Source organism: Micrasema longulum, unplaced genomic scaffold (genome assembly GCF_059751315.1).
Source record: "Micrasema longulum isolate JH-2025_06_02 unplaced genomic scaffold, ASM5975131v1 h1tg001507l, whole genome shotgun sequence".
Classification (NCBI taxonomy): domain Eukaryota; kingdom Metazoa; phylum Arthropoda; class Insecta; order Trichoptera; family Brachycentridae; genus Micrasema; species Micrasema longulum.
The window spans coordinates 88,113-216,439 of record NW_028278691.1 but is presented as its reverse complement, the minus strand read 5'-3'; the positions used below and the strand labels follow the sequence as shown (position 1 = coordinate 216,439).

The 128,327-nt window shown below is 32.8% G+C and overlaps 8 protein-coding genes and 1 non-coding gene across 15 annotated transcripts; 6 read left to right on the top strand and 3 right to left on the bottom strand.

Annotated features, from left to right (window-relative positions):
* Positions 1–6,853: 6,853 nt before the first annotated feature.
* Positions 6,854–8,235, bottom strand: LOC148275128 (c-Myc-binding protein). Of its 2 annotated transcripts, XM_088236107.1 has the most exons (3): positions 8,050–8,235; positions 7,687–7,974; positions 6,854–7,431 (listed from the first exon to the last, which is right to left on the bottom strand). In XM_088236107.1, exons 1-2 carry the CDS (start codon positions 8,062–8,064, stop codon positions 7,732–7,734), a joined length of 258 nt encoding a protein of 85 aa, XP_088092233.1. In that variant the 5' UTR covers positions 8,065–8,235; the 3' UTR covers positions 6,854–7,431; positions 7,687–7,731. The 2 variants fall into 2 exon arrangements, with proteins under 2 accessions (XP_088092233.1, XP_088092232.1); XM_088236106.1 differs by having other exon boundaries at positions 6,854–7,974.
* Positions 8,236–9,552: 1,317 nt separating this feature from the next.
* LOC148275127 (trophoblast glycoprotein) lies at positions 9,553–14,682 on the top strand. The gene is made up of 2 exons (XM_088236117.1): positions 9,553–9,863; positions 12,393–14,682. Exon 2 carries the CDS (start codon positions 12,394–12,396, stop codon positions 13,582–13,584), a length of 1,191 nt encoding a protein of 396 aa, XP_088092243.1. The 5' UTR covers positions 9,553–9,863; position 12,393; the 3' UTR covers positions 13,585–14,682.
* A 3,556-nt stretch (positions 14,683–18,238) lies between these two features.
* Positions 18,239–18,534, top strand: LOC148275126 (signal recognition particle RNA). Its single transcript, XR_015824112.1, has one exon.
* Positions 18,535–25,653: 7,119 nt separating this feature from the next.
* Positions 25,654–28,734, top strand: PSMG1 (Proteasome assembly chaperone 1). The gene is made up of 3 exons (XM_088236105.1): positions 25,654–26,064; positions 26,139–26,545; positions 28,519–28,734. The coding sequence occupies exons 1-3, from the start codon at positions 25,985–25,987 to the stop codon at positions 28,701–28,703; spliced, it is 672 nt and encodes a 223-aa protein (XP_088092231.1). The 5' UTR covers positions 25,654–25,984; the 3' UTR covers positions 28,704–28,734.
* Positions 28,735–34,031: 5,297 nt separating this feature from the next.
* Cul5 (cullin 5) lies at positions 34,032–38,793 on the bottom strand. Its single transcript, XM_088236114.1, has 4 exons — positions 38,635–38,793; positions 37,999–38,554; positions 34,870–36,494; positions 34,032–34,268 (listed from the first exon to the last, which is right to left on the bottom strand). Exons 1-4 carry the CDS (start codon positions 38,641–38,643, stop codon positions 34,131–34,133), a joined length of 2,328 nt encoding a protein of 775 aa, XP_088092240.1. The 5' UTR covers positions 38,644–38,793; the 3' UTR covers positions 34,032–34,130.
* LOC148275123 (uncharacterized) lies at positions 38,784–44,784 on the top strand. 3 transcript variants are annotated; one of them, XM_088236115.1, is made up of 6 exons: positions 38,784–39,255; positions 39,729–39,791; positions 40,000–40,089; positions 40,641–40,715; positions 41,836–42,002; positions 44,260–44,784. In XM_088236115.1, the coding sequence occupies exons 1-6, from the start codon at positions 39,012–39,014 to the stop codon at positions 44,272–44,274; spliced, it is 654 nt and encodes a 217-aa protein (XP_088092241.1). In that variant the 5' UTR covers positions 38,784–39,011; the 3' UTR covers positions 44,275–44,784. The 3 variants fall into 3 exon arrangements, 1 of the variants encoding a protein (XP_088092241.1); XR_015824111.1 differs by lacking the exon at positions 39,729–39,791; XR_015824110.1 differs by lacking the exons at positions 39,729–39,791; positions 44,260–44,784 and having other exon boundaries at positions 41,836–42,911.
* A 489-nt stretch (positions 44,785–45,273) lies between these two features.
* Positions 45,274–63,925, top strand: eIF2gamma (eukaryotic translation initiation factor 2 subunit gamma). The gene is made up of 5 exons (XM_088236108.1): positions 45,274–45,395; positions 45,858–46,032; positions 60,681–60,917; positions 62,443–63,316; positions 63,771–63,925. Exons 1-5 carry the CDS (start codon positions 45,324–45,326, stop codon positions 63,826–63,828), a joined length of 1,416 nt encoding a protein of 471 aa, XP_088092234.1. The 5' UTR covers positions 45,274–45,323; the 3' UTR covers positions 63,829–63,925.
* Su(var)3-9 (Suppressor of variegation 3-9) lies at positions 48,162–54,800 on the top strand. Its single transcript, XM_088236109.1, has one exon. It carries the CDS (start codon positions 52,166–52,168, stop codon positions 53,555–53,557), a length of 1,392 nt encoding a protein of 463 aa, XP_088092235.1. The 5' UTR covers positions 48,162–52,165; the 3' UTR covers positions 53,558–54,800.
* A 2,231-nt stretch (positions 63,926–66,156) lies between the features above and the next one.
* On the bottom strand, positions 66,157–89,969 carry LOC148275120 (aquaporin AQPcic-like). 4 transcript variants are annotated; one of them, XM_088236110.1, is made up of 6 exons: positions 89,783–89,969; positions 76,154–76,347; positions 71,961–72,185; positions 71,235–71,372; positions 68,604–68,684; positions 66,157–67,427 (listed from the first exon to the last, which is right to left on the bottom strand). In XM_088236110.1, exons 1-6 carry the CDS (start codon positions 89,856–89,858, stop codon positions 67,290–67,292), a joined length of 852 nt encoding a protein of 283 aa, XP_088092236.1. In that variant the 5' UTR covers positions 89,859–89,969; the 3' UTR covers positions 66,157–67,289. The 4 variants fall into 4 exon arrangements, with proteins under 4 accessions (XP_088092236.1, XP_088092239.1, XP_088092238.1 ...); XM_088236113.1 differs by lacking the exon at positions 89,783–89,969 and adding an exon at positions 87,828–87,845; XM_088236112.1 differs by lacking the exon at positions 89,783–89,969 and adding an exon at positions 79,930–80,022.
* Between the last annotated feature and the right edge of the window lie 38,358 nt (positions 89,970–128,327).

The following is a 128,327-nucleotide window of genomic DNA, read 5'->3' as shown; positions in this document are numbered from 1 at the left end:
TTGCCAAAATAAGAACCAAAGTAATAAAATCCAAATGGGGAACTAATTTATTACCGATGCCGGTGGGCATTGGGATCGGTTTGCGTTTATGATACTATGTAAGTGTCTAAGTACCTAAATGGTGTTTTGGCCGTTGGAATTGCGTGAAAAAAATCCAAGCTTTAAGAATTTAGTAAGCACAGGCTTAGCACCTCATTGCAATTTACAACTTCTTTTTTTAGTTTATAACTGACATCCTCGTTTCGGGAGTTTTTTTACAATGTTTTTTTAAAAATGTTATATGGTCAATGCATAATGAACATTATGAAAGGGTGATGTCAGATAAGTTAAAACCTAACTCTTGAATTATAAACACGACTACTAACAAGCAGAAGTGTTTCAATTTGTGAAAAAATGGAAATTATTTGTAAAATAGAATGTGGCGCGAAATATATTGAAGTGTGTAAAAAGTTTACTCTATCCTTATCACATTGTTAACATTGTGAAAAAATACAAACGATTATTTACCTGAATTGGAAATTGAGAAACTGGTATGTTTGCAAGCATTCATTATAATTATCAATAGTGACGATATGCAATGGCGATTGGATTTAAAAAACTTTTATCTGGTATAACGAGTAATGCTTATAACGAGCAAATTTAGTTGGTCCTCTCGAAGTCCTATGAAGTACATATTATGTACTCCTGGATTACTTTCTTTCAGCACAAAGATGCTAAGGCTACCAGATTTCAGAGAGCTCCTTTGGGCAGCTTTTCTCGTTTGACAATGAGCAAATTTTCCGTGTATGTGGGCACCGCCAAGGAGACCTATGTCCTCAGATGCGGTGTGCGGTATGTGGTGGGCAAGCTATTGTTTTTTGGGTGATCATGAGCAGGCTATAAATTGCCTGAACTCAACCACCCCATCCTGTTATAACATATGTTGCCACCGATTGGAAGAGTGCAAATGTTAATTTTCCCGAGCTAGATTACTGCACTCCTATTTCCTCCTACCCTACTATAATCTTATTATATGTACATGTATTCTTGTTTTTTTTTTTTAAACATGGTTTGAATTTTTTTTCTTCCGTCTGAACAATTTTTCGGTGTGTGCAATGGGTGTCTCACGCTTATAATACCAAAAAAATTGTGTTAATATAGAGGTCGTCTGAGAATTAAAGGCCTTTATTCATTTTTGGCAATGCTGACGTTGTTCTCAAAAAATGGTAGCACTAGTGTGTAGCGTGGACTTCCCCCTCTAGAAAGAGTAGTCAACTGGCTCTGTGGCTGCTTCAATGTCTGTCTGCGAGGTGCGTTTAGTCATATGCTTTTTCAAAGAAGAAAGAATCCGTCCCGTTGAAATCCATCATCGTCTTTCATCCATTTATGGTAATGTGATGAACCAGTGTAACATCAGGAAGTAGTGTGCTGAATAGAACGAGTATTGATGATGAGGGGAGAGAAAAGGTAGGAGGTCCTCAATCGATGGCGCTTTGTTGAAGAAAATCAATGATAATGTCCGTGAAGATCGCCGTCTGACAGTACGTGAGTTTGTAGCTTTGATCAAAGTTAAGTAAGATCAGTAAGTCTACCGTACAAAGGATTTTGATAAAAAAATTAGAGTTAATAAAAGTTGGGTGCCCAAAATGGTGTGGAAAGTGTTTGAGAGCAATTTCCATCTTTTTCTTCACCTAAAGCATCATATGGCCGGAAAAACCTTCGAGACCGACTAGGACGTAGCGAAAGAGGTAAAAACATTTTCTAGGACGGCGGCGCTGGAGTTATATGTCAAGGGAATTAAATACCTAGTAAAAAATAGTTGACATATGTACCTACATGTTATACACTTTTTATGTAAAAATTAAAATATATTTGTACATCGTCAACGGCAATCCATCACCGCGTAACTCAAATTTGGCCACTTTAAAGGAGAGGGATTAAAACATTTTTTTTATGTGTATTCAGTAAAATCTTACTTTACTATTATGTGCAATGTTTTTTTTGTTTTTACTTGCAATGTTTGAATTTATTTACTGCTGAATGGCATAACTAGATGACTTGTGATATTACATATGCGGTGATGGGTTGCTGTCGACAACTTGCTGTTTTTTTACCCTATAAAATCAATTATAATCCTAGATTTTCCTTGCGTCTTTACTTCATTAAACAATTTTTTTTTTTCAGAGATCAATTCACAACAACAGAAGTAAATATGGCCCGAGTGTATAATTGGGATGTGACTAAAAGGCAAGCTTCCAAAGCCAAAGTAGCCGCGTAATTAAACGGAAGAATATTTTTCAAAAATCTGAAACTCTAATTTTGCACAGCTGTTCTGTAGAATCAAATTATTTTGTATAACTTTCAATAATACTGTATATGCATCATGCCTCTGAAGAGTTTTGAACGGTGTATGTAAAAAAATATTGATATATAAAGTGTATAGAAAATCTTACATATATAATGTAGAACATACATAAATAATAATATATGTATATTATACACAATACTCCAGCTAAAAACTTAACAAAATTATAAGTGCTTATTTTTTAGTTAATTCCTTAAAACTATTTATACTCTTGCTTGTTATATTTTAAGTCTTTCCGAAAAAGTTCTTAAAAATATTACCGAAATAAATTTTATATAACGAAATAAAGTCACAATGATGTTTACAAAATTTTAATTTGTAAACCACATAATTAAATTTTATTAAGATCTTAGCTATTTGCCCATATTTATCTTCAAATGTTCTCGAATTGAGGCTTAGTACAGAATTAGCGACTGGCTGTATAAATCAGAACCGAATATTTAAAATGATTATTGGGTTTAGAAAAAAAATAACAGTAATAATGACTGTATAGTTTGTACAACAATGTTTGAGTATGTCCAAATGCTTGCAGACTGGCTGGATTTCTTCCCTAGGGAGTTGTTCATATTTAAATTTATTTCAACAGAGAGGGAAAACATCTTAAACCAGCCAATGACAGGTCATAAGCCCTGTAAATGCCTAGACTTCTATGTTCCCTCCTCAAAAATGTTTTCCCTCTCTGTTGAAATAAATTTAAGTATAGTTTGTATTTCAAACAATCAATTTTTTTTTGTGAAAAAGTGACCTCATTTCCAGAATTCTATATATTTTTTTGGGGGTGTTTTTATTGTTGTTTACTAACACTACAATAGTCTAATTTTCAGAATTGAAATAATTTAATAAATAAATACGTTGTTCAAACTGGCCAGTTTTTACACAAAATAATTGTATTTATAAAAAATTAAGAACCCAATATACATGTTTTGTGTTTGACCATTGTTGTAGATAAGTACTGGATTTAATCCACTGCGGCAGAATAGTAAATGCGTAACACCTTGTAAAGTGACTGGCAGGTCATAAGCCCTGTAAATAGCTAAACATAGATTCTCCATCTTCAAATATGTATCTATCAATCAAGTTTCGTGTTATTTCCAAATAATTTTACAAGATACACATTTACACTTTATATGTACAACATATTAATTTACTATTATTATTGCTTTTTTTTATTTATTCAAATTATAAAATAATCTAACATTACTTGTGATTTTTTTTAAACATTAAAACTGTATCCTTGTTTAAAACAGCAAATTATCCCAATTTGGTAAGGTGATTACCAACAGGGCTTATTTACTACGTACCCTTGAGATTTCCAGGAAAATCTTCCCCAATAATCTAAGCAGAAAATTTGAAGTATGTAATACAAATTCATGTTAATATTTCTCCATTCTAAAGTTAATGAAAAAGCTTTTTTCAAATATGCAAACCTTAAAATTAAATTATTTAAATCACTTATGTACATGCATATAATTTTTCTTTAATATATTTGGTGATCATTTCATTATCAAATTAATCCAAAAATAAAAGTATGTTTACCTAAGTAAACCTTTTGGTTGTGCCAATATCAACTAATTTTATTTAGAATATACATTATAAGGGTTACAGACATTTTAACACACTGAAACCTGCACCTTTTATCTTCCTCGTCCTCCCAGTAGATTAAGTAAAAATCTGATAGCCAAACAGTTAACTGCTTCCCGCTATCGACTTCGCGCAATGCACCACACGCGCTACCCGCCTATCTTAATTTTTGTGAGAAAGTAAAACATCCCAGAAACAAGCTCTCAGCCCTCTAGTCATCAACTGCACGGCCACTTGGCCCCAAAATTTAATAGCTATTTGGCCTTCTTGTTAAACTTGCAATTTAATGAGCAAGTTCAGCCCTACAGGAAATCAGATATAAAAATGCATTCTTACACTTAGTAAAAATAAGAGCATTAAATTTTACTGCGATTCTTGGAAGCGTATAAAAAAATATGAAGAAAAAAACAAATACTTTGAACGACATCACTAGTTCTTCCGAATTAACCAACGACAAGATATTTGTGATAGCTTTCCGGCTTACGGTAAGTCAACTGAACAATTAACAGAACTCACCAAGAAGAAGGGGAAGAGAACTTGGGACACTTGTGGAGTCATTAAAAAATACAAAACTTTAAAAAGAAATAGTAAATAAATAGCATTGATAATAAGATGCATAATTTATTTTTGGCTTAGTTTAATTAACGAATAAAGAAATAATAAGAAACCACAAAACTTCTTCATTGCAAATTAAAAGGTTGCAATTATATTGAATAGAGGGAGGATGGTTATTACATATTTAGTTCGTTGAATGCAGATTCTTGAAATAAATGTAATGCTTGATGCATTTTTTTTAAACCTGTGTTTTTTATGACATCTGTTAAATTCTTTATTTATTATATATTTGAAAAATATGTCGAAATTTAATTTACAAGCCAAGCAAATCACATAATGAATTTTTCACTCAACACCTTCCGTACAATGTTACATTTTCATGATTACTGAAGTTTTGTCAAAAGATTATATGTAAATATTTCATTCTGAAATGTTATAAAAAAAAATTCACTAAAATATTGTGTTCGGACCTGAGATACCAAACAAGTCTTCAAATGTTGCTACAATATCGGTGTTTTAACTGCAGTGTCTTATGTACCATAATTTATTTTCATTTATTATGGAAATCATAGTCTTTAACCGTTTTAAAAAGTAAGACCAATTACAGATTTCACATTATTTTATTATGAATACTGGAGAGGGGAAAAAATAAATAAATAATATAATGTTTTTTTTTGAAGACATGGTATAGTTCCAACTCTACCTTCCTCCTCTCTCTCTGCTTCCGTGAACATTTATATTTATTACAAAAAATCGCAGCCAACAATAATTTGTTAGATACAGGTGGTAGATGTATGTAAAAATTAAGCAGGAGACAAATTTAAAATGTCTTAACAGATCTGATAAAACTATAGTATTTACAGTGTAATATGCCGATGTCACTATAACTGTCATAGGTAGTCTGTATTATTCGAAGAGTGCTATTCTTCATATAATTAGTCCGTGGGCTCAGATTGTTGAAGAGTACAGAATGACTAGTTCTACGGACAGGGACTCAATATGAAATGCTTATAACAATTCCTGGGCTATCGATTAGGTTATTTACAATTTTATAGAGAAAGCTCATATCCAACATGATACCCCGAGTTGCGAGATTTTTAATTTTATGAAAATTAGCACTCATTCCTACTGAAAACTTTATTTTTAAAATCTAATTGTCTAAGAAAACAGTTTTGAATATGTTCAATGCGATTTTTATAAATATTATATCGAGGATTCCAAATCGGAGAACCAAACTCTAGGACAATACATACATATAAAAAAAAAGTTTTGTTGATCATAGGAATAAGATCAGCAAAACATAAGTGCTTTATTTGGAGGTCTCTGGGTTTATTTGAATTTTTTTGCCAAGTTCTGCTAAGCCATATTTTTAATGACAAAACTATCCATTTTATGCAAGATTATTTTAATACAGCAGCATACATTTAAAAAAAACATTTTCCTTCATGCACCTAGTAGAATGTAGGGAGCCAGTATGTGCTGGCAGTTTTCCTACTTTTACTGCACCGTGTCTTGATCATTGCTGTTTTTTTTTTCAATATTGTATGACATTTATTGAAACATTTTTTTCAATACTATAGTGTTCTGGTTTTCTGGGTTATGAGATGTGTTTTGTTTTTCTTTTTGATGTTTCGGATAGCATTGCGGGATGCACGGCTTTTTGATTTCATATTTATTTATACTTTCACATTGTTTGTATTCTTCTTCTTATACAGAATAATGTTCCCTCACTAGGGTGTCCCGTGCCGAGGGAAACATTTTACAAAATGTGAAACATGCCTTAAATTAGATATTTAACAAAGTTAACATAATAATAACAATAAAAAATTAAATTAATTCAAAAGTAAACAAAATCTAGATCGCGCCAAACTAAAAATAAATAAAAGTTTGTGAGCGCATTTCTAATTTTTTTTTAATTAAAAATTACCGTAAATAATAAAATAACAAAAAATAAAACGATTAACTAAATATCTGAAAAATTGCAATAAATTGTATTTCACAGTGACCAATTTCCTTTGAGATCCCACCAATATGAATGCAAAAGAATTATTTTTATTCTCAATTTTTTTACGGCTCTTTAGATTGCAGTTAGTTTTTCTAGGATTTGGGTTTTTTTGGGTTATTGTGTATCAGCCCTGACGATGGATGCTGAAATGCCATCAGAAACGTCGGAAGAGTGCGAACCACACACGGCACAGTAACTCAGAAAAACTAATTGTGTATTTATATTCTGTGAGACAGTTTTTGTTTAAGCGATAAATCCCATAAAAATATTATTCAAATAGGTAGTACTTTAGTTGGCTTGATTATAAACAACATTGCATCTCATTTTGATTAGGAAGAAATTATAATAAGAATAAAATAAGACAAGTCTTTTAGTTAGCTTTATTTATTGTGAATAACATTATATGTAATATTCACACAAGAATTTAAACAGCATAATAAAGTGGAAAGATAATAATTAACAGGTATAATATATAGAATTTAATTTAAGTATTACTAAAAGGTAGGTAAACTATGTACCTATGTAAAGGAATGGTTTTGATTGGAATGTATTCGAAACTAACCTTGGAATGAACATAATAATTTAAAAATTCGAAGTTTTTATATCAATATAAAATTAGTTTTATACAATACAATTTAAACATTGAATAATGTTTTTTTTCAACAATCGAAGGTATTTGTTTCTCAAAAAGTTAAATATTCAATAATTCCATTTGAAAACGTATTTCAGCCCGGAACTTAAATATCGCAAAAAGTATAATAAATATAAATAAACATTTTACTAAATGTTAATAAATAGTTGTACATAACCACCTACGGTTAGTGCAGTTATTAAGTACTTTTACTAAAGATAGATTAACAATTAAGCAGACTTATTCAGTGTATTTTTGTGAGGTTCACATTTATATTTGGCAGAGGAGTGCAGAAAAACTATAAGTAAAAGACCCCTGAAAATAAGAAAAATTAATCTAATGCTAAATAGTGATAATACCCCGTGTGAACTAAAGAATGTAAGATGCAACTATTTCCGGCAGTTCTGATCTAGGCCCAAAACTATTTTTGTGCATTTCGCTCCTCATAAATAACTATCAACAGTATCTCTTGGCAACAAATATATTTAAATTACTTCAGCTCAATTTTAACAGTTATAATTTGTACAATGTTTATATTAAATACTTTTTAAGGTTTTATTTGAAACATACCTAAATTTGACTAGTATTTAGGAACCAGTAGTAAAATTCGTTATATTATCCTTCTGGGGCCGGAGCTGCTCTGTAAGAAGCAAGTTCTGCCTCAAGTTCGGCTATTCTTGCTGTTGCTACTTCATATTCTTCCACGGAAACACCACCAAGGTGCTGGCGTACATATCCCAGGGCGTCGTCGGGTTTTTCTGGTTCTTCATACAAACCCACTAGCACTTTTGTCAAAGCATCCATTACTCCTGCTCGGTCCAAATATTTACGGAATTCTTCACGCTTTGTATCTAAGGGCTGTAACAATTGTTAGCTTAATTAAAACAAACAAATGACTAGAGCAATATTTGTTGGATCACATTGATAAAATACCTTGTACGCAGACATTTTTCATCAACGGCACTCACTTAAAACACGATATTTTAAGTATGGTAATGCGAATAATTGTTGTATACATAAAACCGTAACGATCACGCAATTTCGTAGAATTGAAATTAAATTTCGCTGCAACAATATTGAAATTGAAATATTCACTTTTGGAATGTCTTGTTATTCAGTGATGCCATGTGCGTAAAAAAATTCCAAAGAAACTTAGTTCTTACCTACGTGTACCGCAAAAAAAATGTTTTGTCATAAAAAAAATGGACAAACACGTAACGTACGAACTTTGCTTTGCAGCAAATAAAATATTTGCAAATTGTTTTTATTTTTTAAATATTACTCTATTACAATAATTATTGTACGTCATGATTCTTTCCATTTTTCATTACGTTTTCACATAATACTGTCGATTTGATTTCGAAACGTTTTTTAAAAGATTTAACTACTTAGACTTTTTTTAATATACGGCATGTTGAATTCACATTTGCTTTTCCACTTGTGTCCATGTAACATTGAGTGAAATAGAACCAGAATCTTGGACGAGCGTTTTCGACTCGATAGTTATTCTCAAGTAAACATACTGAAATGGGAAATCGAGTGGAGATACGTGCGCTTCGCAGTGTAGTAGTTGACGCATTTGCATACCATATTTGAGGTCCTGAGTTTGTTTTCTGGCAAGGCAGACATAAAATATTTGTTTAAATTATGAAAATATTTAAAATGCCCCCAAAGTTGAATTAGTAGGATAAGCCGTAAGAACTAAGAATATTTATTTAAAAATAACGTATTTATTTTTACACTGCAACATTTTACCGTCCCTGGACTAGCATTAATTATTTCACCTTCATTTAACAGCGTTTAGTTATGATGATAATGTTTTTTCAGTACTAAGAGTATTAAGTATATTTTATACCTAGTTGAACCGACATTATTTGAAGCGTATGGGTGAATATCGTTGAAAAGTGGTACATCAAAAAAATATTCTATTTGCTTTGTTTTAAATAGGTTTCTAGAAAAGTCTTACTATTGAGCTCGCTATTTTTACATGAGTGGCAGAAATATTTTTTATTAGTTATCCAGATACGTATACAAGATATGAAAAACAAGTAAAAAGTTTATGCAAATTTTATGTACTGTCTTTTAGATACTTACCTTTTTTTAAAAATAGTATTTTTGAAAAATTTACGTTGTTACACAATCATCTGTGAAGTTCTAACGAATACAAAATTACATGAAAAATGTCTGGAAAAATTAATTTTGGTTCCGAAATAGATTATACTTGGATTTCAAAAATATATAGCGGAGGTAACAAGATTAAAATAAAAGACTTCGATTATTATATAAAATAATTATAGGGATTCTAATACGCTAAATAATACAATTTATTAATGCAATAGAATTGCATTTTCATCACAATATAAAAAAGTTGTCGATTTAGTTATTATCCCACCGTTATGCGTTACTTACCTGTCTTTAAAAAACTTTCGAATGAAAATAGATAGTAGGTACTAATATAGAATGATATAGAAATGTAACATTGTTTCATATGTGGAATAATGCAGTCTCCTTATCGAAACGTATTTTTTTACAAGGTGCATTGATGCTGTTAGCACTCACATAACAGTTTGGGACAACAGCTACAAACTTCCACTCTTCTAGAACCTCGACACAGACAAACGAAAAAGCTTTAGCGTGGGCGGAGCTCTGAATTTCAGAATGAATATGGATTATATTATCTCAGTTTTGTGCCGTTGACTGTTAATTATAAATAATTTATAACGCCGAGTGTACTTTGTGAGTTTCCGGTAAGTTTATATAATTAGAAAATTGGTGCTAAATTGTTATACAACAAAATATTACATTTTACAGAAACAAAGAATTAATCTCCTACAGCGATTCGCGATGCTACTTACAAAATTTGTCAAAAGAGGCAACCTTGCATGTCAAAATCAAAATAATATTAATCTTATATCAACTTGTATTGAGAAGCTCGCTTTTATGCTTGTCACTTTCCGTTAATATTGTTTGGATTGCTAAATAGTACAAAGGTATATTAAAAGTAAGAAAGTAATAAACTTAACCTCAAAAGTGTTGTCACAGTGTTTACTCACCTGTAAAAAAATAAGGTCATGATATTTTTGGTGAGTCACAGGATGTAAATGTGTATGTAATATTTTGTACCTATGTGTACTACCAATAATAGCATCAAACTGGTTGCAATATTTAAAATAAATTTAAAATTGTGTGTCAGTTTTATGAAACTAAATTAATTTCAAACCGATTTGTGGATAAGTTATAGGTAAAAAAATATTGCATATATTATAAAGTACCTACTGAATTGGGACGATCAATTTTTCTAACACGTTTTTATAAAAATGTTAATAATCGATTTGAAAAGTTTACGAGCTTTTATTATTTTTATTTATTATTTATATTTTTTTTAAATTTTACAATAGGTATACATTAGTTAAAAATACAAAAGAACTACTACATTAACACAAAAAAAACCCACAAAGGTATGGCCTGTGTGTGGGGATACATTTTATTTTTAGTTGAAATAAATGAAGGTATTTAAATCCATTTTTTTTTATCCATAATTTCAACCAAAATTTTAATCGAAATATATTCAAATAATTAATATCTATCATACTGTCCATATGAAATGCATTGAATAGTTTTGGAGCTGTGTCTTTGCCCGAGTCTGGATTTACAATAAGGGATTTCAAGTAAACTATTAAATCTTTGACTAGATCTATTTAAAAAATTAGGGAATAAATTTTAGCGCATAAAAACATATTTTAGAAATTGCTGGCAATAGATTTCTCGTAGCTTCAAACGTTCAGCTTCCTGAAATAATTGGTAGGAGGGAAAAGTTGAATTGAAGTTGAGTTGTAATGTCGTTATAACTCATACTCGATATTTTCCACTTACTTACGGATGTTTTTGTATTATTTTTTAACTTTATATGATGAGTTTATTGTCATTAGTTTTTTTTTCTTCCGTTGCACCGGTATTTAATATGTCTGTGGTTGCATCCAATAATTTATTATATACCATCTAGAATATCAACGCAAAGACAGTCCTGAAACCTAATTCCTAATTGATTGAAAATGGGAATAAAAAACTTTGTTATTCTAAAATACCAATGACGAACAATCTTTCTAAAGATTGTACACTTATATACCTACCTACCAACTAAAATTTGATATTGTCGTTGACAATTTTAGTAACAAAGATTTTAAAAAGATCAATTCTTACAAATATTTTTTTGTTTTTATACATTTTGTGTATCAGATAGAGAAATTTAATATACGTACATAGATAATGTACGTATATTAAATTAAGTACACACAGAAATAATACACGATAAGTAATGAAAATAATACCGAAATTTTTGATAAAAATATACCTGTGATCTTTGCAAAAAAGCTGCTGTTTTGATTTATGATGTGTAACTACGGTAAATAGTACACGTGATTAAGAATTCATTTACAAACATCTTACATATATGGGTATACCTTTGTTGGTGGTACTTATGTTTAATTTTTCGTATATTTATGAATGTAGGTAAAATGCGGACTAATGGGTATAGAAAAAATAAGTGCATTCATAAGACTTTTGGTACTAGATTAGGGTTGCCATATTTTGCTAGGGTCTCGTCGGGACGTTCTGAAATGGGGATATGTAGCAACAAAAAAAGCAAATTTTTAATGGTTTTACAGAAATATATGTATGTTTTTCTTACTTTTTATGTGGTGCTTCAATTTATGTTTATATTTACATATTTTTTCTAACTTGATATTGACGTAATACTGCAATATTGATTCTACAGTTCTGGCAGCAGACATTTTTTATCGATGCTTTTTACTGGGCCAACATCAATTACATAACTTTTTTCAATGTGATTTTATGAGTAGGAATGGAAATTAAATACTCGCTAAATTTCAAAAATTGAAAAAAAAATCTTTTACAGAGCCCATTAACTTCCACTCTATCGAGGCAAGATGAGCTTCAATTAATTTCTTAAGATACATCAATTGCTGGAAGCATTTGCAACCATATTTACACCTTCGCAGTCAGTACGGCCGTAGAAAATTTATGTTGATTAACAGCGTTGTACTGTGTAAGTCTAAATCGGGACATTATAAGTTTCATCGGGACGTCGGGACAGAGGGCTCCATAACGGCGACAGTCCCGATATATCGGGACGTATGGCAACCCTATACTAGATAAATAAAAAGCTGTGCAAAGCTGTGCATGCACCAATATTTTTTATAATTTTTATTAGAAACAGTTTCGTAAATGCAATAAAAGTGTTATTTTTTATATTTCAGAATGGCTTCGCGAGGAGTTATTCTGTTCCTTGTGGCAGTTTCCTGGGGTATGGTGGTGCGAGGAGCGGGGCAGGGAGATTGCGGACCATCCTTCAAAGGAAAGTGTTCCTGCGGCATTCGAGATTATGATTTTCGTAGCCAGTATGTTGTCAATTGCACCAACCAAGGTTTCCGGGACACCGATATCCTGCAGTACCTACCACCGGAAACGCAAGTCTTAATTTTCACTGGAAACCAAATTCCCGAGATGCCATGGAATGTGTTCGGCACTCTCAATACGCTCGAAAAATTACGAGTAGTGGATATGAGCAATAACAAAATAAAAGAAATTAAAGGTAAATCGTATCACCATGTTCAAAATGTCGAAAGGCTTATCTTGAATCACAATGAGCTTGTGATATCTGACGAAGATGCCGACATCAATTACCACCATCCGAGGGTTTTGTCAAATTTTGTCAACCTATTGGAATTGCATTTGACAAACGCGTTTGAAGATAATACCGATGCGGCTCTCGCCGATGATCTTCACGACATATTTGTTAATAGCAATCTAACAAGATTGCAAAAACTTCACTTAGAACAAAACGAAATAATCACTTTCAGAGATCATAGAGTATTTTGCGATTTGCCCGAATTAAGGGATTTGCATCTTGGGGACAATTTATTAACGGGGATAAATTTTAATGTAAGTTGCTTGAAGCACTTGAGATTTCTCGATCTAGAAGAGAACCAACTGGAAACATTAACAAGTCACGAGTTGAGTGTATTCGATAAAATCAACTCGCATCCTCACAGAGAAGAAGGATTGGTTGTAGATTTGAGAGGTAATCCCTTTGCCTGCGATTGTTCAGTGTGGGACTTTTATAGTTGGCTTAAGAAGACAAACGTTACAGTTCGCCGGAAAGAGAATGTCCGTTGTTCCAAACCTAAGACTTTTTCCGGTACTACTATAATGAAGCTTAAAGTTACTCCATGTTCGTTATCATCTCCTAGAAATGTTACGACCAAAGGACAAAAGGCCACGATGGGTCTTTTAATTTTAGTCACTTTGGCTCTTTTTTCTTTAATAATTTTATTGATTTACACTAGCAGATTCCAGTTCAGAGCTAAGTTGTCTCCTATGGTCGAGGCTATCACCAAAAAAGTACAATACACCACTATAAAAAATCGAGAAAACATTGAAGATATTTAATATATTTTTGTAAATTAATTTATGGTGCCTACTATACATTTGTACTTATATTTTTATATTTATAATCACGTGCCTACTAAATCTATTTTATTATCATGTTTTGGAACTAGTTATAAGACCTTTGGATGAGTGGAATATTGGCGTCAAGGTGGGAGGTCAACAAATATCAAATCTGAGATATGCAGACCGATGCAAACCGAGCTAGCAGAAGCCTTCAGATGAATAGAGTTGGAGAGTGAGGCTCTGGGTCTGAAAATAAATAAAAAAAAGACAAAGCTAATGATTGTAGACAGAGCTGGCAGTCTCCTAAGGACAAGACAGATGCAAGACCTTGAGCTGATAGATGACTTTGTGTACCTCGGCTCGATTATCTCCAACAACGCCAGTTGCAGACCTGAGATTGGTCGCAGGATTCAAATGGCCAAGGAAGTAATGAACCGTTTAGAGAAGATTTGGCGAGATCGAGGTATATCAATAAACACAAAAAAGCGGTTGATTAAAGCCCTGGTATTCTCCGTTTTTCTATATGAGGCTGAAATGTGGACAATGCGTGCATACGAGAGGAAGAGGATCGATGCATTCGAGATGTGGTGTTGGAGAAGGCTGCTGCGTGTGCCTTGGACAGCCAGAAGGGCAAATGCATCGATACTGAAAGAGCTCCATATTACAACTCATTTATCAGTGGTGTGTTTGAGAAGGATACTGTCTTTATTTAGACATATTGCTAGACGTGAGCCAGACAATCTAGAAAAGGCAAAAATGTCTGGCCGAGTTAAAGGCAGGAGAAGCCGGGATAGAATCCCATATATGTAGATGGACTGACCAAATAAAGGTGGCTACGGGGCTAAAATTCGATGAGTCAGTTCGTCAGGCTGAATACAGACTAGAGTGGAACAGACTAATCAGAAGTGTTCATGCTGATCACGATCCTCAGCATTGAGGGACTGACTTGGAAGAAGATAAGACCTTTACTACTACTATAATGCCATTCCCCCAAACGAGATTTATGTTTACTAATCCAATTTACCTACATCCTGTTTCAAGGCCGGACCACTAAACTTTAAGGAGATAGATAGTTTATGGAAATTTAAGAACAAATACTGAAGATAAGAAATAATTTATTATCGTGTGAAAAAAAGCGTCTGCCATACAACTATTACATAAAAAAATTACCTGAATTTTTGTAGAATAAAAAATATATTATTTCAACAATGTTTGAGTATGTCCAAATGCTTACAGACTGGCTGGATTTCCGCCTTAGGGAGTTATTCATATTAAAATTTATTTCAATAGAAAGGGAAAACATTTTTGAGAAGGGAATATGGAAGTCTAGGCATTTACAGGGCATCATCATCATCAATACACAGTAAAGTGGCCACTTAAACCAGCCAATGACAGGTCATAAGCCCTGTAAATGCCTAGACTGCCATATCCCTTCTCAAAAATGTTTTCCCTCTCTGTTGAAATAAATTTAAATATAAATATATTATTTATCTAAATTTTTTTATCTGGCCTTGGCGCTTTATATATTGAAATTATTATAACTGCGTGCCATTACTGCATTCACAACAAACTCATATTTCAATTTTTGTGGAAATACGCCGCAACATTTGACTTCTTGATAAATTGCACAACTTATTTCTAAAAGTATTATTTACCTTAGTTTTATGTAATACTTCCATAGTATTTTAGAGCTCAAATAAATCGTTTGATTTAAACGTAATTATTTTATCGTGGCATACATTTTTTATATTTTATGGAGAAACGATTGAAAAATAATTTGTACTATTTGTGAAAATAAATTTATCTAGTCATAAAATTGAATAGATTTTTCTTAACCTTAAGCCTACATTTCCTTAATTTCTCATTAAACATGTTTTGTATCAGGAAACGTAAAAAATGTAAACATCAATCTTTCTAAAGCAGCAGTCCAACTTTAAAAGAGAGGGTAATACCGTATACCTAACTTTGGACGTCATGTTCTTGGAATATATTCGGTACAAGGCTTATAATAATATTATGTACCAATTATGTACTATTATGTACCAATTCACCCTCAAATTAGTAAGGGTTTTTCATGAACAAAGCTTATTTATATGCGACTTCCATAAAATGAAGTATTTGATAAAGCAGGCAGTACGGAATTACCCGACACTTGCGTGTAATTCCGTACATCGTTCGTATAATTTCGTAAATTCTTTTAAGGCTAAAAAAGAACGGTTAAATGTATTTTTACAAATGGAAAATGACTTCAATGAATCAAACAAACCTTTATTATAGTCTTAGTTTTTATATAGATACATTCATTTGCAATATTCACATAGATAATTATCGATGAATTGGATTGGAGTTAAATTTGGCTACCGATAGTTTCGTCAAATTGGATAGTATTATTAAATAGTTATGGGGGTAATACCGCACGGTGTACGGAATTAACTGAAAACGTATTTTGACCTTCAAAGGCCTGTAGTTACAAAAAAACACCCAATTAAGTGTCACATAACCTGTATCACTAAGCTAAATACGCTTATTTTATTTTATTTGGGAACCAACAGTTCTACTCTACATACATATTTATAGTAAACAAACATATATAGTGTATAAGCTCAGAACCAATAACAGTTTAGAAGTTTTTACACATAAAAATGATATTTTCATGTTTATACTTTTTAATAATCAAAGAAAATACATGTTTTTTAAAGAACAGTAAGTTATTGTAAATTAAGCGGGATTAGGACAAGGATGCATGAAGAGAGCTAGGATAAGGGAGATGTACTACATATTTATAATTATAATGTCTACTAAGTTACATAATGCATTTTTAGTGTCAATTTTAAATCTGACAGAGTGATGTTTGTGTAGTATATTATGTCCTTAAATTTTGTATTGTACACTGAAAAAGCCCTACTAAGAAAAGCATCAATGAAATTCAATACCTACCATAATTATCGAACTTCGTAAAAATATGTTCTAATGGCTTATTTTCTGGTGTTAAAATGTTGCAACAGCATCTGTGAAATCATATCACACCTGATGGCATTGCTAGCGCTCTGCTGACTGATGTAATAACGTGCGAGGATGCAAGACTACACTAAACAAATGAGTGTGACAACGACAAACATAATATGTGACTTGCTTTCTTCCGACTCAAAACTGCTGAACGGAATTGGCCGCTGTACGGTATTACCCTCCGCTCCCCTACAAAATTTAAACTCTGGCACTATAGAAATTAAAATGAACACCGGTCATATCTGTAGGTATTCAAAAATAAGTTTAATTTGTAACGCTATTTTCTGTCTGATGTTATCATATTTTTGTAAAAAGCCTTAAAAAGTGTTGATAATTTAAAAAAAAACAACTAATTTGAACGTCGCGCGTTGGCGTCACTTATAAAATAATGAAAATGAATTCATAATTTTAGACATAAATATAGGTCAAGGTAGTAATTATTTTTATATTGTTAAGAATAAAAAAATTCAATGAAATCAATTATTATTCAACTGCTACGCTTCATCCTAAATCCCAAAACTATGTTTTTTTATCGAAATAAAAAGATTTCAATGAATTTAGATTTTTTTTTCTTACATCAAAAAAAAATCTTCTGAAAATAAGAGGTAGGTATACTTGTTTAAATAAAGGATGTTGAAAATAAATATTAATTTAGATAGCATGCTATGATACCAACATACATATACCTACCTATTATACAATAATGAATAGATCTCGTGTGACACGCGAAGAAACATTCGATCAAATAAAATGGTGTTTGGTTTATAATATTTTAAAAAACTAACTTTTAAATTAAAACTTGAGCTGGAAATCGGCATTTGAGTCCCATGCGTATTTAATATTTACATATTTTACACAAACTGATCGATTCTACCAGTGAATTTAAAACGCAATGTTAATTTTAATCTGATTTTTCCATGAAGTTCTAAATTATGGCGTTATGAAAATATTTGTGAGACCGCAGCCGTCGCGCCGGCTGGTGGCGGAAGTTTTTTTTTTAAATTGGGGCGTTTCGACGAAATAGTCTTCAATAATTTATTAATATTTAGCTTAAAAATAATTTTGTTGCCTAATTGTAATATTTATTCATTAAATTTCATATTCGAAATTTTATTTTGTCATTTTCAGGGAGAAAAAAAAGAGGAATGGGGGACGCCAAACTTTTATTAGTTATTAGTTGTAGAAATAATTTGAATATAATGCATTGTACTATTAAATTTATCGAGTAATTAGATAAATGACTTAATAAATAATAAACTAAACACGATAGTTTTAATATATAAATGTTTTATAAAATTTTATTTGGTAGAACATTTTTATAATGCGCATGCGTTAAAATGCACAATGTTGTATTCGGATCCCTATCATTAAAAACTAAAAGTTAAGTTGTTGCTTACTCATAATTCCAACGAATGGAGTATGCTTCTAAGTTATATCGATAGATGGTGTTAATAAATATCATGTTTAGTCCAGCATAGCATTGTAAAAATAAATTATAAATATTGTAAAAAAAACAAATTGCTTTTAAAATACATATTTAAAAAAATATATACAAGCAAAATGAATTAAAAATAAAAGATGATTTTACAAGTGTGAGGATCGATCGCTGTACACAATATATACAATGTTTTTGACGCTCTCTCCGACTGGAAGCGTGGCGTCTTCTGTAATCCGGCTACTCGGAGGTCGGGTGGGGGAATGGTCTGAGGTCGGGGGTTCTGCGACTGAGTTGCCCGCGTTGACCGGACGTCCGCACTAAGCCCGCCATCAATATGGCCGCCCGGGGGGAGCCCCGGTCGGCCAGGTTGGCTAAGGAGGGGCGCACCGGGCCAGGGGGGAAACCCAGCAGCCAAAAGTCCCCGTGGGGGGCAGTAGTGGGATAGCGTCCGGGAGTGAAGCGCTCAGTTGTGGCCCGACCGACACGGCCAGACCCAAATCTTTTGTCATTTTTTTCTTACTTTTAGCGGGAGAAACACCGTAATTTAAGATATTTTCGGTAAGAAACAAATATGACGTAATAATTGTTATTTTTCGAAGATTTACTTATTTACATACATAAGTTTTTTGTACATTATTTGAGACAATAAGTCCCAACTCCATTGGACTAAAAGTCCTGTGTTGAGATGGGACGAGCAATTATATGACACAGACATATGAGTATATCACCACAAATATAAGATTAGAAACATAAAAAGAATAATTTTAAAAAACATTTTAAAAAAAAATATGAGTAGCTTAGTAACCGCTCATGCCACGATTTTGAAAAAAACGGTGCTTAAAATTTGTTTTTTATGTATTCTTACGTCCCTGTAGATTTTAAAGAAAAAATATGCACGAAAGTCTGAGAAAATAAAATTAACTTAAGATTCGTCATATTTTTTATTCTTCCGACCAATATTTTCCAAGATACACGCTTGAACATAAAATACATTTTATCGAAATAGCGGAAAAGAGCTATTTGCACGAACTTTTTACTAATTATTTGATAGTTGACTACAACAGTTAACACAAAATGTCATCAAAATGTAGAAATATAATTGTGAAAAAGCTAATAACTTTTAAGTAGAAAAAAAAACTTTAAAAAATAAAAATTGTTCCCAATTTATAAAAATAACACCATTTTAATGTCAGTAAACAGTTTTTGCACTTCAACTAACATTTGTTCGAATAAAGCTAAAACTGTGCGTCTAGGTAAGATAAACTAAGTAAAAAACAAATAAAAAGTCTCCATGTTCCACGGTAAAATTACCATTATATACGAAAATCATCGTAAAATTACGAGAATTTTACCGCGCCTTTTGATAAAATTACGTAATTTTAAATCCATTCTGATAAAAGTATTGAAATTTACAAATATACAGGTGGTGGGTATTACAAATACTTCAAACAGTGTACAACATTATAATTTAAAAATAATTTTATATTACATAATGCTACTTCAGGTTTGCCTGCTTTACAAGGCATCAGGTTTTCGACGTCCTGGACGTCCGCTGCTAATTTAGTTCGTAGTTCATGGCAGAACTACGAGATGCGAACCTGACTTGTGAGGATACACAGGAGCTGGCAGCCGACCGAGATGCCCGGAGACACTTCCCAGATAGCAATTTAAACTTGCCTCAAGCTTGTATCAAGTTTGAAGTATCAAGAGTTCAAGCTTGACCCAAGTTTGAGATTACAACTCTGTAAACTTGAGGCAAGTTTAAAGCAAACTTCCTAGTTACCATACAAATAACTTGCATGATGTTTGTTTTTACAAACATCATGTCAAATTTTCCTTTTCAACCTTCCATCAATCTTAAATCAAGTTTGTACCAAGTTTCACTGCTATCTGGGTTTTTGTGAACACCATATGCTCCAACTAGGTAGTGGACATGGAATGATGATGATGACTTTAGGTTGGTCAACTATCAAATAATTAGTAACAAACAACTGGTTTTCACTGTCATGTAATGTATCCTAAAACAAAGCTACTCGTATTTGTTATATCTTCGAAAAATAAAAATTAGTACGTCATATTCTTACCAAAAATTACCGTAAAATACCGAAAAATACCGTATTTTACATAAATCTGGTAAAATTCCCGCAAAATACCGCGGTAATTTTACCGGCTTGCATTTCTAGTCAGGATACAGCACTACCCGATGTAAGGAACACCGCTTTACCCACAGTTAGTCTTTCTTAATTATGACCTATCCCTTGATACTCCAATTAGTAGAACGATAAGTTTATGTTTTTACCAGCTGGGACAAATTAAATGCTACGCAAAAATTTGCCGGTTGATGCCGCCCGTCAAATAATTAATGCGTTTGTAGTGTCTAGAGTCGATTATTGTAATGGTATCTACGCAGGTCTACCAATGAATAAAATTACTCACCTACAGTCTATACTGAATGCCGCAGCGAGACTTCTTTTTGGAATCTCTAAGTTCAGTCATATATTACTTTACTACTTTGAGAATTACACTGGCTACGCTTTCCACAGAGGGTGGAATACAAACTCTCTTGGCTTATTGTGTATAAGTCACTGCACAACTCTGCTCCGGAATATCTAAGGAAACTTTGCATTCCAGTAAACTAGCTGACACGTCTTACGCTTAGATCAGCTACATCTACGTCGAGAGGAAACTTTATTATATAACCTCTATGCAAACACTTGGAGCAATTATTGCTCCAAGTTTTTGGAACTACTGTTTGAAACAAAATTGTATGTGTGCGACGTTTGAATTCATGTGTGTGTATGTGAATGTGGGTGTATGTGCGTGAGTGAATAAATGTGTGTGGGTGCTTAAGTATAAAAAAATATTTAATTTAAAACGTGTATGAATATTGAAAACGGTATAGGAGAGAGCTTGGTAAGAGGTTATATTGTTATTTATTATAAAAATCTTCTCGTAAAAGGTTGAAAGTGTATTTGTCTTACAGTTTTTCCATTTTTAATGGTATTTCTTTTTTTCTCTTATAACTTAATATCATATTGGGAATTTGATGGTTCTTGGCATATTGTAAGGTACCTACATAAAGTTCGATGCTTTTATGAAGATGGAGGTAGAAAAAGCCAACCAGCATGGTCAAGATTCATTTCCTTAAAGTCATCATGCCAATTAATGATTGTAAAATATTCATTGATGGAGATATAATTGGCTTTCTGGAGAATATATAGTTTGTTCTGTCTCTTCTAGTGGTAAGGTATTAAAGTTAATTATTTCCATTTCCAGTACTGGATGATGGTTTTATCTTAAGAACGTTGGAAATAAAGAACGTGTTATTTTTCATTCCACATTTGCCAGAGCAAGGTCCATACGCCTCAAGTTAGAATTGTGTATTGATGGATATTTTGCCCAAAGAGTCTAATCTATGCTCAACCTTTAAAAAAATATATTTCCATTTGATTTTGGTAAATTTGTAACATTAAGGAGGAAAGTAGATTTATGTGACTAACTCCACTTAGAAGCTTTTGTCACTAACTTTACTCAGTGGCTTGTCAGAACCTGTCAAAGTCCACGTGTAATTTGTTGCGGGCCAATTACGACTCTGTGTTTTTTAATATTTTTTTTATTTAAAAAAAAAAAGAAATATTTGCGTTCTTATGATTTACCCAAATATTTAATTTTGAGGGCCATTTTCAACGAGTTGTAAATAACTCACTATTAGAAAATGGAATCGAGTTGGGGTAGAGTGGGATTCGAACCACGGACCTTTGGTCCGTGAGTCCGAGACACTAGCCACAGGACCACAACCCGATTAAAATATACTGCTCGATGGCAAGGACAAAGGTAAGTTTTTCTTGTAGCATGATATAGGCAAATATTTTCAGATCATTTCCTGTTTATATTATGTGCTGTCAGTATTTTAAATCAAGAATTATGACGATGGGCAAATAAACCCGCATAAGTTGAGCCTCTGGGTTATCAATTTTGTCTAAACTAAAAAACGTGTTAGGATTGTCACTTCCTCGGTAATTAAGACTAGGATTATTGGAATGTGTACTTGTAAAACATTTCTTTAAATAAACAAGATTTATTACCTTTTCTTAAGTTATCAACTAGATTTTGAAAACCCAAAGGCTTATTAATTGCTTGTATGAAAACATATACAATTCGGTGGGTAACTTTGCTCAACTGTTTTAGACGAATATTTTATTAGTTAACCATTGAAAACATGTTCAAACGACAATTTTGCCATTAAATTCGTAATTAAATAAAGTAGTTCTTATACAAGAACGCCATATGAGCTACAGTTCAACAATAATGGTTGCGGGCAAACATGGAAGAACATGCAGATAATTTTGCCCGCCATCAAAATATTTAATTGCTTGGAATCGCATTTAAATATGACTAAATTTACAATTGTAACCCAATTCAATGATTACCAAGGTCATTCTTAGTAATTAAAAAGCGAAACATCACTTACATTTTTTTTTGAGAAAATCAATATGAATGTAAAAAAGCGTGCAAAATTGGACGTTTTCTCGGTACATGACTGTATTCATTTGCATTTATGTATGATAATGAGATCATATGCTACAGCAAAACAATGGATTGTAGGTACTTTGATCGAAAATGCAGTGCAGCGACGAAACCGTCTGTTGCGCGTCTGTTCTTAAACCAAACACCAAACAACAATTTATTTGCAACGCTTTTGTTCAATGCAATAGTGCAAAATGGCGTCTCTATAGCTGTTGAGCGTTATTACTCTGAGGATGACACTGATGAGGCAATACCTCTTCATTTAGTCAGTGTTGGATGTTGGATGTGGCGACGAAGGCAGTCATAATCAGCGTTGCCAATGTTAATTTTCCAAATTCCTCAAAAATCTAGATCAAATTACCCAAATGAGGAGAAAACAAAGTCCCGATTCCCCACATAATTCTCTCAAGAAAGAAAACCAGTTTTGATCAAATATTATAAAATAACATGAAATAAAAACTTCCCACAAATTGGCAACCCTGATCATAGTTTCTAGGTAAGAACTGAACGACATTACATTCAAGTCTATGCTCAGTCAACGTAAATATAAAAATACTTGTCATTGGATCTGTGAAATGGGCGCAAACCAAATCGAATATCTAGTAACAGAACGGACGGCAAAGAATCGATTACGGAAAAATTCTGAATTTATTAATTTATTTTTAAATCTTCAAGTACAAAGAATTGCGGCAGACATATTGCTAAAAGCAATATCTTCCATCTAATCAAAAATCAACTGGTCAAAAATTTGTCATAAAAAAAAACACATATACGAGTATGAAAAAAACCTAATTATTTAAAAATAAGGCTGGTTTTCGTGTCACGCCGATCATTGGCGCTGTCGGTCGGCACGTAACTAGTCAGCACCAACCACTGGGCTGACGCGCAGTGGCGCGGACGGCCGCCCAAGGCTCAGCGCTGACCGGTCAGCGTTATTCAGAACCGCTTCTAGTAATACATACGTATTGACCTATTCGCGCCGATGGTCAGCGTGAGATAAAAACTAGCCAAAGGGTATTTTTAAATGGGGAGATAAAGCTTGCACCATAGAATTAAGGATAGTCCAGAAACCGCATACGCGCATCAAACAGAAGGCGACTGAACTACTTTTAAACGAGGAGTTTTACGTTTCAACCCATTAGTTTCTTTGTCGACGTCGCTCAGTACGCAACTCCCGATTTGAATTCATACTATGCCGTATTGTGTCGTTTTAAAGTGTAGAAATGCTGCTGGGATCGGCAAGAAACAGGATGGGATCACATTTCACATGTAAGTAGCAAATGCATTACTAAAAAAAAATATTTAAAAATTCCACCGGTCAGATTGTCAATTAAAACAAAATGGACAATTTGTTAGTGTTGCCAGGGTAGTATTTTATTTTTACGCTACTTTTTATGTAAGAACATTGGTTTTAAATTATTAAGTGGAATTTTAGCTTCCTGCTGATGAAAGAAGGAAATCGGAGTGGATGAAAATAATACAAAGAGTACGACAATATGAGTTTTGGAAAACAACAAAGCGAAGCATAATTTGCTCAATGCATTTGAGGAGAAATGTTTTTATGACACAAAAGATCATTTATCTAAATGTAAATCTCTAATGATTAGCTCTGTTCTAAAAGGAAATATTACAAAAAGAGATTACTCAACAGAGGGAAAATAAAAACTATCGGATAGACTATATTGATATGTTCTTATTAAAAAGGTATTATTTATAGGAATGAGGAAATTAGTGAAAAATTTTACTTGAACTCTTGATTCGAAAACCATTGTTGATATCTTTCTCTCGAAAATAATTAAAATGGCTTTCTTTTGAACAGGGCAAAAACTTTCAATTTCTTTCTCATTTATACAACATTCTTCGAAACCCGGCACCTCGGTATCTATCTGAGAATTTAGTTTAAATTTCCAATCATGGAATAGCACTTTACTCAATTAATGAGAGAACTAACGAAAATTGGACCTCTCAGATTAAACAACGCCGTGGTGAACATTTGACCGACATTATCTTTAAAACATCAAATATAATTTAACATGACATAAAAATATCCGTTTTATGTCAGATAAAATTTGTTTTATTTTTAAGTTCAAAGTTCATTAATTCAATTACACTTAATTAACCCTTTAATTTTCTACCTGTAATGTCAATCAATATTTCCGCGTGTGCAATAAGGTTTTAGAAAAATTAACAATTTGTTTTTTTTGTAACCTTAATTACCTTACATTTGTTTTATGGTTATTTTTTGCGATCTGGCAACATAACGCGGTGATTTCAAGCATGCGCGTGGTGGAAGTGGGTCAAAGTGAGGGGATTTTTGGACACAGTCCGATGTGATTATATTATATATATGATTCTACGCTCCTTCTGGATTATTCTTAGTTCTATGGCTTGCACATTTAAACTTAGTAAAAGTATATTATGTAAAAAACATTAAACGATGAAGAATGTGAAATGAAGTAATGGGTTTTGAAAAAAGACAGGAAGAAAAGAAATATATTTTTTGTTTTTTTAATAAAAAAAGAAAGGAAGTTATAAGGTTTTAAGGATACCTTTGTAGTGATCGACCGAAACAAGATTTTTAGCTAAAATTGAATTTCGGTGTCTATTCTGGTTTCGGCTGAAACCGAAACATATTTTAATTATTTGAAAATAACTTTGAAACATATTAAAAATAATAAAAGTTAATAAAAATGCCCAAATCAGGCGTTTTTATTGTTAAACCTCGGAGTTCTTTAAAAATAATGTTAAATAAAATACACAATTAAACAAAAGGCACAAATTTAATTTTAGCGCTTTTGGTTCGTTGTTATGTTATACATATAACATATATCAGTTCTTAAATGTACGCTATGGGAACTTTGTATGAACTATAAAGGACTTACAACAATATAAATAAGAAATATTTTAGAACTCACGAGAACTTAGAGTCACGAGCCATAAGATGCGCCCTAGTACAGTCGATAATCCGACAAATCCCAACAGGAAATTTCGGGCCAAAATCGAAACCGCAGCCGATACTCTTTTTATTGGCATAAATAATAATAATATTATACTATTTCAGCGGCCTGAACAGCACCGTTAAAAATGTTCGATTCAATTTGGAACTGAATATTTCGACCATCACATATTATGACTAATTAGGAGAATAAAAGCTCATCGCAATATTTAATCCAATTTAATCTATGGTCTTGTTGACGTTTATGATCATGTTTTCATTTCGTCTTGTCATTATTTTTTAGCAGTTTTTGAACCATTAAACTTATTAAATATTTTTTAAGAAAATCAATAGTTTGTACGAATTGTATTTCTTGGTCTACATTAAAGCACATTTTATATTATCCTCACTCATCTTAGGAGGTCGGTAATATTTCTGCATGATAATAATTTTACATTATTTGCTTCCATAAATCAGCTTCTAAAATAAAAATGAGTTGCTTTGGAGAAATTATTGAACCTTCTAGCAGGGCGTTGTGGGAAGATATCGAAGATGAAGAATCTATTACAGAGTGAGTATTTTAGTGTTTGATATTAAGATATATTATGATGAACCTGCTAAAAACATTAATTTTGTTTTTTCCAGATTATCATGGGCTAATAAAACTTTACCCAAGGACATTGATCTTTTATTGATAATGGAAGGAGGTTTGGCTGTAGAATTTGCCAAATCCTGTTTGATTAAGTCTGAACCAATGGATGTAATCAAACCTGCTAAAGTATCAATTTATCAAACACCCTGTGCAAATAATGTAGTTTGCACATCTTTAAATGAAGATGACACTGCGTTTGGAGAAATAACATTATTACTACAACCGTGGCTTGAGAAATCAAAAAATGTTATTTGTATTCAAGCCTTATCGTCTTCAAGATATCACAATATATCTTCTAGTTCAGGAAGCATTATTCGGAGTTTAAAAACATCCAAAACACCCGAGAAACTAGAAAACCAACTTGAACAGCCGAACATTTTGAGCGGATTAACAGCAGGAGGTAGGATTATTATTATTGCAAATTTGTTTGGGTTTTTCAACATCTATAATTATTATTTATAGATAGAACCATAATAATAGAAACACAAAATCATCTTGCCGTAGGCAGAGCATAGAACGGTATATCACTGTCTTTGCATATGGACCTAGCTTCATCTACATTTATACATCTCACGCACACATGCCGATTATTCAGACTTTTGACATGTGCATCTTCAAATATTTGTTAGATTTGTTTCTTTATCGGTCTTCCTAATTTTCTGCATCCATTAACATTCAATATATATTAGGTGTACAAATAAGTTTCCGCCGTTTGATAAAAGTTGGCGCCACCAGTAAGTTATGGTAAAAGTTGTCAGATGTAAAACGCCAGTTTTGTAAGGTGGTCATCTGTCAACAACATAACCTTGAAATATGAGTGAATTTTTATCAGTATATTCTTTTGTATGCGAAAATGTCGAGTTTTGAGCTAAATAAAAGTCATTTGTGGGAACTTTGAACGTCAATTTTCCACATGTGAAATGCAGCTTGCCAAACATAAATGAAAGGCTTTTCTGCACCACATAGTCACTCTCTGGTGATGCAAAATGGATCCGCTATGCCAATCCAAAAAGTAAGAAAACATGGGAACCACCTGGCCATGATTTCTTCCTTTCTCTGGGGAAGTGGGGGGGAGTGGGGGCTGAAGAAGGTATCATCAGCTCATCATATAATTTTGTGAATGATTTTTACACCTTTGTTTCTATATATTATTATCTACTGTACATTTGTCAAAAAAAACTATTTTGTGAGTACCTATGAGAATTAGAATATCCTAATTATTAGGTACCTAGGTACATACAGGTATATTAATATCCTTTTGCATTTATCACAAATAAAATTTCCTAGTCATCTGCCGCCAATATTCATTCCTCCGCAATATACAAATGAAATTAAAAATATATGTATATTACTAAAAAAACACGATCTATTGTTCTACCAGGCAGTATAAAAGTTTTCGGAATACTAATTGTTTAAACATAAAATCTGTGATTTGTAAAAAAGTGTACTGAAAATAGGATGTCTTGCATAAAAAAATGTTCCGAGAAAAAGTCGGTATTTTCAAAAGACAGTTTTTTCACATAATTGGTAGGTCAATAAAACAAAAACACTTTTTTTTTATTTTTTTTTTTAAATACCTTTATTTGAGCATAAATAAACAATACATTCAGTAGAAAAATGAAACACTTAAGGTTGAACTTGCCAAAAAAGAGTCTAGCTCTTGTGTTTGGCAAGTTTACAAAATAACATAAAAATAAAACATAAGATGCAAAACAAAATAATAAAATAAATAAAAAATTAAACAATTTTAAAAATTGAGAAAATATAATATAATTTCTACTTAAAAGCAGTAGAAACTCCAACCTTTTATCCCTGGCAGAAATCTTTCAAAATAATCATAAAATTAGGTGGTACTTAGTTCAAAGTGAGGTCACATTATTTTATTATTATTTATAGTTTGTAAGAGTAAAATATTAATAAATAAATAAATACATTTAGCACAGAGACAATACTCCAGTATAGGACAAAAACAATATAATATTATTCCAGAATTGTGGAAATGTTGTAAGAGCCGCACAAGCTAAAGAAGTTATCGACTGATTTCCTTTTTGTTTTTTTTTGTTGAATGGATTTTTTGAGATCTTTATTATTTTTACTATGTAACCTGTTTCTAAAAATATTGTTTTTAATTTATTTTGTCATTGTTTTGATTTTTAAAATATTTTGAATCTTAGAATGGGTTTATTTATCCTAGTTAGAGAGTCAAAGCAACTATATTAATGTATAATTTTATGAATATGATATGATAAATAAATCTACGAACCATTTCACGCTAATTAAACATTACACTCTCTTAATTTTGCCAAGTTGGTTTCTAAATGGGAGAAACAGTTTACACATTGAAGGAGTTATATGCTGTCTTTTTTTTTCCAGTTCTTAGTATCCGCGACCATCTTGGTTTATCAGGAACAGTATACGCCATCTATGATGATACCCCTATCTATGGAATGGACTCTATCAATACTCGACCATTTGTAAATTTACTGAATCAGCTGAATATTCCAATTACTAGTGGATTTGGTAGCAAAATAAATGTGTCATCTAATTTGTACATGTAATAATATTTCTCACAATACATAATTTTTTCAATTTTTATCTTTTATTGTACTGTTGCGAATAGGCTGACAGAGTTCATTGTTTAATAATTACTACTACTACCATGACGGGGGCATAGGCAGGGATGATGGACCGCCACACACTTCTATCATGAAACATTCTTAACTTTTTCCACATTCATACATCTCGTCATACATGCCCTTCGGTTGTGTCTGATTTTGACGTGATTGAACTTAAGATTTTGGTTTATCTGATCATTCTTGCCATATATACGTTTATGATTCATATCATTAATTGTAGTGCTCTTTACATTTTTATAGATTACGCAGACAGGGTATAGTCTAAGCTTATAACTGAAATGCACAGTTTAAACCTGCGCTATGCCAGCGGGTGCCCTGCAAGACATCGGACCCTCATATATCTGTTTAACTATTCTTCTTCATCCATTTGTTCTACATGACCAAACCATCTCAGTGACTCTTTCATAATCTTATCAATCATACCTCATACCTGTCATAGATGTGCACTCTCGCCTGATTTCATCATTCGTAACCCTGTCATACATTGATTTCCTACGCATTAGTCTAAAAGATCACAGTATAACCGCATTCACTGCTTTGCTTTGCTTCTGCACTGATTTGCTTTCATCTTTGCTCTGCCAGTTTCATGTTTCACTGCCATACATAAGCGTTGGGACTAAAACTCCGTTGTTTAGTTCCAGCCTAGCTTTAATCGACATATTTTTATTAGCAATTAGTGTGCTTACGCATTTACTCTCCTTTCAACATCTTTTTCTACTCTTCTATCTCTTAAAAATATGCTTTCCAGATACACAAATTCTTCTGCTTGTTAAGACATTCGTTCCAACTTACTTTCGTTTATCACCAATTCACTCTCCAGGCATACATCATATATTCTAGAGATTATTTGTTGCAAATCATCTTTACTGCTTGCTAAAAGAACTGCATCGTCAGCGTGCAACAAACACCTTACTGCTAAATTATCCATTCTTGCTCAAATTATTATTATTATAGCGCCATTTTTGTAATATAATACCTCAAAGGCGTTTAACAAAGTGATTATTTAAATAAATAAATTTAATTTGAACATTTTGAATTTAATTTTAACTCTAGACACTACAAATGCATTTGTTAATGGACGGACAGCATCAACCGGCAAATTTTTGTGTATGCATTTAATTTGTCTCAGCTGGTAAAAGCATGAACTTATCGTTCTACTAATTTGAGCATCAAGAGAAAGATAATTGAAATGTATTGATTGATTTGGTGTTTATTTTGTAGAACTCCATATTTAAACTTACTCGTATAATTAGAAATCAAACACTGATTTGAGTCTACTGAACACTTTATTTTATTTTTACAAATAAAAACTTCGTGACAAATAATCTTCACATTCGTTTGAAAATGCCCCAATAATAGGCGAAACAATTGTCACGAAGTTTTTATTTTTATATGTTTATATTTGTAAAAATAAAATAAAGTGTTCAGTAGACTCAAATCAGTGTTTGATTTCTAATTATAAGTCATTGAAATGTATTGATAATATTTTCACTGACATTGTACCAATACATAAATCAATAATTAGTAAATTGGACTGTGATGATTGTGGTCAGCTAATACAAATTGGAAGTTGTGATAGAAAAGATGTCAAAAGAAAACTCTTACATATACCACCAACTGTAGATCGCGTGAAAAATATGATATTCAATTTAAAAACTAAACTTCCATTCATTGCATATAATGAAGATCGTTCTTTGATGAATTTAATTACATTTTTACTCAAAAGAAAATTTCAATAACTAACCGTCCAGTTTTTAGAGAGTGGGCAACAATTGTGGAAAACAAAAAAAATTAAAGATTTTGTCAAGCACAGCCTCTTTGGAAAGAACTATTTTTGAGTCGATATTTGCAAGACAAGACGTCTTGAAATTAGATTTGCGATTATTGATTTTAGTTTTTTTATTTAAATTTGTTTGATATGTTTAATTTACTAATTATTGAAATATATTTTATAGTTATATTTTTTTTATTGACGATTATAAGAGAGATTATATTCGAAGAATCCTATATAAAGAAAGAAAGGTCAGAATTAAGGAAGACTCCCAGTAGTTTAACGGTAGGTAAAACGGTACTCCTTACATCAGGTAGTGCCATATCCTAAATCAAATTCTGTCGACTGGCGGAAGCCATCTATAGCTGTTCCATTTTAGATGGGTTTAATGTTAGTCTACTTTGAGCCATCCTGTTTCCTATTTTCTCAATGCATCCATTAATTAAATTAACAAGCACACTTCTCTCCCCTGGTTTACAATAAAAATAAATCTGTGTATCATAGCAGTGAGTTCACAATCTACATTCTTTGATAATATTCTCTATATCTTACGTGTACAGGAGATAGAGGAGTGGTTCGAGTACTGAACCTTGAGGTACTCCAGTAGACACTTGAATGTTGGATGAGCTTTTACCCTGGAACACAACTGCATATTCTCTTTTATAATGATATGAACTGAACCACTTATGTGCGTGATCACGGATACCATAAGTTTTTTCCAGACGTTCAAGGAAAATATTATAGTCTACAGTATCAAATGCAGCACTCATGCCTAAAAGAGCCATCAACACCAGATTACCAGAGTCTACCGCTGTTATGCCAGACAGTACTCTTATCATTTGTGTCTTCGTGGAATGAAAATGCCTCACCGAAAATACTGGATTCTGCTCGATATGAATAATGAGCCTATGAGAAATGATTTTTCCTAGTATTTTTGATACGATGGGAAGATTTGAAATAGGGCAAAAAAGATCTTCCACATCTAATTGTGAATTTTTCAAAAGTGGAGCTACATATGCTTTCTTTATGGCACTCGGAACAATGCTGTGTTCCATGGATGTATTGAATAGTCTGTTAAAAATTGAGCTAATACGTTAATGTAAAAAAATAGTTCTAGACTTTTGGCTGGTTTATCAACATGTTTTTTTAAAATCAGTTTTATAATATTGTTCTTTAGATATTGCAAACCTGCAGAAAACAGATAAATTGTTTTATTTACTAAGATAACGTTAATATTATAAGCCATTTTTTATGGAACTAATTAGCACAATTATATTTCATGCAAAGTTTGTAATTTTTTATAATAATTAATGTTTTGTTTAATTTTTTAATTTAAAAATCCCTTTAGCGGGTTTTATATTTATAACGTGTGAAGTTATACAATACAAAAAATAAACTAATGCATTTATAAGATTCATTCCATTTAGAAAAAAATATATAAATACAATTTTAAAATCAATAATGGGTCTCTAGCTCTGAGCAAATAAGTTATTCCACAATCAGATTCATATTTTTCATTTTTAATATTGTTTCATTTGTTATTTGAATTGTTATTCTTTGATAGTAATATTTTAATCGCTATTTTTTTTAATTTACTTTAATTTTTTATGCCAACTAATATGGTTTAACACGGGCTCAGCACATAAAGTCGTAAAAGGTTAGTTAATATATATGTTAACGGCTGTAATTTTGAAATGAATGAATAAAAGTGTTTCTTTAAATATTAATATTGAACATTAAAAGATATAATATCTAATGAAATCACCACTTTTTCACATTTAAAGGGGATTAATGAAATATGAATTAGAGGTGGTAAAAAAAATGTAACTGCTGTTTTCAAACAGTTACCCTTCCGAAACACCTATAACACTTTCACAAAATAAAATTAAATAGGTTAAAAAAACAAAAATGAAATCACCAAGGCAGAAGTAAATAAAAAAACATTCCGCTTTGCACAAAAAATTCAACGCCCCGCCGCACTCTGTACCGCGCTTCGCCCTAACTTCAAATCTTAATCCATAATACCTACCTACTCGTATTACAATCTCCCAAGGACGAAGTACACACACATATACGCATGGAATCTCCCCGGCCCGTCTCCACTCTCCACTCCACCCCCCTTTGTCCATCCGTGTACATATACAGAGCGTATATGTAGGTACCTTCCTACTTACCCACCAACCACAGAGACAGTGGACGGACCCAATCTCGGTCAATGAATACACTAAATGAACTAGAGATCCAAATGACACAAAGACACATTTAGTTCAGTGCTCTTTTCGTTCGCGAACTAACTGACTGAGATGTGAAAAACGTATCTCTAGTTCAATGTTTCCGACCTTGTCAGTACGACCGGGTCGTTTGCGAACAACACACTTCTATGTCGACAGCATATTTATTTATTTATTAAAGTCCATTAAAAAAGTGGTAAACACAAATCTTTATCTATATTGTCGATGATATGTTATCAAGACATTGTGAAAACTGCTAAAACAATTTACAGTGCGAATGTAGGTGGGTGAAGAAGTTGTAGAGAAGAGAGATAGACATATTTTATCAAAGAATTTATAGTATCACTAGCAGTCAACAGTCGGCTAACACCGACCGTTACATGCTGAGAAATTTGGCCCTTCGGGCCTTGCTTTATCGGCCCTGCGGGCCTTAGTTGATCAGCTCTTCGGGCCTCATTTGAATTATTCGAATCTCGGGCACTGTGAAATTTTACCCATTTGAGCCTCAGAATTTATTTTTTACTGTTAGGAGCAATCTAAATATAATAATGAGGGGTTTGGTCATAAAAATATTAAAATTATACGGTACACAATAATTTATTGCTTTGGTGAAATTTTCGAGTTTGATTTTAATAAATATAAAAATCAGCAAGAATCATCAGAATTTGGAGATCCATGAATTATTTTTTAAAGAAATTACGACATAAATGCGTTCTCACGATTCACCCAAATATTTAAATTTGGGACTTTTATTTTAGTCATAAATAACTATATTGGAAAATGGTAAAAATGTTGTGGTAGAGCGGGGTTCGAGCCTAAGACCCCCTGATTTGGAGTCTGGGGCACTACCTATGGGTCCACTGTCCACAACCTGTTGAATTATTGATATCAAAATGGGTTTTTTCACTAGCTTCCAAAAAATATTTTTAACAGTAAACTGCCATACTATTGTATAAGATTGAACAAAATATTTAATACTCATGGAGCTTTACTCTTAGTGTACTGTTGAAAAATATGTTCACTATGTAAAAACGAAACATTATTTCATTGATTAAAACTTTAATAAATATAATGAACGTAAAAGTTTTTATTCTTTACGTTCATGCAATTGAAGTATTTATAAGGAGGTAATGAAAATACAGTTGCATTATGAATTAAAAGTTTTTCTCAATATATATATTTTTACAAAATGAATTTAATGCATATTATTAAAAAAATTAAATATGTATGTAATTAATATAACACAAGAAGAAATCACAGCAGTACTTTATTACTCCCTAGAGATTCTGTAAATAATGGAGAATCACAAGTTTCTCTATTAGATTTGTTCGGATGGGCTTGTGTGGGTTATGCCATGTAAATAAATGTGTTGATGTCATCATCATCTCGTTTCATATATTTGTGTTCTATTAACCACTCCAGTTGTTCTTTTATCATTTTTTTAGATGGAAGAAACATGTTCTTCAGAATGTCAATCAGCTCCGCCTAAAATAAAAATGTAATCGCATTTTAAATGTAATATATTATGTACTATTAATATTAATGTTTCTGTGAATAAATTTTTGTTACACTACCTGAACGTATTAGATATTAGGTATTTTTCACAATAGGGAAATATCATGTTTTTAAAAAAACATTTTTTAAGTAATAAAGGTATGAAATACTGTCCAGCAAACAATTTTTTTTAATTATTATTTTTTTAAATAAAAATTGCTTATTATTAGTAGCATAATTTTTTTTTTTTAAATTGTAATTTTTAATTTCCGCAGAAACGGTCATTCCATTAGCCACGCCCCTAATATGTCAGGTTTCATGTTTATTTGTTCCCGGCCATCGAAATTTGTTCGGAACATTATAACGAATCTTGATATCACGACAACCAAGGCCAAACACACCACATTTTTCTAGTAATGTATTTTTATTAAATTTATTTTTAAAATTTATGTATGAAAACATTTCTCCACAATATCCATATTGATTTTGAAAATACAATTAAGCATTCTAAATCTATTTCATACATTTTTATCGGTATTTGTAGTATGTGATATTTCCCTATTGTTTTATTATTTCTTAAACAGAAACCTACCTGTAATGAAGAATTGGTGATACGTTTTCTCATCTTGAGTATTTTAATAATCGCTTCTTGCGTTCGTAATATCCTCAACTGTACAATTGAATGGTTGTCTTCTATTTGTGATCGTTCCGTACTCAGCTGAAGTCGTCCAATTAAATTAATTTTACCGCGTCTCTGCGCTTTTCCATTTTTGACCAAAGCAAATTCTTGATTTACCCAGAACTGAGTATTTTCTGCAAAATCTTTAGGTCCTTGAACAGCAGGTTCATAGAGTAAAAGCTGTCTCTTCAGTTTGGGAAACGCAACCAGGGACCACAAAGTTCGCCGAAGTTCGGGGTCCGGTAGTTCTGTGGCCAATCTCAAATTCTCATAAGTCACTTTCTCTTTAGGACGCTGGTTCCACGCAAAAAGGACAGCCATCTGGAATGTTGTGACATCTAGATCGAACCGGCCCACGGCGTTGGCGAATGTGACAGTGCCATTGCTCATATGATGATACCACTGAAGCTTCCTACCCGAATGCTTCTTTTTGTAGAAATCTTCTACCTCAGGTATGTAGTCCTCCAACTCCAGGGGCAAGCTGACGGAAACGCGGTCTGACCCTCGAGCCCAGGCACCCGCATTTAATATCTTGATATTGATTGCATCATGGCGAGAGGTTTCAGCGCGGAAATGAGCATTCAAGTCTTCGCTCACTTTCACATCCTGAAACATGCGCGCTAATTTGTTAACATAATCCGCTGGCATTCCCACTTCACGAAGCCATTCTACCATGTCCTCTTCCTTATCAGAATCCGCGCTGCAGTCTAGGATGAGGCGGCGGGTGAGATGTGCTTTGTGATAGCGCATGAACACATCCTTATTTTCAATATACTTGAGTACGAGAAGTACATCTCGAAGGCGTGCCTCGATCTGTTCCCCGGTGAGGCGCTTACTGAGTGGGGTTCGGCGCAGGAGCATATCGCAATAGTTGGCAAGCAGTTCGGGACATTTACTCTCGGGTGCAGCGGCACGAGGAGGTCGACCGGGTCCGGCTAATTCTAGACGAAATACAGTAGTATCATTCACCACGCGTTTGTACGCCTTATCACGAGCTGTGAGGAAGCGCGGATCGTCTTGAAAGGCATCTCTTACCAGGGCGCTGAAGCGCCGGAAAAGGTCGAGTAGACGTTCTACATACTTCTCGGAATCCTGTGTGACAAGGTCAGCGGCCGCTACCATGTCCGCCAACCCGGCGGATAGGATGTGAGCCTCTAGGTCGCGCAACATGGGAGGAACACCTTCAGGAACACGGTCCAGGAGGCGAAACATGAGCTGCAACCGTTGTGTGTCTCCGGCCCGCACGAGTGGGGCGCATTCTGCAAGCAGAGTAGGTAGCGGAGCGGCTAGCAATACTCGCTCGCAGCGTCGTACTAAAGCTCCTACGGACCCGGCACCAGCCTCCAGGTAACGCGCTGCGCGTGCCTCTTCTTCCCTGAGCTTAAGCTCTGCATAGCGCATGTATGCTTGAACTCCATTTGCCTGCAATTGTTCACCACCTTTGAGTCGATAGAAGGCTTCCGTTGCTTGCATATATGCTGCTTCAAAATTTTCTCGGTAGATTTGGAGTTTGTCTTCTGGGTTTGAGCAGAGATTCACTGTTGAGATTATATTAAATTATTAAATAGTGGTACATATTAATTTGACAACAAACCTTTATTTGCAGGCCGAAACAGGATAGTTTAGAAATAATGTACAGGATTTTATATGAAATATTTATATAAAAGAAAAATAAAATCAATGTAGTATCAATGCCTCTTTACGTATCAATCAATAACAATATAAGCAATAAATTAATATTAAAGTTCATCGATAATTTATTATCATAAAGTAAAAAGAAATCAACTAAAAATATTTTTATTTAGATAGTTTGTTTAGTAGAACAATTTATTTATCCATTTTTATAATAAATATTATTAGACTATATATATATATGTATGTATACAGTAGGGCCAGACATTAAACGTTAAAAAAGTTGTGGTTTTGGAACACCCATAAAATAAAGGTTAATTGTGTGTAATAAATTTACAAAATGAAGTAGTTGCAGAATAAGGGCTCAGTTTTCATTAACTTCCTAAAAGGTAGAATTCAGAATTAATTTGTCTACAAACATTTTGACATTCTCAAAATATTGTTGATTTAACTTGCTGTTTATTCTGGAAACAAAACATGATTTATTTCTTAATTGCACTAAAATAAGATTTAAAAGGAAATTTTAAACATAAAAAAATATACATAATATAAAGAACAATCAATAGTTTAAAGTGAATATGCTCTGTTATATTAATGTATATGGTTAAGCCGATATTTTTTTATGTATTTTAGCCAGAATAATCGTATGTAAGTAGAAACTGGCTAATTTTGGTTTTGTGAGGTTGCTATGCCTGGTGGGACATTTTTGTTTTTGGCTGGACTGTTTGGCCCATGCGCGCCTCTCTTCCCTTTTTCGACTGAGTGTTACGCACACCCTTTTGAATTGACAAAAGTATTTCGCTATTTTCGCCGTGAAAATTATTATAACTTCGGCTATATTCCCACAACGTCGCAAACATTTCATCATCCATCGCCGTTCATCATCATCCGCCACCTCCAGACGAAATTTGTGTGCCTGATCACAAATTTTCCTGATTGTGTGAGTTTTTTGCCAACAAGAAGGAAGTCTCAACACCAGGTTAAGCTAGGGTTTCCTAGTACAGCGGTGCCTGTATCTTAATGGCCGTAGTGAACGGTGATGCGGTGGACAGCATCACCGTTCACTACGGCCGTTAAGATACGGGCACCGCTGTCCTAGGAAACCCTAGTCAGTGTCATTACATGTTTTCTCTGGTCCGAGTACATCTTTAATAAATTAATTTTCATTTGGTTTTTATTAGATAAAGTTTATGTTTCAATACCTATCGTATTCTTTCAGTAACCTTTGATGAACTTTAGGAAAAAGAAAACGTATATTCACCACAGGCCATGTATTTGTGGTATTTTTCGTTTATGGGATAGTGTATTTTGTAACTTTTATTGTAAAATGTAAAAACTAAGTATTTACAATTGAAAGATTAAAAACATTGTTTCACTTCAAACCCATAAGGAAATTCTCAAAATTCTTACCGTACGATTCTCTAACACCAATTACAAGTTGAGAATCAAATGCTTCTCCATTTCTTTCCGCGTGGACTAACTTCATGGCTGAATCTTGTAAACGCTGTTTGATATCGTGGAATATGCTCTGATTCCACGAATCTAGCATAAGTTTTCTTACGATACTCTCTTCAGTACTAGCTGTGCCTTTTTTATGTGTTCCAAAGCTAAGTCCACTGCCGGTTGTTTTGTTTAGTAGTGCTGTTTCTAGTTGCCTGAAGGGTGTGGGTAAATAATTACACTGTGTGAAGAATTTCCTCCATTCTGCAATATAAGCTTTAAGCAGAGCTTGTTCCTCGCACTGGGCCAGGACTCGCGCCTGAGCCTGTTTGATGAACGCGACGATGTCTTCCTGCAGAGCATCTCTAACTTTAACAGGTCCCTTCTCATCCCAAAGACAAACTAGGTGAACGGAATAAAACAGATCTTGCCATTCTGGTTGCGTAACAGGCTCTTGCTGCAAGAGTTTTAAAACAATCGGACGCATAGATGGCCATTTATCTTCAAAAAACAGTTGCCCCTTGTCCTATAAACACAGAGATCAATATAACTTAACCTATAAGACGATGCACCATTTGTGTAACTAAATACTTAACGATGGTTTACCTTCAACATTGCTATAATAACCGCATACGTGTAATTATTTTTTAATGCGAAGTCTTTTTATAAGTGAAAACAAAATGTTTGCTGTTAATTATAACGGACATTTCACTTTTCCTAAAAAAATCTAAATTTCGGCAGCGACGTCAACCTAGGTTTTATCCAGGCAGTTTTCAGCCAATACAAGACTTTCTAGTCATTCTTCCGATGCCGCACAAGCCACTTGCTAGTAAATCAATACAGTTTGTGGCGCAACTGTCGGCGGCGTGTGCCCAGCCACGCCGTGCCGGCCGGCGTCCTTCTAGACGAACCGCCAATTTATCCGTTTCCATTCGAAATCGCTGTCACACTGCTCTCTGTGTTTTTACACTTTTTTCTTCGAAATGCCGAGTTGTTGCGTACCGAATTGTAATTCTACGAAAAAACTACATCGTTTTCCGAAACGATATCCACATTTATTTAAAGAATGGATCAATCGTGTTCAAAGTCCCAAATTTATGAATTTATCAGATGACGAAATTAATCGACTTTGTTTTGTGTGCATTAAACACTTCAACGCATTCAACTTTAGCCAATACAATGACATCCAGCTTTTATTGTGCTCTGTGCCTACCATTGGATTGCCAGGTAAATTGCATGATATTTCATACATAATTATTTCAAGAATTTGTCTCATGTTGCACGTTTATTTGTCCTGTTTGTCTGCCCTGCAAATTTTTATTGACAATCTTTACAACTCATAGGGAAAGCATACTTTTATTAATCTGGACCCATTTTACAATGAAAGTTATTAGTATTTCTGCAAGAAAAATATATGTACGACTCAGGTTGGCTTTCCACTGTAATTGCACCTTGTTTATCTGTCTTGTGTCTATACAATTGCAAGTCTGCTTTTGGAATGTGGTGTTTGTGATTTGTCTTACAGTTGGTTAATCGGGTTATTATGTATCTACAAAGTTGGCGTAGTGCCTTTTCCTGCAACTTCCGACATTTTTATTTGGTCATTATTTACAAACAATTACCAGGGTGGCATGGTGTGTATACAATTTTAGGGATGTGCTTTTGCAATGTGGTGTTGGTAATTTGTATTATTTTTACAGGGTTTAACAAGTCACCATCCAAAGAAAATAGTTTTCATTATTTACTTGGTGAACAGAGTTCGGGTATGTATTTCTATAATTTTCACATTTCCTTACACCCCTTCTTTCAGACATGTACAATCTCATTTATTATATTGTCGTTATGGTCGTGGCATGGTGTGTTTTCAATTGTATTCGTTCAAGCCTTACTCGATCTTTCAAGGTTTTTCCTGAAGTTCTTGCATTATGTTATCTGGTATGATGTTCATTTTATTTTTATTGTGAATTACAGTAGGCATAGCTGTTACTGAAGAACACCCCTGTGCACTCCCGGAAGGCGTTGCCAGTTGCAGTGGTACGACTTTCATCCAACCTATTTCTGGTTTGTAGTAATATTTTTTTTATTTTTGTAATAAAAATTTACAAACATACATATTTATATATAAGAAAAAGAGAAACATCTTTGTTTCTTTGTTAAAAAGAAAAAAATAATAAACAATACATATAAATTCAGGAGAGTTCAGCGTGTGTAAGAGTTAATGGGAGATTTACATCTTGGTTTGCGATCTCAAAAGGCGTGAAACAGGGATGTGTAATGTCACTATGGTTGTTTAATCTTTACATTTTTCTATTAATTTTATACATTTTCTGCAAATTGAGAAATGCCGTTTTTGTGATCGACCAAGACTACATCGTCTGAGCGTGGGCCGTTCCTTTTTTAATTATTAAAAAGTTTATAGCACATATATATCGTATGACATGACCATGAAAGTGACCCTCTCAGTTGAAACAAATTTCTGACCCATAATTTTCTCCAGCAAATCGGCATATTAAAGCTGTTTGTGTTTTCAAAGAACTTAAAATGTATACATACAGTTACTTGTCCGACTCATTGACACATTGTCACATATTACTAATTAATAATGTTTTTAGATATCAACGCTGATGACATATCAGGCCCACTGCATATTTCTGGTCCGAGTGCACCTCAGCAGAGTACACCAAAAAGTTAGTATCAAATGACATGTATTCAATAATGCATTTTCTCTTGGTTCTTGGACAGAGAGATTTCGTTCTACATAATATCCACAGATACTTTGTTTCTATCATGTTCATGCAGTTTATGAATAATGCTAACGGATGTTTCCATGAAAATGCGACATAAATTTTTCGTCATTAAAACTTCATGAGGTGTTAAAAAACATTAAGTGGTTAAGACGCTTGAATTACGCACGGAAGGTTCCGGGTTCGATTCCCGGAGAGAACACAAAATTATAATATGATTTTTCTGTAATTGATCACTGTAATGGGCCCTCTTGTCCTGCTGTGGTGCAATTTTTATATTATTTATTATCGGGAATCAAAAAAATTACCTAATTGAATTATTGTTTTTATGAAATTTTTCCTTAATCGTTGTTCAATGTACAGTGATATACAGAATACAGATGCATTAGTGTGCAATTTGTACAATCTTTGGGAGTCGTCGTCTTCACAATATATATAATGTTATCCTGAGTTCCTATCTGACCTCTCCAAAATCAGCGTCCCATTCCCTATTACTATTTAAACTCTTTTGTTCCCACCCAATAATAATATATTAAAAAATTTATGTAAATATGTAGCTATAAATGGTATTAAGTTGTAAATAAGTTTTATATTATGTAAAATGTATGTAATATTAAATACTAACATGCTAACTTGTATGTATAGTACTAACACATGTGTAAATATTTAAATAAGTTAATCTCAAACTTGACACTGGCTAGAACACCTCAGTTAGGAGTGAAAAAAGCCAATAAAAAACTAAAGAAGATATACAGAATAAATATTTTTTTACATTATATAGATAAAACACATTGAAAAAGACTCAATTATGACGTTAGTATCCGTTGAATTACCCTAATACTACTCAAATTTATTAAAGATATAAAATACAATGAACTTCAACCAAGAACTTTCATTAACAAACTGCTAGTATTTCTGCTAGAACCAACTGCTAGTATTTCTTTTTGCTTATTTCCAAACAGCATCCCTTTACATTTTATCATTCTTTGCAATAATAGTTAGGCATTCATTATATTATGATGTTGGGACCCTTAATGCATCATTATGAAATATTATATTACAGGACGAAAATATGACCACATCTTGAAGGATGTAAATGAAACCCAATCTCAAAATTTAACACCCAGGAAAAGGAAGCTTTACAAGAAATGTTTGCAGTTTAAAAAGGCTAGAAGAAACATGGAGATGAAGATTAGAAAGATGGAACTCAAATTAAACAAAGAGCGCCATGTATCCTTTAAAAATAAATTAAATAAAATCACATACCGTTTTTTTAAGTCTCAATTGAGGCTTCAGAAACGGACAAAACAGGGCCGTAGATATACAACTAACGATAAGGTTTTTGCATTGTCATTAATGAAGCAGGGCTATAAAAGTTATAAATATATTTCAAGCATATTTTCCTTACCATCCAGAAAAACATTGATGACAATGCTAAATAAAATCCCATTTAATCCTGGTACCAATTTGCATATAAACATTTGGAAGAGGTCGCCCAAAATCTTTCTGCTAAAGCTCGAATATGCTCTTTGATGTTTGACGAGATGTCAATTAGTCAGAATTTAATGTACAAAAAACATAAAGATTTTATTGAGGGATTCCAAGACTTGGGTGAAGGAAAACGTACTCCAGCTTTTGCTGATCACGTTTGTGTTTTTATGCTACAGGGTTTATATAATAAATGGAAACAACCATTAGCATTTGTTTTTACAGGAGGACCCATTAAATCTTCAGATTTGGTTGTTATCTTAAAATCAATAATCTCAAATATCTTTCGTAGCAATTTGGAATTAGTTTCAATAATTTGTGACCAAGGTAGCTCAAATGTTGGTGCAATAAATATCCTGAAACAGGAAACCCGTGAATTGTACCTTCGGGGTGGTACTGAATGTAGAGTTCACGGGTTTGAAATTGAAGGCCATGAAATTGTACAAATGTTTGATGTGCCACATCTTTTGAAGGGATTTAGAAATAATATGCTAGTAAAAGATGTACATTTTGTTCAAAATTCTGTATCAAAAATAGCAAAGTGGTCCCATATTGTACAATCATACACATACGATCAAGCAAGAGGGGAAGACTTTTTCCAAATGCACAAATTAACCGATAGTCATATTTTCCCCGACAAACTAAGAAAAATGAAGGTCAAGGTTGCTGCTCAGGTATTCAGCAGGACAGTAGGAACTACCATGAAATCTTTGGCAGATACTGTGGATGATATTGACAATGGGGCATCACAGACTGCTGATCTTATCTTATTTATAAATAAACTTTTCGACAGTTTAAATGGCAGTTCTCTCAATGCTAATAGTATTATTTGTAAATACCGTTGTGGAGTCAGATTAACATCTCCCCACTGGAAATTTTGGCAGGAAGCTATTTCCATCTTAAAATCAGTAAAATTTGTAGATTCCAAAAACCAAAAAATATCAGTACCACCTACAGTGCGTAACTGGATTACAACTTTGGAAGCAATATCATATTTGAGTAATAAATTACTTACATGTTATAAATTTACTTTTGTGCTTCCACGTAACCTTAACCAAGACCCCATTGAAAACTTTTTTGGCATGGTAAGAAGTCAGGGTGCACGTAACATAAACCCCTCTAGTTCAAATTTTATAGATGCTTTTAAGTCGCTTCTCATATCAAACTTATCTCATACTCACTCCATTGGAGCAAATTGTGAAAATGATGACGGTGAAATTTTAGATTCATTAAAACTTTTTTTAACATCGGACATCGAAGTACAGGAACAATTTCATGTTGATGATCACTCCTTACCAACAAGTTCTTCAAGACAGAAAAGTAGTCAATATGTTGCGGTTTGTAAATATATAGCTGGTTATGTGGCAAAACGGGCTTTATCTAAATTTGGATCTTGTTGTGAATGTAGACTGGATCTTAAATCTGAAACACAGTTACCGGGGCATAGTTTAATAACTTCTAGGGCATGTGGTCCAAATACTTTAATCCACCCAACAATCAAAATCTATAAAGTTTTTAATACCATTGTCAATCACTGCAAAAATAATTTACCGACTATTTGCCATAAGTTTCATGTTATGTCGAGTTTGAAGGAAATAGTACTATCTAAATTAAATTCAGCATGTTTATCTTGTCCAGCACATAGAGGCCACCTTTTTGATTTTATTGTTAACTTAGTATTGCAATTATATATTTTTTCTTGGTTTAAACAAATTAACTTTCTATTAACTGGGCGAAAAAAATTAGAGTCTTGCATTGTTGATCCTCTCAAATTACAAGCTAGAAAGTGTTATAATAAAAGACTTAAGAATAAGAAGCGCAGACAATAGAGTAGATACATGCATACCCTTTTCTTCTTACCTACCATATTAGCACTTCATTTCATTACTTAATAAGCTTATAAGTGCTTCCTTCCTGCTTTATTCCTAAGCAGCAGCCTAGAAATGTCAATGTGAAATAAAATAAATTATCCACCATTAATAATGTTCTTTTGTTTCAGAATGGTGATTGTTGATGCCATGGATCTTAATGTGCAGGAAGAAAATATTTTTCATCCAGGAATAGAAGGGATCCAATACTGATCACAATGCTGCACAATTTTTAAATAATACTCAATTGTTATTTTTGATAATCCAATATTAGCATATTAGCACTTCATTTTATTCTTTAGTAACCTTATAAATGCTTCCTTCCTGTTTTATTCCTAAGCAGCAGCCTAGAAATGTCAATGTGAAATAAAATAAATTATCCACCATTAATAATATTCTTTTGTTTCAGAATGGTGATTGCTGATGCCATGTCTCTTAATCTTCACGAAGAAAATATTTTTCATCCAGGAATAGCAGGGATCCAATGCTGATCACAATGCTGCACAATTTTGTTATTTTTGATAATCCAATATACTAACCACACATGTATATAATATTATTTTACGAGTGTCAGTTTTCTTTCTCGATTCTTTCTGACGCATCTAATAGAATCGAGGGATTTATTTTAACAGTAAAATAAAACTATTAAAAATGTTTTTTTAAATTTTTATTTATGTATTCCTATTCCATAATAAATTTAATGTGCAATATCAATATAAAATTGTTTTTTTAAATACAGGACAGAAAAATTAAATTGCGTGCTAATACTTGTATTTAATTAAGCAATTTTGTATTGATATTGTACAATAAATATCAATATACGATGCAACGTAGTGATTTGAATTTACGCGCCATCGTCAAAGCTTCTTGTATGCCACACTAGAGAACGCTGCGATCGACGCCCAAAGTGCTTAGATATAGTACCATAGTTTCCTATCTAAAGATATCTGTAATCTGTCTGTGGTTTTATCCACAGACTACGTTTTATCTGTGATTTGATTTTTTTAATTTGCGTTTTTATTTTTATTTTTAGCGCACTTTGCCTTTATATTCAGCCAGGAAGACATAAACAATGTAGATAATTTTGATACGTGGTAACATTTGATTCTTACTGTCAGATGATCTCATAGAAAAAGTCATAAATTAGTCTATAATTTGCCGGATTCGTTTGTGGTTCTTTTTAAATAACCCAAAAATGGCGACCTCTGAGAGTCGCGGCGTTGGCGTCTCTCAACCAAATTTACATCAACAGGACTTATCAAAATTAGTGAGTTTATTGATCAAGCATTCGCAAATAATCGTTCCTTTACAATTCGAGTATTATTTAGTCGGTGTGTCTCAAGGAAAAGTGGTTTAACACGTGGCGTACCATAGGGTTATGTTCTTCCAACAAAACAGATTTAGTTGAATATCATTTATAAAACATTGCGCTGGCCAAAGTTTTTCTGAGAAGTTGTATAGTTTTAAGTAACCCGCCTGTTTAGTGAATGCGTATCTAAGTAATATTATTTATATAATTCTGACGCAACTCTGAATTTTGTGGTTATTGACCGGGAAATTAAGTATGTTTGTTGATAACTAGTAGTTGATGAGTGAATACTGTAGCTTACTAATTTCAAAATAAGTATTTATTTATAATATAAAAAACTTGAGCTTTAGTTTCGTCTTGAATGTAAAATGTTGGTTTCTTATTTTAACTCCAACGTATTTAATGAATATTCTTGTACAGGACGTAAGTAAGCTGACTGCCGTTTCTCCAGAGGTGATCTCCAGACAAGCGACTATCAACATCGGTACCATTGGACATGTAGCTCACGGCAAGTCTACTGTCGTGAAAGCCATTTCCGGAGTCCAGACTGTGCGTTTCAAGAATGAACTGGAACGTAACATTACTATTAAATTAGGTAATGTCCCCCCATTTTGTTATTCTTTATAAATCATCTTTCCATTGTTGATTTCACACTTTTTGAATCTTGAAAAATCCCGTCTAATCTTTTTGGACACAAACCATAAAAAATCACAATTTTTACCGGCTTGCTAATTAGCTCATTCTACTTCAAAAGATTAATTATTGTGACTAGGGATAGTATGTAGAAATTTGATATAACGGTGTATATATCGGAACCTCTTTTTACGCAGTTTTGAAATAACACGGTAAAAAAATTAAAATATTAAAAAACAAAACTTAATTTAACAATTTGTAATAGTAACATCACAATGGTGTTCTGATGCTGACCCTTATGTATGGGAACAAAGTATGGAATTGGAAAAACGATTATGAATGTAGGCTGGATGTTGTCAAAATGCGATCTCTTTGGCAAATGAGTGGTAAAATGATGTATGATAAGTGTACAGATGTCAAGATCCGTGTATTATGTAAGGCTGAGACTAGCATTACCGAGAAAGTAAAAAATGGAGTATTGCATTGATTTGGAGTGAAAGGACAGCAAAAGAATGGCTAAAATGATTCACCATGGAAACATTGATGGGTGCAGAAAACGAAGAAAACCGAGAAAGACATGGCATGACCAAATCCAACAAATTCTTAAAGGTGGACATGTCGGATCAGGGTGCGTGCATGAGAAGATGTATGCTTGTAGAGGAAGCGAGGTCTGTATGCAAAGACAGAGCGATGTGGTGTTCCATCTTCTCTGCCTACCCTTATTGCGAAACGGTGTGATGGTTTGTTTGTAATAGTAATATAAATTAATCTATTTGTTTTTGGAATACCCTATATCGCTCTTTTAATTACTAGGCGTATAAAAGTATGCGCAAAGGAAGGGTTACGATTTTTTAAAGTATTTTATTGTCATGTTATATTTTTAAATAAAATTAAGGCTCAATAAATAGTAAACAACTAAATCCCGAAAAGATTTTTTGCAAGGCAAATATTTTAACCTATCTACTATATTTTGTATACTTTTTTTACATGGTGCTGTGTGGGACGTATCCCCCTTGTAAAAAGAGGCTCCGGTGTATATATATTAGTATATTTGGTTCTTATAATTCTTTATTCAAATTATTATATTGACAGTTAAAAGGCTACGTGAATAATGCACCACCATAGTCGACATTGAGTTACATATACCACTTTTCTCGGAATTTTAAGCTGCGTCGTATGAGCATGCGCCCATGTATATTGAACTTAAATTTTGGCGTTTACATCAAAAACCCTCTTGTACAACGCTTGTGAAATCAACAGCAAATCACACAAAATGATTTATTTTTTTAATTGTCAGTTTGATTGACGTTAAAATCAGTTTGGGATATTTATCTTTTGCAGTTCTAATAGTTTTATGTAACATCTGTCTTACCTGGACTGTTTTAGAATTAATTCAAAATATTAAAAAAAATATGATCATTTTCATTTGAATTGACTTTCTTTCAAAATTCACTTTTAGAGCATATGTTTTTAAGTCTTTTTATCGTCGATATTATGACTTATTAACAGAACTGAGTTAATTGACAGATATTTCATCCGAGAAGGAGTACTTTTTTGAGAAGGGAATATGTAAGATTGGGGGCCTCTGTGGTGTAGCGGTGAAGACGCTTGACTCACATGGAAGGTTCAGGGTTAGATTCCCGGTGAGAACACAAAAGTTTAATGTGATTTTTTTCAAGCCTGGGTGTTCTGTGCTAAAATTCACCACTTTTGTTGAGCTTCCTGGCCTGTTGTGGTGCAAACATTTTATATTTACAGGGTTTTTATGACCTTTTATCGGCATTAGCGAAGTGATCTATGCACAGTGTAAAATTCACCGTTCTGCCGATATTTAAACAATTATATTTCTCCAATTAATCTATAATACACTATCTGTTGATTTTTTTGAAGTTGTATGAATTAAAGAATTGAAAAAATATGTGGATGGTTAAACAAAGGCAGAATGATGAGTGTTTTACAGTGTGTGAAGTGATGACTTAAACCAGTTAATGACAAGTCATAAGCTTTATAAATGCTAAGGCTTTCATATTCTTCCCAAAAAGGTTCACCGTTTCTGTTGAAATATCTTTACCCGTATTTATTACATGTGTTGACTTTCTTTGATGTACATTGTACTTTGAAGACATACTTTCGTCCCTTATATGACCAAAAATAATTTTTTGATTTTGAAATCGCATACCCCCTCCCCTATCTTTTTTATAACTACCATGGCCTATTCAGATACAAAATTTCATCCCTGCACGATGATTGGAACCCGTGCTGACGAGGCCTCAAAGTTTTTCAAAATAGAGGAATTCACCTCTTCTAGGTATTGATGGTAGTTCAAAATGTTTTTTTTATTCTGTTGTGACAAAATAAACCAAAACATCTATGAATAATGGGGAAATATATTTAAAGCAAAAAATATAGAATTTAATTAGGATATTTTCTCATTAGTGTCTCCTTTTTGCAGTCAGGATATAGTTGTTTGTGTTCCTGGACACAGCGTAAAAGGTACTGCTTCTATTCTTCCTTGGCCGTTATTTTGCCATGAAAATCTTGCATTAGTTTCACAGCTCTTTCTGCAGTATCGTTGACTGTTTTCAGACAGTTAACTTTTCTTTTTGCTTCCTTAAAAACAACATTTTCTTTCCATGACGAGACACTATCTTGAAGGAAAGGGCTTTCAATCTTCAATCTTAAAAATAAAATTCTTGCTTTGGATAGACACAAACTGATCCAAAGTTTTATCTGAAAAATTAGGAAAATACCATCACAGTCAATACATGAATGGAATAGTAGCTTAAAAAAAGAGATGACTTTATATGTACCGTATAAAGATCTGGATATTTCTTCTTTAGATGGATTATATCTCTTTTGTTATGGGCAAGAACTTTCTCTCTCTAAATTAGCCACAATTTGCTTCTCGGTTTCATCTTCCACCGAATCATCAAAGATTGATAATATTGCTATTTCCTCTGACAAATACCGTAAGTGTTGGCAAAACTTGTTCAACACTACTTGATAAATAACTGCATCAAGTTTCTCGTAACCCTTCAAAATTTTCAAAAAGCACAAATCTTGATGAGGTGCTTTAACTACCAAACTGCACTCAAGCAGGGTTTTACATAAACAGTTATTATTATTATTATTATTATGGATAACTTATATAGTGCCATTTTTGTAATATAATACTTTGTTTTACCACCAGGGCGATTGTTTTTCCTTTGCACTCATTTTGAATTGAGACCGCAACAAACATATTTTCAATAAGTAAATAGCTCTAGCCATCCACCGCGCTTTGTGCATAGCTCCTGGAGGTCGTATTTTCAGGTTAAAAAACATAATGGATAACTCGATCAGTTCATGGTAGATATCACTACAATAGACTTGTAGTTCATGCTTATAAAACACTACTAATTGATTGATTTCTCAGTCGCTCATATGTTGTTTTACAAATTCGGGGCAAGTTTGGATGTTAGTAGAATCAATGCAATTCCAATTATCTCTTAATTTTTCAAACAGCAGAATATCAGGACTTTTATTAGCTTGAGGTATTTTTGCTTCAAACACACTTTTTAAGACGAGTTCAATAAGCGATAGACAGGTGAACAATAATAGCTCTCTTTCCAGCTTTTGTTCTAACAGAGCGCATGCTCCATTAAAACGGTCAGTAGTAAAAGCTGTAGTATCACAGCACATTATTTGCACCTAGTCACCGAGGTTCCAATCACGAAGTGCGTTTAAAACAGCCCTGGCTTGATCTTTGCTAGAAGAACCATCCAGTTTTGGCACAGCAAGAAGTTGTTCTTTATCATCGAATGAAATCAACAACCGCTCTTCTTTAGAACTCCTGAAGTCTAATCCAGGTAAAAGTTTCCTGTCCCAATGAACAGTTACTATATCAGGCACATGATTTTGAAAATCCGTCTATAACTTCTGCCCTTTCCTTCCTTATTTGAGATCGAACCCTTTGAATGGACGATTTATTAATTGGATATTCATCTACGCTGAGACCTAGCGCTTCTACTGCGGCCTGAACGGAGTCTAATGCTTAGCTGGCATCTGTCTAAAGCCGCAATCAGTTTTGGTGAAATAAACTCCTTTCTCTCTTTTTCCTGACGTTTTAGTCGCTACAGCAGCGGTTGAAGTCTCCGGCAAAGGTTCTTCTCCAAAATTATTTTCAAACTCTTGTTGCGGTAGAAAATTATATGATGAAGTAGATATGGTTAGTTTTCTTTTTCTTCCTCCATTTTGCGTTGCCGTGACCTTTCTTCTTTCTCAGCTAATTTCTTGCCTACACTAACCGAGCAGCCCGGACGTCTTCATTCTTTCGAGGGCATCTACGTGTGCGATATCAAATAAGTTATCCAAATCCATTTGGAATTTTTCCACTTGCTGTTTGTGAATTTCTTGGGATTTTATACTATTTTTTTGAAGTTCTCGCCAAATACGATAAAGATCTACAAGTCTTTTTTCACAATTTGGAAGTGATTTTGTGGGTATTCTTGCCTTTTTCCAGAAAATAATGCACTTGCGAATAACTAGATTAGCACTTTCACTGACAGTCAATTTAACTTCACGAATATTAAAAAACAACACCCTAAGAACTTGTCGATTTGATGGTAATTTTGCACTTGTTATTTAGTGGTTTGCCTCCCTGACTAAGAATATACCTTTCCTATCACTTTGTAATTCAACTGACATTTTATTTAAATGAAATAAACCGTGTTGATATCGCGACTAATTGAATTTGAATGACAACAAAGTAAGTACGTGTCCCCCGTGCGCTTGTACTCTAGTGTAACTTGTATGAACATGTTCCGATACAAGTCGGCACGGGTAACTGTGTTCCAAATGAACTGAAATTTGCTGTGCGAGTGTTTTATAGCGAAACAAAAAAAATTAGACCCTATGCATTAAAAAATAATAAATTTGAAAAATAAGGGACACTGTTGTGTGGCTATTAAGTATGGCAATTAATTTGGATTCAAGTACATATATGTTATGATAATGTTAAATATGTTCTAAAAAGTGATTATGACACCTCATGTTATAAATAATGATCTCGGTGCATTGGAATGATAAGTAAACTAACTGTAGCACTTTATGGGACATTAATCAGCGCTATGACTTTTTAAAGTTTTGTATTTCTGAAATTACTCCGCTTGTGATGTCTCAAGTTCTTTTCCGCTTCTTCTCGGTCAGTTCTGCCGGTTGGTCCGTTGAATTATCATGTTGAGTTGATTGTTACACCTTATGTTATAAATAATGATCTCGGTGCATTGGAATGAATAAGTAAACCAACTGTAGCACTTTTTGGAACATTAATTAGCGCTATGACTTTTTAAAGTTTTGTATTTCTGAAATTAATCCGCTTGTGACGTCTTAAGTTCTCTTCCGCTTCTTCTCGGTCAGTTCTGCCGGTTGGTCCGTTGAATTATCATGTTGAGTTGGTTCATATGAACTAGTAATGTCCTACGTTTTTTTTAAAAAATATGTTATCAAGAAAATTTGCTGGAAAATTTAATGCTCTAATTTTTACCGCGCATAAGAAATCATTTTTTTTTGCATACAATTTCCCGTTGGGTTGAACTTCCGCATATTTTTTTAAAGTCAGAATGTTGTAAAATATTGAAGTTAGTGGAAATCAAATTTTTGCCCATCTGTAATTTTGGAAGTATTATTTGGAGCAGAATCGGGTTATTAATCATTATCCTTTATATAAAATAATTTTCCATGTTTGTGATATCGAAAAATACATCAGTATAACAAAAGCTATTTAATTTGTAATTCATTTAATGCACATACCACAGTCTGCATATAAATCTGAGGTCTTATGATTTTTATCGTACGAAATTAATAATTACTATTATTTCAAATTTGCTTTTACAAATCCATACTTGGAACATTATTTTGTATAAGTTTTTTTTGTAGATTCACATAATAAAAAAATTGAAGCACACTTTATGCTCATCAATAATGAATTATGATTTGCGCCTCTTATTTATACAAAGACGTGGTATGTTGCAGAGAAACTGCCGGAAGCAGTTATTAGCAAGTACTCCCGCGAGGATCGTGCACCGGCCAAAAAGAGAAAAGCAGGTGCTCGCGATATGCAACGTGGAAATACCAAAAAACGCAAAACAGAAAAAAAAGATGAGTATATTGTGGAATCCATCGAAGACATTCGCGTAATTGCAGGTCGTCTGCTTTTTGAAATCAAGTGGAAAGGATTCGCCCACTCTGAAAATACGATGGAGCCAATAGAAAATTTACAGAATTGTCCTATTCTATTGGAGACATTTTTGGAATCCCGAATACAACTCCAAAAGGAAGAGTTGAAAGAGTTACGGGCCGAACTATGTAAAGAGGGATTACTGGAGCGGCCGAAACTAGAGGCAGTGTGGGCCAACCGGGGAGCTATTACGCTTCCCCCCGTTCCCTCCGCTGCTCTCTTACTGTGCTTGTGCAATCTTCCTCCGGAAGAGGAGACCTATCGCCCCGAACTGCAGAGAGCCGCGCGAAGAACTTTTCAGGAGGAAGGATTAGTAACTGCACGGAACAACCAGTTACGGCTTCTTAAGGAGTGGGAGGCCCATCTTAATACAGTGGATCCAGATGGAAAAATATCTGTAATTAATGATGTTGATCTCGAAGGACCGCCGCCCGATTTCCAGTACATAAATCAAAATGTCGCAGCCGATGGTATAGTGATTCCCGAAGATCCACCTATAGGATGCGAGTGTACTTCGTGCAACGTCAGGTCTAATTGCTCTTGCGCATCGGAGGGTGGTTTATTCGCATACACTTTTAAGAAGAGACTGCGTGTCAGCGTCGGGACTCCTATATACGAATGTAACAAGGCATGTCGCTGTCCACCCGATTGTACCAACCGCCTGGTGCAGAGTGGCCGTAGTATCCGGCTACGGATCTTCCGCACACCCTCGGGCTGCGGGTGGGGAGTGCGCACGGCGCAGCGCATCCCGGATGGAAGCTTCGTGTGTCAGTACCTGGGGGAGATCATATCGTGTGAGGAAGCAGAGCAGCGGGCGCGATCTGCTGATCCTACAGCACCCACTTACCTATTCGACCTCGATTTCAATTCTGCTGACTCGTTGTATACAGTAGACGCAATGCGTATGGGTAATGTTTCTCACTTTATCAATCATTCCTGCGAACCCAATTTGGGGGTGTGGGCTGTATGGGGCAATTGCTTGGATCCCAACCTACCCATGCTGGCACTGTTTGCTACCAGAGAAATTGCCTCCGGAGAGGAGATTACCTTCGACTATGCACAAAAAGCGGCTGGTGGCGATGAAGCTCCCGCTGCGATTGCTACTGAAGTGCCCTCGGAACTAACGTCCACTCCAGAGAAACGACCTCCTGTGACGGAAATACTCAGATCTCCTTTGAAATTAAGAATGGACCTCACAAATGGCCTTCCTGATCGCATTCGCCCAGAATGCAAGTGTGGTGCCGAGACTTGTCGGAAATTTCTGTTTTGAAGTATTTATTTTTACTAATATCTGTACATAGTTGCTGTTTATAAAATAATAATGTTAAAATTATTGGTGCTGATTGCAATGTTAGTGCCTTATTGAGCCTGATAGATTTAAAGTCTGTAATATAAATATATTTGTCTACGGATGCAGAAAGTAACACATGGACTGGTTACGTCGACATATCATGTCAAACTATTTGCTATTCCTGTTCAAGTTAAATAGTAAAAGAATATTTAAATACATATGATCCGGGCTGCTGTCTAGTACTGTCGTGGACTCTGGAAATTTTAAGGCAATGGTCTGAAAATTGAAAGTATTTGTGTAAATAATAGGAGATCAAATATTTTTTTCCAATAAAAAAAAAATATATGTATATTTTACATTGTAATACACTCAGTGCCCTTTAAATTTCTCGATCAAAAATTGTTACGTATGTTTATTTTTGTAATATAAATTTATAATACCTGTATTACGGACTTATATAGTTTTAAGCAGGTATGAGTTTAGGCAAAATAATATAGTCAATATTTTGTTTTAGTATTAAATTTATATTTTAATAAAATGACAACTTTATTAAAATATATTGTCGCACTTTATTTTTAAAAAATAAAAATAATGACACAAAAGTACAATTGTTATCGGAGAAAATTCTTCAAATATAGTCTTGTATTTTGAAATATGTTAATTTTCTTATTTTTTATTGTGGTCTTTATTTACTTTATTACACCATTGAAATTTTATTTGTGTCTACTGGTTTAGGACGAATCTGACAAATTATGTACAAATAAAAATTTCTAAAAAATTGTGTTTTACAATTAATAATATGTGATTTTCAAACGTGACAAAAAAAATCTAAAATTACAATGGTGATATTTTGAAAATTTCTTTAGTAAGTACATCTAACAATATAAAGAAATAGAATTTTATGAAAAAAAAAAAATGCATATCAATAAAAATACCATCACCTAAAATGCCAACTTTAAGGCAGCGCACAGTGATCAATTTTTAACTTTTAACTGGAAATTAGATTTTTTTTAATTCGCGCTAGTAGAAAATTATCAGAAAATATTTATCAATTGTTATATTTGTGCCTGTAGTGTTTCTAATATATTTTTAAAATTTAAAACAACTTAAAAAAATAGTGAAATTAAATAAATTGATGAAAGTGTTTTAATACATAACAGAATATTATAAAATTAATATAAACAAGTACAAACATTGGTAAATAAAACAATTAAAAGAAAAATGTTTTTTTGCTGCATTCAATATTACGAAATAAATATAATTGGTGGATTTTTAAAAGCTGGCGCGTGCACATACACATACGCATTGCTTAGTATCCGTGAATAAGCCCATGGTATGACATTGCACGGCATACGCATTACGAAAAACCTTGTTTGTATCTTCTGTGGCCACCACTACCATTACAGCCCCATTTGTACATCATTTTTAATGAAATCGTATTTTCGTTCGGTTTGCATTCAAGGGTATTTAAAACATCTTTCTGTACTGCAGCCAAACACATTACCGTATGGTCTAACAAGTTTTGAAGTTTTATTTCTGCTAGTTTATCCATAACGCACATTGAATGCGGTTCTGGATAACATTTCTTCTTAGCTTAGATTGTTTTTATCTAATTTATGTTTTTTTATTTTTATTATTGCGCGATTAAAAAAAAACATTTGTTTTAAAATGGTAAAATCATATGATTTCCTTATTTTGCGTGCGTTTAACCAGATTACAGCCTTAAAGTAGTTAATTTTTATTAAAATCGCTTAAATTTTTTCATACACTTTAGAGAAACTTCGCTGTACATATAAATACTGTAATTTTTACCGCCTGTAAAAAAACATTTTTAACATACTACTTTCCCATAGCACTGAACTTCCTGATTGAAAAATAAGTTAATTGTTACCCTTTATAACTCAACTTATTTAAAATACAAAAATACTAAGTGCTTTTACTTTCTTTAAATAATAAAATAAGCATTTCTTAGATTTTCAACGTTAAAACATTAGAAAATGGGAGTATGACATTTATGTCACATTGTATTTACAATGCTTTGAAGTATTTTTAAGAGTCTAAGGAGTATAAAATCCAATCCCATATATTTAACAGTGTTTGTGAGACACAATTGCATCCTGGATGTTCACAACAAATTCTTTTTTCAGTCCATACTGGCCAATGTCTGATCAAAGGCCTTGTCTTACTGCCATTGAAAAAACATAATGAGCTGGACAATTATGTTTCATAGCCTGTATTTATGGTTCGACGCTTGCGATTCATAGTGGTCTTTGCACTACCCAGCTTATATAATTTTTGACAGTTCCTTATCTGTTGGTAATTTTGCAATCCGTTATTGTTCCGAGACTGAAAATACCTTGTTTGGCCAAAAATTATATGAGTGACAACGATGTGAAGTAGTTGTCAAAAAAGATCCTGTAGTTTTGGTTCCTTGGAATATCTCGTGATAGCCCAGCAATAATATTATGTATCTTTTTTGGGTGATACCGTGTATGTTGGATTTGATCCGACGTTTCGGCTACCATTGCAGGAGCCATCTTCAGGGAAAACTGTGTGACAGTTCACAACTCACACAGTTTTCCCTGAAGATGGCTCCTGCAATGGTAGCCGAAACGTCGGATCAAATCCAACATACACGGTATCACCCAAAAAAGATACATAATATTGATAACAGTGACCGTGAAAACCTTCGCACCTATTTGCCCAGCAATAAGATTGGATGCAGCACCTTAATCTGGCTTTGCAATATTTTCATTAAATTAAAGCAAACATTTAGTGAACATGGACCTTGTAACTCAATATATGACAAATGACACAAAAAATAATTGACATCCTATGCCATAACCACTAGCAAACATTTAGTGCATGTTAATCTAGCAACTCAATGGGACAAAAATGGCACAAACAGTAATTAATTTCCTATGTCAAAACTGCTAAATATTTTGCATAAATAAGAAAATATTGTTCAAAACAATGAACTTACCTATAGGTTTTCACAAAAAAATATGTACTAAATAGCACGTAGAAATATTTTTTCTGAATTTTCCAATGTTTCAAACACACATCCCGGTCAATTCAAGAGGAGTGAATGTCAAATGAACTTATTAGCAACCAATGTCGCTATTTATTAGATGTACAACTTTTCTTCAGCCATTTTCCTGTAAATGGCTTGAGCGGTAAGTAGTGGTTGAAATAAATAGATCATACCGTCATGCAATAAACTTGGGCATCTGTCAACATAACCCCATAGAAACATTAGTCGATTTGTTTATGAGCCAAATTCTCATAATTTGCAGGAGAAGAAATCTGTGGCTGAGGCTCATCGAATGCTCTCAAATACTTGTGGTGAGGCCGCGATTAGTGAAATAATGTGTCGTGAGTGGTTTCAACACTTCAGGAATGGTGATTTTCACGTCGAAGACAGCCATAGCGGCGGAAGAGAGAAGATTTTCAAAGACGCAGAATTGGAAGCGTTACTTGATGAAGAGTCGTGTCGAAATCAAGAAGAATTGGCACGATCATTGGAAGTGACTCAACAAGCAATCTCATAATCCCTCAAAACCATGGGAAAGATTCAGAATCAAGGAAATTGGGTGCCGTATGCGTTGGAACCGAGAGATGTTTAATAGCGTTTTGTTTGCTTGTGAACAGTTGCTTGAAAGGCAAAGACGAAAGGAATTTATGCATCACACTGTGATTGGAGATGACAAATAGGTCCCTTACAATAACCCCAAGTGCAGAAATTCATTGGGATTTCCCGACCATGCTTCCACATCGACGGCTTAACTGAATATTCACGTGGGACCGGCTCGGCATAGTGTATTATGAGTTGTTAAAACCGAGTGAAACAATCACGGGCGATAGTTATCGAATGCAATTAATGTCTTTGAGCTAAGCATTGAAAGACAAACGGCCACAATACTGGAGAGACACGATAAAGTGATTTTGCAGCATGACAATGCTCAACTCCACGTTGCGGAAGTGGTCAAGCCATACTTGGAAATGTTGAAATGGGAAGTCCTATCCCACCCGCTGTATTCTCCAGACCTGGCTCCCTCTGACTATCACTTGTTTCGATCAATGGCACATGGCCTAGCTGACCAGCACTTTCAGTCTTATAAAGAAGTAAAAAATTATTGATTCGTGGATCGCTTCAAAAGATGACCAGTTTTTTCAATGCGGGATTCGTATGCTGCCCGAAAGATGAGAGAAAGTAGTGGCCAGCGATGGACAAAACTTTGAATCATAAATGCATAACCACTTTTTTACAATAAGGCCCGAAATTCAGAAAAAAAACCGCGGAAGCAAAGTTGTACTAATATTTGTGAGAAAATGTACTTAAATTGCATAGAGCGGTGTGTATCTGTGCCATAACATTGATTTAAAATGATCTTTTGTGTTTATTTTGAATTTTATGAGCATTGATATGGTTTGTAACAGAACTTTCATATGATGCTATAAAGGGTTAGTGTAGGAGTTAATAAATCAGAATTACGTTTTATTTTATATTAAGAACTTTAAACAAAGTTAAGTTTTACCATTAATGGTAGGAAAAAAATATATAAAACTGTCAAGCATTATTTGTTTGTATTTTTGTTTTCTTTATTTTGTCATTATTTTACATGTATCATCTGTACAAGAACAATTTTAGTTTTAGGTTTTGCAATTTTGATTAATGTAAATTTATTAAAATTATTTGGTACCAGTAAATGAAATTTTCTTGGGATGGATGAAAGTTACGCCCTTTCTTTGCATGACAGCAGTGCAGGACGCAATCTGTGCTGTTAATATTAGTAATGTTATAGCAGGTAGGATCGATAGAAGATATTGTTTTATCACTTGATGAACAGTGATGAAAGTGATGAAAAAATATAATTATCGCATGTCAATAATTGTGCTGTTATTTATCAAAAGCAGTGTTAACATAAAATTCTATTTCACTACTAATTTTGTTGAACTTTTCAATTACATCTACATAATTATAAAAGAAAAAATAACCTAAAAGGGGTTTTTTATTATCAAAAATAAAATAAAATTACCTGAAATATGAACTCTTATTATTTGGACAATAATTACGAATTCGCGTTTGAATAAACTTCATTTTCAAAAGTAGATGCATAGAAATTTAATAACTAATGAGTGGATGACCTAGGATGGGGTGAAAAAGTGTTAGTAAAAAAATGGTTGAATGACGTAAAAAGCTTCATAGAAGTAAAAAGTTAGAGTTCTGCATACTCTTCTTAAGATTAGATTTAAGGTCTTGATTGATCTGGTCATGTCAAGTCTTTCTTAGTCCATATCTGCGCTGATATACAATTATATATGCGGGTATGAGTGCCCACAAGTATTGTATGTTGTGACTTAAAATTATCACATAAGTGTTGTCAGCTGATGACAAACTCATACAAAAAGTAAATTTGGAAAAAATACAACACATATTTTTTAAGGTCACATCTAATGATGCATGGATTACCAATTTTTAATATTTAAATGGTTTGGTACTCGAAGGCATAAAGTCTTCACATACCAGTCTAGATAAACAATTAAACGTTGATGTCAAAAAACATCTGAAATAAATTATTAATGTTGACCTCGCTAGGGAATAAACCCTGGACCTCATAAAACTAATTGAACCTCACAACTTGAGATGGAGAGATTGATTCTTATTTCCTATGTACTCGTATATAAATGTATGTCAAAATTAAAATGAATGCATTCATCTCAAACTGACATTTTACTACATACATAATACCTTATGATCAAAAATAAATGGGAATTTGGCAAAAAAATGCAAAATTGTAATTTTTAACAAATTTCTTTACTATCACCTTCAAAATACTCGCCATCTGCGACGATACATTGATGCTAACGCTTAATCCAGTTGTCCATGCACTTTTCATAGGCCTGCAAAGGTATGGCCTTTAGCTCTCGCAGCAAATTCTCTTTTATGGCATCAATCGTCTCAAAGCGCATTCCTCTTAATGACAATTTTAGACTTGGAAAATAAAAAATGTCAGACAGGGCCTGGTCTGGAGAATGCAGTGCTTGGAGGATGACATTAGTTAAATTTTTGGCCAAAAACTCAGAAACAATCGACGCTGTATGAGATGGCGTAAAATCCACGAATTGTCTTTCCACATATCAGGCTTTTTCTTACGAATTGCTTCACGCAGATGGCGCATAACGTCTAAATAGTATTCTTTATTAACCGTTTAACCGTATGGAAAGAATTCATAGTGCACTACACCACGAATATCGAAGAATGTAGTCAGCAAAACTTTCTTTTTCGAACGAGTTTGACGTGGTTTTTTCGGTTTTTTGCCCATGTTTTCGACATACACGATTCGCCAAAGGCTTCAAAAAAAAAAAAAAAATGAAATTCAAAAATGTTCAACATTTTCAATTATTCAGCACACAACACAAAATTTGAGGCACGCTCGTTGTTCTAATTTTTTATCCATTTTAAAAATCACCACACAAAAATTTTTCGGCCCACTCAAACAGACGCCAACAGAGTAACGAACATCCGTTTGCCGCCAAACTTTGACAGATTGTCAAAAATAGTACTGCCAACGTGACTGCAAAAAAAAACAATTCGTGCAGTTTAGGCAATTTAAATTAGAAATTCCCATTTATTTTAGATCATATGGTACATATTACATTAATAATAGACAGTAGTTTTTTTCCTTGATCTCTTTTTGGTTTCGCCTTCATGAAGTTTTTTTTCTTCTAATTTTTATTTTATGAAAATATACACCTTTATTAAAAAAAGAAATAGATAAATCTTCCTAGTTTTTAAAAAAATAATCAAATTAATTATCAATATGCTTATTTATATTTCAATCTTATAGCCCTCAAATCATTCTGAACCAACTATCCGCCCTCCTAGAAGGTTTCAACCAACTTATGCTTATTATAAGATCCTCAGATGCAGAGTGCAGTATATGTTGGGGGAACTGCAAGATTCTTATCTACTAATGTAATAAAGGCCTCTTCCAAACGTTTCCACTCCTTTCTATTCCCTGCGTTTGTCACCCATGTTCTACTATAAAGTGGGCAGTGGAATTGTAAACTTATGATTTACGGTGTGTCTCTAATTTAGGTTACGCCAACGCCAAGATCTACAAGTGCGACAACCCGTCATGCCCTCGCCCCGCTTCCTACACGTCGGGAGGCTCTGGGCGCGAGGATCGCTTGCCGTGTCTCCGGCCAGCGTGCAGCGGCCGCTTCTGCCTCGTGCGTCACGTGTCGTTCGTGGACTGCCCCGGTCACGACATTCTCATGGCTACTATGCTCAACGGGGCCGCTGTCATGGATGCTGCGCTGCTACTCATTGCTGGTAACTGTTATGCAAATGAATAATCATGGTTTACAAGTTCATTGGATGTTCATTTAGTTATTGTGTCGAATATGTTGGTTTTATTAACTGCCAAATTTTTGGATGGCATTGCAGCATTAATCTTCTAGGCTGATGTATTATGTCGCAGCCGGATTATTATTTTAGTCTAAATACGTATTGGCTAACCAAATTACAAAATGGCTCCGTATTGTAAAAGCGCTACTAATGTGTAGTTATATTGTGAACACTTAGCATTTTACAATTCGGTTAGCCACATTTAGCCGCTATGTAAATTGGCGAAGGTTTTAGGTTTTTTGGAGAGAGGGTTAGGTTAGGTTTTTTAAAAACATTTTTTATATAAAACATTTAAGTTTGTAAGTGAAAATTCTTGATGGAAATTCATTGTAATTTATTATAGAAATAAAATACGAGTGATACAAATTTGTGAATTAATCTATCACTCGTCTTTTATTTCTGTAATAATTTTTTTATAAATATGGGTGTTATTTTTTCCCTTGCTTATAGAGTACAAGGTTTATAATTTTTTATTTATACATTTAATCATATTACATACATTTTTTTTGTACACTTTGCCCAGCTAACAAGGGTATAAACCCTGTTCCAAGCTAGGCAATTACATTTTAATACGTAATAATAATAATTTACAAGTTAAAAGAAAAAACAGACAAATAAAATGTAAACTTATACAAATGATACATACACATATATATACATATACTTACACATATACATGCATATATATACATACATATATATATATATACATATATATATATACATATATATACACATATACATACATATATATACATATACATACATACATTCATTTTATGACTTATGACTACTTTATTTACTTCAAAGGAATAGTTATTTATTTAGATAATATTCCATAAATTTTTCATAAAATATATCTTCCACTTTTATAAAACAAGCTCACTGTTTAAGATTGGACATTCCACACAATATTTAGTATAATATTATTGCGGTACAGTTTTGCTGCATGATGCCATCTTTAGGATAGGAAGAAGAACTAAAAATTACAATCCGGTGTGATTTGTATCCTGAAAAAACATTATGGCGCATCGTTGAGTAAGCCAGAACGAATGAAGAAAAATATCATTCAATGTGGCATGTGCTTGTTCAGCCAAAATGAAATACGGCTTATTGTTGATTGGTTCTTTTACATTACGGGTTTTTAAAAAAATTTGACTAGTCAATATGTATTCTGGCTAAAATGACAATTCGGCTGCGATAGATATATATACATACTATGAAAGCAGAAAATAATGCCAAAACAAGGCATTCCGAAAATATCAATTAACATAAAATAGAATACAGGAGATAGAGAACTTGTTATATTATACCAATATGTGTATTTATAATACTTAATGAAGTTATGGTGACACCCTGTCCAGTGGAAGGTAGATTTTTGAGCTTTCTACATTGTATTTTACACACGTTTTCTACATTGTATTTTAAATTGTGATTTTATCTTATTTAGGTAACGAGTCATGTCCCCAGCCACAGACGAGTGAACACTTGGCAGCTATAGAAATCATGAAGCTAAAGCACATCATAATACTGCAGAACAAGATTGACCTGGTAAAGGAAGGTCAAGCCAAGGAGCAGCAGGAACAGATCTTGAAGTTCGTGCAGGGAACTGTGGCAGAGGGGGCTCCTATTATTCCGATCTCGGCTCAGCTTAAATACAATATCGAAGTACTCTGCGAGTATATTACTAAGAAGATTCCCGTGCCTCTGCGCGACTTCACGTCACCCCCGCGTATGATTGTGATCCGATCATTCGATGTGAACAAGCCGGGTTGCGAAGTTTCGGAACTCAAAGGTGGAGTAGCTGGAGGCTCCATTCTACAGGGCGTACTCCGCTTGGGTATGGAGATAGAAGTGCGCCCGGGGCTCGTGAGTAAGGACTCCGAGGGACGTCTCGCTTGTCGCCCGATTCGCTCTCGCATCGTTTCTCTCTACACGGAACAGAATGAGTTGCAGTTTGCCGCGCCTGGTGGATTGATCGGTGTGGGAACTCTCATTGAGCCGACTTTGTGTCGCGCCGATCGCCTCGTGGGGCAAGTCTTAGGAGCTGTGGGTGCTCTGCCCGCTATCTTCGTCGTTTTAGAAGTATCGTACCATCTTCTCAAACGCCTGCTCGGTGTGCGCACTGAGGGAGACAAAAAAGCAGCCAAGGTGCAGAAGTTGGCCAAGAATGAGGTGTTGCTGGTCAACATCGGCTCCCTTAGCACCGGGGGAAGGGTAGTGGCCACTAAGGCTGATCTCGCTAAGATCGCCCTCACTAGTCCCGTGTGCACGGAGGTGGGAGAGAAGATTGCGCTCAGCAGACGTGTTGAGAAACATTGGAGGTAAATATTTTATATAATTCTATTTATTTGATTTGCTGTTTTTAATTGAAATACATTTAAACAAAACAGCATTAGAATCTTTTTTTTTTACCTTGAAAATGGATAGTACGCATATTGCTTAATTCATGCTATAACAGCATAATTATATACTTAAATTACCAGTTGCAGCAATAATTAACATGTCAAAAATACACATTTTTGGCAAAGTAGCTGTTGTTTTTTAACTGTTTGATTTGAGCAGACAACCAATGGATCCAAAATTCACAAATCAAAATTAAACAACAATTTATTATTGTCGTTCCTATAAAATGCGTACTAGAAAATTTAAAAGTAAATAGAATATAAAAATTTAATTTATGTAATGTGTCATTATTCATTTTCCGTTGAGTTGCGTTTTTATCTTGTTTGAATTTTGATTAAAATGCTAATTTTCAAACTAATTGAATATTTTCAGGTTAATTGGTTGGGGACAAATTCGAGGTGGAGAGACAATTGAACCGACCAAGAACTAATCTGTGAATTCATTAAAGTCTTCAGTTAATGTAAAAACTTTTATATTGAAGTTATATATACAAGGTGTTATTTATAATAAACTTATTCATAAATGGCCACCTTCTTTATTACTCAACCACTAGGATAGTCAATAAAGCTAATTTTTTACCAGTAGGTTACATAATATTATATACCAAAAGAAAAATTCAGAAAAACGAACTTTTAAATAATAAATTTGTTTACTCAAGTATTATGCATCGGGCATTCAACGGACACTAATGAAAAATAATTCGTGTTTTATATACTTACATACATTTATAAACTGTCAAATACATTTTTTATCAGAATAATATTTAATTGTCGATTTTTTTTAGAATTTCATAACTTAAATAAAATTTGAATTAGCAATATCACTTTTATCAGTCTGAAGATGCTTGCTGTGTTGGTAAAAGTTTGGTTGATATTCGTCAAAAAACAAATGGAAGTGTGCAGTATTTTCTTTTTATTGAACATGTTATTTTTAACATCCCTATTTAAGTTTTTCTGGGTACTCCATGATAAAATGATGCCTTGAATAATGTACAGATAATGAATTAAGCTGTCAGCTTCCTAATTAAAGCTATAAAAGTAAATGTAATGTTTATATCACGCTTCTTGCAATAACAATAATGAATTATTTACATATCTCTTTGATCAGTGTTCGTCATAATTATTTATGTTTAAAGTTTTATGAACAACAAACAGGATTTTTGTGCTGATAAAAAGTAAAGTTAAATGATTTTATTTATCTTTTTCCATAATATGTTATGTAATGTCCAGGAGTACATAAAGTAAGTAGTTCTTGTTAAAATAAAATGACTTTTTATACCCCGGCATTTTTATTGAAGAAAGAAACAACTTTGTTTATGTATTTAAATTATGAATAGGTAATTTTGTTTTATATGCTCTAATGTTTTTTTAGAAATGGCTAAGTCTCTTTAGGCGATTTCTGAATGTAAAGTATGTACAATGCTATATATATTTTTGAAATTTCAAGTTTTATTGTTATCAAAAACAGCCTCAATGGGTTCAAACGACAAGTGAAAATATATAATGTCGGTATATTGGTAAAACCCTGTAAAGGCATTCTTACCTATTTTGAGAAAAATCAATTTCAATGTTTAACTAAAGTCTTTTTCGTTTTTCCTTATTCAAATTTTGGACATACGTAGAACTCCGTTTATCCGAACTCCAGTCAAATATTCGATCAGGAAATTAAAAATAAAGGAGATGTACTAACAACAAATTAAAGAGCGTAATAATTGTCTTCGTCAAAGCAATTAACTTTGCTATGTTTAAGTTAGTTTTAATGTGGTTCCAATTCACTGTATTATTTCAAAAGCAATCTTAGAGTAACTCTTATATTTTCTTTCAAAACGTTGCCTTAATTTAATGGTAAATCCAATTATCTGGATTTCTGCATATCTGGATAACGTCTGGCACTCATTAATCCGGATAGGAATTTTACTATTATTTATATCACTACAGAGATGGGTAGAATTTTTGTTTCAAGATTATGGATATTCGAGCGTTTACAGGGCTTATGACCTGTCATAGGTTGGGTTCAAATAGGAAGGAATTTCATAGGAATTTTACTGTACTGTATTCATATTTAAAGTTTTATTATAAATATATATTTTTTTTACTTCAAGCCTATTATTAAAAAAACAATTATATGGAAGGGTGATCGATATCTTTAGGGGTTTTTAGCAGAACACAATTTAGAATTGTGCTTGGAATTTTATGATAATAAAAGCTTCAAATGTCCATTAACTGTATTGAAATGAGTGCAGGTTGATTTTTATGCGGTAAAATTAATTTATTATGTAGATGTTATAATGTGGAAGGTTTGTGTTATGAGAAATTTTAACATTTAAAACTTCCAGTAAAGATGTATGTATTAAACTAATTAAAATCACTAATGTCATTTGGATGGTTTTAAATGTTTCATTATTATTAATCAGAATAACTGATACATACGCATCCCTTTAAATTGTTTCAATAGTTGAGATTTCAAAATTATTTAGTAAATGGAATTCATGGTTTTTACCCTAATACATAAAAAAAAAAAACAGTACTTTATGTGGGTTTTTATGCATTTTCACTTTGAAACAAAACATCGGAGAACTTATATGATTTTATCAGTCAATAAATCTAAAAAAATGATGCATTTTAACTTGTTTTATGCCGGCGATAATCAAATAAGATGAAAGTGCAAATTTGTATACACACTGTTATATTCATAAAATTAAAATGTTCTAATTTTATTGTATATAAAATTATAAATAAACAAGAAAAACCACTGTATATTGGTAGTCATTGGAGCGTATAATTTATTGCCTACAATACATATAAAAATTATAAAATAAATACATTATCCAGCATCCCTCCTTAACACACACTACACTATATTTTGCTCAGTTAAGAATCACAACTTCACTTTTTTGTAGGAACCTTTGCAATTTATTATTTTATGTGAACAGCATCTAAAGTAATAAATATTACTACAGTAGGACTGCGATATAACGAAATCCAAGGGACCAAAAAATAAAAATTCGTAATAACGAATTCCCACATATAAAGAAAAAAAATAAATCATACTAGGTATGTATATATTACGCGTCGTCGTAAAAAAATGTTGTGCGACTTCAAAAAACAAAACAGACGGACTGACGTACTCGGCAGTATTCGGAGAGGTTTTCCTTCACACACGCGCTTACATACATACACGCACACACTGGACACACAGTTTGACAGTTCTGGGTGCCGACAGACCGCCGTGCGCCTTCGAAAGGCCCTTCTCACACATGCCACGCCAATCCACCCGGCCTGGTAATTTTATCGGGTGCACCCTAAAAAAGGTGACACATTGTGTATGCGTTTGTAGAGTGTACCCGGTAAAGTTACCAGGCCGGGTGGATTGGCATGGCATGTGTGGAAAGGGCCAAAAGGCCATAAAACCGTTCGCATACGGCAGATGCCGTGGCGACGCGGCTTTGAAAGTGTGAAATAATATTTTCATATTTTTAACATTTTTTAATTTCATTTTAAATTTACGTAAATGTATTGGCATTTTTTCGTACGGGAAAAAAATGATTTTGTTATACATATTAATGGGATTTCGTTATATAAATGCATTTTTGTATGAAAAATTAGTTTTAGGGAACAAATTTCGATTTTTTTTTCGATATTTGTCATTTTTCACTCGCGGTTTTATTGTATTATTTTATATTTCTTGTCAATTTTCAAATTGATTTGAAATATTTTAAGGCTTTCTGTTTCTTTGATTTATTATTATATCTTAAAGTATCAGTACAAGCTGTGATCCTCTGAAGCTTATTATGATACTAACCTCACGGTTTTGAAACTGCACTATAATTCATAAATTGTTTTAAGATGTAAATTTTATCCACAATGTAGCGCATGCTAAGGGTACATTTCACTATGCTGAAGATTTTGCTTCTGTTTCTCGTAGAGGCTCCTGATCTTTAGGTACATAGGGAGATTCATATTTCCGGAACACGGCGCAATAGAAAAGAGTCGACAATGTTGATCCTAATATCGGACCCACCCAGTAAATCTGGAAATTATAAAATAAGAGGAATTATTTATAATGATTTTAATCAATGAGAAAATAAATGTGAGAACTTGTTCACCGAGAAAATATAGATACAGACATTTACGTATTATTCTAGAGCATAGGTTCTGAAACTTATTTTGCTCACCGCTCACTTTGAATGAAAAAATTTCTAGAACCCACCCCAAAAGCTTAACACGATGCAAATGAAATTTGCCATTGCCCTCTAGATCGTCTCAACGCCTCTTAATTTTCTTTGGGCCCTCTACCACCCCCTTGAAGGCCTTCAGCGTCCGCGAGGGGGGTGTTATTGCCGACTTTGAGAAATACTATTCTAGAGCTTATGAACTGTCATTGACTGGTCTAGACTAACACATTGTATTATTCATAATTCTGCCTGTGTTTGAACATCCATATTTCTTCAAATTTTCAATATGTGGATTTCTGTGGAGTAAAAAGTTTACCTACATTGATAAAGCTTGCAAAGTTGACTATGTATAGGTATGTCGATTTTTCTATTGATAGAAATTCATAACCCATCCTCCATCCAGAGTGCCACAAGTCTAAATGTAAAAATGGCTTTGAAGATTTTGGCATTCACAATTTTGGATCACAGATCAATATAAAACAATAAACTCAATATAATGAGGAAGTTCAGTGGTTTTTGTTTGTTTGTTTGTTAATAGACTTATCAGAATAAGGCAAGATTGAAAAATATATATACATATTATATATTGTATTATCAGCACTATGAATTGTAAAGTTTTGTAATTGCCAAATTACTCTGCGTGTGGTGACATCACAAGTTCTCTTAGGTGAGTTCTGCTAATTGGCGAACTGACATCCCGTAAACTGGAAATCTATCACAACTCAATCATTGGTTGATTCGGAATAATTAGTGACGTCGTTCAAAGTAGTTAGTTTTTATTAAAATATTTGTTTAAATTTTTATCATTTCGAATTTACTCGGCGTGTGACGCTGCAAGCTCTCTTTGGTGAGTTTCGATGATTGGTGAATTGACTTCCTGTAAGCTGGAAATCTATCACAACACTATCATCGGTTGATTTAGAAGAACTAGTGATGTCGTTCAAGGTGGTTAGTTTTTATTATTGACTTTTTTCATGCATTTTCAAGAAACTTTGCTGTACAATTTAATACTTTAATTTTTATTATTTTACCCAATGCTGATCCCAATGGTTTGTCCAAACAACTGGGCCCATAGATCTTGCAGGGTTCATGCTGCATCCAGTGTAAGAACTCTGTAAAATACATACGAATATAAAAATAAATATTCACAATAAATTAAATACAAAGTCAGTAAGTTATCTGTTGAATCGACAAAAATCGATTTAAAGATGCCATTTTGTATACATCTATTCCATATATCACGAGCCAGAGGTAACACAGTGAGATTTTATTTATGATAGTTTATATAGCGCCATTTTTGTGAAAATCCACCTTAAGGGCACTGTACCATAAACATCCTAACATGTATTGCAGCTGCAGATCGCATAGGCGGATATAGTTCCTTATTTCAGATTATGTTAATTTTTCATGATTTTATAGGAGCTAGATTACAACATGTCTTGTAGCTGCAGAGCTCATGGTCGTTTAGAAATCTAACCCCTATTTACTATGTACAAAAAAAAATTACCAAAAAGAGTTTTTAATTAATAAATAATTGTTTACAAATAGAATCTAGATTACATGTCCGGCAGCTAGAGAGCGCATGGGTGTCTGAAAATCTAGACCCTATTTACTGTTGAAGTTTAAGTTTGAAATAATTTTATGTTCATTTAGTTTATGTGATATGTATGTAAGTTGATATCACCAAAAGTCTTGCAGCGACAAAGCTCACGGACAGGTGGAATTCTAGCAACTTAAAAAATGATTTTAAAAGGTTTACAACAAAAGAATAATACTTTTAGGTACATTGAGTAAAAAACTAGCTTGTATGGCAAGTGTACATGATGCAATGACACAAAAAGGAAACAGTAAAAAACTAAACAAATATAGCATTCCTTAACATATTACGGTTGAATGATGATGACAATCTCTGAAGAAGATATTCTGAGATAATCCGGACTTGAAGGTTCGCAAAGGATCTGACTGAATGAAATTAATTTAAGTAGATTAGGAGTACTATATTTTTACATAGGTTAACTATCTAACTTCAGTATTTTATTAAATATTCCAAATGGAAATATTATTTTATTTCATTTATTGACATATATGCATGTGTATCTCAAAATCGAAAATTTCAGGTTTATTTCACTGCTGCTTTGGTAAAGCAATATATATCAGTGGTATAATATATCCTTTGAACTCTGATATTATAATAAATGATACATTCGAAACATATTTTCACATTACACAGATTTAATATATCAATTTTGTATTATTTAAATGGTTTATTCTGGACCATAATGAATTCTGATTTTCCAATATTTTTATTCCTTTTCACAGAGATAAATAACTTTTATTGTTTGTGAATACAAATTAATATTTTGTTTATTTATTTACATGTTTTAAAAAACTTATGTGGATTCAAAAAATAAAAGCTGGGGATTTGCGTTATGGTTAGATATGTCGATCGACTTTTGGACCCAGGCCATCTATTTTCCACATGGCGTTATAAACAGAAAAATGGAAGCTGCAATTTGTATTTTTAACATTTATTTAATTAATTGGATTAGTTATTACAAGTATAATACAAAATCACTTGTTTCATTAAATTGGCAAAATAGGCTAACTTGTTACTATAACATAATCTCTGATAATTATGTATTCCCGATAGCATAATTTTTATGTATCGTATTATCAGCGCTATGATTTTTAAAGTTTTGTTTTTATGACATTACTGCAAGTGTGACAACTCAAGTTCTCTTCCGCTTCTTCTCGGCCGGTTCTGCCGATTGGCTGTTCAATTACCGAAAACCAGAAATCTTCTACAACTCTCTTATTATTGGTTGATTCATATGAAATAGGGACGTCGTTCAAAATAGTTCATTTTTATTAAAATACTTTATATTATGTCTTCATACATTTTCATGAAACTTTTCTTTACGATTTAATACTCTAATTTTTACCGCACGTAAGAAAAGATTTTTATATTCAATTTCTCGTAGGGCTAAAGATCCTTATAATATTTGGGTAAATTATAAGAATGCTAATATTTCTTCAAAAAATATATATATAGTAAATGATGTAGTGAAACTGATGAAACCAGCCAGCCGTTATTCCATTTGTAGATTTATGTATCAATCGTCTTTTATTTGTATAGCAAGTATTGTTTGATGTAAGACAGGCGCCATGGCGCAGTTGGTTAGACGGCCAAATGTAAAACTGGTGTCGCGGGTTCGATTCCCGCCAACTGGCGCTTGCAACTGCAAGAAAGATTTTTTTCTAAATTGGTCTGGGTGTTGTGGTGTATTTTCCATTACCCCCTTCCATATCCCCTATATCCCACCTGCTGACAAGCCTCAAAATAGAGGCTTAGCGGGTTATTCCTTTAAAAAAAAATTATTAAAAAATGGTATTTTGTGGATATTTTTATTGTACATGGGTATCAAATAGGGTAGGTAGAAAAGATAAAAATCAGACTCCCATTTAGAAAAACGGCGAAGTCACACATTCAATTTTATATAAGGAAAAAACATTTAAGAAGAAAAAAAAAAATTAAACTGAAGGTTAAGAAATATGTACAAAACTATTTATAAATGAAATATGCACATTGTTATTATTAGAGCACACATAAGGATATGTTTATGTGTGCCCCTATTTTATAAGATATGTATAATTTAACTTACAGCACACAAGTTGAGAACGGTTACGGTGAAGCCAAATTTCAGTGGCGTTGAATCTGTATTATTCTTGTTTCGTACATCCCACACTGAGCATGTCAAGAGAATTAAGACACTTGTTACTAGTACTTCAACCAGAACTCCCTGAAAATTTATGATCTGTTATAAATGCAAAAACAAAACAAATAGCGCTTTCTCTTAAAGCTTTTAATTTAATACAAATAATAAAGGGTAAAAAAGATGTGAAGGTTTTCACAGTCACTGTTATCAATATGTTTCTTTTTTGGGTGATACCGTGTGTGTTGGATTTGTTCGTGGATCGTAGCTGTCGAAATGCGATATCCTAGGATAATATGTGATAAAACTACGATAGGTTGCACAAATACATAAATCCGTGCATTATGTAAGGCTGAGACAAGTATTATCGATAAAATCAAGAAATGACTAGTGCGTAGTGAATTGGTTTGGATACAAAGCGAATGGACAGCGAAAGAAGGGCTAAAAATACGTACGATGCGAATGTTGATGGATGTAAACAACGAGGAAGACCGAGAAAGACATGGCGTGACCAAATCCAAGCTATAGGTAGGTATTTGAAGTTGACTTGTCACAATTTGGAATAATCGGCGTGTGTGCTTGAGAAGACAGAGTAAAGTGGCGTTCTATCCTCAAAACGGCGTGACGGTGATGATGTTTGTTTATTAGATTAGCGAGTGCTTAGTTAGTTCCTACCTGAAGAGGTGATAGAGTCGAGTGGGGTAATGTGACACAGAAGGCAGTAGAGTTTTGAAAGGCTTCATCTGGAGTGATGACGAGCAACATTCCATACCCGAGAATAGCCCCCACTATTTGTGCTACCACATATACCCCAGCCACGACGAGGGAGATGTTTCCATACAGGACAGCACATAGTGTGACCGCTGGGTTGACATGAGCTCCTGATATGTGAGCAAACATCTGTAAAATTAGAGGTATTAATAATTCATCCTATCAGTTGTCGCCACAACCCGTTGTGGGCCATGACCTCTTCCAGAATCGGTCTCCATTTCTCCTTGCATCCTGCGGCTCTTCTCCAGTTCATTAAGCCAATTGCTCTCATGTAACTTTTCACATCATCTAGCCATCATTTTGGTATGCCTCTGCTTCATCTACATTCTGAGGACATGGCCCAACCGTTAATTGTAATTTCCTTATTTTTATGAATTGTACAACGCTGGGTTCGCCATACTGTACTTCTAATGCATGATTAAATCGTCTCCACCACACTACATTTTGGTTTACAGCACCAAATATCTTCCTTTAAAATACCAATATTTTCAGTTGTATTTCTTTCTCAAGCGTTGCTAGCACGTAATTTACGTACTTATTCAGAATAGCACTACAGGTATTAATAACTAAAGACGACAAAATATACAACAGTATTTTTAAAAACAGCAGTGATTTGGAAATTTAAGAAAAGTTTAACAATTATTTTTGCGATTTTGTCAAAATAAGTTTTATTTCCCTCTTTTCACGCAATCTATTTTGACGAGAACGCAACAATAGGATATTTTCACAAGTCGGAAATAACGTTGAAAATATAATGTACATTTAGAGCACATGTATGAAAGAGATAGAATGTATGGGTATTGGAGCAAAAATTGATAATTTTTCAGTAAGCTGCTTGTTGTATGTTGTGTGCTTATGATGCAGTTCTGTTAGCAAGCAGCAATGAGGATTTGCAGAAAATAGTCTTTAGAATGTATGATGTATGCCTGGAGAGCGAATTGGCGATGAACGAAAGTCAGTCAAAAGTGATGGTATTTGAAAGAGGAAGTGAGGTTATTGACTGTATAATAAATGTAAACAACGAATGTCTTAAACAAGAAAAAGAATTTGTGTATCTGGGAAGTATGTTTTCAAGAGATGGAAGAGTAGAAAAAGATGTTGAAAGGAGAGTGAATGCGGGCAACAAAATGAATGGCGCACTAAGCACAGTAATTGCTAATAAAAATATGTTAATTGAAGCTAAACTGGCAGTGCCCGACGAAGTTTTAGTCCCAACACTTATGTATGGAAGTGAAACATGGAACTGGCAGAGGAAGGATGAAAGCCGAGTGAGCGCGGTTGAATGCGATCTCTTAGACGAATATGTGGGTAGTCAATGTATGACGGGGTTACGAATGATGAAATCAGGCGAGAGATTAAATCTGAGTCAATTATAATTGATAAGATTAAGAAAGGGTCTCTGAGATGGTTTGGTCATGTAGAACGAATGGACGACAAAAGAATAGTAAAACAAGTATATATGGCGAAAATGAACGGCGTCGTGAGACGAGGACGACCAAGGAAGACGTGGCATGATCAGGTAAACTTAAATCTTAAGTCTGGTCATGTCAAAAGCATGTATGACAAGATGTATGAATGTGAAAGAAGCTAGGAATGTATGCCAGGATAGACGTGTGTGGCGGTCCATTCTCTCTGCCTACCCTATGGGAAATGACATGATGGTAGTAGTAGTAGTAATGATATAATGATCAATGTATTCAAAATAAGTTTTTGATTATAATTTTCGTGTTTAAATTTTTAAATGACCTCTGACTGCGCTTCTAATAAACATTGCATACAAGTTTGGCGCCAAAGCGTCGTACGTGCCATTTGTCCCTCAGGAAGCGAAACGTCTCATTTTCTGCTAATTCAAAATATGCATGAATTAAATTTTGTAAAAAAATTATCTGACTAATATTAATACAGTTACCATCGCATTTTTTTTGCTTATTTAAAAATAAAAATAATGATAAATCGTGAAAATTCCCTTTTATGTAATTTCAAACTTTTTTGTAACAAAAAAGGTCTTGCTCTTTTCACGCAAACACAAGAAATTCGTAGCTAGTTGGGATCTGAAACAAAGAACTTATGTACATTGTAAATACAGTGAAATAAATAAATATTTTTTTGGCGTATCTGGCTCAACAGACTTTCATTTTGTTCTCAAAGAATTTCGTCTTTTCTGTTGAAATATCTGTTATGCAGGCACAGAAAACATCCATAAATATTGAAAAAAAAATCATTTCATTATTTTCTTTCCACACCTAATGATGCTTAGGGCACTGCATCGGTAAACCAACAGCAGCAAATCCTGATACTTTTTGTTGCATGAAGGCAAGATGATCAGTTTTACGCTTCGGGTTCCAGTCTAGGGACTATAAAATATTGCAGCCCTTAAAAAAAATATTTTTTCACACTTTTTTATTAACCACTCTTCAACTGTGTGTTCACTTACAAACGACTTATTAAATTAGTATGTATGTTATATTGATCGATCACATATCTCAAGCGGTGGCGATCTTTTTTGCGACCTTAATTAAGTGCCTATGCACATCCCTATGGATTGGATAAAACACCCTATTACTTGAATAAGAATTTTTATGGTTTACCCAAATATTATTATTAATGATATCGATTCGAAAACTGCGGCAATATTTTTTTCTCAATTACGAGTTTTCTTTATTACTTTTTAATGAAACTTATTATTTTCTTATTAATTATTAATACTTTTTTATATGTAAGTATTACTTATGATAAAAAACATTTTGTACTTTAATATTGATTTTCTTTTATTTTTTAACAGACTACTACGCCGAAATTAGAAAAAATATACTTTGTCCTGATTGGTGGTGGGTTGACTTCCCGGTAACCGGAAATGTACCTCAATACTCTTGTCATTGTTTGATCTCGGAGAACTATAGTCCTTAAAATGTAACATGATTAGAATGACAGTTGTCAGAAAAAGTGACGACATAACTTTGTAGTAACCTCAAAGGAGTTATTTATCATTTATATTAGGAGTCACACGAAAAATCATTTGTATCTGGCGTGTTATTTTTTAAAATTACAATGCTTGAAACATAAATCAACATTAATATATAAAATCAGCTTTAAAACTAAAAAAAAAGTAAAATAAATCTAATTATTAACGACGTTCTGACAAGGGTTACATTATTTTGCAAAAACGTTAGAGATGGGACAAATTTATCAATGTAAATAAATTGATCGAATAAAAAAATAGTTCATTTGATGTTGTTCATGAAAAAAGTATAAATGTCTTATTTTTTGGTGAATAATTGTGTTAAACACAGTATAATAGGAATTTTCGGAAACAGAGTTTCGTGATTGCATGAAATAACTGATAAAGTCGATTTGATCAGTGATCAGTAATTTCACATCACTAATGAAATTAGTTTGACAGCTGTCATTCTAACCAAGCTGTATTTTAAGGACTATAGTGTCGTTGTTCAAAGTAATTCATTTTTATCAAAATCATTTGAATATTTTTTTAATACATTTTAGAGCAATTTCGTCGTATAATTAAATGCTCTGATTTTTGCCACAGATTTTTTTATTAATATTCAACTTCTTGTTACACTGAACTTCCTCGTCATTAATTAGTGATTACCCCAGTTAGTAGTGCCATATTCCCCAAAACTTTGGCACTTTTTAGTCGAGTTCCCATAGTTTATTTATCGTTATTTTTTTTAATTTGTCAGTCTCATGGTGTAGTGGTCAGCGCATTAGCTCACCATGAAAGAGGTCTCGGGTTCGATTCTCGACATGGTTGACATGAAAATTTTATTTAAAAAGGCGTTTTTAAACTAGAATATTTCATAGTCCCTGGACTGGCACCTGAAGCGTAAGACTGATCATCTTAACTTCATGTAACAAAAAAATGATCAAGATACGCTGCGATTGGTTTACCAATGCTGTGCCCAATGCACCGTAAGGTGCGGAAAGGGAATGATCATGATGATGTTTTTTTTTTTGTTTTTTGTGGTTTAAGAAAAATGCTTTTTGAAACACGGTGTTGATTTTCTTACGCGCAAAGTGATATTTTCAATGCTCGAAATGATCGGTGACATATTCACCCATTTCTTACAACTTTTTTTTACCTGCACAACAAACATGACCACTAGTCCAGTGCCGACGGAGTATTGCAGTTGAGGGGGCGCGCCGGAGTCCCACCCCGGGAGACAGCCCATGCAGGCTCCCGCCACAATGAGCGCTGTGCCGAGCGCCTCAGCTGCACCCTTCACAGCAACCTCCTGCCACGTCTCTCCCGCTCCGTGCAGTGCCCCCTTCAGTCCTGAAAAATCGCGTAGTGTTCTTTAGCTTTGAAAAAATAGCGCGATGCCTCTTTAGTTCTAGTAAAATAGCCTCTTTCCCTTGAGGCCCTACGCCCCACACGATTGAAAAAACAGCGAAGCTCTGAAAAAAACCATGTCCTTGAAAAAACATCTTATTCCGAATTTTTTAGCACGGAAAAACCAATGATTTCAACACGTTTGACTGTTTTATCAAACTCTCTTCAAATCAATGTGATCACTTTGTCACTTATGACTTTATCTAAGAAAATTGTTTACTCGTATCACCTAGAGCCTAGAGTGCATTAAAAAATAACCACCTGGCTCTACCTAGAGCCACAAATCTACAATAAGTATAAGTACAAGAGTGTCGAAGAAAAATGTTGTTTTAATTTTATCTCACATAGCTTTAAGAAAAGATTTTATGGTGTATACTTATATTATGGTACTTTATCATATCGAGCTACAATCGGTAGAACAACGTAAGCTACACTTTTGGGAATCGCGTTTTTTAAAGGAAAAGTGTTCCTTATTGCCCTCTGCACAAGCGTAAAAGGCATCATAACACATCTAAGGATATTTATTTATACTTATTTTATTTATCAAAAGAAAACAAAACAGTGACCCTTCGAGTATCGGTCACCACTTCCGTCATCTTGTTAACTTTAATAATAAGTCAAGGAATGCTATCTTTGTTGAGTTTTTTATCGTTTACTTTTTGTGCTGTTACATATTCACTAAATTGCAATACTTACCAGTTCTTTGCTCGATGTATTATTATTGTTTTTTTTTTGTTGTAAAGTTTTTAAATCATTATTATGTTGCTGAAATTTCACTCGTCGATGCGCTTTGTAGCTGCAAGACTTTTTGTGATGTTAGCTTTCATATTATATGTAAATTAACTTCAAATGTAAATGAGGTCTAGATTTTTAACCACAATGCGCTCTGTAGCTGCAGGATATGTATTCTAGATTATATTTGTAAACGGTTATTTATAAATTAAAAACACTTCCTACTAATTTTTTGTGCAGTGTAAATGGGAGCTAGATTTGAAAACGTCCATGCGCTATGTAGCCGCAAGACATATTGTAATCTAGCTCTTATATAATTATTTAAATTACATTAATGGAAATGGGGAACTAGAATCCCAACCGTCTATGCGCTCTGTATGTGCAAAGCGTGTTGGGATGCTTATTGTACAGCGCCCTTGAGGCGATTTCACAAAAATGGCGCCATATGAATTATTCTAAATAAATAAACAGCCATTATAACAAAAAAAACCGTGTTTACAAATAAACCAAAATTATAAGCCAATTCTATATATTACTCTGCATCATTCCACTCGTAAAAAAAATGTGGCTTTTAGAGTTTAAACTTGTTGACATATTTATTACAAAACAACGTACAAGTAGGCGGTTACGCTAGCTCGCCACCAAAAAATAAACCTGTCAGAGTTATAGGCAAAACAGCGTTACCGCCACTTTTCTAAAAGCGGGAGGTATTTTAACCATTTGGCTGTCATTTCAGCATTGACAGTAACCAACCATTATAAATCCCATTTACCGAATTATTTTTAAAAATACATCTGGAACAAAATTAAAAAAAAAACCTTCTCCCGCACAATTCACTATTTGTCGCTTACGTTGTTCTGCCTATTATGGTTCGATAAAAGATGTAATAAAAATCTTGTTTCGTTTGAATTAGATTTGTAGTATTTTCAATTTCAATATTTCAGTGCCGGCAAAATCGGCGTTTATTCTAATAATAGATAAACATTTTACCGCTATGACCGCCGATTGAGATGACGTGCGAGATTTCGCGAATTCGTGCATGTCTTTATAGCGAGTGGAGGACCTCGCTATAGAAGACCCCAAGACACCGTGCACATTAGTCGGTGGAAACAACAGACAGTAAACACACAACGCGTCCTTTAATTTCTTGAAAGCGCCAGCCAAGAAGCTAATCCGCGAACCAGCTGATTTGAATTTTCTTTTTAATTGCACAGCATTCTTAGCAAAGTTATAACTTGGTGGTTCACCAACCAACAGTTTTTTTAAATGAATTTTTCTAAATGATCGTCTAAGCCAGTGACCCACGCCATTGTCGAAATACGTGTTTGATCCTGTTCACCAGGGCCCCGATTATAATGGAAAGTTTGCATTTATAATAAAAAGTTTTCTGTATTAAAAGCAGAACATGCAAACCGTTTTTTCTTCTTAACATGTTCAATTATAGGTTACCGACGAAGATACTTTAAATGTTCATGCAAATGTACTTATTTTCGTACACAAATATCGGTTTTTCTTTATAGACAGTCAAAGATAACTCTGTTAACCATCCATTGTAATCTAGGCCCTATTTACATTTAAAACATAATTTGGGTTGCAGTTTTTGTTCGACAAGTTTTGTTGAATTTGTCGTGTCTTTCCCGGTCTTCTTCTTTTTCTACATCCATCAACATTCGCATCGGAAATTATACTCAAAGATGGACATGTCATAAGTTGGCATAATCGGCGCGCGTGCACGAGACGAGGAAGCGAGGGTTGTACGCATTAGATTGCCATTGTTACGGGATTGCGGTCTGAACTAACGCTCAAATATGTCAACTCACTCCCACTGATTGCAGCGCTTAAATAGGGAACAGAAGGTCATAGAACTTTCCCGCTAAATCCAATCTTGGAGATTCTATAATCTTTGAGTTTTAGCACAGGTCATCCAGACCTTGAACCGCCGCGCCAGTTCCCCACTCGTTCACTCGAGAGCGATCTCGTTTCTTGTTACCAGACAATAAAGTGGCGTCCTTCCGCCACGAATCAAACATGATTTCTATTTATAATCGATTGATATTATTGACGTATAAGTTTTCGTTCGAGTAAATGAGCCAGAGGAGGGATGAGGAATAAGCACGCCACCCTGACCCACCGTGGCTACGTCGATGGATCTAGTAGGTAATGAAATTAATGCTTCATCCCATCCACATAAGCCAAAGATTACGTAAGTGCTGCAAGTCGATAATGTACTTAAAAACGATATTTTTAGTAATCAATGTTTATTTGCATTGCATTATAAACGAATAAATATTTTAAATAAAAAAATAATAATTACTTTTCTTTGTTCATATCTCTAGTGTCATATAAGTACCTACATTTCACATTTTTTGGTGAAAAATAACGACTTTTAACGAATTCAACAAATAATTAGCAATTGTATTTCTTTCAGGAAGTCGTAGTCACACGATGCACGGATTTTTGTTTTGGGGAACAGTTTTGTTATTTACTTCAAAAACTTATTCACCAAAATCATATTCGGAATTTGATAAGAACGCGAAATTCACTTATGTTTTCTCACAGCAATTATTTTCTATACATTAAAATAATTAATCACTATTTATTTTATGTATAAATGAACATAGAATGCAAGAAACACACAAGAAAAATACATACTTTTAGCTTTAGCCATTTTGAAATTCAAATTAAATCACTGGGCAATTATGTCTGATGTGAATTTTACTCTGCGGAAAAAATAAATTGAATAAAAAAATGCCATAAATATCTAAGATATAAGAAAAACAAGATGTCTCTTACTGACTATGAAGATAACAGCTTTGTTCGGATGAGATTTATGATTATAAAATCTCTGTGATGCTATCTAGAATTCAAGAAATGGTTTTATGGCAAACTGGAAAATTTCTGATCTTGCTCAATAACGTTATCACTATGATACCTACTCGCCACATGTACTTATAGGGTTACCAATTATGCCGATGTATCGGGACTTCCACCGATACTAAGCCCTCTGTCCGGAGTCCCGACAGAAACCGATAATAATCCCGATTCATAAAGATGCCTGCAAATAAAATTATTCCAACTACCGCCCTATCTCAATACTGTAAATAATATCCTAAGATACTTGAACAAATTTTAAAAGACAGACTCACTAAAAATACCTGACCACCAATAAAATTCTTACATCTCAACAATATGGGTTCCGGAAGTTTTCGAATACTTAGTGTGCTGCTTATGACTTTGCCTCAAATCTACAAAAAAAACTGGATGCTGGTGAATTTTCTTCAGCTATTTTTATAGACTTAAAAATGGCTTTTCATACGGTGGACCATGAGATTCTATTGAGTAAACTGGAACATTTGGGCATAGTTAGCATACTTCTGGAAACATTTCGAAACTATCTTACTAACAGATATTGCGCGGTTTAAGTTGGAAAATAATCCAGTGATCTAGGTAGGATAACTTGTGGAGATCCGCAGGGGTCAATCCTTGGTCTACTTTTGTTCCTCATATATATTAACGACATTAATATGTGGAGTTTAAGGGGTACTATTCAATTATATGCCGATGACACTGTTATTTTCTACCATAATTGTAACCTGAAAAACTCGAAAACATAATGGAGACAGATTTCAATAGTCTAGCTGACTGGATGAGATTTAATAAATTAAGTCTGACTGTTAAAAAAACATCGTATATGATTTTTGGGAACATACAGGACTTAAATATCACTATTTCTCTCGGATCTGGCTATATTAAAAAGAGCAGTGTTACTAAACACTTGGAACTATTTATTGACTCCAAACTTTCATGGAGCTACCAATTACCAACATGTAAAATAACAAAAATAGCACCCGTAACTGGTGTATTGCATAGACTTTCGGCTTGCTTCCTCATTACGTTTTGTTTGCCGTCTACTACGCTTTGATTCATTCCCACCTATCCTATCTATCATGTATATGGGGTTTCGCCAGCAAAAATCAAATCTTGGAAATACAAGTTCTTTAGGACAGAGCTCTGAGAAACATCCTTGGACTAAAATGGGATTCCCATGTCAAGGATATAATATACCGACAGACAAAAATACTTCCTTTCAAGGTGATGCCACTGTATGACATAATCAATACTATTTTGAATATCATAAACTTTTCTGCTCACACAAATTGAAAATACACATTTGGTCATGATGTTCACAATTACAATACGCGTTACTCAGGGAATCTTCATGTGTCTAAATTTCACTCAACGAAGTTTGGCATAAGGTTTTTGGAAAATATTGGCCATTTCGAATTTAATAAACGGCCCGATGAGCTAAACCGAAAAGTCGAATGGAAAATCCAAAAGTGTCGCAATCAAAAAAATTTACTTAAATCTTTTGGATAGTGATGGTTATTAATGTAATTTATATAGATGGTGTAAAGTACTGTGTTTTATGTTTCTTATATACTGTTTCCTTAATATTTCGGATGTATTAACTATGTATGATATCATGTATTGTCACAAAAATGTTTCTTTATATATGTACGGTCCCAAATGAGTTTTTTTTTATAACGCCTGGGAGTATAATATGTACTATATGTATTATATGTTTTATTAATTATAAAAATAAACCTATAATGTCCCGATATAAACTTGCACAAATACAGCAACGCCGTTAACTAACAAAAAATGCTTTCAGAAATTTATGAAGTACCTAAAGAACTTCATAGAAGATATTCTTGCCTCGATAAAGTGAAATTCGATAGATTCTATGGAAGAATAATGGATTTATTATTGTCAATTGCTGAATTTATGCGTGCATTTATTTTCAATTTCTGCACACAACGCCAGAGTGCAGAGTAATAAGTTCATTGGTGCCGGCCAGTGAACTGATGAAGGAAATCGTCTACTCCCAGTGACTGCAGAGCGTATAATCAATATTGTTATCTTAAAATTAATTTTAAGATAACTTTAACGAAGTTTTACAGATACGTAAAAGAATGAAAGGAACTGCCTGAAAAAGTGAAATCATCTGAAAAGTATGGTCAGTAAAAACTTCTTCTGCAAGAAATACCACATAATACCACTTATTTAAAATAATGAAATCAATAATTACAGCCCCACTTTACTTGAACTAATTATAATTCGAATACCTGGTAGGTGCACTAGAAGTATAGAATTATTTTATTGTAACAATTCTCGTACCAACTTCGAAATGCATTCACCTATATCCAGGATACATAAGTATGGAAATAAGTTCGAACAAATATTTGATATTTTCAATACAAACTCTGTTAATGCATTAAAATGTAATCTCATTCGTTATTTTTTAAAAAGGAATGAATTTATTTTAAAATATATTATTAAATTTAACTTCGTTTTCTTGGATACGTATTTTGGTTTATTTCTTTATATATAAATTATACATTTGTAGATTTATTGCCAAATTCCAACATCTTCCAACCAACTGATAAAATAAAGGTGTTATTAAGATTATGTAAGCTTTCATATTGCTCAAAAAAAGTATTATTGTAGCATTTTTTTTTTCATTATTACCTAGCTAAATACTAGCCACTTTATTATTCTCAATTTTACTTTGTGATATTTATATTTAGAACATAAGATTTTCTTACGTGAATTGTTATCTTTTATTTGTCATCTTAGATACGTTGTGTTTCTTTTTTGCAGTTTTAAACAAAACATATTTTACTTTAACTTATTTGTTTAGTTTTAATTATTCAGTTGAATTATATAGTTATATTTCATATTATATATTACATAATGAATTGTTCACTACTGTGATTATTTCTGTAAAACTTTTTATTGTAAAAGGTTCTTTAAACCATTGGTATATAAATAAATAAATAAAATTCTACTATTGAGAAAAATAATTCAATTACATTTTCAAAAATTCACTATAAAATTGCCTTTTTTGTTGACTACATTTTTCCATCCCAGAACGTCCCGACAAGACCCTAGCTAAATATGGGAAACCTGGAAATTGATTAATGTATTCTTACACCATTGCCTGCAAAAAAACTGCTTTTGCAGTTTGGCGGAAATTGAAAAAAAAAAATAAAATAAATATTTACATTTACCTAAGACTTGACTTTGAACTAAAAATAGGCTTAAGCGATAGAGACAAAAAGGTATCTATTTAGGTATATTTATAGATATATTATGTAGGTGTTCATTGATAGATACATAAGTTCATCGTTTAACTATTATTTTTTTGCAACATTTTTTTAGGAAGGGAATATGAAGGTCTAGGCATTTACAGGACCTATGGCCCGTCATTGGGTGGTTTATTTAACTATTAAATTAAGTAAACCTAAAATTTATATGGGCAGTGAAGTCACTCTATTGTATTTTATAACAGTCATCTTACCCGATAATAAGTTTTCTTTTGTGCTTTTGGTGAGTTGTATGAAGGGCAAAGGCACAGTTAGATAATTAAAAAAAATGTATAATAATGATTACTCAAATTGATATTAAATTTACATCAAATACCATAGTAGGAGGTGGATTTTTGTAAGTGGATTATACAAAGTTTTTGCTACTGTTGATTGTAACATATGTAGTCATGAGTCATAAGGTTGTAACATATGTAGTCATGAGTCATAAGTCATCAAACACAAGCCTTTCATACAAGTTGTCAAACTCACAGTGAAAGAGGCACTGAAAGCTGAGTTAAACTCAATTAAAATCTCGATTAATGTTTTCAAAAGTAACTAACTATTTTTGAATAAAAAAAAATGTCTTTACGAGTAGTATACTCGTAAGCGAAACCAATACGAAGAGCGCCGGTCTTTAAAACGTATTTCGGGTATGTGGAAGGATGGCTTTTACCCGATAATACGTTAATGTATTTTGTAGAAGCTATTTCTGATGGCTGGTAGCAAGCATTTTTCAATGGAATATTTAATAATTTTATCAAGCATTTTTTAATAACAAAAGCTCATGATTTTGTTGATTGATGCGGAATTTGATTGCTTGAGCTAAAAACGTAAAAAAATCTGAGTAGAATTTCTGTTAGTAGAGTAAACCCACCAATGATTGGCACTTTAAGCGTATTGATTGAGTCAATATGTATTTATAAATTAGGCAATCATCATTTGAATGTAAACGGTTTTTGTTTTTCATCAATAAATGTTAGTTGATTTTAAACTTTTAATTGATATTCAGAGGATCTTAAAATTTTTTAAGATAAATAAAAATGATTGAAAATATACTATTTCAGGCAGTTATTGGCACCTCTAGTCATTAATTGGTACAGCAATTTTGTCAGTTATTGGCACCTTTAAAAATAATAAAATAAAAGAAGTGGTATTTTTTATAATTATTGAACGGATTTAATATTATAACAAAAAGAAAAAGTATAATTCAATCTGAATCAGATGAAGATACCTAGCAACGCTCTTTCTATTTAAAAATTAGTCTTTTTTTTCGGAATACTCCTTTTTATATATAAGCCAATCCTTTTTGTACTAAATGCTAAAATAATTTACTTTATTTGTCGCAAATAATAAACAAACAAAATATCTATAATGCATATAAAATACTGATTTGCATGTGCCAATAATTCAAATATGAACGAATAACACTACACTATGTTAGTTATTGTCACAATGCCAATATCTGATTTTGTACATTATTTTCTTTGTATAGTTGACACCCATTAAAAATAATAATTAATTGGTAAAATAATCACATTTGATATAAAACTAGCTTAATAAACATGTATTCAATCACTGGTTAACATAATATAGTTAAGTTTTGTACTAACCTTGCTGAAAATTAAAGTTCAACACAGCTCTATCCTTAAAAAAAACTTTAAAAACTCTCGATTAAAACGTGTTAGAAAGTAGAGCACATTGACAGATGGTTTTAAATAGGAATACCAATATAATAACAACGATTAATTGTGGCCAGTATTCAAGAATATAATTAAACTTGATAAATTTAAGTACTCCTTTTTTAATATTAAAATTACTAAGCATCGTTTTTGAGTTTGAATAAGAGAGTGCCAATTACCGGGGGGGGGGGGGTGCCGACAATACCCTGGTTTACCCTATATCATATTTAGAAATTACCCTGATGTTTCATGACTGATTTGAGCTGTGAACTACTTGAAAATCTGGAACGACTTCAGAATACATGCATTAGGTATGTATTTGATTTTAGGAAATATGAGTACCATCTGACTATCGTAGGAAACTGAAATGATTCAAAATTAGACAGCGGAGAGACAATCACATCCTCTAACTTCTGTTCACAGTATTTCATAGTCCTAACGTTTTTTTATACCTCCGCCAAAATTTTAAACGCTTATCAGTTTATGGTTGACCTCTTCTTCGTTATTATCAAAGCACCACCTTAATTTCCATCCAAATTCCTTCTTCTTCTCTCACTCAAAAGAGTTCATTCGGTTCGACCGTGGAATTATCTCCCATCCACTATCAAAGATGTAGCTATATTTAAATCTCGCCTGACATCTCCCTTTTCTTTCTTCACCTCTTCTTTGTTTCTCTTCCTTTATTGCCCCCTTTCCATTGAAGACTAGTATCGATATTGAAGGTTCTATTTTTGTACGTATTTTATTTTTTCTCGCATTTAGTGTGAAACTAAAATTATATGAATAACGCATTTTATTGACTGATTTGGAGAAATTCCCATTTGTCAAAAGCTCTCCAATGTACAAAAAGTTAAATAATAAGTCGTAAACTTTAAAAACCGTCACATTGTTTTTGCTTGTACGACCACTCATAATTATTTAAGTTCTTAGAGACCTTTAATCATTAAAGTATATTTTGGACCTACTACTCGCAAAAAACCGTTTATTAATTATTGAAATATGCTTGAATTCGATGTTTTTTAAATTCCGTTATTTAGTAAATCAAAACTCTTTTTTGAGAACGCTACATTGAAACCATCCTTTTAAATTTTCTGGCCTACATATAACTCCACGGTACCGTATTTGCAACTAACCATATTTTAAAAATAAAAAAATAAACTTTCTATTCAAAAATGGGTTGCCTTCTTGCATACTCGTTCAGATTATCATTTATATCCAATTTTTAATCACCTCAATAAAGTTCTACTTTTGGTACAGAGTACAGACACTGAAATTGTAGAGAAATTGTACAGAGGTAAGTACCTATAAAACATGATTTTCCACCGATTTTCTTTAACTTATAACGCCATCTCTTGTTAGATGAAAGTATTACCGAGTTTCTTATCATTTTCCGAGATAATAACACGCTAAAGTTAATGAATGAAACACAAAATTAATAATAGTATTTGACACGTATCATTTTTTTTCATTTTAATACACAAAGATGGCACTAACTTACCCGTATAAACACTATGGTGTAGACTTGTAGAGAACACTTTGTTAGTATTGTACATAAATATACAAATTGTATAGTATAGGTATATTTTTAACACAATGTAAGATTTATGAATTATATAATTTATTTAGCTTTTTGTTCATATCTACATATTTGCACATTGGCAGGCTTATTGCCGAATGGCAATTTCATCAAATCAACAAATAAAATAAAAGGAGTTAATTGTACAATTTTAGGTTCAAAACGTATGCGAGAAAAAATGATATGGAAAAATAAAGAAGTAAAAATATCTGTAAATAAATTATTTTATATCGATACTAGTCTTTAATAAGAAAAGGATATAAAGAGAAAGAGAAAAATATGAGATATTGGAAGAGAAAAGAGATGTTTATTCAGGCGTGATTTAAACAGAGATACTGTAGAAACATATTTGATAGGATGGGAGATGATTCCACAGTCGAGCCCCATGAACACTATACGAGTTAGAGAAGACGGAGGAATTGTGGGGGGGAATTAAAAGGGTTCTTTGAGAATAAGAATTAAAAGGTAAACCATAAACGGATGGCGTCGAAAATTTTAATGGAGGTATATAGGAGTGTTAGGACTATGAAGTAAATTGGACAGAAGTGAGAGGGTGTGACAAACCTAAATTGGGCATTAAACAAATCTTAGATTTTAAACCGTCTTTCAGTTTTACTGTTCCAGACAGCGTTGTGTCATCTATCATCCGGGTTTATCTCTTGAAAAATATTTTTTATTTTTAAGTATCGTATTATTCGCGCAAATGGTGTATTTCTGAAAATACTCCGCGGCTGACGTATCAAGACCTCTTTCGCTTATTTTCAGTCAGTTCTGCCGATCGGCCCGTTGACAGTAAGCAAACAGGAAATCTTCCACAACTCTCTTATCATCGGTTGATTCATATGACAACTAGTGACGTCGATCAAAGTAGTTAGTTTTTATCAAAAAAAAAAATCGTACATTTTCAAGAAACTTTGCCGTATAAATTAATGCTCCATTTTTTTCCGCGCGTAAGAAAACGTTTTTTGTGTCCAATTTCTCGTAGGGCTGAAATTCCTCATTGAAAAAATAATAAAATACAGACTACTATTACTATTTAAGGCATTGAATTTGTGATAAAAAAATCACTAATTGTTAATAAATTTAAAAACATTTAACAAAATACAGATTTTTTTAATGAATCTATATTTAAACTAATGTTTATCACACTTTACTCGTACTTGCTACTTTATCTTATTTGGTTCGTTTGAAATCTTGACACAGAGGGTTTATTTACTGTCTCTGCTTAAATATTTGGAAATGCTTTTGTCAATATAAAGTATACGCATCACGTTAATACTTATTTACCTCGTAATTTAAATGCCAACAACGCACCGGTAGAAAACCTCCGCAGTGTAATTTATTTTGACAAACACTGACTTGACACTAGCTACCGTCTGCTTTGCAATAATTGTTACAATTACTACAGAATTTTGGATTAATTCAACCAGGAATCATCTAAAAATAATCAAAATTAGTAAAAATGCGTCGAGTTATAATCGTTGCTTTTTTTTTTTTTAGTAAAAAAGAAATATTTGCGTTCTTATGATTTACCCAAATATTTAATTTTGAGGGCCATTTTCAACGAGTTGTAAATAACTCACTATTAGAAAATGGAATCGAGTTGGGGTAGAGTGGGATTCGAACCGCGGACCTTCGGTCCGTGTATCATATTATTATGAAACGTGCTACTGACGTTAAAAAAAAAACATTTAACAATATTTTGAAAATATCCAAATGTCTGTAGACAAGTACGAAAGATTAAGGATTGATCAGTAAAGATTTTACCCCCGAGGGAGGTTATCAAGATTAACACAGATATTATAACAACTATAGAAAACTGACAAAACCAGCAAATGACAGATCATTAGCCATGTAAATACCCAGACTTCTTTTCTCCCTCATAAATGTTCTCCATCTTTGTTTTATGTATAATATTTTAATTTATGTATTTTGAATAAACTGTTTTTTCAATGTCCCTTAAAGTAGAACAATGTAGGTATTTAATAAGGTTTATTATTATTATTTTATTCATTTTGTCCCAACTTAACAATCGAAAATAAAAACTTTGGAATGATAACTATACAGGGTGTTCTTTAAACCCTGTCACATCCGAAACCACAATTATCAGTATGGGTAAGAAGACATAATATTAGCATATTTAGAACAAAGAAATTTTTCAAAAATAAAATATTAAAAAAACAAATGGTTGCTTACTTCTGCAGGGGAGAAGTGAGGGGAGCGCGGTGCAGTATCAGACACCCCCCTCCCCCCCCCGTTTCTCCACTGCAGAAGTAAGCAACCATTTGCTTTTTTTGATATTTTATTTTTAAAAATTTTATTCGTTCTAAAAAAATATTTTAATATGTCTTCTTGCTCATACTGATCATCGTGGTTTCGAATATGACAGGGTTTAATGAACACCTGTATAACGTGGCTATACTGGCAAAAAAATTAACTCTCAAATCCCTGTTTTGAGAATTCAAGCATTTAAGTTTTGTTCCAATTTCACTCTTTCATATCGTTTTTAAATATACTCGTAGTAAGATGTTAAGTGCTCATTTAAGAACATGTTTTTAATTTTTCCGTTTCTTAATTTTATATTAAGTAAATAGTCGGCCTCGTGGTGTAATGGTCAGCGGGTTAGCCTGCCATGCAAGAGGTCTCGGGTTCGATTCCCGACATGATTGATATGAAATATTTATTTAAAGGGTGTTTTCACAATATAATATTTCATAGTCCCTGGACTGGTACCTGAAGCGTAAGACTGATTATCTTACCTTCATGTAACAAAAAAATATCAAGATACGCTGCGATTGGTGTACCTATGCAGTGCCCAATGCACCATTAGGTGCGGAAAGGAAATGATGATGATAAAATATTAAGTTATTTAAAGCTTTTAGCCTGAATAAAATACTCGGTATATGACTTAACGGTAAATTTATATTTAAAACTACAGATATATTAATGACTTAGTGTATTTTGCCAGTTTGTAGAGCGTTAAAAACTTTACAAAGCTGCATCATTAAGTCAAATCCGCATATTTTAGAGTTAACGTTTTTTGTCGGTATACTCACGATAATGTTATATAAACTCATCCTGACTATTATATTATTATGTACCTGTACCTACATATCCTTAAATAGAAGCATATATAAACATTTTCCGCAAATGTTACCATGTGAATATTCACCGAAAAACACATATCCCAATATTGGAATATACTATTTGTAATGTATATGGAAAATTAAAGTAGAACTTACTATGAATAAGGGAATTATTATCCTTCGCAACTGGTACCGGAGTTGTCACTTCAGTTTTATTTTCAATCTCCGCCATTTTAAATGGACGTCACAAGTTCTATATTTTTAAAACTATTATCTATCTTTATTTGCTATCGATGCTTCGCATTATTGATCGAACAGTCTCTGCCATTTCAATATTGTGACTAAATAAAAATTCATACAAATATACGTTACATCTCTGTAAAAACATCTCTCGTAAAACCTCATATCGTACTCACACGGTGATTCGTAAATTACGGTAGTTTGCACATTGAATTAATATTAGCATGATTAAGCTCTATAGGGAGTTTCGGGAGTACAATAATAAACATATTACGTACTTTTGTATTGCACGAGTATATAAAACAGTACTTTATGATTTGGTATAGAAGCAAGGTTTTGCTTTAAAAAAATAAAGGCGGTACGAAGGTCCTACAAACGTAAAAAAAATATAAGACCAATGATGTGCAGCATTTAGTGTACCAATGCAGCGCTCTATCAGTGGCGAAAGGTGATTTTATTTATAGGTAAGCCATAAAAAATATCATTTATTTGTATCTACATAATAGGTACATAATATAATGTAAGATACCTACTGTAAACTGGAATTTTTTCTGTGGTTCTGTGTGATACAACAACTCTCATCTATGAAATCAACTCAAACGACGTAACTTTGTGATGTATTATATTGTGTAGCTATAAATCCATTAATTTAACAAATAACTTTTATAAAAGTTTTTAAAAAAATAGCACAATGAATTCAGTCAGTATTGGGTATTCTCATTACGAAGTCTAGGAATTTACAGGGCTTATGACCTGTCATTGGCTGGGTTAAGTGACTCCTTCGAAAAATTCACCATTTTGGCTATGTATGTTTGAACATTCATATTTCTTCCTTCTGATATAAGACTTCTATATTTTTTTCCTCCATTATTTATATAAATATTTTGAAATTACACATGTTGTACAAGTATAATAAAAGATAACTATCTACCTACGTGCCATAGCTTATTATAAAAAATAACAATGAATGATTTTAAATAAAATCATTATTATTTTCTGTAAACACGACGTATTAGTTTAATTATATATTTTTATACGAAAACCTTGATTTCAAACACAAAGGTTGATGGGGAAACAAATACGTTTTGTTATGTATATTATAATCTAATTATATTTGTTCTACGTAATTAATCATTAATTTTAATTTCAAGGATACTAGGAGAGCACTTTTTTCAGTTTAATCGTCACAAGAAAAACTTAAATTTAACTTTTTGGCGGTATGTCGTTCTATCCTCTTTACCTATTCTTTATGATGGCAATATACTTAATTAGTTGTAAGAGTCTTATTGTTAATAGTATATATCCGTAGGTATTATTAAATATTGATATTTTTAAATAAACAAAAATGTAGGTATGCAGTTATTGCAAACAAAAACAGGAAAAAATAATGTTAACTGATTATTTGAAAATTACAGTTTTAATAATTTAATTTATTCCAGTCATTAAAATATTTTTTATTTCGATATTACACACTTAAGCTAGGGTTTCCTAAGACAGCGGTGCCCGTATTTTAACGGCCGTAGTGAACGGTGATGCAGTGGACAGCCGTCGTAACGGTGACTAGAGTGTGGTTTCCTAGGAAAACGGTGTTATCAACACCATTTAACACCGTTTCCCTAGGAAACCACTCTCTAGTCGACGTTACGACGGCTGTCCACTGCATCACCGTTTACTACGGCCGTTAAAATACGGGCACCGCTCTCCTAGGAAACCCTAGCTTTAGCTAAATCTGTTAAACGGACCTGTTAGACGGACCATATTTCACGCATTGGGCTCGTGCGAGCACGTGTAACGAGGGTCAGTCTCGTTGAACAGGGTATAGTACATTACGACGCCGCCTTACCCCCTCTATTTTCTTTTTTAGGAGTTTTACCTGAGAGTAGGCATCGAGTCGAAAACGTTCGGCCAGGGTTCAAACACAGAGCTGTATTCTTCATCCCCTTGGACAAGGAATTTTCTTCGTCCGCATGAACACGAAACATTCCGATTTAAGCTCTGAAATTTTGATTAGATTATATTGACATATGTACTTCGATAAATCTTTTACCGTCATGTAACAATCAAACGCGTCGCAGTAAATATTTAAAAAATAGTTTGTAAAAATTAAGCCACTGTCAACTGACTTAAGTATGCCCAAATGTTTGTAGATAGGTTGGATTTCTTCCCTAGGGAGTTATTTAGATCAAAATTTGTTACAACAGAGAGGGAAAACATTTTTAGAAAGGAATATGGAAGTTTAGGCATTTACAGAGCTTATTACCTGTTAGGCTTATGACTTCCTAAGGAGGAAATCCTGCCTGTCTTTACAAACATTTGGACATACTCAAAACAGTGTTGATTTATGTAACTTGTATAAAAAGAAGTATGAGAATTGAAAAATATTTTCAGGTAGTAGTAGCCTAGAAGGTGACTTGTCGGCCTCGTAGTGTAATCGTCAGCACGTTTGCCTACCATGCAAGAGGTCTCGGGTTCGATTCCTGGCATGGTTGATATAAAATAATAATTTAAAAAGTTTTTTTCACACTAGATTTTTTCATAGTCCCTGGACTGGCACATGAAGCGTAAAACTGATAATCTTACCTTCAAGTAACACAAATTATCAAGATACGCTGCGATTGGTGTATCAATGCTGTTCCCTATGCACCATTACATGCAGAAAAAGAATGATGACGATGATGAGTAGGTGAATTGGTTCAGTCGCATGTATCTTACCTACATGATAAAGGTTTCAGTTCATTTAATTCACAAAAGTCAACAGTTCAGAGTTGACGATATGTGCATGTTCAAACATAGGCAGAAGGGTTAATGTTACACAGTGTAAAATGGCCACTAAAACCAGCTGATGACAGGTCATACGCCCTGTAAATGTCTAGACTTCCATATTCCCTTCTCAAAAATGTTTTCTCTCTCTGTTGCAACAAATTTAGATATGATTAACCCCCTAAAAAGGAAATCCAGCCAGTCTGCAAACATTTGGACATGATAAAAACATTGTTGAATTAACTATAGTCCTTAAAATATAGTTTGATTAGAATGACATTTGTCAGAAAAAGTGACGACATATCTTTGTAGTAACGTCAAAGAAGTTATTTATATTGACTCACGAGAAATCATTCGTATCTGGCGTGTTAATTTATTTTTTTAATACAATGCTTGACGCATAAATCAACATTAATATATAAAATCAGCTTTAAAACAAAATAAAAACTAAAATAAACCTAATTATTAACGACGTTCTTACAAGGTTACATCATTTTGCAAAAACGTTAGAGATGGGACAAATTGATCAATGTAAATAAATTGATCGAATAAAAAAATTGTTCATTTGATGTTGTTCATGAAAAAAGTATAAATGTCTTATTTTTTGGTGAATAATTGTGTTAAACACACTATAATAGGAATTTTCAGAAACAGAGTTTCGTGATTGCATGAAATAACTGATAAAGTCGATTTGATCAGTGATCAGTAATTTCACATCACTAATGAAATTACTTTGACAGCTGTCATTCTAATCAAGCTGTATTTTAAGGACTATAACTGGTAAAAGAAAAATAATAAAAAATGGATATAGAAAATAATAAAGATGTGCAGCATCTTACGTATTTTATTCGAACTCAAACATCTACGTATATTAGAATAAGATTACATAAAATAATATCAGGCTTCATCTAATCACCGCAAGATGTCTCTATTTTTATTTTCAATAAAAAACGAAAGCCATGGCCCGATTATGATGGAAAGATAAAGACATCATACCTTTACCTTGACGGTATAGTTGAAGATAAATTCGCTCTAGCGATTACAAAGACATACTACCGACCCCCCACCTTCAAGTTTTGGGTGAGTACATCGATATGAAACAAGGGGAAGCGTACATCACGGAACACATATCTACGCTCTAAAATGACATAGCTTCAATATTACATCATAGTTAAATATATAATTCTCCAGACCGACTACAAAGATATACTATCGATACCCCCACCATTAAGTTTTGATTTAAGTACATCGGTTTATACCGACGGGTCTTGAACCCCCCGATAGCGTTAATCCACGCATTATAATAATTCAATAAAGTAGTTCTTATACAAGAACGCCATATGAGCTACAGTTCAACAAATAATGGTTGCGGGCAAACATAGACGAACACGGAGGTAATATTGCCCACCATCAAAATTTTTAATTGCTTGGAATCGCATTTAAATATGACTGAATTTACAATTGTAACCCAATTCAATGATAACCAAGGTCATTCTTAGTAATTAAAAAGCAAAGCATAATGTAATTTTTTTTTTTTTAAATCAACAAAATTGGAAAAAAGCGGGCAAAATTGAACGTTTTCGCGGTATATTATTTGAAGAGTTAATTTCTACAAAACATATATTTTTTGTAAAGTAAAAGGCACTACATGCCGTGTATATTGACAAATAAATAAATGTTTAAAGCTGACAGAACCGAAGTGCATGTATGACAAGATGTATGCATGTGGAAGAGGCTAGGAATGTATGTCAGGATAGACGTGCGTGGCGGTCCACGCCTAATGGCGTGACGGTAGTAGTAGGAGTACATTGTAATTGGCTAGTGTGTTGCAATGTTCATATAAAATTAAAAATAAATATACTAGTGATGGCCATATGCGCCATATAGGGAGTGAAGATAGAAAGAAGAGTTTTCAGTCCAGTCACGTTGAACAGGGGACATTTAAATTGTAATTGTAAAATGTACATCACCGTTCCTAAAGCACTATCAGAATAATTGAAATGTCTGCCTTTATTTATGGAAAAAATCTATTTTGAGTACTCGACGGCTCTCTGACATTTTAGTTCACGTGTAATGGATGTTCGGGAATCCCGCGAGTGAGGAGTCGCCTTTCTGCTGTGACGTCACGTCCCTTGTCCAATCAGCGGATGTAACGGTGGCAGATATTTTGAAATTCGAATAGCCGCTTAAATATTTAACGGTCCCAGTTGCGGTGTTGCCAGTTTTCCATAATTATCCGACATGTTAAACTATCCATTAGCAGTCCAGTACATCACGCGAAACAATATGAATTAATATTTACATAGCATTGATGACATTGTCTGTGTCCGGGCGGATGAAGAATACAGTAATGTACGAGAAATAAAACCAGAATCCTGTACTGTTTTTGACTCAAATGAACAAGTCCGAAAATAGGAAATCACGTGGGGATAAGTTGGCTTCTTAGTGTAGTGGTTGGCGCACCCGCTTACCATGCTTTTTTTATTTATTTTATAAACTTTTGCAAAAAGATATTATACATACTTAATAACAAGGAATGTATATAAAACAAATTAATGTAAAATGAAAACGGATTGTTCTCTGTTTATGATAGTCTCCATCTAACATGGCTCAGCCTGTTGTAAAATGGAGATTTTTTATCTTTAGAGCATAAGTAGTCCTATACTAATAAAACAATAACATAAAAAAGAAAACTAAAACTACTTAATTATAAATGCCTAGCTAATCAAATGTAAGAAACTAAAAATCGTTATTATACAAAGTATATATATGTGCCAAGAATACATGATACTTAAACATAAATAATATAGTATAATATATAATAAAAAACAATATAAAGCAATGAAATACATAAAAATATAAATAATGTAAGTACAAATTATTATAAAGTACTACGTTTATTGATTTACATATATTTTTCAAAAAAATCTCTCGCTACACTGTTTATATGTGCAGTTATTTTTATTTTAAAATTTGCTTTACATTTTGAGTCTTTTATATTAGGTTTCGGATTTGATTTCTGGCAGAGCCAGAATGAAACATTTGATTTAAAGGTGGTCTCACAGTGCAATATTTCATTGTCCTTGGACTGGCAATTGAAGTGTAAGACTGATCACTTTACCTCCCATGTAACATTTAAAAAATATATTTATATATATATTACAAAAAAATACTATCGTATTCTAAACTCAATGAGGCCAAGAGCCCTGAGTTGAGTTGGAATATAACATAAAGGAAAGTAAAAGCAGGCACATTATTAAACAATACCGAAAATAAACATTATTACATAAACATATATTTTAATAATCATCTGGATAACATGATTAATAGTATACTTATTTATTTATTTATATATACGCCCGATGGGCATTTTTATGGACACCTTTATACATAGAAAAATATTATAAAAAAAGTAGAAAGACTCAATGGTTTATTGTAGACTTTGTGGGAGTGGAAGCGGGAGAGAGGTGTTTATAATTGAATTTGATTCAGTGATCGTTTGAAAGAAGACAACTTGTTATCAAAGAAATCGTTTGTTGGCAGACCTAAGAATTCTGGGCATAGGGGAATGAAAACCATAGTTAGTTCTATGATTATCGGTATGAAAGAGTAAGTTTTGTCTGAGGTTTCTAGTTGGGATATTTAATTTTGTTTAGCTCAGTAGTTCAGGCGCATTAAAGAGTGAGTTGAGAATTTTAAATAGGACTATAAGGTCGGATTTATTTCGACGGTCTTGAAGAGAAGATATATTTAAGGTAGTTTCTAACTCATTATACGTATATAGGTCTCTGGATAAACCCAACCTCCAGCCTGTCCTTCTCAAAAATCGATGTTGAACTGATTCAATATTCTTGATGTGAACATCATAATATGGAGACCAGATAACAGAGGTATTTCTCTAGATGAGGGTGAACTAGGGAACAGAAGAGAAATTTAAAGGTATTGATATTTTTGAAGTCAGCTGTTCTTTTGTTAATAAATCCAAGAAGTTTTAAGGATTTATTGAAAACATGTCAATATGAATTGTAAAAGAAAGTTTAGTGTCAAGTATAATACCTAAATCTCGTATACTAGACACAGATGATAATATTTCATCGTTCAGTGAGTGGTCGTATATGATTGGATTTTCCAGACGAAAAAATCTCATAACCTTGCACTTAATTAAGTTGAGATGTAGATTATTGGATGAGCACGAGGTGCTAAAATACAATGAGTCAGATTGTAATAGTGAACAATCGGAAGGGCTGTCAATCTGTTTGAGAATGTTAGTGTCATCAGCAAACAGCCAAATTGATGAAGTAAGAAAAACATTTTTTATATCATTAATGAATAGATTGAATAGCAAAGGAGCAAGGTGAGCACCCTGTGGTACACTCAAAAATACATTAATGCTGTTTGAGATGGAATTATTTACCCTTACAAACTGTTTCTTTTCACTGAGATATGACTTAAAGAAAGATAACAATGGATTACGAATTCCAAACAAAGACAGTTTGGTCAACAGTATTTGGTGATCGACCTTGTCAAAAGCTTTAGAAAAATCGGTATAAATCACATCAAATTGTTTATTTTTCTCCAGACCCTTAAAAATAGTGTCAGTAAAGACAAGAGGTTGGTCGTGGTTGATTTGCCAGACCGAAAACCATGTTGCTGATCAACCAAGATATTTTTGAAAATAGGAGTAATTCTATGCGTTAATATTGCATCGAATAGTTTAGGTATGTGAGATAGAATTGAGATTGGTCTATAGTTAGTGACGTCCGATTTGTTTCCAGATTTAAAGATGGGTTTAATAAACGATGATTTCTGATTGAAGTGATAGATTGAAAATGATAGATAGGGGTAATGAGTATATATGCTATATCTCACAGTACTCTCCTGCAATGGTCTCTTCCCTTAGACAAAATCATTTTGGAGAACTTAAAATGTTTATCGAGGACATTGAACACTTTTGGGGCCACAAAAGAGAAAGTTCTCTGAGAAAGAGTACGTACGCGTTTTTGGTCTTCAATAATTAAAATAACAGGAAAACCTCGTACGAGCGTCCTGCTGGGATCTCTTTTTGTAACTACTTGACCAGAAATGTGTCAATGATTCTTTTCAAAAAAATTATATCCAGTACCTTCGTAAATTGAAACAATGTCTCAGGTGGAAAAGGGGGGGGACATCGAATATCCAGATAAAAAAATGATATAGATACGCTGCAATTGGAGTGTCAACCGGTGCCCTATGCACCACAAAGCGTGGATAGGGAAATGGTGATGATGAAAACGACAAAAAAATATAAATATTTGGGTAAATCATAGGAGTTCAAATAATTTTTTTTTTCTAAGAAAGTCGTTTTGGACACTGACCAAGGTATATCAAAGATTGATTGATTTGGTGTTTATTTTGTAGAACTCCATATTTAAACTTATAATATTAGAATACAAACACTGATTTGAGTCTATTGAACACTTCATTTTATTTTTACAAATATAAAAACAAAATTTCGTGACAATTTTCGCCTTGATAGGGCATTTTCAAACGAATGTGAAGATAAGATGGGTTGAATGTCCTTATATAGTTTATAATTCAAGGTACTTAAGTAGAAAATAAAAATAATATGAAATATAGCATGTAAATTGATCATAATTGAGGGAAAAACCAATAGTTAAGGGCAAGGTTAAGTGTTTAATAGGTAATGGGGAATTTGGGTATTTATATTTGAATTTCGGAAAAAATATAACGCAATAAGTATTTATTGACATACATGTATGTATTGTGAGATAATAAGCGAAGCTTTATAGTTTTATAACTTTAGACAATTGTTGTAGAAAATATATCAATAATATTATAATAGGTTGCTGTTCTTTTTAATTTTAAAACATGACTGAAATATTTTGAAGAAATTTATATAAACGTATTATTATACAATATTTCTTTTTTTAACAATTTCTTATCAAAATATATTACTGAAATTGTAACATGATATATTAATTACACAATTGTCACAAAATTTTTGTTTTTATATTTGTAAAAATAAAATAAAGTGTTCAGTAGACCAAATCAGTGTTTGATTTCTTATTTCTGATTAATTACGCATGGAATATTCCAATGTTCAGTTGATAAGGTAGTTACTCGTATCTCCTTACGGATAAAAATATGTCTTTTATTATGATAATTATATTATACTGTCATGAAGATAATTGAATGTTCACTTATCTAATTTGATTGGTCAACGGAGTGAACTCGTATATATAATGCTGATGAGCTGTCACCAGTTGTCACCAATAAGCCCAATCAAAATGATATAAAAAGACGTGAGTTATTGTTTCCTTCGAAAGTTCTCCCTAAGGATGCAATTATAGCCAAGTGCCACACTTACACCGAAATGAAAGGCTCATGAATAAAAAATAAGTTGGAGGAACACAGGAAAAAGTAGGTGAAGGGTTTTTTTGACATTAGTACTGATTTTTACACTGAAATTACGTTGGTACTTTACACGGATTTCAATCGAAATCTTAATTTTCCGTAAATTTAACATCACTTTCATATTATTGTGATACTACTCCTACGACTATCACGCCATTTCTCCGTAGGGGTAGGCGGAGAGAATAGACCGCCATACACGTGAATCCTCGCATACGTTTCAAGCTTCTTCCACATTAATACACCTTGTCATACACGCCCTTCGGTTCTACTTGCTTTTGACATGACCAAACTTAAGATTTTGGTTTATCTGATCATGCCACGTCTTCCTCGGTCGTCCTCGTCCCACGTTACCGTTCATTCTTGCCATATTTACCTGTTTTACCATTACTTTGAAAACCATTCGTTCTACATGACCAAACCATCTCAGAGACCCTTTCTTAATCTCATAAAGTATACCTGACTCAGATTTACATTCTCGCCTGATTACATCATTCGTAACCCTGTCATACATTGATTTCCTCACATTCGTCTAAGAAATCGTATTTTCTCGGCTTTCCTCCTGCCTCTGCCAGTTCCATGTTTCCCTTCCATAAATAAGTGTTGGGACTAAAACTCCGTTGTGCACTGCCAGTTTAGCTTCGATTGATATATTATTATTGGCAATTGCTGTGCTTTTAAAAAAAAAATATTTTAGTAAAAATAAATATTTGCGTTCTTATGATTTACCCAAATATTTAATTTTGAGGGCCATTTTCAACGAGTTGTAAATAACTCACTATTAGAAAATGGAATCAAGCTGGGGTAGAGTGGGATTCGAACAACGGACCTTTGGTCTGTGAGTCCGAGACACGCTAGCTGAGGCACGGGACCATAACCCAATTAAATGAACCTAATTAATTAAATTTGACCGCTTTGTGCACCGTAATTTTTTTGCTTGTCTTCACTCTCCTTTCAACATATTTTTCTACTCTTCTGTCTCTTAAAAATATGCTTTAAAAAAATCTTTCAAATGACGAATAACCTTTACCATTTTGTTCAAAACTTTTGGTGCTCATTTTTAAATTAAAAAAATAACGCACACAACTTATGATAACATTCAATAGTTCAAAAACAAAATGCTGTTAGTTAAATATACTTAACTTTACCTTAAATTTAATTAAACTTTAACTTAATGTGAACATAAATTTAGCCTAACCGAAATTTAACTTTATTTGGACTTACTTTTAACTTAAATTTACCTTAACTTCAGTTAAACTTTAACTTAACTTAATACGAAGTCATCTTCAATCAAGCTTTAACTTAATTTCATCTCCACTTTAAATTGGTTATAACTTAACCTATTTTAACTTAACCCAACACTAACTTCAAAATCAACATGAAATTGATGATTTTTGACTTAACGAATTAGTCAATAATGTATTTGCATGTTTTTATTTTTATTATTAAAGAACACATAATAAATGAATGAGATATTATACTCCTAAGAGTTATAGAAAAACTCATTTTGGACGGCACATAAAAAGAAAACTTTTTTGTGAGAATACATAATATCAGTTAAAACAATCCAAATCACAAATCCAATAAAAGTCGGCCTCGTGGTGTAATGGTCAGCGCGGTTGCCTACCATGCAAGAGGTTTCGGGTTCGATTCCCGAAATGGTTGATATGAAATATTTATTTAAAAGGGTGTTTTATACACCAGAATATTTCATAGTCCCTGGACTGGTACCTGAAGCGTAAGACTGATGACTTTACCTTCATGTAACAAAATTTATCGAGATATGATGCGATTAATGTACCAGTGCAGTGCCATATGCACCATTAGGTGCGGAAAGGGAATTATGATGAAAACAATCCAAAACTAGAAAATATTTGAAACATAAAACACATTATATCTTGATAAATTATATTAATAACTATCACATTTTTCGATTTGCTATTCAACTTTTCGGCCAATATTTTCCGGAGACTTTATACCGAATTTCATTATTGTACAACAAATTGTGTTACGTATAAGGAAGCACAATATCTTTTGGAGCAGAAAATTTACTTTCAAATGACGTATAACCCTTACCATTTTGTTTTACTTATGGTTCTCATTTTTGAAATTGGAATAAAACGGACAAAACTTATGTTTTGAAGCCAAATTAAATGTGGCCATAAAACCCACACAACACCCGTATAACTGTATGTCCATTCAACATCCAGCCACTTGAAAGAATGGTAGTTAGAAATTCAAAGAGGAAAATATGTCTAACTCAAATATGTAGAGAAATCTGAAGGTTTTCTGCACTCACGTTTTGTATTACATCCGATTGTGATGGCGGTTTGTTAACAAAAAGGGATTGAAATGTGACAGCGGTCATGCGGGCAGATAAACTCAAATTAACCCCCCGATGAAACAAATTTTGTATTATGTTGAGTTATAATATTGAATGTCCAATATCCTTGTTTTAGAGTGGTTTTATTTTAATCTATTGTCCTTTGGATTCACATTATTACAAAGATTGATGAATCCAACGTTTCTATAATCAATCATCATTAAAACTTCACAATAAATAATATATTAGTGGGTATATATACCTACCGACAACAAGAACTTTACTGATGTATTTCCATGATATATTCAAAACGAAATCAGCTCAATTAAAATTGTATTATCATTATTATATTATAGGAATCTAAGTTTCGCAATTAATGGTTAAAATATGAAACCATTACAAAAATTGAATCATGATTACAGCGTCGAAGCTAGGGTCATGAGCGCCCCTGGCAAGATTTGAAATTTGCGCCCCCCAAGACTTGTTTTCTAGGAAGAAAAAAAGAAAAGATGGCTGCGAGTCTGCCAAATGCGTCCCCCCGAGGGTTGCTGCCCTGGCAGCCGCCCGAATGGCCAGCCCCTAGCCACGATGCTGCATGTACAACTTAGTATTTCGTGTATTCTAAACTTAGTTGAGATTTATAACAATATATTTTAATTCAAAATAAATTATTTATAGTCGGCCTTGTGGTGTAGTGGGCAGCGCGTTAGCCTACCACGCAACCTCTTCTCCTCGTGACTTCGTCTCGGATTCGATTCCCGACGTGGTTGACATGAAACATATATATTTAAAAATGTGTTTTTACACTGAAAGTATTTCATAGTCCCCTGGACTGGCACCTAAAGCGTAAGACTGATTATCTTGCCCGCATGTAACAAGAACAATGATCATGATACGCAGCTATTGGTGTATCAATGCAGTGCTCTATGCACCATTAGGTGCGGAAAAGAAAAGATAAGATTTTGTAAAAAGTTTATCATTCTAAAACTATTCTTTGTGTGAATAATAAACAAATCAAACTTAAACTTATAATATTAGAAATCAAACACTGATTTGAGTCTACTAAACACTTTATTTTATTTTACAAATATAAAGAATACTAAAACAAAACTTTTGTGACAATTGTTTTGGCTTGTTAGGGCAGTGAAAATGCTCAAGACTCAAATCAGTGTTTGATTTCTAATATTATAAGTTTAAATATGGAGTTCTACAAAATAAATACCAAATCAATCAATAAATCAATCAAACTACAAAACGTGTTTTTCGGAACAGTTAATTTAATTATTTTTTAGTCATTTTTTAATGATTTAAAGAATAACCTATAATTTTATTCTTAAATCACAATAGTTGCGAGAATCACGGATTTTCTGAATTCTTTTTCAAGGTTAATATTGAACCTAAAGGTCAGGTTATTTGTCATGAAAAATCTGAAAGCTTATATGGGCGCCCTTCGATGAGTCATCAGATTCGAAACTGTGATGGAGAAAGTTAAGAAAACCTTTTCGCCAAATAAATGGGTTGTGAAATTTTGTTAATTCTAGTTTATATGAAGTTGATGGAATAGTGTGATAAATTTACTTTTTTACGTTTTTATCGAGAGTTCTGTGTAATAAAAGCATAAATATATACTAATATTATAAATGCGAAATTGTGTATGTTTATTTGTTTGGGTTTTCTTCGCGTCTCAACGGAGCGACTGATTGACACATTTTTTTGCACTGGGATAGCCGAAGAGGTGAGAAATAAAATAGGATACTTATTTATCATCCCGCACGAAAAAAAAAATAAAAAAAATATATATATCTCGATAATGAGTAACATTATTTGAAAATCAATAGGCGGTAAGTGAGATGTCGGAAACAACAAATTGGAAATGAATTCTTTAAATTTCTATAATTGACTTGCTTTATCTATGGTTATTTTGTTTTGCTTTTCGTTTTGATTTTGTAGTAGGATTTTGAATTTGTGAACAGAATAACGATGTTTCGTCGCCATAGACTAACGAATCGTCATATATTTTTCATAGTGATAGTTGAGGATCGGCAATCGATACAAGTTACTTTCTATACCGAAAAAATACATTTATTATTCCATCGGTAAAATTTTTACTAATGAACGACAAAACTAATTAATTACCTAACTAATTTCTCGTTAATTCCACACAAGCAAAGCCGCGGGTAAAAGCTAGTAATAATATATTTACCGAGTGTAAATAAATTAATTTATACATATATTTCTGTACTTTTGCTGTATTTTGAATTTCTTTTTTGTTAACATGATATATCTTTGTATTTTATTAAATAAAAAAAAATATATGTAAACCTATTAAAAAGAATAAGCATTCTCGTATTTTATATAAATAAAATATACATACATTTTCTGGTGACTTTTGGGTTTCTAGCAAGTAAATAAATACGAATACAAATTATTGGAAATATTTCAAAAAACATTCAAACGATCTAAAAAATACAAGTTCAACTTGCGAGGGTAAATAAAATATTTACATTTGAAATTATTCGTTTTGAATTCTATGGATCCGATAAACGGGTAGGTAAATTCTCAGACGAATAAAACTGTAAGTCTTGTAAGTATTAGCGCTTAGGTGAGTTATATAAATAGGGATCCAATAAAACCCGTAAACCAAAAAAGCATAAAGCTTTAAATATAACATCAATTACATAGCTACCCTTTTAAACCCGAAAAAAACATGAAACTTTGCATACAACAAAAACAATTAAAGGTTTTTATTTATAAAATAAACATTTACGTTCTTATAATTTACCCAAAAATTTCGATTGTGGGAGCCATTTTCAACGAGTTGTAAATAACTCACTATTAGAAAATGGGAATCACGTTGTGGTAAAGTGGGGTACGAACTACGGACCCTTGATCAGAGAGTCCACGACACTATTCATAGGACCGTTAGATCGACCGATCAGAAAAAAAACAAGAATTTTTAAATACAACAAAATAATTACATGCCAACTTTTTCATTCCCGTGGATATAAAAAAAAAAATTATACTGTGTGTGGGAGAAAAAAATTTGAGGTTTTTTTTTTCATTATTAGTGTTTTATAATTTAAGAAAATATGTTTATTTGAATGAACACTGAGTTTCAAACTGATGTTGATCTTATATGTTTATTAAATATATAAAATTAGATAAAATCTATCATTAAAATTATTCTCTTTCAGCACGAATGGTGCATAAGGCACTGTATTGGTACACCAACCACAGCGTATGTCGATCATTTTTGATACTTGGAGGTAAGATGATCAGACTTATGCTTCAGGCGCCAGAATATGAAATAAAGCAGTAAAAATACAAAGACTTCAAGCCGCGTCACGTTCGTAATTACTAAATATTTTTTAATTTTATCGCGGAAAAACGGAGATTTAAAAAAGTATTTGTCTTGTTTTTTTAAAAAAATGACGGGGAACTTATTAAGGGGCCGCCAGTGCTCCTAAGAACTTATTTAGAAGAGTTCGCAGCACACAAAGTAAACCCATGAAGAGGTCTATTTAACGAAGGTATTCACAATGACTGCCTTTCCATGAATGAGGCTCTCACCACCAAGGAAAACATTCGCTCGATAACAGCCCGGAAAATACTGTTACCAGCGATGCCTGACAATGGGAGGGAGTGTAGGAAACTGGTTTTGTTAGGGGATGCATTATCCATGGAACGGTGGGTAGAGTGCTTCACCTTTAAGCGGTAATTTGGCGATGAAAGCTCTATCTATATGTATAACAGGATCTTAGCTTATTCAAATACGTTTTCAGGACGTGCCAGGATAAAACTTTATCCAAAGTGTTAATTTAATCATATCGATGAATTTGAAAATAACGCTTTGGAAAAAAAAATACACTGATGCGTGTTTTAATGTGAAAATGTTAACGATTATGGAAATAATATAATGTTTTTAAGTACATCTTCTGCTGTACATTTGAAGAATAATGAAATATCATAGTGTAAAATCATTAGTAATTGATCCCCAGACCTTTGATGTGATAAGTATAAGCTATAAGGTGGGTTTATTTTCGCAAGACCTTCTATTTAGGATTTTTAACCAAGAGCGGTCAACAAATTAAAAATAGGCGTCTAAGGTTTTACTTATATTTCATAGATCAAACTGTTTTGTTATTCGCCCGGACACGACACAGAGAGAAAATTTTAATTTTTTAAATTTATTATTTTAAAAAACGCGTTTGGGTTATATAAGAAATATTACATGTCTAGTCATGACGTGGTTTTTCAGATTGATTTTAAATTTGTCTCCAGTGTAATCTTTCAAGTGGTAAGGTAAGGTAAAGTAAGGTAAGGTAAGGTAAGGTAAGTCATTGTAGTGTTTTGTCCATTTGTATAGTATTTTTGCCTACTCTACGTTTGTCTTTGCTTTTTTGGTGCCTGGTATTATATTTGTGTATTTCTGCATTTTTGGTTAATGTTATATCAACGTCTTGTATGTTCCCCAGTGCAATATTATGTTTAATTTTTATCGTTTCTATTTTAAGTATTTTATGTCGAACTGGTGTATAGTATAGTTCAGGTCGGGTATGGTAAGTTGTAAATTAAAACCAAACCCATTATCCGTAAGTTGTAGCGACGTGAAATTTGGAGACAACATGCAGTCTTTGGTATAAAACAGTAAGTCTTAGCGGCGTGAAATATTCTATTCCGAGAGGAAATTACGCAGCGAAGTATTAAAAGAAACACGAAGTAGATTTTTTTAATAACGAATAAAAATTGAATTTGAATCAATCCGATTGGATACATTATGATAGATATACAACACTCATGTGTGCAATGCATGGAAATTTTATTAGACAGGTACCTACCTGTTGTCTGAAGGAATCGCGAAGCCTCCACATTAGTGTCACCGAAGGAATATAGTTCACGGGTTTTAAGACCCCAAGGGCGGGTGTGGTGGTTGGGATTGTAGAGGGAGGTTCCGCCAATGCACATGAGACCAAGCCATCCCCTCCCGTCTTCGCTAAATGACGGTAACAATATTCTAAAGTATACATCTTGTAGAATTAGTACGAGAATCGCAGATAACGTAAAAATGAGGGTGCTTAAATGGCTAAGGGTATTGAACATTGTGACTTAGTTTTATTGAATAAAAAACACTACAAAATTAAGCTTCTTAAAATATCCTAATTACGAAGTTTTTCAAGATTGACAAATAACAAATATGGCTTACTTTTAAAGAAGATATCGTTTTATAAGATCAGGTATTGAATAATTTTATTAATAAAAAAAAAAGGAAATGCTGACATAAGAAATGAAAATACCAACATTATTTTAGTAACAATATTTTGAGTTTGTCCAAATTTTTGTAGACAAGAACTGGATTCAACTCCCTGGGGAGCTGTTTATATTAACATATTACAACAGAGATGAAGAACATTTAAGAGAAGGTAATATAGAAGTCTAGGCATCTACAGGGCTTATGACCTGTCAATAACTGATTATTTTTTTTGCACCACAACAGGCCAGGAGGCCCAATTACAGTGGTGAATTACATTACAGAACAACCAGGCTTGAGAAAAATCACATTTTAAATTTTTGTGTTCTCACCGGGAATCGAACCCGGAACCTTCCGTGCGTAAGTCAAGCGTCTTGACCACTACACCACGGAGGCCGCCTACACCACTACACACGGAGGTTTAAGTGGCCACTTTACACACTGTGTAACATTCACCATTCTGCCCATATTTGAATATCTATATTCCTTCAATTCTTTTATCTGTTGATGTTTGTGAAGTTAAAGAGCTGAAATCTTTATTTATGCGGGTGAGATTCATCTAATTGAATTATTTCACCTACATACTAGGCAACGCCTGAAAATGTTATTTTTTCAATTTCTATACTTCTTCATGGACCGGGTGGATTTATCAACAATATTTTGAGTTTGAGGTCTGCTTCCTTGGGGTAAAGTTGCTGCTCGTAGGGTCCTTGATTCTGCCATTCTGGTCACATGCTTATTCCAAAACCCCTTCTCTGTCGTGGCACTTTACACACTGTGTAACATTCACCATTCTGCCCATGTTTGAACATCCACATTTCCTCAACTCTTCCATCTCTTGACTTTGGTGAAGTAAAAGAGCTGAAACCTTTATTACGTGGGTGAGATTTATCCGGCTGAACCAAATCACCTACTAGGCAACGCCTGAAAACAATTATCCAATTTTTATACTTCTTCTCTTACCAGGTAGTTAATTCAACAATGTTTGAGTATGTCCAAATGTAGTAGTAGGTGATTTTGTTGAATAAATTAAAATAATTTTAAATATATTATTGGATCCGGGTTGATTTTAGATGTAAGGAAAATGTTACTATTTATTTTTAATTGATTAGTAAATTTATTTAATTTACAATCAAAATAATTTAGGTGATTTTCGTTAATAAGTCTGAACACTCTGAGTGCCTGGAAACCATAAAATACTGTTATGATGACCGAGAAACAGAATTTTATTATTTATAGGTCATGAAAGAACATCAAGAGGTATTTGTTGGAGAATACTTGAGACATTAAATAAACCATTACGTATTTTAAAGATGCAGATAAAAGATGCATTAAATTGGACATTGAAAGAACTTGATAGATTAAGAAAATGTTCAATCAATCAATCAATTTATGCGGAACACACTCGATCCGATTTTAGGAAATTCTCGATAGTAAGTGGCAGTAAGTACTGGCACCGCGGTCAAGCTTTTTTCAAAATGCGTTAAAAAATAATGAGCTTTTTTTTCAAATATGAAATAGCATTTTCCACACATCTAATATCGGTGTATTTTCCAATCCAATCCACCCTCGATCTGGTGACGCGGCAACATTGAAGGGAACAGAGAAGGGAATAGGGAAAAACTCATCGCTGTCTTTTTCGCTCTTTATAAATTATTCATGAAACCCGCGAGACGAAGTATGAACGTGGTTATATCTACAAATATGCCGCGGCGCTAAGGAACGCAGAATATAATGCCGCGTTCTACTATACGAGGCATATTTTCAAACGCATTCAACGGAAATGAATATCGTTTGTGCCTCTTTGTTAACAGTTATAAAAAATAATAATTCGATACTTACATACAACGCGCATAGAAAGAAGTTACAAAGTACACAACGAGTTTTTAGTGATTATTATTATTAAAAAATATTTGCGTTTCTTGTTAGATAAAACGATGTATGTTTGCACAAATGTCAAGATCCGTATACTACGTAGGGCTGAGACAAGCATTATCGACAGAATTAAGAAAGGGCTGCTGCATTGGTTTGGACATGTAGAGAGAATAGACAGTGACAGAACGACTAAAAGGATCTACGATGCGAATGTTGATAGACGCAGAAAACGAGGAAGACCGTGAAAGATATGACACGATCAAGTCTATCAAATGCTTGAAGATGAACATGTCAACAGTAGGAATAATCGGCTGAGAAGATGTATAAAATGTAGAGGAAGCGACGTCTGTATGTCTGACTTCTACGGGGAAATGCCGTGATGGTTTATTTGTCAATTATTCAAATATTTATATTTTGGGGACATTTTCGTTCAGTCGTAAATAACCGTGGTGGAAATAAGAAACAAGTTATGGTAGAGCGGGGTTAAAACCTATGATCTCTGGTCCACGAGTGTGGTTTTTTGACGTTTCAGATCGTATTTCAACATTTATATTCAAGGATGATATTGCAAAGTACCGATATGACACGAGTAATATCGATGTCCTAACCCTTAGAGCTTTTAAACTTTATTACTTAGCCAACAGCGTAAAATTCTAAACATGACGATAAAAAATGCTTCTCCGGGTAAATAAAACAGTTTACTCTTAACAGTCGTTAGTGTGTGAAGTTTTCTTTACTAAATTTGTTCATTCCCTTAGTATCAACATGAAACATCAATTTTAAATGTTGATTTTGACTAAAACATTTATTCTCTGGACTAGATCTGAAGTGTTGAGCGGATGATGTTGGATTAATATATTAAATGATCAACCAATCACGGTAATTAGAGTACCAATGCAGTAACTTATGGATAACTTGATATGGATATAAAAATAACATAAAATAAAAGTTTTTAAAAATTAACTTCACGTATAATACATAATTTTTATATGAATCGTGCGTTTCTAAGAATTACACGATATATTTCAGGAGAAAAAAAATCATTATTTATAATATTTGAGTTTGTAGAGAGTTATTAGGATTAAAAAATTACAACAGGGATAAAGAACATTTTAGAGAAGGGAATATGGAAGTCTAGGCACTGGTGTAAGTGGCCACTTTACACACTGTGTAAAATGCCTTAAATTTTATACTTCGTTCTCTAAAATAATCTTTACCCCTGTTGTAATTTGTTGAATCATTATTTATAAAAAATGGTTTCATGTAGAATGAAAGAATGTCGAAACGTTCACTCACAAATATATACCTAATCATCATCATTATTCTACTTCCACACCTAATCGTGCATAGGGCATTGTATTGGTACACTAACCGCAGCATATCTCGATCAATTTTTCTTCTTCAGGTACCAGTTCAGGGACTATGAAATATTCTAGTGTAAAAACACCCTTTGAAATAAATATTTAATATCAACCATGTCGGGAATCGAACCCGAGACCTCTTGCATGGTAGACAAACGCGCTGACCATTACACCGCGAGGCCGACTAAACAGGGTGTTCTTTAAACCCTGTCACATCCGAAACCACGATGATCAGAATGGGCTAGAAGACATATTAGCATATTAAAAAAAGTATTTAAAACGAACAAATTTTTTTAAAAGAAAATATTGAAAAAAAATATGGTTGCGTACTTCTCCAGGAGAGAAGTGAGGGGGGCGCAGCCGCGCGGTTGACTGTATATCAGACTCCCCCCCTCTCCCCTCCTCGTTTCTCCCCTGCAGAAGTAAGCAACCTTTTGTTTTTTTTAAATATTTTATTTTTGTAAATTTTATTAGTTCAAAAATTTATTTTAATGTGCCAATATGTCTTCTTGCTCATACTGATCATCGTGGTTTCGGATGTGAAAGGGTTTATAGAACACCCTGTATACTGATGCGTTGTTATTTAAATAGTTCACGTTTGTTTTATTTTTCAAAAAATAAGTAGATTCTAAAAATATTCATTAATAATATTTTTACTTAATACATGTAATGTATACGAATACAATATAACCCAATAATGTATAATTTTTATCAATTAAATACTTAATAAATAAATATACCAGTAAATACTATTTAAATGTATGTGTATATGCTATATTAAAACAAATAAAGGTAACCATGTTACTCCGTGCCTGGGCGAACGACGAATACAGTTCTGGTGTGAATGCTGCATTTGGTGTAATTACTTATGCAAGGCCCTACGCACCACAAGGTACGGATAGTGACATAATGATGTTTTTACTTAGATTCTCATCTAATTTTTTAATGCACGTCTTTGAGAACCCTGTTAAGGATAACGAAGAAGAGAAAGACGCTCGAAGGGAAAACTCTCGGGATTTGGGCATAATTTCATTGCAACCTCCCTTCCTCTTCTCCTTTCTCACCCCTTCGTCACTCTGCCCCTTCCACCGATCCCGCACCCCCCGGCCCGGTACGAAGATGAGTGCACTTTAGTGGTGATAGCAGCGACACGCCTGTTTCCATAGGTAATGGCGAACAAACACCACCGGGCCTAAAGGCAATTGGGAATTACGTATTCCACCGGAAGACAATACATTTGTTGAACGGTAGGAACTCGAATTATTAAATACTTAAAACAAAAATCGCAGTTTGTTTAATTGTGGACACCTTTTCATTTTTATTAACTAAAACAGAAAGTTTTTCTCATTTTTCAAATTAATTTAGTAAGTTTGTGAATTTTCACATTCATCTAAAAACAAATTCAAAAGATTCTTGCCTTTATCAAGTAGTGTCAAGATGGTGAGCATTTTTATGACCTACAAAACTAATTATTAGTTATTTTATTTATTTTACTTATTTTATTTATTTTATCTATTTTATCTATTTTTATCCATTTTATCAATTTTATCTATTTTATCTATTTTTATCTATTTTATCTTTTTTAAACTTTTTAAAATCTATTTTATCTATTTTTATTCATTTTATTCATTTTATTCATTTTATTCATTTTATTCATTTTATTCATTTTATTCATTTCATTCATTTCATTCATTTCATTCATTTCATTCATTTCATTCATTTCATTCATTTCATTCATTTCATTTATTTTATTTATTTTATTTATTTTATTTATTTTATTTATTTTATTTATTTTATTTATTTTATTTATTTTATTTATTTTATTTATTTTATTTATTTTATTTATTTTATTTATTTTATTTATTTTATTTATTTTATTTATTTTATTTATTTTATTTATTTTATTTATTTTATTTATTTTATTTATTTTATTTATTTTATTTATTTTATTTATTTTATTTATTTTATTTATTTTATTTATTTTATTTATTTTATTTATTTTATTTATTTTATTTATTTTATTTATTTTATTTATTTTATTTATTTTATTTATTTTATTTATTTTATTTATTTTATTTATTTTATTTATTTTATTTATTTTATTTATTTTATTTATTTTATTTATTTTATTTATTTTATTTTATAAGGTAATTCAACAAACGTACACACTAGAAAACATACAATTTGAACAAATTCGTCGATACAATTTCACATGCATAATATATATCTTCAATTAAACGTAGTTGTCCAGAAAGCACTACAATTTTGAAAAAAAATGAGATATTGGTGTTATCGGGTGCAGTAAGGTCAATTATTTATTTTATTAAATACAGCCAGGCCGATTTCATACAAAAAACTGTAATAATCACCTTCTGAAAATAGTGTCGATCAAACAACGATATTTCTCAATTTGAAGAAAACACCTACAGCATTAGAAAAATCTGACAAATAAAGTATTAGATTCTTGTTTGTAATATTAAAAAACGAATGTATTCATTGATTATCATTTGTCAAAGTCAAAAATATTTTAACTAAGGTGTAGATTTGATTATTCACTATTTTCACAAAGGTGCATATATCTCAGTTTCACTTTTCTATGGCTGGCTGCTATCTGCATGACTGCGTTTAATTGTAGAATTACACAAAACAGATATATTTTTTTAATATTTTTTATTTATTTATTTAAAACATATTTTTACAGAAAAATATAGATTAAAAATCTTATACTCACAATGTAAGTTGACTTATAAGATATACATTTATCAAAAAGACAATTTCAAAAGTACAATGTTAACATATTTATAAAGCCAAACAGTAATATTTATAAACAATATATTTATTACATCGGCACTGCTAAACAAGACATATAGATGATTCTCAGCAACTCTGTATGTATTAGATGTGTTATATTTAAAGATAAAATATAGCAATAGATAAAAATAAATTCCTTCTTCCAGTCGACATAGGTAAATCAATTTAATTTAAAAATAAGAAACAGACATAAATATTGTTTTTAAATTTTTTTCAAGATCTTTCAGATTCTTTCGAAATGTGTTTCAGACATTTCATGATGGGTTTTATCAGACTTTTGTCTTATTTAAATACAAAAAGCTTTTTTCAAAATCGAATTTAACCAATATTATTTCTGTGTCCGGGTGGATAAAAAATAAAGTTCTTTATGTGAAATACAATTAGAACCCTTGACGAGCGTTTCAGAGTCAATGGCCACTCTCAGGTAAAAAACCTGAAAAAGAAAATCAATCGGAGAAGTCCGCCCTGTGGTTGGTGGGTTCACCTACCATGCTTGAGAGTTCAATTCCAGACAAGGGTGAAGTTTGAGATTGGTTTCAAAGGTGGTTTTATACGGAAATATTTCATTGCCTTCGGAGTGAAATCTGAAGTGTAAAGCTGATCGCCTTAACTTCAACTTGATTCAGATACGTTGCAATTAGAGTACCAATGCAGTGCGCTATGCTTCATCGGGTGTAGATAGAAAAATTATGATATTATCATTATATAATACAAAAACATATTAGGAGTGATGATTAGGACGTTTGCTTCTCGTACGTGGGTTCCAGGATTGATTGCCCGAGAGATCAAATAGGATTGATGTTTTTTGTTGATATTTCTTGATAAAACTCGTATAGTTAATGATTTTGATAAATTATGAATAAAATTATAATTGAAACTTCTCTTATACTATTCTTAACACATTTTGGAGATAAGAAGATCAAATAAGTATTTTAACAGAGGTCGTTGGTCAAAATTACAGATATATTGTATTCAGTGGTCAAAATAATAAAAAAGAAAAACTAAACCAAGAAGTTTTATTGATAATTTTACTTATAATTTATCAAAATCATTAATTAAATAAGATTTTTTATAATGTAGAATCTTGGCCATAAAATAACATTAAATTAGATTTGATTAAATATTTTAATCAATTCGATTATTTAAAGATGAAACGTAATGCTAAATTCTAGTTTTCGTAGTTACTGTTGAAAATTGATTATGAATCCCCAATGAATGCTAATGCTAATTTATGTATCCCTAGTAAAAATTTATAATAATTCAGAAACCGGAAGTCATTCTCTACTCTTATTTCATCCCTTATCCCTTGAGTGCACTTTTTGTTGGGAACTTTGGTACTGCATACCCCGTAACACTGCCCAGACCCTAGTATTTGGTGCACTTTACGGGGAAATATTAAAAATACCCCGGAATGTAGTACTTAACTTAAGTCATGAAATATTCATGAAGTAGTTTTGTTTTCTCAGGGAAGTGTCCCTTTTGGAAATGATAAACAACCTGTCTAAGAAAACACTATTGATTTTCACCCCAACTTGTTATTTTGTGTTCCCATCGCAATAAATACTTTTCTTTTTGTTTTGAAAATTTTCTCCTACTCGATGTGTCAGACACAGTGACAGAAACGTTTTCCATATTTAAATAAGTTTGAAAATATAACTAAATATTGGGTGTCAGACGAGTCTAGTTGTTAATTGGATTGATGAAAAACTACTTATTCAACAAATATGCCTATTGATTTCAAAAGCAGCCAACTCCATATTATATAATAAAAAAATCAGGCATTTACATAAAACGGGTAAAGGAACAATTTTAACTGCGATTTGAATTTCTCGAATTTCATCATCATCATTCCCTTTTTGCACCCAGTGGTGCATAGAACACTGCATTGGCTAAACGCAGTGTATCTTGATTATTTTTACAACATGAAGGTAATATGATCAGTCTACAATGTAGTTTAGTTAATTTCTCAATACGTCCTATATCAATTGAACAAATAAAAATAGCGAATGTTTTGGACTTATAAATTACTTTTATAGAATTAAATAAAATCACAATTAGTGACCAAATATATTTCGGAAAAAAAATGCTTTGAAAGTATCGATTTTATGATATGTATTATTATTATTTTATACGTTGACACAAAATTTGACTGTAGTAAAATTTACGTGTTTTAGAAACCTTTTCCAATAACTGATCGAAACGGTTTGATTAGGAGTGCATGTATGCAAGGAGGTATTCCTTACTTATTGAGGGTTCCTGATATGAATATAAATATGACAGCAAACATTGAGCGTCATCACCATTCTCACGTTCGGCAAAGCCACATCAGCACAGCTCTAATACTGTAAATGATCGAATTTTATGTTACCTTCCTTTATCTGAACTAACCAGGAGAACATACCGAGCAGGAGGAATACGTAAGCTCTGTGTACTCTCAGTTGACAGAATACAAGCTTCGTTCTTATTTCCCCCAGGAATCGTCTTCCTTCACCACCCGAGACTCTTTTGTTTCAAATATGCCGGCGTTATTGCCTCAATGGGATCATTCAACAGTACAAATTGAAAATATCTATCCCATACCTTGTAGTGACAATAGTTGGTGATGTTCTCGCTCCGAGTGCCGAAATAGAAATGTGATGGAATTATTAGGACGAGTTGCAATATTGAATGCGGAGGGGGAATTTGAAATAAAAATAGAACCACGTGAATTGCTTTGTTTGAAAATTTTACCGCTTTGAAAAAATAGAAAATGAAAGATTTGTATACTTTTAGATAGAAATAATTTTATAGTGTAAAAATATTTGTAACACAACTAAATAAAAAATATGCTAAATTTATTGCGTAAACGAGGAATTGTGCTCATTTTAATTAATTAATTATTTTTTCACGAGTTTTGCTTACAAGTGGTACCTACAGTATTTGCATTTTGGTAAATGAGAAGAGACTTTTTTTAAAGGTGATTTTTAGAATGTCCAAATCTTTCTCGACAAATATTGAGCTTAACTCTCAAAGAATTTGTAGGCAAATAATACCTACCTTTAAAAAATCAAAAGATGGACAAATGGAAGAAACGGTGATTATAAATAAATCGAATGACCGTAAGTTTGTAGTTTTTGTTTTGAAACTTAGAACTGGTCGTAGAATTCAGCGTAATTTATTTACCTACTGGAATGACCGACGAGTATTTTTGAAATACTGTCATGTAAAGTTGCCGCAGCAATGTATAAAGGTTGATACGATCATAAAATTTCATATAAATAAACTTCTTCATTCCAAACAATGTTCCCCGGAGGCTTTAAGAATATTATCTTCAACGTAGGGGTAAGGAAACTGACAAAGATTTCCTATCGATAATGAATACTGATATGAAAATTATAAAGTATGGTTAATTTATTTTGATCAAATTAAGAAAATAAAAGAGCACAACAGTATAAAAATCAAAACATTAATATATTTTAAATTTATTTTATTTTATTTATTCAAAAAAATATTTAAAAAAAATAATAATAACGTATCCCTGACTCGTAAATGTATTTAAATTATTGCAACATATTGAATAAAAAAAACAGAAATAAAAAAAATTGACCCATAAAAGCTCAACGTGCATCAGGACGCCTAGGGCTGTGACAATCTATGAAATTCGTTCGAAGATTTTTATTGATTCCAAACTTTCAAAATTTTCCTTCTTTTAAAAAAAACACGCACTATCCTGGATTCAAACTAAAGATATGAACTTTTTTTTTCTAGGATATATTTTGTTGCCCTTTAATAATAAGGAATATTTTTGTTTTTTTAAAAATAGTTTTTATTTCCTTTTTCAATTACTATAAAAATTAAAAAAAAACATATAATCTTTTATAGAATATTTTATTTTCTCTTTTTTATGTTACACAACAATATTATAACTGTATATTTATTATAGGAGCAAAAATACATTAACATTTTCTTGTATACCCACGAACAGGCCATGCCTTTGTGGGATTTTTTTTTTACTATTTTTACTATTAACATGTATTTCATTGCTATTTAATTATCCCTTTAGTTTTTGAATACTCTGTTTTACCTTTTATGTATATTGTAAAAAAAAACAAAAAAAGAGAAAAAAAAAGAGCTTAGTAAGAAGTGTTATTATTAAAAAAAAATTAGTTTAAACCTACTTTCAAAACCTTTTTTTAAAATTTATGTCAAAAAATGTTATAAATTGTATTTTCTAAAAGAATGGTAAACTTATTCCGAAAAAAAAGCATTTTATTTAAAAATTGATTTAATACACGCTGAATGAAAAATGTTTAACGAGTCCCATACAATATGGGAGGTAACCACAAAATGCAGTAAATACGAGATAATGATAATGTAACAATAAAACAAGGTAGTATGACAATACGCGCACGTTGATTCAAAACGAATATACAAATACATATTGTATGCACTTACATAATATATAAATAAGAATAACATTTAAGTTTGATAGAAATGATTCGAATGATAAAAATCATTTACCCTAGAATATTTCATAGTCCCTGGGCTGATAGACTGATCATCTTACCTTTATGTAACAAAAATGATCAAGTTACGCTGCGATTGATGTATCAATCCAGTGCCCTATGCACCATTATGTGCGGAAAGGGAACAATAAATAATCAAATAATTTACTTATGGTTTTTTTTTCAAAAAACACATTTTATAATAACATTAAATTAAGGAAAAATCACTAGTATAATGAAACACCAAGCAACCATATTCCTACAATGCAAAGGGATATTTTTTTAAACTTTTAACGTTTTAAAAATTTTGAAAGTGGTAAAGAACTCATGAATATATTTTCGCTTTGGACATTTCTACGCTGAATCTAGAACCCGCGTTCTATTTACTGTGTAGGTAATTTCTTTTGACGAAATCTGCTTTGCCGCCATTTTCCGTGGGCTCGTTCAGCGTTGCAGGTTCCTTCTGCGCGCCATGTTTATGTTAGCTGTAGCCCCGAGGTGACGATCTGAACACAGGAATAGATGGAACATGTAATATTTCCCCAAAGTCAATATGAAAAGAAAACACTAGAACAAATACATTACCTCGTGATAGTCGGAGCAAGCGATCAAACATGGCGCCCATTTCCCCCCAGACGCCGGGAATCTGTTTCCAATATATTGCTACTGTGTCTACTGCTAGTTGAAGATTATGTTTTCATCAATAATTACGTATACGGGTTGAACCTTTGTTCTACGAAAAGTAATAACGTATAACGCTCCTTATTGCCTCAGCTCTGAGCCGGTAAGACCCCCGATAAAAATATTTGAAAGTTGATATCGTATTGGAAGATTTTGGATCTTATATATGAAACAAACGCATATTACCAGATTAGTATAGTTTAGTGATAATAATAATATTTGGCTGATTTATATAGCGCCATTTGTGTAAAAAATCACCCCAAGGGCGCTTTACAATTGTATATCTAAACATACATTCTAACTAAACTTAAGTGATACATTATATTTCCAGAATTAAAATTGAGGGTATGATAGTTTAAAGAAGTAAGATTTTAGTTGGGATCTGAACTGACTGGGACTGTTGATGATTCGTAAGTTTGAAGGCAATTGGTTCCAGGCAGAGGGGCCGGCGGCGGCAAAAGCACGATCTCCAAATCTAGTGTTTGGGGTTTGAAGTTTTCCTCTTCCTGAATCAAATGCTGACCTAAGAGTAGATTTTCTTTGACATGTATTTTCCCTAATACAAAGGTCCGATAGGTACTTTGGAGCCATTTCATGAAGGGATTTGAATACTGTCCAGCACAGCTTGTATTTTATTCTCTTTGGGCTTTTTAACCAGTGCAAATCTCGAAGATGTTGTGAGATGTGAGAATATTTTTTTACTCCCGTAATAAGCCTTGCTGCTGCATTGAAAACAGATTGAAGTTTATTAGTTTGATATTTTGGGAGATTTGCGTATATTCCATTACAGTAATCTAGACACGAAACGACATAAGCATTTACAAGAGCTTTAGTTGCATCTATAGGAATATTTCTCCGCACGGATTTGATCTGTCGGAGATGGAAGAAACCAGCACTTACCGTTTTATTGACCTGAGAATGAAGAGAAAGATCTGAATCTAAATGAACACCCAGTAGTTTAACATTTTTACTAGGGGTAAGATCACAACCTGTGATTGAAATTGGAGATTGGTCTAAAAGGTGTTGTCGCTTTTTTGTCACTGTCAATAGAAGCTCAGTTTTAGATGGATTGAGTTTGAGTCTGTTTGATGACATCCAGTTGTTGACGGTTTAGATGCATTGAGACACACGATTTTTTAAATTGTTTATATCAACTAACATTTTCGTATAAGTTAGAAATTAAAGCAGTCGGGACATTTTCATTTTACAATTTTTTTTTATTTTTTATTTAATAAATTCAGTTTGGATTTTAATAATTATATAATTTTAAATACGTATTTAGTTTAATACTACTTTTATTTTCACCAGTGATCAGGTTGTGTCGTGACCGACATCGTCAGACTGGTGTGTACAGTCTAAAAAAGTTGAATTAAACTAAAAACGTATTTTTACTATCATAATTTATATACTTGTTTTATAAAAATGAAGACATATAATATTATTAATATTTAAAGCATTAACTTTGTGGTCAAACATTTTACTGAATGTTATTTAATATTTGTATGTAACCACTTACCGACTTTTCAATGTCTACTGGTTTCGAGACGTACCCTTCTTCGTCAGGACACCAATTAAACCAACATGCAAACCAACATGCAAAACCCACTATACACCTTCACCATAGTAGTGCATGTTAGTCCTAATCAGTGCATGTGCTTATTGCATGTCGTGATGGTTTTATATTTTTGTGCAACAACTATGGTGAAGGTGTATAGTAAGTTTTGCATGTTGGTTTGCATGTTAGTTTAATTGGTGTCCTGACGAAGAGACAGGTACGTCTCGAAACCGGTAGATATAGAAAAGTCGGTAAGTGGTTATGTACAAATATTTAATAACATTTAGGAAGACATATAAATTGTTAAAAGTAAAATCCAATTTTCTGAACGGAAATGTAAATACTTGAATGAAAAATTGGACTATTTTCACCGGCAACCTTTAATGGAACATGCTAAAAAAACAATTTTGAATTGAATTATTTATCAATATTTTGAGTAGGTTCAAATCTTTGTAGGCAAGCTAGATCTTCTTCCTAGGTAGTTATTTAGATCTAAATTTTGTTGCAGTAGACAGGGAAAACATTTTTGAGAAGGTGATAAGGTTTTAGCTCTTTTACTTCACAAAGGTCAGCAGATGAAAGAGTTTAAAAAAATATGGATGTTTAAGCATGGGCAGAATGATGAATGTTACAGTGTGTAAAGTGGCCATTCAAACCAGTCAATGACAGGTCCAAGCCATGTGAGTGATTCCCTCGTCAAAGTTTTCCTTCTCTGTTGCAACAAATTTAGAACAAAATGTTCGTTCAGAAAATCCGACTTAAATTTATAGACGGTTGTAGATAACTAACTCTATAAACATCTAATTATAATACGGGCCACGGTACCAGTTTGGGAACTTTAAAATATTTAAGTGAAACACCATTTTTAAATAAATATTTCATGTCAACCATGTCGGAAATCGAACAATGTAAATTGACATTTAATATTGTCTAGTTTCCACTTCTACTTTACTATTACTAGAACTCTGGCATTGCATTATTATTAAAATCAACCCATTGAAGTGTGTTGTTATTATTAGGTAGGTATTATAATTAGATTCTCTAGGAGGCAAAAACACCCCTTCCCTTTGTGATCTAAATAGTCAATAAAGGCAAGTTCCTTCACGTTACAGTGTATGAAGTTTAACGCTTAACCAAATTAGGTAATTACCAAATCACTTAACTTCTAATGTTATTGGCGGTTGTATTCAAATATTTGGTTACGTATTTACTTCAAACAATATAATTTATCCAAGAAATATAAATTGAGGCAATATTTATCGGGTAAGCTGGAGTTTTCTTTGTTTTTGATAAATAACCTAGGAGTATTGTGCCGAAATACTAGTATTTACCCGAAGTATGATTATGTTGATTTAAAAATCAACGCGTACACATTGCCCGCACCGTGGCCTAATGCTCAGAGCATTTGCTCACCATGCAAGAGGTCTAGGATTCGATTCCCGACATTAAATGTTTATTAAAAACGTATTTTTACCCTAGATTTTTCATAGTTCCTGGACTGGTTATGAAGTGTAAGTATACAACAAAATAATATCATATTATATGCATATCCTTTTTTTATTGAATTATTTGAGATATCAGCAGTAAAACAGCAAATATACAAGTACAAACGAAAAAAACATAAAATGAAACCAATAACAGATATCCACAAAAATACATCATACATAAACAAGTAGGTATAGAATAAGAATTTGTGTGTCTGTGTGTGTGTGTGTGTGTGGGGGAGAGGGTGGGTGAGGGTGGGTTTGTGTGTGTGTACGAGGGTATGTATTAGGGTGTAAAAGTGAGGGCGAGGGTGTGAGTATATGTGAACATGTATCAATTTTGTCTTGAAAAATTAGACTGCATATGTTAGTAAACATTAGAGAATTGCAAAATTAAGACATTGTAAGAATAATTTTTAAAGATTACGCAAATGAACATAAACAATAATAAATATCACTAAAGATTTAAAGCCTAGCATTAAGTATTGATTTCAGAGCTCGCATTTTTAAAGTCATTTTATTATCGGTATAAATATACAAAGAATAATGCATGATTTTAGAAATTAAAATATGATAATAATAAAACAATGCATGCAAGCTCATCAGAATTTTGATTATACAACAGTGTTCATGTGTAAAAAATTGTGATGTTTTACGTAAAAATAATGAGTAATAAATAATGAACGGCGGGTTTTTTTGCTGTCAAAAAATTTGTTACTACTTATTCGAACAATTCAATGGAAGAAAATGACAATACCATGGACATATTGCAAAAAACAAGTATTTATACATAGGTTATAAAATTAATGTTTGTTACATTTTTTCGATAGCGGATAATGAATTTGTGTACATTTTAAAAGGTTTTTTAAAAATGTTATGTTATTTATCATATTTTGAAAACCACTTTTCTTTTCCTCATCTTCAACCTTCACAGAATGCTTTTCTTTTATTTTGTTGCATAATCTTTTGTCATTTGCTTTAGTTTGTAACACGTTCTACTATTATATTTATATCCGTGAAAAACTTTAACGGGATGCGGGTAATAATTTTTGAATTTTTATTTTATTTTTATTCCTGTGGTTTTACCGAATAAAAATAAAATAAAACAAGTGATATCTTCACTATACTGAAAGGAGTAAAAGGGGCAAATTAAATAAAAAAGGAAAGGAATGAAAGAAAGAAAATATTAAATAGTTCTCATTGGGGCCGATTGATAGTTAAAAGAAGTTTCAATTTAAGGCATTGTTTTAAATTTATAATACTTTTTTCAAAAAACAAACTATTTTGCTTGTCCTTAATTATTAGAATTCCGCTACGTTAATGCCTAATTAAAACCGCAAATTCAGATAGTAACCAGCGAGCGCGTAATATCTGCAGTAGATTCAAAGTTCTCGCAAGAAAATGTGTTTACTACTGGACTATCGCATTTAGGCAGTTCGGTTAATGGTTTGTATGTAGAGGAAGCTAGGCTGGACTAGAGTTACGTAACATTACCACTGAACCCATTCTAGGGTTAAACCAGGGGTAAACTGTCCATTAAGGCTTACTAGGCGCTTTAGGGGTAGCCAAATCGCGAGAAATCTCCTAAATAGGGTCCGTGGAAGCACACAATATTGTCACAGCGAGTTACAGGGGAAAAAGTAAAGCTTTTTAAATATATTTGATACGATCCACAAACAGCCTTTACATGACCTAATTAATCGTGAATAACACTATTCAGAAAAGTGGTTGGTATATAATGAATTCGGAGATCAGCGTCTACAATAATAATATAATAAAGTAATTAAGTTTTCACGGTGAAACGTTTCATTTATATTTACGCAAGGAAGATCCTAGAAAGTTATTTAAGTTTTGTTTAGAGAGAGTCAAAACAATTTATTCGTGTCTCTGTATTTTTACTAGCTAACATAAAGGTAGTTATTATCATAAGATCTTAATTTTCTCAGTGCTCAAAATGATATAAAAATGGTACTCAGTTCAGTTAAGTTCAGTGACGCATAGTAGCGTTTATTCGTCAAAGAACGAGACAAAAATATGTTTATATATATGCACTTAGATATATAACACTAACCAATGTGGCTATCAGTGGATTATCAAAGGTATGCATATCTTTAATCATAGTGAGTAATAAATTAATGAGGGTAAGTGTTTGAAAATTCATATGTAATAGTTATGTTAAATATTATTTATTTATTCTTTTACAACTTTTTTTATGTAAAAAAATAAAAATTATGTTCCATACTTTATTATATTATAATGCACAACAATATGTACTATAATATCAAAATAAATTCGTTCTTATCACAATAATTTGTAATATGAGAAGTTAATATTAAAACGTTTATCCAAGTATGAATGCACTACAATGAAAGCGCCCTCTCATATCCCGGAATGGTTCAAAAATACTATTTTCTTTCTTTAATTCCGCATATATTAACTATTAATTTTTGAAAAACTAATTAAACGAAAATTAAATACTTCTTAACAGTCGAACTGCGAAAATAGCAGAATATAGAACCTTTAATTAAATAAACATGGTCAGTACATTCACCTTATTCTAGTTACTATTCTCCATCCCCCGTATGAGAGTGAAAGAAGACGCTTTAAACTTATAATATTAGAATAACGAAAATAATAATACAAGACGTTTTAGTTCAAAATTGGGATCGCGACCATACTTTCCAGATCTTGACTAAAAAATTAAGAACGTCTTAATACAAACAAAATAAACTACACAAAACTCCTGTACATCTAGGAAACATTTGCAGAATACGGAAATATCACAAACCACGAATACAGATAAACATTATGTGAAACAGATTGAGAAAAAATAATTGTATTTTCACTGTCAATATGAATTTTGTCGAGAAATGTTTGACCTTGACAATTGTGACGTCAAGATTCGTTCATCATGTTCTATTTAAATTTAAGTTCAACAAAGTACAATATTTAACTGAACTGTGACGTATTAGGGGCATGGCCAATGCAATGAACCGTTTTCACGGGAATTAAAGTGAATAAATTAAAAAATATTTTTTACTCGACAGTATTTCATAGACCCTTATTAATTTAAAATTGTAAAAAAAACGCGGTATTTCTCTATTCGCCTAATACAACACGCACTCAAATATCGAAAGAAAATACATTAGCATTCCAGAGCACATACGTGTAAGTATATCAAATTATTAGGACAATGTTGACAAAATCCTAACACGGATCCTAACATCATCTTCTTCTTGTGTCGCTCCTATCGAAGACTGGCGACCATAACTCGAAACTCATTTCGACTCTGGGCCTAGCTGATGAGTATTTTGCATCTGGTTTTTCAAACCAACGCCGAAGATTCCAGAACCATAGTGTTCTTTTGGGGCCTATAATACCCCGTCTGTTCTCTAACTGTAGAAGGGCACATTTTTCTCCATGGAAGATGTTGCCAACGTATTCGTTCTTTCTTCTGTTGACAGTGGCTAACAGTTCTCGGTCTTTTTCAATTTTCTTCAGGACCTTTTTGTTCGACACTCGATCCTTACAAGACCCCATCAAACTCACGCGAATTGAAATACGTTTTAGTTTAAAATTAAATAAATAGGAGTGATTTAAAAGCTTCCCTATTTACCATTAGATTAAAAAGGTGCTCACTAGTTGCCATTTTTGACGAAGCTTGCTGAAACCAATTCGACTTTGGTTAAATTTCACGTGGAAGATAACATAAATACATATGTTGAAGGTTAAATATTCACTCGGGGTTAATATTGACCGCGATTATATTAAAAATCCCTCTCGCCACGTTTGTGTGGGTTTCGAATTAAGTTGCACAGATCGCGAATATCCCCTAATCCGGCCCTGAATAGCCTTACACACGGGGGATAATATGTTGTCTTATGAGAGTCCTAAATAAACCGCCGGATTCATATTCTGATAAAATTTAATTACTCTCGTAGTCTACACAGTAACGTGGGTGGCTTACGTGTTTACGCAACTTGTTTATGGTCCGGTCCTGGCGACCTACACAACTAGATAATGTAATATGTAAACACATACACAAAGATTCTCGTTAGAATTATCACATGTATAAACTATGTGCTCACAGAGTGCAAACAAAATGTTTTAATTGTTTACCTCTTTATTTACTATAGAGATGAGAACATTTTAAAGAAGAGAATAAAGAAATCTAGATATTTTGATCTGATATTGGCTGTTTAAGAGAATGTGCGTTAGGTAAGATTTTTAAAATTATTTTTTAATTCTTCTTCTCTGTCGTTTCTCAGTTCTGAAGTTAGTCATCATTGATACTCTCACCAGCTATTCCATTGACAAAACGTCTCCACTCTTCACGGCTCTGCGCCCTCTCCACAGCTCCATATAGGGTCGCCCGTGAGGTTGTTTTCACCTGGTTGATCCATCGAGCTGGAGCTCTGCCTCTGCTTCTTCGTCCAGGCCTACTGCCCGTGATTATTATTTTCTCCAGATTTTCTGGGTCACGTCTAGCTAAGTGTCCGAAGAACTGCAGCATACGTTGGCAACATATGGCCGGCAGGCGAACTTTTATGTTGAGTTCCTCCAGTATAGAGACATTTGTTATTCTGGCTGTCCATGGTATTCTCAGCATTCGACGCTAATACCACATCTTGAAGGCATCTATTCTCTCCTGCTTACGTGTTTTAATTGTCCACGTTTCTGCGCCGTATAATAATATTGGGAACACAAGCGTACGCACTATGAACATTTTAGTTGTTTTCGAGGTGCCCCGATCCTGTCAGTCGAGTCATGGCATTTTTTGCGATTAGGATGCGTTTTTTAATTTCTAAAGTGCATGCACCGCCAGCAGAGATGGATAAGCCTAAATAATCAAAATCCTACACTTTTTCAAGGACATTTCATTTATTAGTTAGTTTATGTTAAAAATAGTACATAAACTAATATTTACACTTACTTTCATTACATACATATATTTACCTAACAGAGGCACTGACACACCTCTAGTCAAACAATAAAGAGAAGTCTCAGCAAAACCATTATACGAGGTTCTCCAGGGAATGAATTATGTTTAACCCAAAACCCGGACGACTTTTGCTCAAGACAAAATCTATTTTCAAAAAATTATTTAAGGACTGGATCGTCCTTTTATTCAAATACATTTTTATCACAAAATTACACATTTTATATCTGTTTTTATTAAACAGGGTGTTCTTTAAACCCTGTCACATCCGAAACCACAATGATCAATATGGGCAAGAAGACATGTTAGCATATTAAAAAACATATTTAGAACAAAGAACTTATTTAAAAATAAAATATTTAAAAAACAAATGGTTGCTTACTTCTGCAGGGAAGAGGTGAGGGGAGCGCGGCGCAGTATCAGATTCTTTCCTCCCCCTCCTCGTTTTTCTCCTGCAGAAGTAAGCAACCATTTGCTTTTTTTGATAATTTATTTTTTTAAATTTCATTTGTTCTAAAAAAATATTTTAATGTGCCAATATGTCTTCTTGCTCATACTGATCATCGTGGTTTCGGATGTGACAGGGTTTAATGAACACCCTGTATATATTCAAACAAAACTTAAATTGATATAATTGTTATTACATTATACTTAAATTATTTTGATTTAAACTCTTTTATTCTCATAATTATAAAAAAATATAATTTACAACCCCTGCTTGCACCTGTGTATGATATAGAAATTTGTTTAGTCTCCCACCAGTCTGACTATGTTGGTCACGAAGAAACCCGGTTACTGGTAAAAAATATCAATAAAAATTGAAAAAAACTATATAACTACGTATTTTTATTATTATAATAAAAATGCAGTTCCATCGAGAACTGTCAGTAGTAAAACTCAATCTTAACTCATAATGCATGGATCTCGACATTTGTGCACCTATTATACAAAGTTTTATCACACATTTGCCTGAGAGATTGCATTTTGATAGCATTCAGCCTACTTTCATCCTTGTTTTTCCAATTCCACACTTCGCTCCCATACATAAGGGTCGGCACCAGGATTCCATAGCGAACTGCTAATTTTGGCTCTTGCGACAAACATTTACTTGTCAAGTTTGATTTAAGTGAACCGTTCATCCTGTTCCCGGCACTCCCCCTCCTTTCAATATTTTTCTTTGCCAATACATCCGAGGTTCACAAATTAGGTAAACAAATTTTGTTCAATATGGGTAGATAAATAGATCGAGTTTCTCTTCTGACGGTTTTTGGTGCAACTGCATTTTAATTGATTATTTATTTATTTTAACTTAATTTCTCCTCCAGCCCTCGTCTTCAAACATTTGGACAATCGTAAAATATTTTTTAATAAAAACATCTGGTCCATGAAGTATAAAAATTTAAAAATGTTTTCGGGGGTTCCGTGTTGCCTAGTATGCTAGTGAACTAAAAAAACCTTGAATTAATAATACGCCACCGGCTAAAAGAGTCGTCCATATTGACTAAAATTGATTATCAACTGAACGTAGTTATGCAAAAAGCTACCAGTCCACAATTAAAAAAAAAAATTAGATATTAGTGTTATCGGGTGCAGTAAGGTCAGTTATATGTTCTGCTAAAAACAGCCAGGCCAGACCGCTTTCATACAAAAAAGTGTTAAAATCACCTTTTGAAAAAAGTGTCGATCACAAAACAGCATTTCTCAATTTGCAAAAAACACCCACAGCACTACAAAAATCTGACGGTACTTTTAAAAATCAATTAAACTGGTCAAATACCTAATTAGATTCTAAAAACTAATGTAGGCATTGTTTATATTCATTATTATCCATGGCTTTATTCCACTGAGTTCCCCCAGGGTATGCTTGGTTACAGCAGTTTAAAGAATGTGTATTTAACAACGCACTTCTTTCGATTGTTGCGCGGTATTATTGACAACCCTGAAATTATGCGGAGCATTAGCTTTTTTCTGGACCTTAGACAGCGTCAGCATAGATTGTTTCACATTCCAATATACAGGACCAACCTGCCAATGGTTATGCCTGTTGGAAGGGCTATCTCTATGTTGAACAATATTACTTTAGACATTGTCATTTTTCAGGTCTCTGAGGGAGTTTTTGGTTGCAAGATTCTCTTACTTTTTAAAACATATTATTCTCTGGATATTATGTATACTTATGTGTTATTTATATATATATACCTGTGTTATTTATATATATATACCTATATACCTAATTTTACCTTATTATTTTAATTATTTCTATATGTATGAATTAAGATATTCCACTTTGTAATGTACATATATATGAAGAAATAAAATTGAATTGAAAAAAAAAGAACTTATCATTTGTTAAAGTCAAAAGACTTCCAACTGTTGCGTAGATTTGATTAATCACTCGTTTCATATGGGTGCTATAATCTCAGGTTTATTTTTCTTAAGCTGGCTGCTTTCTGCAAAACTGTTTTTCAACTGCAAAGTTAGTTCTAGTTTTCAGCAATACAACGGCCCGTATGCGCTCAGGTCGAGCAT

Bases quoted from the DNA above. Each gene is read 5' to 3' on its own strand.
- LOC148275127 (XM_088236117.1), top strand. From the start codon at position 12,394: ATGGCTTCGCGAGGAGTTATTCTGTTCCTTGTGGCAGTTTCCTGGGGT.
- PSMG1 (XM_088236105.1), top strand. From the start codon at position 25,985: ATGAGTTGCTTTGGAGAAATTATTGAACCTTCTAGCAGGGCGTTGTGG. The intron at 26,065-26,138 runs GTGAGTATTTTA...TGTTTTTTCCAG, and splicing joins GATGAAGAATCTATTACAGA to ATTATCATGGGCTAATAAAA. The intron at 26,546-28,518 runs GTAGGATTATTA...TTTTTTTTCCAG, and splicing joins GAGCGGATTAACAGCAGGAG to TTCTTAGTATCCGCGACCAT.
- eIF2gamma (XM_088236108.1), top strand. From the start codon at position 45,324: ATGGCGACCTCTGAGAGTCGCGGCGTTGGCGTCTCTCAACCAAATTTA. The intron at 45,396-45,857 runs GTGAGTTTATTG...ATTCTTGTACAG, and splicing joins AACAGGACTTATCAAAATTA to GACGTAAGTAAGCTGACTGC. The intron at 60,918-62,442 runs GTAACTGTTATG...TATCTTATTTAG, and splicing joins TGCGCTGCTACTCATTGCTG to GTAACGAGTCATGTCCCCAG.
- LOC148275120 (XM_088236110.1), bottom strand. From the start codon at position 89,858: ATGGCGGAGATTGAAAATAAAACTGAAGTGACAACTCCGGTACCAGTT. The intron at 72,186-76,153 runs GTAAAAAAAAGT...CTAATTTTACAG, and splicing joins TGGTCATGTTTGTTGTGCAG to ATGTTTGCTCACATATCAGG. The intron at 67,428-68,603 runs GTAAAATAATAA...TATAATTTCCAG, and splicing joins ACCATTGGGATCAGCATTGG to ATTTACTGGGTGGGTCCGAT.
- Cul5 (XM_088236114.1), bottom strand. The intron at 36,495-37,998 runs GTAAGAATTTTG...TAATCTCAACAG, and splicing joins TGGTGTTAGAGAATCGTACG to TGAATCTCTGCTCAAACCCA. The intron at 34,269-34,869 runs GTAGGTTTCTGT...TTTTTATTTTAG, and splicing joins TCACCAATTCTTCATTACAG to GCGGAGCTGATTGACATTCT.
- LOC148275123 (XM_088236115.1), top strand. From the start codon at position 39,012: ATGCCGAGTTGTTGCGTACCGAATTGTAATTCTACGAAAAAACTACAT. The intron at 39,792-39,999 runs GTATGTATTTCT...TGTGAATTACAG, and splicing joins ACTTGGTGAACAGAGTTCGG to TAGGCATAGCTGTTACTGAA. The intron at 40,090-40,640 runs GTTTGTAGTAAT...TAATGTTTTTAG, and splicing joins TTTCATCCAACCTATTTCTG to ATATCAACGCTGATGACATA.